General features: G+C 43.7%; 3 protein-coding genes and 1 long non-coding RNA gene across 10 annotated transcripts; all 4 read left to right on the top strand.

The window, feature by feature from the left end:
- Positions 1–4,830: 4,830 nt before the first annotated feature.
- Positions 4,831–25,089, top strand: LOC129057653 (uncharacterized). Its single transcript, XR_008522299.1, has 2 exons — positions 4,831–5,295; positions 23,227–25,089. It is a non-coding gene; the product is annotated as an uncharacterized LOC129057653 (long non-coding RNA).
- A 2,758-nt stretch (positions 25,090–27,847) lies between these two features.
- On the top strand, positions 27,848–82,774 carry TTL (tubulin tyrosine ligase). Of its 4 annotated transcripts, none has more exons than XM_054547935.1 (7): positions 27,848–28,194; positions 31,640–31,718; positions 39,871–40,103; positions 47,238–47,373; positions 48,946–49,215; positions 63,627–63,770; positions 81,771–82,774. In XM_054547935.1, exons 1-7 carry the CDS (start codon positions 28,038–28,040, stop codon positions 81,793–81,795), a joined length of 1,044 nt encoding a protein of 347 aa, XP_054403910.1. In that variant the 5' UTR covers positions 27,848–28,037; the 3' UTR covers positions 81,796–82,774. The 4 variants fall into 4 exon arrangements, with proteins under 4 accessions (XP_054403910.1, XP_024098376.1, XP_003780448.2 ...); XM_024242608.3 differs by lacking the exon at positions 81,771–82,774 and adding an exon at positions 72,286–76,007; XM_003780400.4 differs by lacking the exons at positions 63,627–63,770; positions 81,771–82,774 and adding an exon at positions 72,286–76,007 and having other exon boundaries at positions 27,941–28,194.
- Positions 82,775–86,079: 3,305 nt separating this feature from the next.
- POLR1B (RNA polymerase I subunit B) lies at positions 86,080–121,196 on the top strand. The gene is given in 15 exon segments (NM_001135328.1): positions 86,080–86,271; positions 90,582–90,749; positions 90,991–91,137; positions 92,843–92,975; positions 94,665–94,801; positions 95,576–95,799; positions 96,455–96,626; positions 101,766–101,937; positions 103,148–103,429; positions 108,207–108,340; positions 111,820–111,990; positions 112,598–112,754; positions 116,382–116,578; positions 117,378–117,631; positions 118,646–121,196. Coding segments are annotated over 15 exon segments (3,408 nt in total). The 5' UTR covers positions 86,080–86,094; the 3' UTR covers positions 119,529–121,196.
- Positions 121,197–123,894: 2,698 nt separating this feature from the next.
- CHCHD5 (coiled-coil-helix-coiled-coil-helix domain containing 5) lies at positions 123,895–132,869 on the top strand. Of its 4 annotated transcripts, none has more exons than XM_002811784.6 (4): positions 123,895–128,404; positions 129,725–129,865; positions 129,950–130,115; positions 132,695–132,869. In XM_002811784.6, coding segments are annotated over exons 1-4 (333 nt in total). In that variant the 5' UTR covers positions 123,895–128,402; the 3' UTR covers positions 132,719–132,869. The 4 variants fall into 4 exon arrangements, with proteins under 4 accessions (XP_002811830.2, XP_009235358.2, XP_054403912.1 ...); XM_054547937.2 differs by having other exon boundaries at positions 128,201–128,241; XM_024242375.3 differs by lacking the exon at positions 123,895–128,404 and adding an exon at positions 128,492–128,717.
- The last annotated feature ends 11,310 nt before the right edge of the window (positions 132,870–144,179 follow it).

Genomic DNA, 144,179 nt, shown 5'->3' on the forward strand with positions numbered 1-144,179 from the left:
AGGTCAGTAGATCGAGACCATCCTGACTAACACGGTGAAACCCCATCTCTACTAAAAACACAAAAAAATTAGCCAGGCATGGTGGCAGGTGCCTGTACTCCTAGCTACTTGGGAGGCTGAGGCAGGAGAATAGCATGAACCCGGGAGGTGGAGCTTGCAGTGAGCTTGCAGTGAGCTGAGATCGGGCCACTGCACTCCAGCCCGGGCAACACAGTGAGACTCCGTCTCAAAAAAAAAAAAAAAAAAAAATCCATCACTGGTGGTTCCTATTATGTTCCCAAGTAATTTACCAGATTGACTCCTGCACACCTGGATTTAAGGTGTATCACAGTGGCCAGCTGCAACATTAACCAAGTAATAACCTCAAATGGAGCTACTATAACAATGTAGTATCCCTACTACTAAAGCACGTTAACACAGCCGCTAGTATGTGGCTAGAGATCTGGCAAAGGAGGTTTTATCCTACTCAACAGGAAGAAGGATCAGAAATACTTCACATTCATAGCATTCATTCACGTTCTTGCCCAGGGGCTATGTTTGTTTGTTTGTTTGTTTGTTTGTCGCCCAGGCTGGAGTGCAGTGGTGCGATCTCGGCTCACTGCAAGCTCTGCCTCCCGGGTTCATGCCATTTTCCTGCCTCAGTCTCCTGAGTAGCTGGGACTACAGGCACCCGCCACCATGCCCGGCTAATTTTTTTGTGTTTTTAGTAGAGATGGGGTTTCATCGTGTTAGCCAGGATGGTCTCGATCTTCTGACCTCATGATCCGCCCGTCTCGGCCTCCCAAAGTGCTGAGATTACAGGCGTGAGCCACCGTGCCCGGCCACCCAGGGACTATGTTAATTCTCCTGATCTCTGTCTCACTATAACCAAAAGAGAACTGGACCATCTGGGACATTCCTCCAAATGTCACATTGGTCCACTTTATTGATGACAACACATTAATTAGACCTGATCAGCATGAACTGGCAAGTACTCGGGATGCCTTTGTGAAACATACACACTTCATGAGGATGGGAAGTAAGTCCCATAAAGATTCAGAGGTTTGCACAGTGATGACAATTTTAGGAGTCCAAAAGTGTGGGACACGTCAGGATGGGCCCTCCAAAGCAGGAACAAGTTTTTCACCTTGAACATCTTACTACTAAAGAAAGAGGCACAGTGCTTGGTAGACCCCTTTTGGTTTTGAAGGTAGACTATTTCACACTTGGGAATATCATTCCAACCCATTTATTGGATATGAATAACAAGCTGTTAATTTTGATAGAGGCTCTGAGCAGAAAAGGGCACTGCAGCATATTTGGGCTATAGTACATACAGAACTGCTGCCTGGGCCAAGTGAATGGACATACCTCATGGATTAGAATTAGAAAGCGATACCATGTGGATCCCCAATAGGAGAATCTCAGCATAGACATACAGGGTTCTGCAGCAAGTTATGTATCTGCAGCAGAGAACTAGACATCATTTAAAAAACAGCCCCTCACATGCTACCAGGGTGTGGTGAGATGGTGCCTCTGACTATGGGCCATCAAGTGATCATGTGGTCAGAACGGCCCATCATGAACTGCATGCTGTCAGACCCAGAGTCGTAAGGTTTAGCAGAGCCTGCAGCAATCCATTGAAAGGTGGAAATGGCACATCCAAGGTCATGTTCAGGCAGATCCAGAGCAAATAACTAAGCTGCATGAGCAAGGAGCCAGACACCCACATGATCCACTTTTTCTCAGCTCATCTCACATAGCAACATGGGTCAATTATCAACAGATTACAGAAGGACAAAGGGTCTGAGTGTGATTCAGGGATGGGTTGGCTCAGTATATTGGTACTAGCTGAAAAGGCACTGCTGTTGCATGGTTGACCCACTCAGAGATAAGAGTGGTGAGAAGAATTCCTCTAGGGGGCAGACATTCAGGCTATGCAATTGGTCATACACTTTGGGTGGAGAGAGAAGTAACCTATATTAGTTCATTCTCATGCTGCTACAAAGAACTGCCCAAGACTGGGTAATTTATAGAGGAAAGAGGTTTAATTGACTCATAGTTTCACATGGCTGGGAAGGTCTCAGGAAACTTACAGTCATGGAGGAAGGGGAAGCAAACACATCCTTCTTTACATGATGGCAGGAAGGAGAAGTGCCAAGCAAAAGCCCCTTATAAAACCATCAGATCTTGTGAGAACTCACTCACTATCATGAGAACAGCATGGAGGTAACTGCCACGGTGATTCAATTATCTCCAACTGGGTCCCTCCCATGACACGCAGGGATTACGGGAACTACAATTCAAGATGAGATTTGGGTGGGGACACAGCCAAACCATATCATAACCCAAAGTAAGAATATACATCCACTCACAGGCAGTGATGAATGACTTGACTGGTGGATTAGGGGATTGGAAGGAGCAGCATAGTAAGATCAAGAGACAAGGAGGCCTGGGGAAGAGGTATATTGTTGGACCTATTGGAGTGCACATCAAGTATGAGGGTCTTTGTAGCACATGTTAATGCTCATAAGGGACCATCCATTGTGAATGAGATATTAAGCCAATACATGGATTGAGTGACTCAACTAATTGATGCCCACCAGCCTCTGCCCTCAGCCATCCTAGTGCTTCCATCATGGCCTCAGGAAGGAAGTGGCCTTGAAGGCATAGATGGAGGATATGCAGAGGCCCAAGAACACAGGCTTATCTCACCAAGACTGGTGTAATTTTCCAGCCTGTCAGCAACAGAGACGGATGCTGAGCCACCTGTACTTTCCCTTGTGGCAACCAGCCAGTGACTTGGTGGCAAGTTTACTACAATGGATCCTTGCTACTCTGGAAAGGGCAGCAACTCATCCTGACTGGAACTGATACAAGTTCTGGGTAAGGGTTTGGCTTTCCTGCCTGCAGAGCCAGAACCAACACCACTATTTGAGAACTCACAGTGGGAATGATTTACCGATATGAGATTCCACAAAACCTAGCTTCAAACAAGGGACCCACTTGATGACAAAGGAGGTGCAGCCATGGGCCCATGACCACAGGATCCACTGTTCCTAACATGTACTGCATCCTCCAGAATCTTCCAGCCTGACAGCAGTGGAATGGCCTCTCAAAGATGCAGTTGAGGTGCTGACCTGGAGACAACGCCCTATGAGGATGGGATGCTGTTCTTCAAGATGCAACACACTCCTTAAACCAATAGCCATTAGATATATGGTGTTCCTGAAAGGTAGAATTCATTGAAATGGGGACTAAATGGTGGAGAGGGGAATGGCCTTTCTCACCATCCCACTTGGGGAATTTGTGTTTCTGTTCCTCACCAACTTTAGATTCTGTGGGACTAGAAGCCGTGGATTCTGAAAAAAAGAATGCTTTATCAGGGGGTATAGGAAAAGTCCCACTAAACTTAAAGTAGTAGATGCCATGGTGCCCACTCAGGTCCCTTCACCAGCCCATGAACCTAATGTTGCAATATAAGCTGCTAACAGCTCACATCTGCCCCCTCTCCAGGGACTTACCCTGAGATGATACAGCTACTTTTCCTGGGGAGTGATCTTTCCTCTAGGTGCAGACTACAGCCAATGACCAAATGAAATAGATTATAAAAGGTAAGCCCCTTGCCTCTAGGGGAGACCAACTATGATGTAGTTTGTCCTCAATGCTTATATCTTGTGGATCAGACCAGGCTAGACCTGACCTGATACCACATCCTTGCTTAGTTCCTTCCCCTGCCCTCTCCTGTTTCTCCCCTTCCCCTATAGGTTTTTCCTGAAGGGCACTTCTTCAATACGTCATGTGCCCCCAAACCGCTGTCTCAGGCTCTGCTTCCAGGGAAGCTGAGCTAAGACCTTTCCCCTGGCTACATGGATTGCTTCAGGGAAGACGGATAATCTCAGCTTGTCCAATTAGGATTGACCCAGAAATCTGTTGAGAGCCAGGTTATGTGCCTGGAGGTGCTGACAGCCACTTTACCCCCATGATGGGGGCCTGCTTGTAGATAGAACCAGCACTGAGGAGAGTGTAGTTAGAGACAGAGAGAGTGAGACCAAGTCCTGAGGACATTGCTTATGCTCCTAGATTCAGGCAAGGCTTTGTCCTTCAACACATACTTTTTTGTTCTACTTAAACTATTTTGAATATGTTTGGGAGGCCCAACTGGCACACCCGCACCATTCCCCCACAACCCACAATCTCTCTGGGACATTCCTTTCTGCACAGCTACAGGTGGTCGACATGAAGTGCTTATAGAGCTGGAAAGAGGACATATAGAATCCTGACACACCTAAATTATCCAAAAACAGAGGTGGTTGTATCTAGTACTGTTTTTGTTTACTTTAGTAGATCTTGTCTTTCGTTTTTAAATTGCTAACTTACACAATGTTTTTTAGCATGAACTCTGTTAATTGAAACATATTAAGACACCAAAATGTATTATAAAATAAACGATCCCAGTTAACAAAGAGCTTAACACATAGGGAAAAGAGGAATGTGATTATTCCTGTTTCTGAATACATCTAGAGATCAGCCAATACCATCACATTCAGAGCATAAATTGTAGAAATCCCATAATCCACCTTTGATTGACAATCATGAGAGAGTAGCCAACCATAGAGAATCAACAAGGAGAAAAACATGGACAGATTTACTTACCTCGTTGGGAAGACACTTTTCACCCTCCAAAGGAAAGAACAAATAATTGGATTCACCCTAAATGTAAGAAATCCAGATGGTTTACCAAGCCACAGAAATCTATGTCCATCTATAGTAGAGTTCCAGACTGTGGCATCTCCCAGCAACTGTTAGCTGACTCTGCTGCTGATGTCACAGAGAGTATTGCTAACAAGCAGACATCATAATTTATACATGGAGCTAAGAGAGGTTTGCTGTTTCTGCTGTACTGAAGGTCCTGCTTATTCATGGAAATAAGAACTGGACTAGAGTCTGTAAAAGAAGCTAAAAGTTTTAATCAATTCAGGCATAAAAATAAGGTTCAACTGTGAGTCTTCAAAAAGTCCTGTTGTGGGAAACTGAAAGGAAATTAGGCCCTGGAACTAATGAAACCAAATGATGAATTGCCGAACACTTTAATTTGACTTTTTCTTTCCAGTTATCTCCTGTGTGGATTTTCATAAGAATTTGATTCCTGAGTGAATATTCAGTCTGCTAGTTCAATAATTCAGGCTGCTGGAACAATAAAAGGAATGGGTACTTAAATTGGAGAGAAAATGGATTTAAAGACATATTTGATATGTATTGTCTCAAGTGTTTTCCACACATCATCTCATTTATTCCCCAGAATGATTTCATTAGGTAAGTATTTTTTTATTTCTTTTTTAAATTGACAGGTAAAAATTGTATATATTCATGGTGTGCAACATGGTGTTTTTGTGTTTTTGTTTTGTTTTTGTTTTTGTTTTTGTTTTTATTTTGAGACGGAGTTTCACTCTTGTGGCCCAGGTTGGAGTGCAATGGTGTGATCTCAGCTCACCGCAACCTCTGCCTCCCGAGTTCAAGTGATTCTCCTGCCTCAGCCTCCTGAGTAGCTGGGATTACAGGCATGGGCCACCACGCCTGGCTAATTTTGTATTTTTAGTAAAGACAGGGTTTCACCATGTTGGCTAGGCTGGTCTCGAATTCCCAACCTCCAGTGATCCGCCCGCCTTGGCCTCCCAACGTGCTGGGATTACAGGTGTGAGCCACCACACCTGGCCACATGGTGTTTTAATATATGTACACACTGTGGAATGACTAGGCCATTTAGCATGTGCATTATTAGATAAATATTATTAACTTCACTCTACAGATGAGGAAACCAAAGCTCATGGAGGCTCAAAATTGTGCTCACAATTTCAGAGCTGATAAGTAGATTAAGACTGGATTCAAATCTATACCAACGTGATACTAAACTCTGGTATTTTGTGTGTATGTGTGAGGGTGAGGAACATCAGGGCATATGAATAGTGCCAAACCTTTGAGGATTATTTCCTATTCAATTATCATCCATTCCTTGACTTGCAATACGTTTCTAAATATTACGGTGTTTGAGTTGTGTCTGGTCAGGAAATCAGAAACCACCACTCAAGGTATTTGAAACAGGAAATTTGATTCAAGGAATTAATTACAAAAGTATTAGGAGGGATAGTGATTCAGGCAGAATTTCTAGCTGTGGTTGAGTGAGGAGATCATCAAATCATCTTCCTTAAAAGCAACTATAAAGATGGACAAAATTGAAAAAAAAAAAAAAAGAGCCGTTTTAGCAAATTTGAAAGTGACCACAGGAAAACGACAATCCGAGAAGTGTTTATGCTTGAGCCCCTGCTAATCTTTGTGGAGATCTGAGGAATAAGTCCCAGTTATTCCAGTCATACTGCCCCCACCCCCAGCTTGATCAACATAGGGGTTCTGCCAGGGAGGGCAGCCCATGAGGACCAGCAGCTTCTCGACTGCCACTGAAGGAGACTCCCTCCATTAGGAGCACTGGATGACACCCACAGTCAGGATCAGTCAGTGAAACTGATTTCCCAGAGGCAGGAGAGTGGGGGGAGCCAAGGTCAAATTTCTACTAGCCTGCGGTTGAGGTTGCAATTGGGGCAAGCGTATTCCTGTATGATGCTGTGCACATGTATGGCAGAGACAGAGAATCCTCCAGCTATTCACACACTCCTAGCTGACGCTAAGGCTTTGTGTGAGCATAGAAGACTCAAAAGGTGGCATCAGAAAGCAAAACACTAGGAAGACCTGAGAAGAGCCTAATTTTTTTTTTTTTTTTAAGAGGAGTCTCCCTCTGTCCCCTAGGCTGAAGTGCAGTGGCAGGATCTCGGCTCACTGCAACCTCTGCCTCCTGGGTTCAAGTGATTCTCCTGCCTCAGCCTCCTGAGGAGCTCAGATTACAGGCGCGTGCCACCATGCCTGGCTAATTTTTGTATTTTTTGTGGAGACGGGGTTTCACCATGTTGGCCAGGCTGGTCCCGAACTCTTGACCTCAAGTAATCCACCTGCCTCAGCTTCCCAATGTGCTGAGATTACCGGCCTGGCCCCAACAGCCTAAATTTTTAATGTGGTCCCCTATCCATGTTCCAATGCATCAGCAGATGATGCAAACCTTACTGGTTTGAGGTATTTGAACACAATATTTATCTAATAATTGACTGAACGCTAAGCTATGCAAAGCAGTTGAAGACCAGCTGGGGCAAGATGTTGAGACTTCCATCTCTACAAAAAAGATGTAAAAATTAGCCAGGCGTCATGGCACATGCCTGTGGTCCCAGTTACTCGGGAGGCTGAGGCAGGGTGATCCCCTGAGCCCAAGAATTTGAGGTGGCAGTGAGTTGTGATAGTGCCACCGCACTCCAGCCTGGGTGACAAAGCAAGGTTCTCTCTTTAAAAAATATATGAAAAATGAAAATGTGCTGTTGAAGAGTACAATAATCAAAGTAAAGAATTCATTAGAGGAGTTCAACAAAAGATTTAAGATGGAAGAAGAATGAATCAGTGAACTTGAAGATAGATCAAGAGGACAACATCTTAGACAACAAAGAGAGAAAAGACTGCAGAAAAGTGAACACAGCCTTGAAGACCTGTTGTATATCAAGTGTACCTATATATACTTAATGGGCATTTCAGATGAGAGAGGAAGAAAGAGCAGAAAAACATGTTTGAATAAACAATGGCCAAATGCTCCTCAAATTACATGAAAAGCATTAATCTACAGATCCAAGAAATTCAGCAAATTTCAAATAGAAGAACCACACCTAGACACATTATAGTCAAACTGTTGAAAGCCAAAGACTCTTTTATCACTGAAAGTAGAATATACAGGGAACAGTAATACAATTAACAGCTACTTCTCCTCAAAAATAAGGCTAGAAGGTAGTTGTATAAAAATATTCAAAGTGCTGGGGGAAACGCCAACAATTATCCAAGAATTCTATATCCAGAATTTAAAAGTATCCTTCAAAAATGCAGGTGTAGAGCCGGGCGCAGTGATGCATGCCTGTAGTCCCAGCTGCTTGGGAGGGTGAGGTGAAAGGATTGATTTTCAACAAAATTGCCAAGAAAATTTAACAAGGAGAGGATAATATTTTAACAAATAGTCTGGGACAACTGCATATTGACTTTTTAAAAAAATGACCTTAGACCCTGTCCTTTACACAAAAATTCACTAAATGGATTATATACCTAAATGTACAAGCTAGAATTACAAAACTTCTAGAAAAAAAATAGGAGAAAAACTTCATAACCTTGGGTTGGGCAAGTAGTTCTTAAATATGACACCAAAAGAATGATCTATAAAAGAAAAAATAAGTAAATTAGAATTCATCAAAATCTAAAATTTTTGCACTATAAAAGATACCATAAAGAAGATAGTTTTCAAAAGCCACAGACTGGGATAAATGTTTCCAGACATATATCTGATAAAGGGCTTGTATCCAAAATATATAAAGAACTCATACAACTCAACAACAAGAAGTCAAGCCAATTAAAAATGAGCATAAGATTTAATAGACATTTCACCAAAGAAAGAATACAGATGGCTGAAAAGCAAATAGCCATGAAAAGATACTCAACAGCAACATAATCATCAGTGAAATGCAAATTAAAGCCACTAGATACCACTACACAGATACTCGTCAACTATAGTAAAAAAGACAGACAGTACCAAGTCTTGTCAAAGATGCAGAGAAACTGTACCCCTTGTGCATTGCTGGTGGGAATATAAAATGGTAGATCCACTGTGGAAAATAGTTTGGCAGGGTCTTTAAAAGTTAAACATAAATTTACCATACAACACAGCAATTCCATTCCTAGGAATTTACCCCAAAGAAATGAAAATGTATGTCCACATACAGACATATCTGTGAATTATTTCTTATAGCCAAAAACTGGAAACACAAAGGCCCATCAACCGATGAACAGGTAAACAAATTGTAGTATTTTCATACAATGGGATACTGTGCCACAATTAAAAGGCACACACTACTGATACGCACTAACACATGGATGAACTTCAAAAACATTATGCTAAGTGATAGAGACCAGACACAAAAGACGACACGTTGTAAATTCAATTTATATAAAATATTCAGAAAAGAGAAATGTATAGAGGCAGAAAACAGGACTGTGGTTCCAGAGGGCTGGAGTTGAGAGTGGAAATTAACCATAAACAGACACGAGGAAATTTTTGGGGGGTGATGAAATGTCCTAAAGCTAAGTTATAGTGATGGTCGCATGAATTTGCCAAAATTTTTGCAGTTACTTATAATGGATGAACTTTGTTGTATGTAAATTATATCTCAAAGTGTTTTTAAAAAATGTTGGGGCCGGGCGCAGTGGCTCACGCCTGTAATCCCAGCACTTTGGGAGGCCGAGGCAGGCAGCCTGAGGTCGGGAGTTCGAGACCAGGCTGACCAACATGGAGAAACCCTGTCTCTACTAAAAATACAAAAAAATTAGCCAGGCAGGATGGCACATGCCTGTAATCCCAGCTACTTCAGAGGGTGAGGCAGGAGAATCACTTGAACCCGGGAGGTGGAGGTTGGGATGAGCCGAGATCGCACCATTGCACTCCAGCCTGGGCAACAAGAGAGAAACTCCATTGCAAAAAAAAAAAAAAAAAAGTTGGAAGGGCTGAAGGATTGGAAAGGGGAAATGAGATTACCCAAAGATCAGTAATTGCAGGGTGTTACCATCTACCTAACCTGGAGAAAGAAAAGGAAAGGTGTTTTCCAGGACCCACAATCACCAGGCTACTGAGGCTACTGGGATACACTGCTGCCTCAAGAATAAAAGAAAAAGTCTGAGGCTTTGATCATCTTCCAATTTACTGCCAGTGACTCCTACTGGCAGAACCTAAAATCAACTGAAAAGAGAGTCTAGGAAATGTGGTTTGCAGGCTTCCAGCCGCCCTGTGATACAGAGACGCATGCAAGGGGTGCGAATGGAGTTAAGAGCCAGTAGACAACTGATTGGCACACTTGGGAAATAGTTATCACCCCCAACCAAAAAAAAAAATAATAACCTCTTAATTTTGAAATAGTTATACATTTGCAGAAAATTACAAAAAAAAAAAAAAAGGACCAGAAGGTCACATATACCCTTTTCTCAATTTTCCCCAATGGTAACATCTTGCATAGCTATTGTACAATAGCAAAACTAGGAATTGACCTTGGAGGCAGATGAGCATTAGGGAAAAACTAGGTAAAAGAAATGCTGATGCCTTTGACTTTTCCTTGGGTCAATACATGTTGGAACTAGCTCAGATGATATTTTCAGTTGCCTTCCATTCTAAATCTGAATCAAAACCAATTTCTTCTAAGAAATTTTTCCTGATTATTCCCCTTGTCCCACATTCCTATTTCCTTAGCACCTCTAGTCATTATCGCTTAAGGGAGTGGGGAGGGCAAATTATCTCAAATTTGTATTTTCATTTGTAATTTTTCTCTAATTGTTCCCTTTGTGCATGCTTCATCTCACTCACTAAATTGTAAATTGCTTGGGTTCTGAGATTTTTGTTCTTTGTTGCTACTATTGCCCTAGCACACTGAGAGTGGTTAAGAGCATGGACTTCGGAGTCAAAAGAGATTAGGACCAACTTCTGAGCAAGTTACTTCACTTCTTGAGGCTTCATTTTCTCCTTTGTAATATGTGTACAATAATAATGGTATTAACCTCATGGGTCAATAGTAAGGATTCATTGGAAAAGTATTTGTAAGGTGCCTAGCACAGTGCCTGGCACATATTAGCTACTGAATAATAACAAAATATTATTGTAATTATTACAGCATGGCATCTGATTTCTCCAGAGAGAGTTATGACAGAGGGGGAGGGAGATGGAAGGGGGGAGGGAAATAGGGCCCACAGTGTATTTTCTAACTTAATCTTGGAAGTGACCTATCTCAGTTCGCCATATCCTATCTGTCACAAACACTAATATGCTTATAATGTGGAAGGGAACACAGAGGTGTGAATACTAGGAGATGGAATCTCTGAGGCCAACTTAAAGGCTGGCTGCCCCAACCCCCATGAAACTGGGCTGCTCTTGGTTGGTGATTTGTGCTTGGTACAAGGTTGGCCTCTCTGGCCCTCTTTGTCTGGCACCATGCCCAGTTGTGGCAAATCAGCAACACTGTGGCATATATGTTACTCTTTCTCTTTAATGAGATGAATTTACCTTTTCCACAGGTTAAGAACAGTCTGAGGCCAGGCTTGGGAGCCCATGCCTGTAATCCTAGCATTTTGGGAGGCCAAGGTGGGTGGGTTGCTTGAGCCCAGGAGTTCGAGAATAGCCTGAGGAAACCCTGCCTTTTCAAAAAAACAAAAATTAGTCAGACATGGTGGTGTGTGCCTGTGGTCCCAGCTACTCAGAAGCCTGAGGTGGGAGGATCACCTGAGCCCAGGGGCAGAGGCTGCAGTGAGCTGAGATCTTGCTACTGCACTCCAGCCTGGGCAACAGAGACCCTGACTCAAACACACACACATACACACACACACACACACACACACACACACCAGTCTGGATCAACAAACCTTTTGCTAGACTGAGAAAAAAAGACAGAATAAATAAAATCGGAAACAAAAAAAGGGGATATACCAACTGAGACCACAGAAAAACAAAGAATCATTAAAGACTATTACAGGCAACTATACACCAACAAATGGGAAACCACAGAAGGAATGGATAAAGTCCTGGCCACATACAGTCTACCAAGATTGAACCATGAAGAAGTAGAAAATGTCAACAAACCAATGATGAATGTAAAAGAATCAAAGCTGCAATAAAAAGTCTCCCACCAAAGTAAAGTCCAAGACCTAATGGCTTCACTGCTGAATTCTACCAAACACTTAAAGAAGAACAAATACCAATTCTACTCAAACTCTTTTTAAAAACTGAAGAGGAGGGAGTACTTCCAAAATCATTCTACCAGGCCAGCGTCATCCTGATACCAAAACCAGACAAGGACACACAACAACAACAACAAAAAGCTACAGGCCAATATCACTAATGAACATAGATGCAACAATCCTCAATAAAATACCAGCTAACTGAATTAAACAACACATTAAAAAGATCATTTACCATGATCAAGTGGGATTCATGCCAAAGATGCAAGGATGGTTCAACATCAAAATTTGTGGTTTGTATCACAAATCAACAAATGTGGTACATCACATTGACAGAACAAAGGATAAAAACCACATGAACATATCAACAGATGCTAAAAAAATCATTCAATAGAATTTAATGACCCTTTATGATAAAAAAAAAACTTCAACAAATTGGGTATAGAAAGAACATACCTCAAAATAATAAAGGCCATATATGACAAACTCACAACCAACATCACACTGATTGGGGAAAAATTGAAAACCTTTCTCTAAGATCTGGAACACGACAAAGATGCCCACTTTTATCCAACGTAATACTGGAAATTCTGACCAGAGCAATTAGGCAAGAGAAAGAAATAAAGGGCATTCACAATTGGAAAGGAAGAAGTTAAATTAGCTTCATACATAGACAACATAGTCTTATACTCAGAAAAACCTAAAGACACCACCAAAAAAATTCTTAGAACTGATAAATGAATTCTGTAAAATGCAGGATACAAAATCAACAAATAAAAATTGGTAGCATTTATATACACCAACAGCAAACAATCTGAAAAAGAAATCAAGAAAGCAATCCCGTACAATAGCTACAAAGAATATAAAATACCTAGGAATCAGTTTAACAAAAGATGTAAAAGATCAATATAAGAAAAACTATAAAACACTGATGAAAGAAATTGAAGAGGACATCAAAAATTGGCAGAATATTCCAATCCATGGATTGGAAGAATTAATCATGTTAAAATGATAATTCTATTCAAGGCAATGTACAGATTTAGTGCAATCCCTATCAAGATACCAATTACATTCTCCATAGAAATAAAAACAAATCCTAAACTTTATATGGGACCACAAAAGACACCAAACAGCCAAAGCAATCCTGAGCAAAAAGAACAAAGCTAAAGGCATCACACTATCTGACTTCAAAATATACAACAAAGCTATAGTATCCAAATCAGCATGGTACTGGCATAAAAACAGACACATAGACCAACCAATGGAATAGAATAGAGAACCAAGAAACAAATTCACACATTTGCAGCCAACTCATTTTTGATAAAGTCACCAAGAACATATAATAGGGAAAGGACACTTTCCTCAATAAACGGTGCTGAGAAAACTGGATATTCACATGCAGAAGAATGAAACTAGACCACTATCTTTCACCATACAGAAAACTCAAGTCAAAATGGATTAAAGACTTAAATATAAGACTGGAAACTATGAAACTACTAGAAGAAGACATTGGACAAACACTCCAGGACATTGGTCTGGTCAAAGATTTTTTGTGTAAGACTCCAAAAGTACAGGCAAAATAAAGTAAAAATAGATCAATGGGATTACATCAAGCTACAAAGCTTCCGCACAGCAAAGGAAACCATCAAAAAGTGAACAGACAAGCCATAGAATGGGAGAAAATATTTGCAAACTATTCATCTGACAAGGGACTAATAACCAGAATACAAAAGGAGCTCAAACAATTCAATAACAAAAAAGAGAAATAATCCGACTTAAAAATGGGCAAAATATCTGAACAGACTTTTCATAAAATACGGCCAACAGGTAAATGAAAACGTATTCAACATCACTAATCATCAGATAAATACAAATCAAAACCACAATGAGATATTAACTTACCGCAAGGAGATATCAACTTACCCCAGTTAGAATGGCTTTTATAAAAAAGACAGGGAATAGCGGATCCTGGTGAGGCTGTGGAGAAAGGGGGACTCTCAAACAACGTTGGTGGAAATATAAACTAGTACAGCCACTATGGAAAATAGTATGGAGGCGCCTTAAAAAAAAACAAAAACAAAAACAAAAACTAAACTGAAAATAGAACTACCACATGATTCAGTAATTTCCACTACTGGGTATACATCCGAAAGAAAGGAGATCAATATATCAAAGAAATAGCTGCACAACCATGTTCATTTGCAGCACTATTCACAATAGCCAATACAGGGAACTAAACTAAGTGTTCATCAATGGATGAATGGATAAAGAAAATGTAGTATATATACATACTGAAATATTATTCGTCCATAAAAAAGAATGAAGTCTTGTCGTTTGCAGCAACAGGGATAGAACTGGAAGTCATATTGGTAAGTGAAATAAGCCAAGCACAGAAAGACAAATATTGCATATTCTCCCTCATATGTGGGAGCTAAGAAAAAGTAGATCTCATAAAGCTAGAGAGTAGATTGGTGGTTACCAGAGGCTGGGAAGAGTACTGGGGGAAGCAGGATGAAGAGAGGCTGATTAATGGGTACAAATATATACTTAGAATAAATATGACTTGGTGTCCTATAAGTCAGTAAGGTGACTATAGTTAACATTAATTGTTTGTACATTTCAAAATAGCTAGAAGATAATTTTAAAAAGTGTAAAGAAAAGATAAAGATATAAGGTGACGGATATCCCAATTAAACGAAGAGAGCAGTCTGGCATATTCTTCCCTAAAACTCTGTGTAGGCTGGGAGCGGTGGCTCACGCCTGAATCCCAGCACTTTGGGAGGCCGAGGCAGGCAGATCACGAGGTCAGGAGATTGAGACCACGGTGAAACCCCGTCTCTACTAAAAATACAAAAAATTAGCCAGGCGCGGTGGCGGGTGCCTGTAGTCTCAGCTACTCGGGAGGCTGAGGCAGGAGAATGGCGTCAACCAGGGAGGCGGAGCTTGCAGTGAGACTAGATCGCGCCACTGCATTCCAGCCTGGGCAACAGAGTGAGACTCCGTCTCAGAAACAACAACAACAACAACAACAACAACAACAACAACTCTGTGTATATGCCTTCTTACGGTTTAGGCTTTCTCCCCTTGAAACCTGGAAACCTAAGTCTTTCCTGGAATGCTGAGTGGCTACTTCCTGGAAGTGTTTGTTTGAAAAGATGCCACCAACTTCTAATTAAGTTGGGTTTTCACAGGCCTCTTACATTTTGTGTAGACCCTGAGCAGGCACCACATTGCAGCAAGCACGACCCCAGCAAAAGGAGAGTGTGGGGCTTTGCCAGAGGCCTCTGGACGGGAGGCATGGGTGTCACCTGACAGTCACTAGCGCCCTGTGACTCCAGGAGGTCTGGGCATTATCCTTTGAATGCAATCCACTGAGTTACTTTCCTATTTCCTTTACATTTGAACCATTGCATCCACTCTAGAAAGAACCGGAAATAAGAGGAAAAAATGACTCAGGTCACACATGGACATAAGCAACTTTCTCGTGCATAGTGAGATGTGAGGGTTTTCAGGAGGCATTCCTGTTTCCACAACCATCACCCCAAACCAGAATTCCAGCAACCAAGACTGTAGGAATATGTGCTCCCCCAGTTAAAAATTGCTCTATCTAGGCCGGGCACGGTGGCTCTTGCCTGTAATCTCAGCACTTTTGGGAGGCCGAGGTGGGCAGGTCACCTGAGGTCAGGAGTTCAAGACCAGCCTGGCTAACATGGTGAAACCCCGTCTCTACTAAAAATACAAAAATAACCCAGGGGTGGTGCCACGTGCCTGTAGTCCCAGCTACACAGGAGGCTGAGGCAGGAAAATCGCTTGAACCCAGGAGGCGGCGGTTGCAGTGAGCCGAGATCACGCCATTGTGCTCCAGCCTGAGTGACACAGCAAGACTCTGTCTCAAAAAAAAAAAAAAAAATTCCTCTATCTGGCATGCACTAAAATCATAAGCTATGTGAGGACAAGGACTTTGTCTTAATCCTCCATGCCTACAACACTGTCTGAAACAAGTACATGTTAAATGTTGAATGAATGATGCATGCCTTAAGAGTAAGTCATTCCAAAAGTCTCTGTTGACAATCCTTACTGCTAGGAAAAATAATGCACCCGTCACTGAACCTCAGCATTAATAAGTTCACTCAAATGGAAAATCTTTTTGTCCTAGTTTTGAGAAATACTTGGAGGGACATAAAGTCAAGGCACCTGCCTCAAGGGACCTTACAACTTAGCACATCTATGTGGTGTCTGTCAGCTTCCTGAGTGAGCTGGCTGAGAGCAGTGAAGAAGGGTGACAGATTGGCTCAGTAAATATTTATACATTATGTAACATATATATATTAAGCAGCAGAGACATCTTGGCCCCTGTCTCAACATAAAGTACAAAGAAACAACTCCAATCCCTGCATTACCAACCATTGACAAACTTTGTGGCTTCCTCCAACCCTTCTATTCCACAGACATGATTGAAACACACCACCCCAAGCCTTCCTGTTCCCATTTCCATTGCTCTGTATGATCCTTTCTGCAGTTGGAAGTAAGTATCTTCCTTGTCTGTGTTCATGGGTCACAACCTGCATACTTATCTCACTCTCAGAGTCAGGTGTAATCTGATGGGGAGAAGCTGTCTTGTGCAGAGCTTGCCCAGCTGTCTTAAAAGGACAGCACCTGGGACATGCAGCGGGGCCTTGGTGATGTGGGATAGGTGAGAGAAAGTGTTAAAAGATGTGTGAAGGCTGGGTGCAGTGGCTCACGCCTGTAATCCCAGCACTTTGGGAGACTGAGGCAGGTAAATTGCTTGAGCCCAAGAGTTTGAGACCAGTCTGGGCAACATGGTGAAATCCCATCTCTATAAAAAAATTAGCCAGGCGTGATGGTGCATGCCTGTCCCAGCTACTTAGGAAGCTGAGGTAGTATCACCTGAGCCCAGGGAGGTAGAGGCTGCAGTGAGAGTGAGCCACGATTTCACCACTGCATTCCACTGCATTCTGGGTCTCACTGGTGACCCAGAATGAGACCCTGTCTCAAAAAAAAAAAAAAAAAAAAAGTACGTGTGTGTGTGTGTGTGTATGTGTGTGTGTGTGTGTGTGTGTGTCTATGTAGTTGAATTTCACCAATTTAACTATGTGCCTGGGGGCAGTCCCTTTTGCATAGAAAATGAAAATGTTCCTGCTCACCAGCAGGGACATCTCCACTCCACAGGCTGCTTTCCTCCTAACAGAAAGGTATTTTTAGTCTATTATATAAGTGCAGCATCTAAACTTGGTAACTTCTTATTTACAGACAGTTTATTATATGCCACACGTGTACTAGGCATTTTAAATGTCATTTCATCCTCACAATTGTCACATCATTATTCCATTCTTGAAAGACAGAATTTGAGGCCCAGAGTGGTCAAGAAACCTGTTCCGAGTCACACAGAGAGTAACTGCAGATATGGGATGTTAGAGTAACTGCAGATATGGGATGTTAGGCCTGGTTGGCCCCAGAGCACCACTGTCTTCATCGCTCTGTCACATGGCCTGTGCAGAATTACAAGCCCAGACACAGTTACTTTCCAACTAAAGTGGCTACAAGCTCCATCGTCCCCTTGGAAACCTCAGTCCTCATGATTTCTGATTGACACCATCCCAAAACCCAGGTCCTGGTTCTGGAGTTTAAAGCCTCTTTCCATGTCTCGAGCTCTGGGTGGCCTGGAACATACTCTTGAGAAATTCCAGCCCCTCTTTGGGGAATTTTAAATGATAAGAGAGAAAAGAGGGGAACAGGTTGCTTGAGCTGAGAAAACTGTCTCCAGAGGGGTTGAAATCTTTGGTAGAGGTGCATGTGGGTGTTTGTGGAGGGGTGCGGGGCTCCCCCATTCTCCCTCTGGGATGTCCATATTCAGGTGTACTTCCATTCCACACACCGTTGATAACCTGGCTGTGTCTCTTCCCTGACACTTCACTGGAAGAAGTGTATTCCAGGAACCGCATACAGAACCACCCTTCCTTCCAGGGCCTTTCCCTGCTGGACAAGCTCAAGCTGTCATTAAAGGGCCCAAATCCACTCTTGTGGAAGAATGGGCATAGCTGGGATTTATAGGCTGAATAAGGAGAGCTCATGCAGAAACTTTGTATTAAAAAGACACTCATTATACATAAACACTTGTGCAGCAAGATATCCAAGGGAACCAGGTGCGGTAGCTCACGCCTGTAATCCCAGCACTTTGGGAGGCCAAGGCGGGCGGATCACCTGAAGTCAGGAGTTTGAGGCCAGCCTGGCCAACCTGGTGAAATCCCGTCTCTACTAAAAATACAAAAATTAGCCAGGCATGGTGGCATGCGCCTGTAATCCCAGCTACTCAGGAGGCTGAGGAAGGAAAATCGCTTGATCCCGGGAGGTGAGGCGGAGGTTGCCGTGAGCTGAGATCATGCCATTGCATTCCAGCCTCGGTGACAGAGTGAGACTCCATCTCAAAAAAAAAAAAAAAAAAAAAAAGATATGCAAGGGGAGTTTGCTGACATCAACCCACCAAAGAAAGGCAGAAAGAGCATTTTCATTTAAACTTTTCCTTTCATGAGAGTTTGTAATTATCTTGCTTAACTTCCTCGTTGTAAAAATTCATCTTACCAAATGTTTACAATTAGAAATTTGCTTTCTCTCCTTCAAAAGATCTTTAAGTACCTTCCATAGAACAGGCCCTTTGGGAGATGCTGAAGTGTAGAGCTGAACTAACGTGGTCCTTGACCTCATGAGTGAGTGAATGTAACAACATGAACTTAGCACTGTGAGGCTGGCACCGGTGGATTCTCCGAGGATAGAAGGGAGGCCGTGGGCATATTCCTTGGGGTGTGGATTGAAAGCCTCCAGTGAAGGGTGAGGCAGTTCTACCACCTCCAAAGTGCTTAAGAGGGCCAGGCGCGGTGGCTCACGCCTGTAATCCCAGCACTTTGGAAGGCCGAGGTGGGCAGATCACCTGAGGCCAGGAGTTTGAGACCAGACTGGCCAACATGGTGAAACACCATCTCACTAAAAGTACAAAATTTAGCTGGGCATGGTGGTGGGTGCATGTAATCCTAGCTACTTGGGAGGCTGAAGAGGAAGAATCGCTTGAACCTGGGAGGCGGAGGTTGCAGTGAGCCGAGATCACACCATTGCACTCTGGCCTGGGTGACAGAGCAAGACTCTGTGCCCCCGCCCCCCCCCCAAAAAAAGTGCTTAAGAGCAACCAAGCTCTCAGGCTGAAGAAATAATAAATGTTTTATTCAGTGTGACTGTGAGATAGAAAATGTTGGCTAATTAAAGGTTTGGATGAATAGAGATTTTTATGATCCATCTAGTAGGTGGATCATTTTGGAAGGGTTAATACACACTCAACATTAAAACTCCATCTGACAAACTGTTATTTGACCTTGATGATGATCAGGGCATTTCAATTTGGTTGAGGGAATGTGGTAGATGTGGCAGGAAAGATACAGTGGAAAGGCCTAATGAAAAGCCATGAATTCGGGCAGGCGCGGTGGCTCACGCCTGTACTCCCAGCTCTTTGGGAGGCCAAGGTGGGTGGATCATCTGAGGTCAGGAGTTCGAGACCACCCTGGCCAACAATGTAAAACCCCGTCTCTACTAAAAATATAAAAATTAGCCTGAGATGGTTGTACACACCTGTGATCCCAGCCACTTGGGAGGCTGAGGCAGGAGAATTGCTTGAACCCAGGAGGCAGAGGTTGCAGTGAGCCGAGATCACGCCACTGCGCTCCAGCCTGGGTGACAGAGAGAGACTCCATCTCAAAAAAAAAAAAAAAAAAAGCCGTGAATTTGAAATGGGGTTCTGGCTTCAATGAGCCCCTGCAGTATTTGATGTGTGGACAGACTGGATGAATGCCGTGCTTTAGAAAGATTAATTTGGTGGTAGTGTTCAGGGAAGGTGGGAGAGGTGTAGGGGCTAGAACAAGAAGAGTAGCTATGAAGTAGTTATAGTAAGCAAGGCATGGAGTGATTGTGGTGGTGGTAGGGGTGAGGGAAAACCCATTTTAAGTTGTTTTGGGGTCCAAGTGCAGGATACAAAGAAGAGAGATGGAGGGAGGAGTAGTTCGGGATTTTGAGGCTTGCTTCCTAGGAGCACCACTCTTAGGCCCATGTAAGAAAGCTCTAGAGGCTCTCACTCCAGCTCTGCTCTAGCCACATTCTTCCCTACGGATGAGACATTCTTGAGGTCAAGGCGCTATGGCCACCTGGAGACTGTTACCCTCACACTTTCTAGGCTATGCCAGATACCTGGGAACCAGAATTCACTGTCCAAAGATCAAAGCCTATTTCCTGGCCTTGTGCAGGCTTCCTCCCTGGGCCCATGTCCCAGGGGTCAGTGGCAATGCTGGTGTGTGCACCCCTAGGCCTGGGCAGTGGCCAAAGGGTGACTGCTTGTGGGGGATGATGTATGGGTGGAGCTTGGATTTTCTCACTGTGGTGAGGAAGAGGCCATGCATGTATGCACAGCCTCTGTGGTGCAGGCTGGAGTCAGGGATGGGAAGAAACGGGGCTGAGCTATGGTCAGGGGCCAAGGCCGTCTCTCCCAGTATTACCAGGCTCTGGCATGGAACTCTTATAAGTCTGAGAATTCTAAAACTCCTGCCCTTGCAGGTCATCCTTATAAAAGTATGATTGTAAAGTAGCAAGAGAGACATTTTATTTAGCAGCTTATTGGCTTGGTCTGTAACTTTTAAATACTCAGATATATGGTAGACACTGAGACATGTGGCTCCCATGTGTATACAACTATTAGATGTGGGCCTGCTTTTTAGTCAAACATATCCCTTATTGACTTTCTCAGTATGACTCTTCTCCAAATCTTCTCTTTGCTCAGGGCTTACCTCTTAGGTTGTCTCTTATGAATATTCAACTCAGTTCTTTTGTTCATTGGCTTGCCGTTTTTAATTTTTTTTTTTATTATACTTTAAGTTTTAGGGTACATATGCACAATGTGCAGGTTAGTTACATATGTATACATGTGCCATGCTGGTGTGCTGCACCCATTAACTCGCCATTTAGCATTAGGTATATCTCCTAATGCTATCCCTCCCCCCTCCCCCCACCCCACAACAGTCCCCAGAGTGTGATGTTCCCCTTCCTGTGTCCATGTGTTCTCATTGTTCAATTCCCACCTATGAGTGAGAACATGCGGTGTTTGGTTTTTTGTCCTTGCAATAGTTTACTGAGAATGATGATTTCCAATTTCATCCATGTCCCTACAAAGGACATGAACTCATCATTTTTTATGGCTGCATAGTATTCCATGGTGTATATATGCCACATTTTCTTAATTCAGTCTATCATTGATGGACATTTGGGTTGGTTCCAAGTCTTTGCTATTGTGAATAGTGCCGCAATAAACATACGTGTGCATGTGTCTTTATAGCAGCATGATTTATAGTCCTTTGGGTATATACCCAGTAATGGGATGGCTGGGTCAAATGGTATTTCTAGTTCTAGATCCCTGAGGAATCGCCACACTGACTTCCACAATGGTTGAACTAGTTTACAGTCCCACCAACAGTGTAAAAGTGTTCCTATTTCTCCACATCCTCTCCAGCACCTGTTGTTTCCTGACTTTTTAATGATTGCCATTCTAACTGGTGTAAGATGGTATCTCATTGTGGTTTTGATTTGCATTTCTCTGATGGCCAGTGATGATGAGCATTGTTTCATGTGTCTTTCAGCTACATAAATGTCTTCTTTTGAGAAGTGTCTGTTCATACCTTTTGCCCACTTTTTGATGGAGTTGTTTGTTTTTTCTTGTAAATTTATTTGAGTTCATTGTAGATTCTGGATATTAGCCCTTTGTCAGATGAGTAGGTTGCGAAAATTTTCTCCCATTTTGTAGGTTGCCTGTTCACTCTGATGGTAGTTTCTTTTGCCGTGCAGAAGCTCTTTAGTTTAATTAGATCCCATTTGTCAATTTTGGCTTTTGTTGCCATTGCTTTTGGTGTTTTAGACATGAAGTCCTTGCCCATGCCTATGTCCTGAATGGTAATGCCTAGGTCTTCTTCTAGGGTTCTTATGGTTTTAGGTCTAACGTTTAAGTCTTTAATCCATCTTGAATTAATTTTTGTATAAGGTGTCAGGAAGGGATCCAGTTTCAGCTTTCTACATATGGCTAGCCAGTTTTCCCAGCACCATTTATTAAATAGGGAATCCTTTCCCCATTGCTTGTTTTTCTCAGGTTTGTCAAAGATCAGATAGTTGTAGATATGTGGCGTTATTTCTGAGGGCTCTGTTCTGTTCCATTGATCTATATCTCTGTTTTGGTACCAGTACCATGCTGTTTTGGTTACTGTAGCCTTGTAGTATAGTTTGAAGTCAGGTAATGTGATGCCTTCAGCTTTGTTCTTTTGGCTTAGGATTGACTTGGCAATGCAGGCTCTTTTTTGGTTGCATATGAACTTGAAAGTAGTTTTTTCCAATTCTGTGAAGAAAGCCATTGGTAGCTTGATGGGAATGGCATTGAATCTATAAATTACCTTGGGCAGTATGGCCATTTTCATGATATTGATTCTTCCTACCCATGAGCATGGAATATTCTTCCATTTGTTTGTATCCTCTTTTATTTCATTGAGCAGTGGTTTGTAGTTCTCCTTGAAGCAGTCCTTCACATCCCTTGTAAGTTGGATTCCTAGGTATTTTATTCTCTTTGAAGCAATTGTGAATGGGAGTTCACTCATGATTTGGCTCTGTTTGTCTGCTACTGGTGTATAAGAATGCTTGTGATTTTTGCACATGGATTTTGTATCCTGAGACTTTGCTGAAGTTGCTTATCAGCTTAAGGAGATTTGGGGCTGAGACAATGGGGTTTTCTAGATATACAGTCACATCGTCTGCAAACAGGGACAAGTTGACTTCCTCTTTTCCTAATTGAATACCCTTTATTTCCTTCTCCTGCCTAATTGCCCTGGCCAGAACTTCCAACACTATGTTGAATAGGAGTGGTGAGAGAGGACATCCCTGTCTTGCGCCAGTTTTCAAAGGGAATGCTTCTAGTTTTTGCCTATTCAGTATGATATTGGCTGTGGGTTTGTCATAAATAGCTCTTATTATTTTGAGACATGTCCCATCAATACCTAATTTATTGAGAGTTTTTAGCATGAAGCGTTGTTGAATTTTGTCAAAGGCCTTTTCTGCATCTATTGAGATAATCATGTGGTTTTTGTCTTTGGTTCTGTTTATATGCTGGATTACATTTATTGATTTGCGTATATTGAACCAGCCTTGCATCCCAGGGATGAAGCCCACTTGATCATGGTGGATAAGCTTTTTGATGTGCTACTGGATTTGGTTTGCCAGTATTTTATTGAGGATTTTTGCATCAATGTTCATCAAGGATATTGGTCTAAAATTCTCTTTTTTGGTTGTGTCTCTGCCTGGCTTTGGTATCAGGATGATGCAGCTGAGGGTCCTGTCTGTTAGAAGGAAAACTAACAAACAGAAAGGACATCCACACCAAAAACCCATCTGTACATCACCATCATCAAAGACCAAAAGTAGATAAAACCACAAAGATGGGGAAAAAACAGAACAAAAAAACTGGAAATTCTAAAAAGCGAGCGCCTCTCCTCCTCCAAAGGAACGCAGTTCCTCACCAGCAATGGAACAAAGCTGGATGGAGAATGACTTTGACGAGGTGAGAGAAGGCTTCAGACGATCAAACTACTCCGAGCTACAGGAGGAAATTCAAACCAAAGGCAAAGAAGTTGAAAAGTTTGAAAAAAATTTAGACGAATGTATAACTAGAATAACCAATACAGAAAAGTGCTTAAAAGAGCTGATGGAGCTGAAAGCCAAGGCTCGAGAACTACGTGAAGAATGCAGAAGCCTCAGGAGCCAATGCAATCAACTGGAAGAAAGGGTATCAGTGATGGAAGATCAAATGAATGAAATGAAGTGAGAAGGGAAGTTTAGAGAAAAAAGAATAAAAAGAAACGAACAAAGCCTCCAAGAAATATGGGACTATGTGAAAACACCAAATCTGTGTCTGATTGGTGTACCTGAAAGTGACAGGGAGAATGGAACCAAGTTGGAAAACACTCTGCAGGATATTATCCAGGAGAACTTCCCCAATCTAGCAAGGCAGGCCAACATTCAGATTCAGGAAATACAGAGAACGCTACAAAGATACTCCTCGAGAAGAGCAACTCCAAGACACACAATTGTCAGATTCACCAAAGTTGAAATGAAGGAAAAAATGTTAAAGGCAGCCAGAGAGAAAGGTCTGGTTAACCACAAAGGGAAGCCCATCAGACTAACAGAGGATGTCTCGGCAGGAACTCTACAAGCCAGAACAGAGTGGGGGCCAATATTCAACATTCTCAAAGAAAAGAATTTTCAACCCAGAATTTCATATCCAGCCAAACTAAGCTTCATAAGTGAAGGAGAAATAAAATACTTTACAGACAAGCAAATGCTGAGAGATTTTGTCACCACCAGGCCTGCCCTGAAAGAGCTCCTGAAGGAAGCACTAAACATGGAAAGGAACAACGGGTACCAGCCGCTGCAAAATCATGCCAAAATGTAAAGACCATCGAGACTGGGAAGAAACTTATTGTTTTTAATACCTTCAGGATCTCTAGTGATGTTTCTTTTTTCATCAAAAAATTTGTTTAAAAATATTTTTTAATCTTCTTGCAACTGACCTTTTTCATTTTAACTTTGATTGTTCTTCCTTTCATTTGTTAGTCTTGAATGCTTAACAATTTTAAATTTTTTAAAATATACCCACTTTGCCTTTGTTGATTTCTTTATTGTACATTTATTTTCTACTTCCTTGATTTCTCCCCTTATGATTTATTTCCTTCTACTTACTTTGGGTTTTACTTATTCTTCTTTTTCTAGTTTCATGAGATGGAAGCTTAATTGATTTTCAGTCTTTTTTAAAAAACATATGTACTTGGCTCACGCCTGTAATCCCAGCACTTTGGGAGGCCGAAGCGTGCGGATCACGAGGTCAGGAGATCAAGACAATCCTGGCTAACACGGTGAAACCCCGTCTCTACTGAAAATACAAAAAATTAGCTGGGCGTAGTGGCGTGCGCCTGTAGTCCCAGCTACCCGGGAGGCTGAGGCAGGAGAATGGCGTGAACCCGGGAGGCGGAGCTTGCAGTGAGCCAAGATTGCGCCACTGTACTCCAGTCTGGGCGACAGGGCCAGACTCTGTCTCAAAAACAAAACAAAACAAAAACAAACAAAAAACATATGTACTTTAGACTGTAAATTTTTATTAAAAACAGCTTTAGCTGTATCCTACCAGTTTTGCTATGCCGTATCTTTATTGTCATTCAGTTAGAAAATACTTTCTCTATTGTTGTGATTTCTTCATTGATTCATGGGTTATTTAGCAGTGTGCAATATCACTTAATCTCCATGCAACTTAATTCCACTATTGTCAGAAAAGTGTTTAGAATCATTTCAATCTTTTGAAATTGCTGGAATTTACTTTATAATCCAGGATACAGCCAGTTTTGGCAAATTCCTTACATTCTTTGTTCCAATATTGCTGCTGACTGTACGTCCTATCTCCAGAAGAAGAGGGCACATCCAAATTCTAAGGTCTAAGCTAGGAAGTGATACATATCACCTGCTCTCATTCTACTGGCAAGAATATATTCACATATCCACATGGCTTAATGCTAGGAGCTTAATGCTTAATGCTAGGGGCTTAATGCTAGGATGGAGGCAAAGCTGAATTTTCAGAACAGATTCTCCCCCTATAAGACAGCAAGACAGTGGCAAGCTGTCCCACACAGATAGTGTTCCATCAGATTGGCCTGATTTAGACCACTTTCCTACGTTTTACCAGTCGCTGTGGCAAAAGGGATAGAGAGTAATCCTGTTGGACCAAGCCCGGATATTCATCTCCTTTATCAATAATAGACATTGTTAATTCCACAAGAGCCAGAAAAAACGGGTTCCAAGGGGGTCAGGCGCTGTACCTCATGCCTGTAATCCTAGCACTTTGGGAGACCAAGGCGGGCAGATCACTTGAGGTCAGGAGTTTGAGATTAGCCTGGCCAATATGGTGAAACCCTGTCTCTACCAAAAATATAAAAAGTAGCCAGGCATGGTGGCCTGTGCCTGTAGTCCCAGCTACTCAGGAAGGTGAGGCAGGAGAATCTCTTGAAACCCGGAGGTGGAAGTTGCAGTGAGCCGAGATCACACCATTGCACTCCAGCCCAGGCGACAGTGCAAGACTCCCTATCTCACACACACACACACACACACACGTTCCAAGGAGGAAAGATGAGTTACCTTACAAAGAAAAGGGAATAAGCTGGGTGTGGTGGCTCACGCCTGTAATCCCAATAGTTTGGGAGGCTGAGGTGGGAGGATGGCTTGAGTTTAGGAGTTCGAGACCAGCCTGGGCAATATGGTGAGACCCTGTCTCAAAAAAAAGTGGGGTGGGGAATAAGTAGTACCATACAGAAACTACAGCTAAAAGAAACAAAAATGGTGCTCACTACAAAAAGTGAGAAAAAGGAAAAAGGTAGCTTCTGGATTTGGAAATTCAAAGGTCACTGGTGTTCCTAATGAGATCCACGGTTGTGGAGTGGCAGAGAGAAGCCACCTGTGGCGCAGGAGTCGTCAGTAGGAGTCGCAGGAGGAATGGATGCAGCATGGTGGGAGTGGACGTCACTTTCAAGGTGATCAGCTGTTAAGAGCGGCAAATACAGCGTCTTGGCTCGAGTTCCCCCAAACGGTGCCCCCTGGAACAAGAATTTGAGCGCAAGTACAGTAGTTTTTTGGGAGGTGATCCCAAGAAACATCAGTAGTCAGGGAAAGGAAGGAAGCCAACAGAAGATGCCTTGATGAGCAAGTTACAGCTGTGGACAACTGCAGCCGTACCCTACAGAGGACCACTGCAGTACGCCTAGGACACATGCCTCCCCGCAGGGCACGTGCGGAGGGCGAGGGAGCCAGGGCATTCTCGACCAACTCTATCCCTCGTGGAGGGAGAGCAGCTGGGAGGGAATGCAAGCACCCAGCACCTCTAAGTCTGCCCCATTTCTGCTCTGACCAGGCTCTCCCACAGCCAGCGATTGCCTACAGGTGGAGCCGGTGCGCAAGACAGGCGAGTGAGTGCCTGGCGGCCCTGCGGAATTTGGGCAACGATGGGAAGGAGAAGGGCGCTTTTATAATGTGCTCGGGTAGTTACCGTGAGCATCGGGGAACAGGAAGGGGAGAGGCCCCAGGGTGTTCTTTATCTAAAGGAGAGTAAAAGATGCAAGGCGCAGGGCTGATGTGGGTAATTTATGAGGGAGTGTAGGAAGTTTGTGGGAACTCCGATGATCATTGTCTTCTCTTTGTCCCTCAAATGCAGCAGCATAGTCTTCAGAGTGGGCTATCAGAACCGAAGGGACTTTTAAGAGCCACTCTCCGCCGCTCATAAGGGGAAATCGAGGTCCGGAGAAGGGAAAGCAAGTGGCTGAATGCCGGTAAAAGGCAGGAAGAGAGCGGAGCCCAGGGCTCCAAGGGGTCGGTTCGGGACCTGCTTCCACCAGCAGAGTCTAAGGTCATCCCCTTGGCCGTGCGCCATCCTGGTCTCAGCCGAAGGAAGGAGCACTCGACCCAAACAAAACCGACGCTTCGAGTCTCCGTAGTCGTTAAGCAAAGAGGAAGAGGAAGCGCTTCTTCACTAGGCCACAGGACCGGGCCTTAGAACTTCTGGGTTTTATCCATAAAAGGTCCTTTGGCGATAGAAGGAAAACCCAGATCGAGCCCTGCAAACTGGGATCTTCCGCCGGCACCGCCCCCCGGCTGCGACCCTGGGCTCGGAAGGAACCACCCCAGGCCCGGGCTCCGGTTCCACTGCACAGTCCGCGCGCTGCAGTAAAGCCGCGCCCACCGCCGCGGGTCTCCAACCCTGCGCCGCCGCCGCCGCCCTGGGGAGGGTACGGAAAGGGCGCGCCGCGGCCCACGGGCCCCTCCAGAGCGCGGCGGGGCCGGACCGCGCGGAATCACGGGCCAGAGGCGGGGCCGCGCCGGGGTGGGCGGGCGTGCGAGCGGCGCTTTCCTCTCCGGCAGACGCGCGGGCGCCCGGGCGCGGCGCCGCCGGCACCCGAGAGGCGCGGTAGCCGGGGCGGGCAGCGGGGGCCGGGCCGCGGCGGGCGCCCGGGCGGGGTCCGCGCTGAGCCGCCTTCTCGGCCGGCTGGTCCCTGCGGCGGCTGCCCGGCGGCGCGGGCGCGCGGCCCTTCGCCATGTACACCTTCGTGGTACGCGATGAGAACAGCAGCGTCTACGCCGAGGTCTCCCGGCTGCTTCTCGCCACCGGTCACTGGAAGAGGCTGCGGCGAGACAACCCCAGATTCAACCTGATGTTGGGAGAGAGAAATCGGCTGCCCTTCGGGAGACTGGGTGAGCCCTTCCCCAATTCCCGTCTGCCCTCCTCGGAGCGGCCCTGCGTGCTTCCCGCGGCCCGTTAGAACCAGCGCTTTTGTTTTTAAAGGTCATAAATTTTCCCCTCTGTCGCTTCTCGGGCATATCAAAAACGGATCCAGAAAGATCGAAACCTGTCGCTTTTAATGCTTTCTTGTCTCCTAACTTGGATTTAGAGTCGGAGTAGCGGGGCGGCCACTCGGGGCCGCAGCCACCTCCTGACAATGACCGGTCCCTGCAGCCCGGGAGACGTTGGCCGCCGGGGCTGGGACCTGAGGCGCGAGTATAGCTGCTCCCCCGGGCCGAAGCCCCCAAATTTGGCAGGTCCGCCGCGCGGGGCGCTGCTCCGCAAAGCCGGCGGCTGGCGTCGGCTGGAGTCATCTTGCAGCTCTTCTGCACTAAGGATTTCTCCCTGCTTGGCGTGGGCGCGGGAGGGGGAGCTGTAGGTGTTGAAACCCCTGAGGCTTCTGCCACCCGAAGGCGCGGAGGAACGATCAGAGGATTTGGAAAAGACCCCTGGATTCCAAAAGCAGGAGCTGCAGAAGAGACCTTAGCCCAGGGAAGTGTGGAGGGATGTCTGATTATAAACCTTTCCTTAGTTTCCCCAAATAATGTGTTTTCGCAGTTCTGCATTGGATTAAGATCTTACACGAGGCTGCGTTCGCCCTCTCTGTCTTCCCTGCTCTCCCCGAGGGAATTACCTTCATCCACATGGTTGAAGCTGGCTGGGTACCACCATACCCACATGTCCACGGGTAGGAAAGCGCAGGAGATAGGAGGGGACTAGCGGCTCCTTTGTAAGTGATGTCATCCAGAAGTTGCCCAGATCGGTTCAACTCGCATCCTATTGACCTGAGCATAGTCTCATGGCCTCCCTCTCTGCACAGTCATCTGGGAATTGCAGCTTCTCTCCGGGGAGCCATGTTCCTTGCCAGAATTCACCAGAGGTGGGGGCCAATTGTATTCCAAAGACAAGGGGAGAATTGATACGGAGGAAGAGTCACCTCTGCCTTGGAGGGCAACCCAGAGAGAGCAATGTTCTATGTCCAGGAGAGAAAACAGTTTTTAGAAATAGGTGTGGTCAGAATTCAAATGGGTAAAAACTGAATACGGGCCGTTTGGAATTGACTGGTCATTTATGAGCTTCCATAGACAGAGCCTTTGGGAGGGGGCTGTGTAAAACTCAAATCGTTGGAGGAATGAAGAGCTGCAGTGTAAAGTTGCTGAATTTTTTTCTTTCGAATAGTACCTGGGACAACTTTTCATTGTTATACAAGTTTATGATGTAGAATGGTGACTCCATGGAAGGACCCATTTGAACACCCAGAAATCTTAGAATATGGTGACTGTGCCTGGAGACTCCCTTTTGTTAACCGGTGTCAGGAAGACCCTAGCAAAGAGAATTCATGATCTGAAAGGAGAGGAAGAATTGCTTATAGTTGAGAACAATTATTTCTTCCTTGCATTGTCCACTTCCCCTTCCAGACTTCCTGACTTGCCTCTATATTCTTGGCAGTGCCTAGCTGTGAAAGCTTAGGTGGAATCCTAACATTAAAAACAATAAACATGGCTCTGCCCAGGCAGAGGTAAGAGTGACTGGCATTACCCTGGTGCTTAAGCCTAGGAATGAGAAGCAGAAGCCTCCAGAATTTGAATCCTGAACAGATACCACAAATTCAGGAGATGATCAGTAAACATTTGAGCTTTTTGTTTGTGTGTGTGTGTGTTTTTTGTAGTTTTGTTTTTTGTTTGTTTGTTTTGCGACAGAGTCTCACTCCGTCGCCCAGGCTGGAATGCAGTGGCACAATTTCGGCTCACTGCAACCTCCCCCTCCTGGGTTCAGGCAATTCTCCTGCCTCAGCCTCCCAAGTAGCTGGGATTACAGGTGCGCATCACCATGGCCAGCTAATTTTTTGGATTTTTGGTAGAGACAAGGTTTCGCCGTGTTGGTCAGGCTGGTCTCGAACTCCTGACCTCAGGTGATCCGCCCACTTCATCCTCCCAAAGTGCTGGGATTACAGGTGTGAACCACCGTGCCCGGCCAACATTTGGTTTTTATGGGAAAGAAAACAGCATCCTACAACAAAATTGGTTATATGCCATCACTGTTAAGGGATATTTACCTTTTGCTTAAAGTGTACTACATGAAAGCCGAGGAGAAGATTTATAGAGCCAGGAAGATTTAAAGGTTCAGGAAGGCAGGTGCCCTGTGGATAAGAACGTAGGCAGTTCAGGTGGGAATCTGCTCAGGGAGACCAGTGAGAGCCAGCTAATGCCTGCCTGAAACTTTTGATTTGACTGTATGCCATTCTCAGAGAAATTATTCTTTCTTCTGGCATTTTCAACTGAAAATTCCTTTGTTTGGTCTCACTTTGATTTTGTTACTGGAAATACAGTGTGTTTTATTAAGATTTGAAACAAAACATTTTTTATTTTATTTTTGAGATGAAGTCTTGCTCTGTCGCCCAGGCTGGAGTGCAGTGGTGGGATCTCGGCTCACCGCAACCTCTGCCTCCCAGGTTCAAGTGATTCTCATGCCTCAGCCTCCCAAGTAGCTAGAATTACCGGTGTGTGCCACCACGCCCAGCTATTTTTTGTGTTTTAGTAGAGACAGGGTTTTGCCATGTTGGCCACGCTGGTCTTGAACTCCTGATCTCAGGTGACTTACCCGCCTCAGCCTCCCAGAGTGCTGGGATAACAGGCATGAGCCACTGTGTCCGGCTGGAAACACCTTTTATTTTTAATAAAAATTGTTTTTCTTTGTGTCCTTTCTGCTCTAATTCTATAAAAAAAAAAAAAAAAAGGCCACATGTAATAAGAGCTGTTGAAAATGAGTTTCCCCGTGGAATGCGGCATAGAAGAAAGCTCTCAGGGCTTCTGATTTTGTAGACATGGCCTCTCCACTACTTTCCTTCACCTCCTAGAAGCTTGCAGAGATAGACTTGCGTGAGACCAGCATCATTCTAGTTCTCCTTCCTTCCTTGGTGTAGACAGCCAAGTTACAGATGTGGAAAGCATGACTGTTAAAGTAGCTTTACTATACAGAGTGACAAGTCTGCATGTGTTAAGCCAGGAGCGGAATGCAGTGTGCAGTCAGGGAGAGGTGAAATGAAAAATACCCTCAATACCCTGTAGCCTAACAAGAAAAAACAAACAAAGGTAGCAGCAGTTTTGGCAAACCTACGATGTTGATATAATATCCACTGTGGGGAGAATGAAGGTTGCCAGCAGAATACCGAGCAAAAGAGGGTCCCTGGGGACAGAGAAACAAAATTGTTCCATTTTCCATTTTCTAACAGCCAATCCTGAGATGAGAGAGAGAAAAGCTGGGCATGACACAGCTGTCCTCTCCTGCTTGCTGGGGCTGACATTGTCATTCCCCACCTGTCCTGTGTCCCTTCTGAGCCTCCTCTTTCCTTCCTAGGTCACGAGCCCGGGCTGGTACAGTTGGTGAATTACTACAGGGGCGCTGACAAACTGTGTCGCAAAGCTTCTTTAGTGAAGTAAGTGTTAAGACCGCTGTTTTCCATTTTTTACCTAAATGAAGCACTTAGGCAAAAATGTGGGATTGTTTAAAGGACAAACATACTTTTATTTTAAAAGCCAACAAGTATCAGTTCAGAAGCTTCCTCTAAGCTGCTTTGGTTGCGGTCCAAAACATGGTGCTTGATAAAGCCTGTCTGCCTCTGAGGTGAGGCTCCTAGAAGCAGAGCCTGACTCAGGGTCTCCTGTGTAAGTGATTTCCTGGGGTAGGGTTCTTAAGAGACAGCCATCAGGAAGCAAGGACAGGGCAGGGCAGGGGGAGAACCATGTAAAGAGGTGGTTTCAGCCGAAGTCTTGCCTCTCCTGACTCCAAGCAGCACCAGAGTGAATGGCACCTCAGAGTTGTCACATTTTGAGCAAGGACCAGGCCTCTGTGCTCCAGTATCAGTCAGCCATTGGCTGTGGGAAGAGATGGAGGGCTTAGCTTCGCAGGCATTTCTGGGCAGGGGCTGGTCCCCAGAGGAGGGCATATATAGCCCGTAGCATCCATCTCTCATGGCTGCAAGGGGTCCCTCAGAAAGGATATCTGGGCAGGGTATAAGAGCATTCACTGCACTGCCGATCTCTGAGCAGTTGGATTATGGCTAGGTATCACCACGGTATCACAAAGTGGAAGGAGATGGTGTTAGACAATGATTAAGATCTGGGGTCAGAAGTGTAAGTTTTCACCCCAGCTCTTCCTCTCACTAGCTTGGGCAGATCTCCTCATCCCTCTAAGCCTCGGTGCCTCCCTCATAAGGCTATTATGAGAATTAAATAAGGTGATGCATGTAAAGTTTATATAGCACAGTGGCCTGGTACATCATGAGTATTTGACACTACCTTAATTTTCTTGGCTGTAAAATGGGGAAATAATAATAACTACATAAGGTTGTTATGAGGATTAATTGAGCTAATTTAGCTACGGGCTTTGAATAGTGCCTGTCTTGTTGTTCATACTGTATAAGTGAAAGCACTCCTTATTATTGTTGTTGGTATAGTTGTCATTGCTATTACTGTTATTTCAGTGGGGAAACACTGGGTTGGGCCACTAAAATCAGGGCTGTCATGGGCCTCCAGTATTCTTTCCATGATGACTGGTGAACATGTGTGTGTAGCCAGGTACTGGAAGATATGACTCAATGCAAAATGCTCTTTTCCCACTAACATTTCTTTCTGGGCTCTAGATATTTACTAGGTTGGGTGCTCACAGGAACATTTCTGCTTTTTGTTCACTCATTGGCCCTGGTAACTTATGTACGCACTCCTCTCTGTGATGGGTTTATCATGATTCATCCCACTCCTGAAAGAGAGTGAGGCTTCCTGAAGTCATTTTGTGACATGTTTATATATTTAGAATGCAAATGACTGTTACATAGAATCAGGAATAGAAGTGGGACATGCTTGTTTATTCAGATTATTCACTTAGAAATTCTTGTTAAATGTTTATTAAACCTTTTCTGCTATGATTTTTCCCCTAAAGATAAAGTAGGAAGCAGAGGACTCAGTAAAAAAATAATGGTTTCCATATTTGTATATTTTGCAGTTATAGTGAAGCAGAGTGAGTACAGGGCTGGAGTCGTGACCAAGTGTGATAAATATCTGTGACCTTGGAGAGCACCACTCAGAATCCCAGTGTCTCATCTGTAAAATGGGGATGGATGGTGGTGACAGTACCTGCTTGTTGCCCCTCGGAGGCATGCAGTGTGATCCATGATAGCACCTTGTAACGGTGACATGACCTATGCAGGCTGGAGGTTGCATCATTCTCATCAGCTTCCATCTTTGTCTCAGTTGTCCTGTGAGGGGCTTGTAGTAATTCCAGGATATGATGGTTCCCTTTATCCATTTGTCTCTCTCCCATGATTTTGTATGGCTTGAAAGGGCTCCAGAGAGTTAGAAATAAAGTCTCCTTGATTTTATAGGACAAAGTGGCAGTTCAGAGAGGACAGCCAGATTGCCCATGGCCATAGTAACTCCTGTTAAACCAGGACAGTTTTAATCTGCACAAATGTGACCCCTGGCCATTGTGACTGTGCACCCTCGGGAGGCTTCCCAGAGCCTAGGTGGGGTTCAGTGCAGGACCCTGTGCAGCCCAGTCCTTCCCCCTGTCACTTCAGGGAGTTTCAGAAATTTCACTGAGGCCTCAAGGCCATAGTCTTGGAACCCTGAGGGGCTTTTCTTCTCCTGGTACAGATCAGAGGCTGTCTTTTCCTCTTCTATTGCTGTTGTATAGATGTAAATAAATCTCCATTTCTGATTACTTCCCAAATGGGCGCATGAGGAAATGGTACAAAAGCAAAGGACTTCCTGTAGAGCCTGGTCTTGGTTCTGTGCAGGAAATGAGGGCTTCCAAACCAAGGTCATCTTACAGAGCAGCACTGTCCAACAGAAATAGGATGCTACCCACACATGTAATTATAAACCGCCTAGTAGCCACATTAAAATAAGTGCAGAGAAACAGCTGCAAGCCGGGCGTGGTGGCTCACGCCTATAATCTCAGCACTTTGGGAGTCTGAGGTGAGCAGATCACCTAGGGTCAGGAGTTCGAGACCAGCCTGGCCAACATGGTAAAACCCCATGTCTACTAAAAATACAAAAATTAGCTGTGTATGGTGGTGGGTACCTGTAATCCCAGCTGCTCGGGAGGCTGAGGCAGGAGAATCGCTTGAACCTGAGAGGTGGAGGTTGCAGTGAGCCGAGATCGTGCCACTGCACTCCAGCCTGGGAGACAGAGTGAGACTCATTCTCAAAAAAAAAAAAAAAAAAAGAAAAGAAACAGCTGCAATTAAATTAATAATTTATTGCAGGGCGTGGTGGCTCATGCCTGTAATCCCAGCACTTTGGGAGGCTGAGGCGGGCGGATCACGAGGTCAGGAGATCAAGACCATCTTGGCTAACACAGTGAAACCCCGTCTTTACTAAAAAATACAAAAAACTAGCCAGGCGTGGTGGCGGGTGCCTGTAGTCCCAGCTACTAGTGAGGCTGAGGCAGGAGAATGGCATGAACCCAGGAGGCAGAGCTTGCAGTGAGCCGAGATCGTGCCACTGCACTCCAGCCTGGGCCACAGGCAAGACTCTGTCTCAAAATAATAATAATAATTTATTATATTTAACTAAATAAATCAAAAATGTTATTTTGATGTGTAATTAATATAAAAAGCTATTATATTTTACGTTCTTTTTTATCATTCAGTCTTCAAAATCTAATGTGAATTTTACATATGTAGCACATCTTAATTCAAATGGTAAATTTTCATTGGAAAGCTTTGATCTGAATTTAGATTACATAAAAAGTGTATGGTTGAAGAAGTAGATTTATGTACTCAAGTTGTACATAAAAGTTTTTCAACAACTTTGAAAGCCAAAAGATCTATTTCCTTTAATATTGCACAACATTTTCAAAACTAGTTCATCTTTTCTAGAAGAATTGATTTGACTATGAAGCAGAAGCTTATTTTCAAAATAATGTCCAAGTTAAGTAAATTCACCAACTCTGTGTTAGTTCAGTATTGTAAATATCAAATTCAAAGATGTATTGAATATATTGAAAAGTAACTCTAAATTTATCAATGTCAACAAAGTGTTCTTCAGATTTCTTTTAGTTTTTGCAGCCAATTTTCACAGTGCTATTACAATTAACATTTTTTGCATACTGAGTCATGTAAAACTATGTGAAATCATTATTATCAACTTATATTATGAAGTTGGAACATAAATTCTCACACCTGTCTGGGTGGATCATAAATAAGATCTTCTTTTCCCTTCTTTGGAGCTTTAAATTTAGCTTGTTTATATGCAGTATGAAGATAGATAAGAAAATGCAAATGGCAGTCATTTTTTATTTTGATTATTGAAATAATGAATTACTGAGTGAAAATGATGATTTGAAAACATTCCTTTTATTTTCAAGAAAATCTGAATTGGAGTTGAAAAGTAAATCTTTATTTAAAAAAACCCTTCCCCTTCTCCATCAGTGAATACTGGCAGAGAACACAGTATCATTAAATTCATTGTCTTCTGTTTCCATGAACTGGAGAATCATTGAGTATATACAGAACCATTTTAACAACGGTATCCATGACACTTAGAGTCTGCTTCAGAAAACCTAACACAAGGCCGGACGTGGTGACTCACACCTGTAATCCCAACACTTTCAGAGGCCAAGGCAGGTGGATCATTTGAGGTCAGGAGTTCGAGACCAGCCTGGCCAACATGGTGAAACCCTGCCTCTTCCAAAAATACAAAAAAAAATTAGCTGGGCATGGTGGTGCGCACCTGTAGTCCCAGCTACTTGGGAGGCTGAGGGACAAGAATCACTTGAGCCAGGGAGGCAGAGTTTGCAGTAAGCCGAGATTGTGCCGCTGCACTCCAGCCTGGGCAACAGAACCAAACCCTATCTCAGATAAACAAACAAAAAGCAAACCTAACACAAAAGTTTTCAATATGTAACACATAATGCAATGAAGCAAATGTTTCCAATATGTATCATACAATAAAGTGAAGTAGTAAAGGAAACATTAGTCTTCTAAAATCTTAGTAAATCCTTTCTTTTTTTTTTTTTTTGAGATGGAGTTTTACTCTGTCGCCCAGGCTGGAGTGCAGTGGCACCATCTCAGCTCACTACAACCTCCGCCTCCCAGTTCAAGCGATTCTCCTGCCTCAGCCTCCCGAGTAGCTGGGATTACAGGCACCCACCACCATGCCCGGCTAGTTTTTTGTATTTTTAGTAGAGACGGGGTTTCACCATGTTGACCAGGCTGGTCTTGAACTCCTGACCTCAGGTGATCCACCCGCCTCGGCCTCCCAAACTGCTGGCATTACAGGAGTGAGCCACTGTGCCCAGCCGTAAATCCATATTTTAATACAACCTAACTAAAGTCCTATCTGTCATGATAGAAAGAAATTTTTTGCATGTAGGTAAAATTCTGTGACAGATGTAAAAGATTTTAAAATATCTATACTATGAGGTTGTGTGTGTGTGTGTGTGTGTGTGTGTTTTAGACGGAGTCTTGCTCTGTCACACAGGTTGGAGTACAGTGGCACGATCTCGGCTCACTGCAACCTCCGCCTCCCGGGTTCAAGCAATTCTCCTGCCTCAGCATCCCGAGTAGCTGGGACTACAGGCAACTGCCACCACACCCGGCTAATTTTTTGTATTTTTAGTAGAGACAGGGTTTCACCGCGTTAGCCAGGATGGTCTTGATCTCCTGACCTTGTGATCCGCCTGCCTCAGCCTCCCAAAGTGCTGAGATTATAGGCGTGAGCCACGACTCCTGGCCGAGTTTGATATTTTTTAAGCTGCAATTTGACAGCATTTTATCATATATTTGGAAATCCTTTGAGGCAAAACACCCAAAGTATTAATTGGACAGCATCTTTTATGTCACACAGTTCACCTAAAGCTAAAGAAAAATACTTAATATTTTTCAAATTTTGAGTCAATTTTTGATACTGTTAGAAAGGTTTTGTAGTCTGTGGGCAATTGTGACTCAGCTGAAGATTGTTCATTTTTTGTAAATTATATTTTTAAGGCTTTTCCTTAAAATAGTTTTTTAAAACCACATTTGCATCTAAAATGGTTTTCTTTTTGTGTAAGAATCCAAGCCATTTTATAGTTGCCCAAAATTATAAACCCAGACTCTGTAAAACATTTGCTTGAAAAATGTGTTGGATATTGTGATTTTAGCCACTAGTTTCATTAAGTTTTTTGAGCATTGAGAGGAAAATACTTATCAAATTTATTATGTATTTGCTAAAAATGTCTCCTTTACACAACCGTTTTTTCATTTTACTTTTACCATAGCATATTGCAGTCACCATTTCTTGTGAATCTGTGGCATACCTCCTTTCAGTTCTTTTTTTTTAATCTCTTACTGTCCTTGTCTTAGTTCTAGCTTCTGTGTCCCTACTCAATTCCACATCAGTAGTATGCCTTTATTTTAATTTTAAATTTTTGTCCAAATATTTTTTTAACTGGGAAGAAATTCTGTTTCACCTTAGTTACCAATTGTGGTATATGTAGCTAGCACTGTAACTCATGCTGTCTGCATAGTAAACATATCATAATGTTTCATCACTGCACAGAAATCACTTGAACTGAATCAATCTATTGTCCCTGAATAGAATAGCGATGTGTTTGTGTGTGATACTAGAAATGACACATGGCCCTGACGTGCATGCTGCGATACAACAGTAAAGTGAAGTATTATCTCACCATATCAATAAAGTTGTGCTTAATGGAAAAATATTTTATAATGCATCTGTTTTTAAATTAAAGGCAAATTAAATTTTAGGCCTGGCACAGTGGCTCATGCCTGTAATCCAGCACTTTGGGAGGCTGAGGTGGGTGGTTTACCTGAGGTCAGGAGTTTGAGACCAGCTTGGCCAACATGGTGAAACCCTGTCTCTATTAACAATACAAAAATTAGCTGGGTGTGGGCCGGGTGCGGTGGCTCAAGCCTGTAATCCCAGCACTTTGGGAGGCGGAGGCGGGTGGTTCACGAGGTCAGGAGATCGAGACCTTCCTGGCTAACACGGTGAAACCCCGTCTCTACTAAAAGTACAAAAAAACTAACCGGGCGTGGTGGCAGGCGCCTGTAGTCCCAGCTACTAGGGAGGCTGAGGCAGGAGAATGGCGTGAACCCGGGAGGCGGAGCTTGCAGTGAGCCGAGATGGCGCCACTGCACTCCAGCCTGGGTGACAGAGAGACTCCGTCTCCAAAAAAAAAATTTGCTGGGTGTGGTCACGGGCATCTGTAATCCCAGCTACTTGGGAGTCTGAGGTGGGAGAATGGTTTCAACCCGGGAGGTGGAGGTTGCAGTGAGCCAGGATCGCACCACTGCTCTCCAGCCTGGGAGACAGAGTGAGACCCCGTCTCAAATAAAAAAAATAAATAAATAAAATAAAAAATTAAACTTTAAATTCGGTTCCTGAGTCACACTGACTACACTTCAAATGCTCAGTAGCCACATGTGGTTGGCTGGTGGCCACTGGATGGGACAATGCAGATACGGAGTTGAACTTTCAGTGAGTTAAAACTTTATTTATTTTGTTCCTTCAAGTTCAAGTAGCTTTTCAGTTCTTTCCCTTATACTTTAAAATAAATTTATTTTTGATATCTATCTACAATGTCATTATTTCCACCATTTGTTCACAGACTGGGTTTTGTAGGTGAATCTTAACACGGACTTGGCATTAACAGTTCTGTTCTAAACAGAAGAGGGAGCACAGCTCAGGGAAAGCCAGTGCATGTCTGTGGGCAGGTTCCTCCCTGTCTCTGATTCCTGGGGAGTAAGAGCAAGTTTCCAGTTAAAACTTAGGGGTTTCGTAGTAGCTTGAGCTGTTTAAAAAAAAAAAAAAAGACTTGGGAGTTCGGGCTTGCATGTTGGCTGGTCCTCACTACCTTTATGATCTTAGGAAGTTTACTTCTCCATGACCCAGTTCCTAATTTGTGAAATGTGATGCCAGTGCTCTGGCTCCAGGGGTCTGATTGCAGAGTAGATGCAGTGGGAAGCCCCTGTGTGCTAAGTGCCTTGCCTGACTTTATCTTCTGTGGTGTTATGGTATTTGGGGAGCAGGAGGTATATTTCACTATGACCACTGGTGTCCTATGTTCCGTTAGAAAGATACCTTTTTTATTCTGTCACGAAAGCCAGCCTGAGCTAAAAGCAAGAGCTTTAAAAAGTCTTTAGATAATTCAGATTCCTACATAGCCTTTTCTCCCATAGAGAGTTGGGCCAGGATAGTCTTTTTGCTACTTAAATTTTCCTCTCTTCCCCATTTCATTTTTTTAGTATGGGTCTGGTTCAACAACATATTTGTTGAAAAGGTATTGGCTCAGGATTATGTCCAGTTAAGTTTCCTTAGAGATGCATTTTAAAAAGAGCGAAAGTGTTGGACATTAAACCTTTTGAATTAACTGGGGTATGCCTTTAAAGTTGCATCTAACAGCTGTGTGCTCCCCAATAATGCATTTGAGCTTTGTCCAGGGAGACTAAGAGCAAACAGAGGTGTCAGAAGACCGAGTCATGCTTTGCCTCCTGGAAAATCTCTGGGGGAAAGCAGTGGCCTTTCTGAAGGGAGTGACAAAGTGCACTGAAGGGAGGCTGACCCTCTTCTGTCATCTGCCAGGCTAATCAAGACAAGCCCTGAACTGGCTGAGTCCTGCACATGGTTCCCTGAATCCTATGTGATTTATCCAACCAATCTCAAGACTCCAGTTGCTCCAGCACAGAATGGAATTCAGCCACCAATCAGTAACTCAAGGACAGATGAAAGAGAATTCTTTCTCGCTTCTTATAACAGAAAGAAAGAGGATGGAGAGGGCAACGTTTGGATTGCAAAGTCATCAGCTGGTGCCAAAGGTGAGTTGGCACTGCTGTCCCCTTCTCTATTCCTGGTAAGTTGCTATTGTGATGTATTTAGATGAACGACCCTATTTTAATCTGAATCATCGAAGGTTGAGACCGTGTCTAGTTACATAGTTATAAATACCCATCTACGTACTGATGCCTTCTAAATGTGTGTCTCCAGTATAGGTCTTTTCCTTTAAGCTCTAGATCCATTGACACCCTCACCATCTCTAAAAGGCGTTTCAAACTGAACACATTTGATACAGAACTTTTCATTTCCTTCCCAACTTTGCCCACGCCAGCCTGCTCCTCCTTCACACTTTCCACTTAGTATATGATCCCACTATTCACTCAGTCTCTGAAGCTTAAAACCTAGGATTCATCCTTGACTACTATATTCTTTACAATCTACTCCTAATGCATTAGCAATTCTTGCTAGCTCTACCTTCAAAATATATTCTGAATAGACTATTTCTTGCCATTTCCCCTGCTTCCCCTCTAAATCAAAACCCCCATTCTTTTTAGTGTGTGTAACTGCAGAGCCTGCTCTCAACCAGTTCTCCTTCTAGACAATAATGTTTTCAAAACATAAATCTAATCATGTTACTGCCTACTTGAGACTTACCAGCTGGCTTCCTAATGCAATTAGAATGAACTCCGGATTCCTAATGGTAGCCTGCACCATTTGACATTTGCCCATATCTCTGATCTCATCTCCTTCTATCCTCAGCTTTGCTCTCTGCACTGTAGACACAAAGACTGCCTAGTATCTCTCAAATATTCCAAACTTGTTTCTGTACCTAGAATGTGCTTACATGGATTGTTTTGTTTCTCTCACCTCAGATGCTGGCTCATCAGGGAAGGCTTTTCTAATCTAAAATAGCCTCCGTGTCCATTGCTTTCTTTCCCTTTCCCCTGCCTCATTTACCTCCTGGCATTAACCTCTTCCTGGCACTATACTACTTCTCTGTCCATCTATCCCATTATTCTGTAGGCTTCACACAAACACAGACATTCTGTCTTATTCATCTTTGTACCTTCCTCATAGGCACTCAACAAATATGTGTTGAATGAATGCGTTAAGGGCTGAGGTTTATAATATTAACTCAGGCTGAAAATAGAGGCAGTTCCCAATGTAATGAACACATAAACAATCTCTGTCTATGTTAATGCCCTCATACGCTCTTCATAAAACCATTCTGGCTGGGCATGGTGGCTCACTGCCTGTAATCCCATCACTTTGGGAGGCCGAGGCGGGCAGATCACAAGGTCAGGAGATCGAGACCATCCTGGCTAACACGGTGAAACCCCGTCTCCACTAAAAATACAAAAAATTAGCCGGGTGTGGTGGCGGGTACCTGTAGTCCCAGCTACTCGGGAGGCTGAGGCAGGAGAATGGTGTGAACCCGGGAGGTGGAGCTTGCAGTGATCTGAGATCGCACCTCCAGCCTGGGCGACAGAACAAGACTCCTTCTCAAAAAAACAAAACAAAACAAAAAAAACCATTCCATTTTGAACTCACTTCTTACATTGCCTTGGAAGACATCTGGCCATTGGTACTCATTTCTATTCCGGGTCGAAGAGACCTCACCTTCTTTTCCACCAACCATGAGACAGGAAGGCCTCAACTGGTATCCCTGAAAGGGGGAGAGTTGGACTCTTGCCACAAGCCAGGTACCTCACCTACTTCTCTCTCCCCTCTTGTGACCTTTTCTCAAGTACTGCCCCTTAGTGTGGTTCCAAAGGTAAATGACAGAATTAGAAGAGGAAATAGACATCCTTTCTCCTGTGGGTTTGGGATTGGAGTCAGAATGGCCACTGTGAGGACACCTGGTGATCCCTGGACCCTCACCAAGACAAGACTCAGAGGGACACCAAGCAGCAGGGGGAAGTCAAGAGAGAATAAAATGCCAAAGACTTTTTGCTTTAGGAGTTGAGGAGATATATATTTGATATATATTTATTATGTTTGGAAACCATAAAATGAAACCAATAGGATGAATGAATGGCTTTTATTCTTGTTAAAGAAGTATTTATTTGGTACCTTCCACATGGTTTGTATAGTTGGCTCAACCTTCAAACTCTATCCATTATGAAGCCACTGTTTACCATGTCCACTGCCCATCTCTAATCTAGCCACCTTCACCTCTCACCTGGAGCGTGGGAACATACTACATCTATAACAGAAAATTATTGTTTAGAAACAACCCCATTGTTCCGCTATTACAGATAACAGTAGTAAATGTCTTTGCTGTAGATCACCCTTGTTTCTTTTTTAATTTTAATTTTTTATTTTATATATGTTTGTGTGTGTGTGTGTGTGTGTGTGTGTGTATGTGTATATATATATATATTTGTTTTGAGACAAGGTCTCACTTTGTTGCCCAGGCTGGAGTGAGATGGCATGATCTCAGTTCACTACAGCCTCAACTTCCTGGGCTCAAGCAATCCTCCCACCTCAACCTCTTTTTTTTTTTGAGACAGAGTCTCACTCTGTCACCCAGGCTGGAGTGCAGTGGTGCGATCTCAGCTCACTGCAAGCTCCGCCTCCCGGGTTCATGCCATTCTCCTGCCTCAGCATCCCGAGTAGCTGGGACTACAGGTATCCGCCACCACGCCCGGCTAATTTTCTGTATTTTTAGTTGAGACAGGGTTTCACCGCATTAGCCAGGATGGTCTCGATCTCCTGACCTCGTGATCCGCCTGCCTCAGCCTCCCAAAGTGCTGGGATTACAGTCGTGAGCCACTGTTCCCGGGCCTGCTCCCATCTCAACCTCTTGAGTAGCTGGGACTACAGCCGTGCACCACCACACCATGTTAATTTTTTTATTTTTAGTAGAGATGAGGTCTCACTATGATACCCAGGCTGTTCTTGAACTCCTAAGCTCAAGTGATCTTCCCACCTCAGCCTCCCAAAGTGCTGGGATTACAGGCATGAGCCATCACACCCAGCCTTGACTCTTGTTTCTTCTTAAAAATTTCATTAGAGTAAGTTTGAAACATGAGATTACTTGGCCAAATGATATGAAGCCTTTATGGCTCTTGCTCTGTGTTATCCTCTGGCTTTTTCAAAGGGCTGTGAGCTAACAGAGCAGTTCATGACGAACTTTCATTAAAAGTATCACCATTTTTGTTTTCTTATTTTGTAGGTATAAAACAATACATAAAATTCAAATTTATTTTATAATTTTTGATACTGTTGTATCAAAAAATCTGAGTCTGATTCCTAAGGGAGATGAAACAGCATGAGTCATGTGTGTAGGGAAAGAGAAGAAGGGAACTTTTCCAGGTTGATTTGCAGTTTCTTGTTCAAGAAGCTCACCAGATGGTAGAACAAGTGACAGGAACAAGGTAGTTGAAAAGGGCATTAACATTTGGGAAAGGTGGATCATTGAATTAATGAACTGAATTGAATTCATTTATACAGAAAGCATGAGATCCAGGTAGAAATCAGCTATAAATCTAAAGCATAGATCAGAAGATTCTAGCAAATTGAAACCACAACGAGCTGTCACTACACTTTTATTGAAATGGTTAAAATAAGAAATGGTGACAACTCACTAAAGAGTGAGTTCAGCCATGTTACAGGATATGAGAGCAACACACAAAACTTAATCACATTTTTATATGCCAACAATGAACATGTGGAAACCAAAGTTAAAAACACAAAACTACTTAGCTGGGTGCAGTGGCTCACACCTGTAATCCCAGCACTTTGAGAGTCCAAGGCGGGCGGATCACCTGAGGTCAGGAGTTCGAGACCAGTCTGGCCAACTTGCTGAAACCCTGTCTCTATAAAAATACACAAATTAGCCGGACTTGGTGGCGGTCACCTGTAATCCCTGTTACTCAAGAGGCTGAGGCAGGAGAATCACTTGAACCGAGGAGGCAGAGGTTGCAGTGAGCTGAGATCGCACCATTGCACTCCAGCCTGGGCAAGAGAGCAAAAATTCCGTCTAAAAAAAACACAAAAAACCACAGTACTACTTACAGTCACCCCAGAGAAAATGTGATGCTTGGGTATAAATTTAACAAGACATGTACAGGCTCTGTATGCTAAAAATAGTAAAATGATTATGAAGGAAGTCAAAGAGGACCTAAAGAAATGGACAGACATACTGTGTTCATGGATTGCAGGAAAGTATAGTTAAGATGTCAGTTCACCCCAAACTGGTCTATAGGTGTATGTAATTCTTATCAAAATCTTAGCAAGATTTTTGTACAGACATGGAGCTTCTTTTAAAATTTACATGGAGGGGCCGGGCATGGTGGCTCACGCCTATAATCCCAGCACTTTGGGAGGCCGAGGCGGGTGAATCACGAGGTCAGGAGATCAAGACCATCTTGGCTAACACGGTGAAAACTCATCTCTACTAAAAATACAAAAAATTAGCCAGGCGTGGTGGCGGGCACCTGTGGTCCCAGCTACTCGGGAGGCTGAGGCAGGAGAATGGCGTAAACCCGGGAGACGGAGGTTGCAGTGAGCCAAGATCGCGTCACTGCACTCCAGCCTGGGCAACAGAGCAAGACTCTATCTCAAAAAAAGAAAAGAAAAAAAAAAAAATTTACATGGAGCCCAGGTGCAGTGGCTCACGCCTATAATCCCAGCACTTTGGGAGGCCGAGGCGGGTGGATCATTGGAGGTCAGGAGTTCGAGACCAGGCTGGCCAACGTGGTGAAACCCTGTCTCTACTAAAAATACAAAAATTAGCCAGGCACGGTGGCGGGCGCCTGTAATTGCAGCTATTTAGGAGGCTGAGGCAGAAGAATCACTTGGGCCCAGCCTAGGCGACAAGAGCAAGACTCCATGTCAATAAATAAATAAATAATAAAAATTCATATGGAAAGGCACAAGCCCTAGAATAGCTTAAACATCTTGAAAAAGAAGAATAAAGTATAAATGAACATGCTACCTGATACTAAGACGTATTTTAGAGCTATAGTACTCAATACACTGTAGTATTCATGGAAAAATAGAAACATAAATCAGTGGGGCCAGGCACAGTGGCTCACGGCTGAAATCCCAGCAGAGGCCAAGGCGGATGAATCACCTGAGGTCAGGAGTTCGAGACAAGCCTGGCCAACATGGTGAAACCCCATCTCTGCTAAGAATACAAAAAAATTAGCCAGGTGTGGTGGCGCATGCCTGTACTCTCAGCTACTCGGGAGGCTGAGGCATGAGAATTGCTTGAACCAGGGGGCAGAGGTTGCAGTGAGCCGAGATCACACCACTATGTGACAGAGCAAGACTGTGTCTCAAAAACAGAAGAAACATAAATCAGTGGAAGAGAATAGAGAACTCAGAAATAGACCAAAACATATATGCCCATCTGATATTTGAAAAAGGTGCAAAAGCCATTCAATAGAGGAAGGATAAACTTTTCAACAAATTGTACTAGATGTGGATATCAACAGGCAGAAAAATGAACATCAACATAAGCCTCACACCTCATACAAAAACTAACTCAAAATGGATCGTGGACCTAATAATCTTTCAGAAAAAAGGAGATAGGGCTTGGCAAAGAGTTCTTGAGCTTGACTCCAAAAGTATAATCCATAAAAGTAAAAATTGATAAATTGAACCTCATCAAAATAAAACTTCTGCTCTATGAAACACCTCATTAGAGGATAAAAATGAGCTACAAACTGGGCGAAAGGATTTTTAAGTCATACATATGACAAGGGACTCAGATCTAGAATATGTGAACAACTTTCAAAACAACAGTAAACAACAACAGACACATAATCCAATTAGAAAAAGAGCAAACAGTAAGACCCCATCTCTACAAAAAAATACAAAAATCAGCTAATGTGGTGGTACACACCTGCATACCTAGTATTCCTGAGAATTGAGAATATATGTTCACAAAAACTTGTGTGCAAATCTTATAGCAGCATTATTCATAAGAGGCAGACGAGAATGGAACCAATGCAAACGTCCATCAATGGATGACTGAACAAAAATGACTCTTCAGCCATAGAAAGGAGTGAACGTGATACTAATACCCACTACAATGGGGATGAGCCTTCAAAACTTTGTGCTAAGTGGAATTAGACACAAAAGGCCACATACTGTGTGATTCCGTTTATATGAAATGTCCAGATGAGATATCCATAGATACAGAAAGTAGATTAGTGGTTGTCAGAAGCTGGGGTGAGGAGGGAGTAGTGAGTGACTGCTAATAGGTACAGAGTTTTTTGGGGGGAAGTGGTGAAACCGTTCTAAAGTTAAACTGTAGTAGGCCGGGCATGGTGGCTCACACCTGTAATCCCAGCACTTTGGGAGGCCAAGGTGGGCAGATCACGAGGTCAGAAGACCAAGACCATCCTGGCCAACATGGTGAAACCCCATATGTACTAAAAATACAAAAATTAGCCAGGCATGGTGGCGCACGCCTGTAATCCCAGCTACTCAGGAGGCTGAGGCAGGAGAATCGCTTGAACCTGGGAGGCGAAGGTTACAGTGAGCTGAGACTGCGCCACTGCATTCCAGCCTGGGCGACGGAGAGATTCCATCTCAAAAAAACAAACAACAACAACAACAAAAACTGTAATAATGGTTTAAAACTCTTGAATATACTAAAAGCCATTGAACTGTGCACTTTCAAAGGATACATTTTTTGGTATATGAATTATACTTCAAGCTATCAAAAAGGATATATCAATTATTTAATGTTAATGGACAATTCCAGTGTATCCAGTTTTTTCTGTTACAATGCTGCAAGGGACGTACTTGAACATTCATCTTTATGCCTTTATCTTCCTGGTAGTTCTAGAAGATATAGTGAAGGAAGGGGATTTGTTGTCATTATAGTCTTTATTGTGGTAGCCAGTGACCAGTAAAGAATGGTATTTATTTTGAGCGCTTAGGCACTTTGAATTTCTGTAAAACTGAGGTTTCATGGTGGTAGCCAGCCAAGATTGCGTTGACAACCCGTATGGAGAAAGAGTTGGTAGGATAATCCTGGGTGCTCTTGAGGGAAGAAGGGAGCGTGTGGGAGACTGGAGTAAGGAAGGGAGGGAAAAAGGTGAGTAGGACATTGAAAGCCTCTTGTGGGGTTTTTGCTGTTTGTATTTCCTTTCTGGCTTTATAGAGAGCTCTTGGTTTGAATTGGACTGGTTTCTCTTTTGCTTTTTCCCTGTTAGGTGAAGGCATTCTTATCTCCTCAGAGGCTTCAGAGCTTCTCGATTTCATAGACAACCAGGGCCAAGTGCACGTGATCCAGAAATATCTTGAGCACCCTCTGCTGCTTGAGCCAGGTCATCGCAAGTTTGACATTCGGTAATGCATTCATGTCCATAGCTTTTGTTTTTATTCATCTGAAAAAACTGCCATGTTATATGGTGGGGAGGGGGACATGGAATATGAGGAAGTGTTTGACCATGTTTAATGTGTTACCAAAATTGAGCGCAGCTGAATGGAACTGAGCTTCTGTACCTAATTTTCTATTTTTCTTCTTTTTTCCATCTAGAAAATGTTACTACGATTATGGATTTTCTTTTTTAAAAAATATTCTTTTCTGGCCGGGCACAGTGGCTCATGCTTGTAATCCCAGCACTTTGGGAGGCCAGGGTGGGCGGATCACCTGAGGTCAGGAGTTCGAGACCAGCCTAGCCAACATGGTGAAACCCCATCTCTAGTAAAAATACAAAATTAGCCAGGCATGGTGGCAGGCACCTGTAATCCCATCTACTCAGGAGGCTGAGGAAGGAGAATCACTTGAAGCCGGGAGGGGAGGTTGCAGTGAGCTGAGACCGCACCATTGCACTCCAGCCTGGGTAACAGAGTGAGACTCCTGTGTCAAAAAAAAAAAAAATCTTTTCTATGAAAATGACTTGTAGATGCAAAGAAATGAATATAAATGTATGGTCTTGCTCATGGAATAAACTGAGAGATGTGCATGGAACACGTAATTCAGACACAACAGGTTGTGCAACCTTGCCAAATAATTTCTCCTCACTTCATTATTTGTGTCCCACTCTGTGGATTTTATGACCACACCTCAGGGGATTTTAAGTTTCTGAGCAAAGGGCTTGGCATGGAGAAAGATGTTGTGTGGTGCTTTCTAAAGCTAAACATCCCTCCCTCTCCAACTTACTCTTGGCCTTGCTGTCAGCTCCTTGCCAAGGACTCTGTCTCCTTGATTGCTTCATAACGATTTGTCGCTTCTTGAACATCAACCCTGTGTCAGATCATCTTCAGGAGGAACACTCTTAAGATTACTCAAAGAGGAGACATAACAAATGGAGGTTTCATAGGTTAACCTTAAAATCCAACCCATCTAGGGCTTGGTGTGGTGGCTCATGCCTGTAATCCCAGCACTTTGAGAGGCCAAGGTGGGTGGATCACCTGATGTCAGTATTTTGAGACCAGCCTGGCTAACATGGTGAAACCCTGTCTCTACAAAAAATACAAAAATCACCCGGGCGTGGTGGCATGTGCCTGTAATCCCAGCTACTCAGGAGGCTGAGGCAGGAGAATTGCTTGAACCCAGAAGGCAGAGGTTGCAGTGAGCCGAGATCACACCATTGCACTCCAGCCTGGGCAACAAAAGCAAAACTCCATCTCAAAAAAAAAAAAAAATCATCTGAATCTCTTCAAAATGCTTTATCTTTTGATCAAAATTTCCTTGTTATTTATGGTAAAATGTTTTGTTTGCCTCATTGTAGTGATAACTCACTATCTTAGCTAAATCATAATATGCCTCTTACAGTTTTAGAAACTTCCTCCTTCTGTAGTTGCCTCCCACTCCTCACCTACCCCAGAAAATAAGTCAAGATGTGGAGATTGATGTATGTAATATGCAGAAACTTTGGATGACTTGAGTAAAGCAGTGTTTTTGTTGAATTGCAGAAGCTGGGTCTTGGTGGATCATCAGTATAATATCTACCTCTATAGAGAGGGTGTGCTTCGGACTGCTTCAGAACCATATCATGTTGATAATTTCCAAGACAAAACCTGCCATTTGACCAATCACTGCATTCAAAAAGAGTACTCAAAGAACTACGGGAAGTATGAAGAAGGAAATGAAATGTTCTTCAAGGAGTTCAATCAGTACCTAACAAGTGCTTTGAACATTACCCTAGAAAGTAGTATCTTACTACAAATCAAACATATAATAAGGTAACTTAATTGTATCTTTTTTGATTACGTGTTTCTTCTTGAAGGAACTTTGGCGTCTATGCCTTTCAAAGAATTGTTTCATATAAGTTGTCTAATTTATTGGCAAAAATTTTTTGTAATATTCCTTTATTTTCCTTTTAATGTCTGTAGGTTCTGTAATGATGTCTCCTCTTTCATTTCTGATAATGGTTATGTGTGTGTGTGTATATATATATATAATATATATATATATTTTTTTTGAGACAGGGTTTTGCTCTTGTTGCCCAGGCTGGAGTGCAATGGTGTGATCTCGGCTCACCGCAACCTTCACCTCCTGGGTTCAAGCAATTCTCCTGCCTCAGCCTCCCAAGTAGCTGGGATTACAGGCATGTGCCACCACGCTGGGCTAATTTTGTATTTTTAGTAGAGATGGGTTTTCTCCATGTTGGTCAGTCTGGTCTTGAACTCTTGACTTCAGGTCATCCACCCCCCCTCGGCCTCCCAAAGTGCTGGGATTACAGGCGTGAGCCACCATGCCTGGCTAATTTATATTTTCTCTCTATTTTGCTTGGACAGATTGACTAAACATTTATCAATTTTATCAGTCTTTTCAAAAAATTAGCTTTTGGTTTTATTGGTTTTCGCTATTGTTTTTCTTTTCAGCTTCTTCGATTTATGCACTTTATGATTCTCTTCCTTTTGCTTTTTGGAGGATATAATTTACTCTTTTTCTAGTTGTGCTTTTTGTTTGTTTTTTAAGAGATGGTGTCTCATTTTATTGCCCAGGCTGGAGTACAGTGGTGTGATCATAGCTCACTGCTGCTTCAAACTTTTAGGCTCAAGGGATCTTCCTGTCTCAGCCTCCCAAGTAGCTGGGATTACAGGTGTACACCACTGTGCCTGGCTAATTTTTTAATTTTTTGTAGAATTGGGTCTCACTGTCTTGCCCAGGCTGGTTTCAAGCTCCTGGGCTCAAGCAGCCCTCCCACCTTAGTCTCCCAGAGTGCTGGGATTATAGGTGTGAGCCACCATGCCCAGCCTATTCCAGTTTTTAAGGTGAAAGGTTAAATAATTCATTTGAGATATTTCTTTCTTTTTTTTTTTTTTTTCTGAGATGGAGTTTTGTTCTTATTGCCCAGGCTGGAGTGCAATGGCACGATCTCGACTCACCGCAACCTCCGTCTCCTGGGTTCAAGCGATTCTCCTGCCTCAGCCTCCTGTGTAGCTGGGATTACAGGCATGTGCCACCGCGGCTGGCTAATTTTGTATTTTTAGGAGAGACGGGGTTTCTCCATGTTGGTCAGGCTGGTTGAGATACTTCTTTTTTAAAAAAATAAAAGCATGTCTCAGTTTCCCTTTATCAGTTTCCCTCTAAATATTGCATTAGCAGAATCCCACAGATTTTGCTATGTTATGTTTTCATTTCCATTTTATTAAAATATTTTCTAATTTCCCTTATGATTTTATCTTTGATTCATGTGATTTAGAAATTTTTGTTTAATATCCAGATATTAGGTCAGGAAGAGACTTTGTCTGGTTTCATCTTTAAAAGTCGCTAAGGTTTCTTCCATAGCCCAGAAGGTCTTTTAATGTTCTATGTGCACTAACAGAATGTGTACTTGGCTATAATTGGGCAGAGTGTTGTTTTTTATTTTTATGTTTTTTGAGACAAGGTCTTACTTTGTTTCCCAGGCTGGAATGCAGTGGCACAAACATGGTTCACTGCAGCCTTAACCTCCTGGGCTCAAGCATAAGTAGCCTAGGTAGCTGGGACTACAGGTGCATGCCACCAGACCCGCCTGATTTTTGTATTTTTTTTTTGTAGAGACAGGGTTTTGCCCTGTTGCCCAAGCTGGTCTCGAACTCCTGGGCTCAAGCAATTCTCCCATCTTGGCCTCTCAAAGTGCTGGGATTACAGACATGAGCCACTGCACCTGGCCTTATTCTGCTTGTTCTATTTATTACTCTTGATCTTAGCCAAAAGGCCGAGAAGCGATGCTCGTTCTATTTATTATTGAAAAGAGAGGCACTGAAGTCTCCAAGTATAATTATGGATTTGTATATGTCTCCTTTCAATTTTATCTATTTTTGCTTCATGTCTTTTGATGATCTGTTATTAGATGCATATATATTTAGGATTGTTATCTCTTCTTTGGGAATTGACTCTTTTATCATTATGTAATTTTCTTTTTTTTTCTTTCTTTTTTTTTTTTTTTTTTTTGAGATGGTCTGACTCTGTTGCCCAGGCTGAAGTTCAGTGGCATGATCTCACAAACTGCAACCTCTGCCTCCCAGGCTCAAGCCATCCTCCCACTTCAGCCTCCTGAGCAGCTGGGACTACAGGCACATGCTATCATGCCCGGCTAATTTTTGTATTTTTTTTTTTTTGTAGAGACAGGGTTTCACCATGTTGCCCAGGCTGGTCTCGAACTCCTGGGCTCAAGCAGTCTACACACTTCAGCCTCCCAAAGTGCTAGGATTACAGGCGGGAGCCACCATGTCCAGCCAGTATTTCGTATTTATTTATCTAATTTTTATATAACCAATCTAGCTTTCTTTTGATTAATGTTTCCATGGTATGTCTCCATGTTTGGAGTACGTTTCCATCCTTTTATTTTATTTTATTTTTTTTTTATTTTATTTTATTTTTTTTATTTTTGTAGCTTTTATTTTTATTTTTATTTTTTTTTAATTTATGAAGTATTTATTGATGATTCTTGGGTGTTTCTCGGAGAGGGGGATATGGGAGGGTCATAGGATGATAGTGGAGAGAAGGTCAGGAGATAAACACATGAACAAAGGTCTCTGGTTTTCCTAGGCAGAGGACCCTGCGGCCTTCTGCAGTGTTTGTGCCCCTGGGTACTTGAGATTAGGGAGTGGTGATGACTCTTAAAGAGCATGCTGCCTTCAAGCACCTGTTTAACAAAGCACATCTTGCACCGCCCTTAATCCATTTAACCCTGAGTTGACACAGCACATGTTTCAGAGAGCATGGGGCTGGGGGAAAGGCCATAGATCAACAGCATCCCAAGGCAGAAGAACTTCTCCTAGTCAGAACAAAATGGAGTCTCCTATGCCCACCCCTTTCTACACAGACACAGCGACAATCTGATCTCTCCTTCCTTTCCCCATACTTCCTCCCCTTCTCTTCAACAAAACCGCCATCATCCTCATGGCCCGCTCCCGATGGTCGCTGTCTCTTCGGAGCTGTCGGGTACACCTCCCAGACAGGGCAGCCGGGCAGAGGCGCTCCTCTCCTCCCAGACGGGGCGGCCGGGCAGAGGCGCTCCTCACTTCCCCGACGGAGCCGCCCGGGCAGAGGCGCTCCTCGCTTCCCAGACGGGGCCGCCCGGGCAGAGGCGCTCCTCGTTTCCCAGACGGGGCCGCCCGGGCAGAGGCGCTCCTCACTTCCCAGACGGGGCGGCCGGGCAGAGACGCTCCTCACTTCCTCCCAGACGGGGTGGCGGCCAGGCAGAGGCGCTCCTCACCTCCCAGACAGGGCGGCCGGGCAGAGGCACTCCTCACTTCCCAGACTGGGCGGCCGGGCAGAGGCGCTCCTCACTTCCCAGACTGGGCGGCCGGGCAGAGGCGCTCCTCACTTCCCAGACAGGGCGGCCGGGCAGAGGCACTCCTCACTTCCCAGACTGGGCGGCCGGGCAGAGGCGCTCCTCACGTCCTAGACGGGGTGGCCAGGCAGAGGCGCTCCTCACTTCCCAGACGGTGTGGCGGCTGGGCAGAGGCGCTCCTCACTTCCCAGATGGGGCAGCCAGGCAGAGGCGCTCCTCACTCCTCCCAGACGGGGTGGCGGCCAGGCAGAGGCGCTCCTCACTTCCCAGACGGGGCGGCCGGGCAGAGGTGCTCCTCACTTCCACCCAGACGGGGTGGCGGCCGGGCAGAGGCGCTCCTCACCTCCCAGACGGGGCGGCCGGGCAGAGGCGCTCCTCCCTTCCCAGACGGAGTGGCCAGGCAGAGGCGCTCCTCACCTCCCAGAGTGGGCGGCCGGGCAGAGGCGCTCCTCACTTCCCAGATGGGGCAGCCAGGCAGAGGCGCTCCTCACTTCCTCCCAGACGGGGTGGCGGCCAGGCAGAGGTGCTCCTCACCTCCCAGACGGGGCGGCCGGGCAGAAGTGCTCCTCACTTCCTCCCAGATGGGGTGGCGGCCGGGCAGAGGCGCTCCTCACCTCCCAGACGGGGCGGCCGGGCAGAGGCGCTCCTCCCTTCCCAGACGGAGTGGCCAGGCAGAGGCCCTCCTCACCTCCCAGAGTGGGCGGCCGGGCAGAGGCGCTCCTCACTTCCCAGAGTGGGCGGCCGGGCAGAGGCGCCCCTCACTTCCCAGAGTGGGCGGCTGGGCAGAGGCGCTCCTCACTTCCCATAGTGGGTGGCAGCCGGGCAGAGGCGCTCCTCACTTCCCAGACGGAGTGGCCAGGCAGAGGCCCTCCTCACCTCCCAGAGTGGGCGGCCGGGCAGAGGCGCTCCTCACCTCCCAGAGTGGGCGGCCGGGCAGAGGCGCCCCTCACTTCCCAGAGTGGGCGGCTGGGCAGAGGCGCTCCTCACTTCCCATAGTGGGTGGCAGCCGGGCAGAGGCGCTCCTCACTTCCCAGATGGGGCAGCTGGGCAGAGGTGCTCCTCACTTCCTCCCAGACGGGGCGGCCAGGCAGAGGCGCTCCTCACTTCCCAGATGGGGCAGCCGGGCAGAGGCGCTCCTCACTTCCTCCCAGACGGGGTGGCGGCCAGGCAGAGGCGCTCCTCACTTCCCAGACGGGGCGGCCGGGCAGAGGCGCTCCTCACCTCCTCCCAGATGGGGTGGCGGCCGGGCAGAGGCGCTCCTCACCTCCCAGACGGGGTGGCCGGGCAGAGGCGCTCCTCCCTTCCCAGACGGGGCGGCCGGGCAGAGGCACTCCTCACCTCCCAGAGTGGGCGGCCGGGCAGAGGCGCTCCTCACTTCCCAGAGTGGGCGGCTGGGCAGAGGCGCTCCTCACTTCCCATAGTGGGTGGCAGCCGGGCAGAGGCGCTCCTCACTTCCCAGATGGGGCAGCTGGGCAGAGGTGCTCCTCACTTCCTCCCAGACGGGGTGGTGGCCAGGCAGAGGCGCTCCTCACTTCCCAGAGTGGGCGGCCGGGCAGAGGCGCCCCTCACTTCCCAGAGTGGGCGGCTGGGCAGAGGCGCTCCTCACTTCCCATATGGGGTGGGAGCCGGGCAGAGGCGCTCCTCACTTCTCAGACGGGGTGGCGGCCAGGCAGAGGCGCTCCTCACTTCCCAGATGGGGCAACCGGGCAGAGGCACTCCTCACTTCCTCCCAGACGGGGTGGCGGCCAGGCAGAGGCGCTCCTCACCTCCCAGACGGGGCGGCCGGGCAGAGGTGCTCCTCATCTCCCAGACGGGGCAGCCGGGCAGAGGCGCTCCTCACTTCCTCCCAGACGGGGTGGCAGCCGGACAGAGGCGCGCTCCTCACATCCCAGATGATGGGCGGCCGGGCAGAGGCGCTCCTCACTTCCCAGATAGGGCGGCCGGGCAGAGGGGCTCCTCACATCCCAGACGATGGGCGGCCAGGCAGAGATGCTCCTCACTTCCTAGACGGGGTGGCGGCGGGGCAGAGGCTGTAATCTTAGCACTTTAAGAGGCCAAGGCAGGAGGCTGGTAGGTGGAGGTTGCAGCGAGCCGAGATCACACCACTGCACTCCAGCCTGAGCACCATTGAGCATTGAGTTAGCGAGACTCCGTCTGCAATCCCAGCACCTCGGGAGGCCGAGGCAGGCAGATCACTCGAGGCCAGGAGCTGGAGACCAGCCCGGTCAACACGGCGAAACCCCGTCTCCACCAAAAATACAAAAACCATTCAGGCGTGGCGGCGCGCGCCTGCAATCCCAGGCACTCGGCAGGCCGAGGCAGGAGAGTCACAGGAGCCCGAGGCAGGGAGGTTGCAGCAAGCCGAGATCATGGCAGTACAGTCCAGCTTCGATAATAGTGGGAGACCGAAAAAAGAAGGAGAGGGAGACCGAAGAAAGGAGAGGGAGAGGGAGAGGGAGAGGGAGAGCTTTATTTTCATTCTATTCTATTCTACTCCGCCCCGCTCCGCCCCGCCCAGCCCCGCCCCGCCCCGCCCCTCCCCTCCCCTCCACTCCACATTCTATTCTATATTCTATTCTATTCTATTGTATACTGTCCCTAGGTATTATATTCTATATTTAAAGTAGTTTTCTGGTAGACAGCATATAGTTGGGTTTTGTATTTGTATTTTATTATTATTATTATTATTATTATTATTATTATTATTATTTGAGATGGAGTTTCACTCTTGTTGCCCAGACTAGAGTGCAGTGGCGTGATCACGGCTGACTGCAACCTCTGCCTCCCGGGTTCAAGCGATTCTCCTGCCTCAGCCTCCTGAGTAGCTGGGATTACAGGCATGTGCCACCACGCTCAGCTAATTTTGTTTTTTTTTTTTTTTGAGACGGCGTCTCACTGTGTCACTCAGGCTGGAGTGCAGTGGTGCGATCTCCTCTCACTGCAAGCTCCGCCTCGAAGGTTCATGCCATTCTCCTGCCTCAGCCTCCCAAATAGCTGGGACTACAGGCGCCCGCCACCATGCCTGGCTAATTTTTTGCATTTTTAGTAGAGAAAGGGTTTCACCGTGTTAGCCAGGATGGTCTCGATCTCCTGACCTCGTGATTCGTCCACCTCGGCCTCCCAAAGTGCTGAGATTTTGGGCATGAGCCACCGCGCCTGGCGTAATTTTGTATTTTTAGTAGAAGTGAGGTTTCTCCATGTTGGTCAGGCTGATCTGGAATTCCCAACCTCAGATGATCCGCCCGCCTCAGCCTCCCAAAGTGCTGGGATTACAGGCGTGAGCCATCACGCCTGGCCCTGTATTTTAATTTTAATCCAATGTGATAATCATTGTCATTTAACTGGTGTGTTTATGCCACTTAAATGTAATGTAATTATTGTATTGGACTCGCATCTGCCATCTTATTATTTGTTGTCTGTCCCCTCCTTTATTGTAGTTTTCGTTTTTGTTTTTTTTTGTCTCTTTTTCCCATCTTCTTTTTAATTATATGAAATATTTTTAGAGTTTTAATTTTCCTGTTGAGTATTTGGTGCTATGTCTTCTTTTTTTTTTTTTTAATGCTTGCTCTAGGAATTACAGTATACATATCAATTATTTCACAGCCTTCTTAGAGTTAATAATTTACCACTTCAAATAAAATGCAAAAACCTTATAACTAGTTCACTAACTCTTGCCCTCTGTTATAGTTATCATATGTATATATCTACACATTGAAATCTCTACCACATAATGTTATTATTTTTGCTATCAACAGTTTTATATATATATTTGCACAGGTATGATAATCAGGTTGGATTATTTTTAAACTATAAAACCAAACTCTATACTGTCTATAAGAAATCCACTTTATAAAAGGAGAAAAATATTCTTTTGTATTTACCCAGATACTATTGTTTTTCCTTCAGTTGCAAAGTTCTGAGATTCTCTCTGGTATCATTTCCCTTCAGACTTAAGCATTTCTTTTAAGGTTTTATATTTACCCATATACTTCCTTAAGTTTTAAAGTTCTGAGTCTCTCTCTTATGCATTTCTTTTAGAACAGTTTTGCTGCTGATAAATCCTCTTAGTTTTCTGTCATCTGAGAATGTGTTTATTTCACCATCTTCCTGAAGGGTATTTTCACTGGATTTATACAAATATAAATATAAATATTTATACAAGTATAAATATTTATACAAATATAAATATTTATACAAGTATAAATATTTATACAAATATAAATATAAATATACAAGTATAAGTATACAAATATAAATATAAATATAAATATTTATACAAATATAAATATAAATATACAAATATAAATATAAATATACAAATAATATTAAGCAAAAAATGCAAAAATACAAGCTATATAGAAGATGCATACAAATTTATTTCACTTACATAAGTTAAAAAACAAGTAAAATTGAATAATGTTTTATTTAGCTGAATACACATGTATGGTAAAAATGTAAAGCAAAACGAAGAAGTGATAAACATAAAATTCAAAATAGTGGTTATTCCTATCCCTAGAAGGAAGGCAAAAGGGACACAGGGAAGAGGCTTAAAGATAGTGGATGGTGGGTACATGGGGAATAATTAATATTACATATATTTTAAACTCACAAGACAGCATTCCTATGATTACAGATAGTTAATATTCATTTAGAGTTCCCCACATTTTGACCATTTATGTTGTTTCTCTTCCTTTCCTGCATGTCCTTGCTTTTATCTAGGATTATTTTCCTTATTGTTAAGAAACTCATTTTTAGGCTAGGCGCGGTACCTCACACCTGTAATCCTAATACTTTGGGAGGCCGAGGTGGGCCGATCACTTGAGGTCAGGAGTTCGAGACCAGCCTGATACATGCTGAAACCCCATCTCTACCAAAAAATGCAAAATTAGCTGGGCATGGTGGTGCACACCTGTGGTCGCAGCTACGCAGGAGGCTGAGGTGGGAGAATCACTTGAACCTGGGGGGTGGAGGTTGCAGTGAGCCAAGATTGTGCTGCTGCACTCCAGCCTGGGTGACAGAGCGAGACTCTGTTTAAAAAAAAAACTAATTTTTAGTAGTTTTTAAGTAAAGTCTGCTGTGATAAATTAGTTATTATTTGTCTGAAATATATTTTGTCTTTTTTTTTTTTAAGGACATTTGCTCTGGAAATAGATTTCTAGATAAGCAGTTAATTTCTTTTCCCACTCTGAAGGTTGCATACCATTGTATTCTGGCTTCCATCTTTTCTGCGGAGAAGTCAGGTGAAATCTTAGTATTGCTCTTAATGTATCTTTTCTCTATTTTTGAGATTTCTTTACATTGGTTTTTATAAATTTTACTATGAGATGTGTGTAGTTTTCTTTGTACATATTCCTGCATTTGGGTTCATAGTGCTTCTTGCACTGTGGCTTGATATCTTTTACCAGTTTTGGAATATTCATGGACATTATACTTTCAATTGTGTCTTTTGCTCCATTCTCCTCTTCTTCTAGGTCTCTAATTACATGATTGTTAATGCTTTTCACTGTTTCTCACATTTTTATGGCATTTGTGTATCATTTTATCTCTCCATAGTTGTACTCATTCTTTTCGTCTGACATCTTTGTTTGCTAATCCTTTCTTTATCTATTAAAACCTATTAACAATTTTTACAAGGTAAAAGCTTTTAAAAGCTGCTGTTAAACTCACCTGTTGAGTTCTTGATTTTAGTTAGTGTGCTTTTTAGTTCTGAAATTTCCATTTGTTTCTTTTTTTCATATTATAGTTGTCTTACGAAATTCTCCCACTTGCCTCATATTTTCTTGAAGATAATGGCAATTCTTTAACATCCTTATCTGATAACTCCAAAATCTAGATTACCCATGGCAGAGTAATCCAGAGTATGCCCTGTGTATGGGCTGCATATGGCCTATAGCTTGTTTTTGTAAGGTCTGTGGGCAAAGAATGTTTTTTATATATTAAAGATTGTAAAAATGAGAATATGCAACAGAGGCGGTACATAGCCTGTAAAACCTAAAATATTTACTGTCTGGCCCTTTATAGAAAAAGTTTGCCAACTCCTGACTTTTAGGTCTGTTTCTATTGTCTTTTTTTCTCTTGGTCTCATTTCTAAATATGCCTGGAAGTAGTATTTTAGCATCAATGTTCATTTACTACAGTTTACTAAGTCTAGTAAAGATTTTTTAAATGAGGTGTAACATCCACAAAGTGTACAGTCTGGTGAGTTTTCAGTTATGCATGTACTCACCTAGCTGTGATATACATAAAAATATAAAACATTTACAGCATCCCGGAAGACTCCTTTGAACTCCCTCAAGACATGTATTCTCTGCCAGGACAGGTGCGGTGGCTCACGCCTGTAATCCCAGCACTTTGGGAGGCCCAGGCAGGCAGCTCACGAGGTCAGGAGATTGAGACCATCCTGGCTAACATGGTGAAACCTTGTCTCTACTAAGAAATACAAAAATTAGCCGGGCATGGTGGTGGGCGCCTGTAGTCCCAGTTACTCAGGAGGCTGAGGCAGGAGAATCGCTTGAACCCGGGAGGTGGAGCTTGCAGTGACCCAAGATTGTGCCACTGCACTCCAGCCTGGGCGACACAGCGAGACTCCATCTCAAAATAAATAAATAAATAAATACCCTGCCAAAGACAGCCACTTTTCTGACTTTTATCACCTTAGATTCATTTTGCTTGTTCTTAAACTTTATGTAAATGGAATTATACCATATTTCTTGTTTTATGTTCAGCTTTTTCCAGTGTTATATCTGTGGCATTCATCCATATTATTGCACATAACAGTAGTTTATCCTTTTTATTACTGTGTAATATTCCATTGTGTAAATATTTCAGTTTATTCCTTCTGTAGTTGGTAGACATCTGGGTTTTATCTCTATTTTAGAACTATAATCTATCTGAAGTTGTTATATATCAAGTTTCATGTCTTTCCACAAGGATATCCTATTGACCCAGGGCCACTTGTCCTTTCCCCACTGCATTGTGGTGTGTCTTTGTTACAAATCAGGTGGCTGGCTGGGCACAGTGGCTCACACCTGTAATCCCAGCACTTTGGGAGACCAAGGTGGGTGGATCACAAGGTCAGGAGTTCAAGACCAGCCTGGCCAATATGGTGAAACCCTGTCTCTACTAAAAATACAAAAATTAGCCAGGCATGGTGGCATATGCCTGTAATCCCAGCTACTTGGGAGGCTGAGGCAGGAGAATTGCTTGAACCCTGGAGGTGGAGGTTGCAGTGAGCCAAGATCGCATCACTGCACTCCAGCCTGAGCAACAGAGCAAGATTCCATCTCAGAAATCAATCAATCAATCAGGTGGCCATTTATGTGAGGGTCTGTTCTAGGATCTCCATTCTGTCCCATTGTTCTACCATCCACCATGTCAATGCTACTCTGTCACAATGACTGAGACTTTTTCCTTACTGTATTCTCACGTAGAGCCCAGTAGAATAATTACAGGGCTTGGAGTCCCATTTCTTCAGGGACTATAGGTGGTTGGAATTCTGACACCAGATAAATCAAGTATGCTGGAAAAAGAATTCCTATTTTAGGCAAAAGCTTTATTGGAAGTTTGCGGCATCCTCTCCGCATTGTTCATTGCTGTTCAGAGTGTTGCTGCTGTGGTGCTATAAATGCTCCCAGCAGCTCTCAGGTTTTCTTTCCTTCCAGCTAGCCTCCCCCTAACTTCCCACTCCAGCCAAAAAAAGATGCACTGTATAAGTCTCTGATGATGGATAAAAATCCTTTAAAGTGAATTATTAATCTTGAGCTTTCAGAAAAAAAAAAAAAAAAATTAGTTTTGATTTGCTTCTGATTCTCAGGTTTGTCTTTATGTTGGAATGTAATACTTCTTTCAATTTTATTTTATCTTATTTTTTTGAGACAGAGTCTTGGTCTATCACCCAGGCTGAAGTGCAGTGGCGCAATCTCATCTCATTTCAACCTCTGCCTCCCGGGTTTGAGCGATTCTCCTGCCTTAGCCTCCTGACTAGCTGGTGTTACAGGCATGTGCCACCACTCAGTGCTAATTTTTTGTATTTTTAGTAGAGACGAGGTTTCACCATGTTGGCCAGGCTGGTTTTGAACTCTTGACCTCAAGTGATCTGCCTGCCTCAGCCTCCCAAAGTGCTGGGATTACAGGCATGAGCCACTGTGCCCGGCCCTCATTTTATATTTTAGTATTTTTTTCTCTCTCTTTTTTACCATGAGCATCTGTTAAACTTTTACATCTTCCTTAATTATAATATTTTTAAGAATATTCTAATTAAAACAGGCTAAGTACAGTGGCTCATGCCTGTAATCCCAGCACTTTGGGAGGCTGAGGCAGGCAGATCACTTGAGCCCAGGAGTTCAAGACCAGCCCTGGCAACATGGCGAAACTCTGTCTCTAAAAGTTACAAAAAAAATTAGCAGGTGTGGTGGTGCGTGCTTGTAGTCCCAGCTACTTTGGAAGCCTGAATTGGGAGGATCGCTTGAGCTCGGGGAGGTGAAGGCTGACTGCAGTGAGCCATGATTGGGCCCCTGCACTGCAGCCTGGGCGACAGAGTGAGGCCCTGTCTCCTGCTTTTTTTTTGGAGATAGGGTCTCGCTCTGTTTCCCAGGCTGGAGTGCAATGGCATGATCTCGGCTCACTGCAGCCTCGGCTCACTGCAACCTCCGCCTCCCATGTTCAAGCGATTCTCCTGCCTCAGCCTCCTGAGTTGCTGGGTTGCTGGGATTACAGGCATGTGCCACCACAGCCAACTAATTTTTTTTTCTTTAAGTAGAGAGCCAGGGTTTCACCATGTTGGTCAGGCTGGTCTCAAACTCCTGACCTCAAGTGATCCATCTGCCTTGGCCTCCAAATATGCTGGGATTACAGGTGTGAGTCACCTCGCCCAGCCAAGAGTATTTTAATTAAAGTAAAAGTTAAGGATATTCTTGTGTAGAACAGGGATTTTTTTTTTAATGTGATGTGTGCTTGTCAATGCAGGCTGAATATGAATGGGAGAAGAAATTTTTATTATAATTGGTTTTTAAATGACTCATCTTAAAAGAACCATTTAAACCAAAATAGTTTTTAAAGGTTTAAATGTATCAATTAAAATATTTTTCTTTTTAGGAAAAAAGAAAAGGAGATTGAAGTTTGTGGGGGGCCGAGGGAGGAGGATTGACCCTGGCTCCAAGTTCACAAAGGCCTCAGTTCTTTATTAAAGTCATGAGTCAAAACCTGCATCTAGAGCTACATCTTAGAGTTAGTCACATGGACGACAGTTCCCTGTATCTTTTTCTTTTTCTTTTTCTTTTTTTTTTTTTTTTGAGACAGAGTTTTGCTCTTTCACCCAGGCTGGAGTGAAGTGGCACAGTCTTAGCTCACTGCAACCTCTGCCCCCTGTGTTCAAGCGATTCTCCTGCCTCAGCGTCTGGAGTAGCTGGGATTATAGACACCTGCCACCATGCCTGGCTAATTTTTGTAATTTTAGTAGAGATGGGGTTTTGCCATGTTGGTCAGGCTGCTCTCGAACTCCTGACCTCAGGTTACCCACCCGCCTCGGCCTCCCAAAGTGGTAGGATTATAGGCATGAGCCACCGCGCCTGGCTGGCCCCTGTATCTTTTTCCTTCCAAATACACAGCTGTGTAGAAGGACAGTTATCTCTGGTACCCCAGAGTCATTGTAGCACATTTTATTTACTGAGAGAAATATTTTGACCCAGCATTCAGTTGGGTGAAAAATCAGGGAAGATCTTTATAAAACAGAAATGGCATAGGTGTTCTGGGATGGTTGTAGATAAGAGGTATTTATTATTCCTAAATAATAGATATATGGTTATCATAATGAAATATGATGAAAAATTGTTCATAACAGTAACATTTATTAAATGCTTCCTAGGTGCCAGGAGTTATGACAAGTTCCTTATGTAATTATCTCATTGAACAATCACTTGTCCAAGATTTTGGTCTGACCTGAGACCTCATGTACTTGTTCATTGTATTTCCGAGATTCACTTTCAACTTTTTTTCTGTGTCACTAAAATCCTGCCATTTTTCCATTCATTGTTGCTAATAATACTTCTACATTTCAACATTTAGTTTCAACATGTCTAGCTCTTAAATCTTTTAATTAGCAATAATTTGCCATTAGAACTAGAACTAGGGAAATCATGAGGTCAACATGTTTGTTTTTTTTTTTTGCAAATCCTGCCCTTCACCAAAGGGCAGTCCATTCTTTACATGGCAAAAATACATGGAAATGTTTTATGTGTTATAAACAAACATGGCAGCAGCCCAGCTGTTGGAGGAATCTTCATTTACAAAGGCCACAATGACTTGGCACTCTACTGCTTCTTGAGACATGGGAAAGTGGCTTTTGCCTGGAAGAACATGAGTGGTTGCAGAGTTTTCTAACAAATGCTTGATAAGTAACATTCTCTTGAATAACCTAATGGTAATAAGTTGAAAAGAGAGAATTAGGCCGGGCACGGTGGCTCGCACCTGTAATCCCAGCACTTTGGGAGGCCGAGGCGGGCAGGTCACCTGAGGTTGGGAGTTCGAGACCAGCCTGACCAACATGGAGAAACCCTGTTTCTACTGAAAATACAAAATTAGCTGGGTTTGGTGGCGCATGCCTGTAATCCCAGCTGCTCAGGAGGCTGAAGCAGGAGAATCGCTTGAACCCAGGAGGCGGAGGTTGCCATGAGCCGAGATCATGCCATTGCACTCCAGCCTGGTCAATAAGAGCAAAACGCCGTCTCAAAAAAAAAAAAAAAAAAAGGAAAGAGACAATTAAAGCTGATATTTGTATTCATCTCATATAAAATCTTTCAAGCACACCTTATGTCTTCCTTCTCCTTTGACCACCCCGTTCTAATGAGCATTTCCCCTCCCGCCTCATAGGAACTGCCTCCTGAGCGTGGAGCCTGCCATTAGCACCAAGCACCTCCCTTACCAGAGCTTCCAGCTCTTCGGCTTTGACTTCATGGTCGATGAGGAGCTGAAGGTGTGGCTCATTGAGGTCAACGGTGCCCCTGCGTGTGCTCAGTAAGCCTGCACGTCATTGTGTTTTTACAAGTGGGAAGTTGGTTCTGCAGTTGGGATAGTCTGTGGGTACAAGTGTAGACACTTTGACTGCTGTGAGGGAGGATGCCACAGTGATAGGAGACCCTTGGGAGGACTCTATCTGGCAGGGGGCTTTGCTGAGTCACTCCTTTCCTATTTCCCCTTGTATTGTAACCAGATAGGCCCAGTGTGGTAGCTCATGCCTGTAATCCCAGCATTTTGGGAGGCCAAGGCAGGTAGACTGTCTGAGCCCAGGAGTTCAAGACCAGCCTGGGCAGCATGGCAAAACCCCATCTCTACAAAAAATACAGAAATTAGTCAGGCTTGGTGCTGTGTGCCTATAGTCCCAGCTGCTCGGGAGGCTGAGGTGGGAGGATCACTTGAGCCTGGGAGGTTGAGGCTGTAGTGAGCCATGACTGCGCCACTGCATTGCAGCCTGGGCGACAGAGAGACCCTGTCTCAAAAGTAAAAGATGTAAGCAGATAGCCTGTTCTCAGGTGGGTGGGAGATGCCATGAGAGTGTTAAAGCTCATTACTGCCGGAGAGACCCGTGTGACAAGCTGAGTGAGCAGGATCCTATGATGTGGCGACCCAGAAGTTCAGAGGCTCCTGAGGCATGAAGGAGTCAGAGAAGGCATCTTAGACATGGGGGGTCTGGAGCTGGGGTGCAAGAAAAGAGGGTTCTGCTGCACCAAAGGTTGGTGGGGAGAGTCTTCCGAAAGAGGTGCAGCGTCCTGTGGGCTCTCACCCTGTCCCGGGCTCTGCAGGTCTGGGAGATGCCCAGAGGAACAGAAGCTCCTGAGAACCTGCTCTCCGGAACTTCTGCTCCTCTCGGGAGAAGCCTGGCTGTAGCATGAGTGTCATGGAGTCATTAAGGAGGAAGGAAGGTAAGAGAGGACCTTCTGTGGAAGGCCTTACGTGTCAGGGAAAGTCACTCGGACTCAATTCTCTTGTGCTGAGGGTTCTTCTGAAGATCCGTTTTCATCATGTCAAGACCCTTTCGTGGTTCCCATCTACATCTTGAAGAAATTGAGTGATTTTTCAGAATGTTTAAGAGAAAGTCCTGTACCTGCAAGGGACGATGTCAACACACCAAAGTTGTTCTTTACTTGGAACCTAGGTCTTTGCCATTGCCTAATGGTTACGACAGGCATGATTACATGATTCCATCTTGTTCATCAGTCTCTGCAGCCGATAAGTGCTTATTAGGTGCTGCCTACCTGGCCAGGCTCTGTATGAGGCCATGGGTTCACAGTGGGGAGCAAAGAGAGACACAGGCCCTACCCTTCGTGGGGAGAAACTGTGAGCAGACAGATACCAAGTAGATGTCAATTACAAACGAGGACAAGTGCTTCAATGGAGAACAAACGATGTTGAAAGGTAACGTAACTGAGCCAAGGGCCCACGACGGGAAGTGGTGTTGGAACTGAGATCTGAAGGCCGAACGCAAGTTAGATGGGCTAAGGGCGGAATAAGGCAGGGCTCCTCACCTTCCCTCACCAAATCGACAGTGGTGTGCCCAGTCTCACCCGCTGTCCTTTCTATCAGGGGTTTGTCCCTCCATGGTGCTCTAGACCTTACCCTCCTCCCGCTCCTGTCCTTTCATATGGCAATTAACATTGTCACCTTTTTCCTGCTCTGATGCATAATTGTCAGCATATGCAGTCCCAGCAGATTTTCACAACTATTCAGAAAGATGTCCTCCCCTGATGCCACATCCTGTTCCAATGATCACGCCTTCTCCAGTTCCCTTCACAGCCAAGCTTCTGGAGAGCAGCTTCTGCACAAGCTGTCTTCTATTCCTCTGTTCCCATCCATGTTCCAGTCCATTCCAGGCTGGCTCCCATCCTGATTGCCTCACAGAAGCTGTTCTTTGCAGGTCCCCAGCCAAGTCCTTATTGCCACCTCCAGCAGCCTCTTTCTGTCCCCACCCCCTTGGACCTGTCAGCAGCATTCGAGCCAACCGACAGCACTTGCTGAGCTGCTCTCCTGTCGTGGCTGGACACGTGGTGCTGGGCAGGCGTGCCTGGGGAGGTGTGGGCAAGCTGGACTCTGTCTTCTTCATCCAGTGCCTCTAGTCTTAGGCCTGGGTGTTTGTCTCCTCTCTGTGTATGTGATCTCATCCAACTTCATGATTTTGAAATTACCAAATTACATCACAGCCCAGAGATGCAGACTAGTATCTGCACCTGCCTTCCCTGCCAGAATGCCCCCGTCTGCCTCCCAGACTTACCCATCTTGGTCGGTCACCACCCCCTGCTCCCCCCAGAGACTAAGCTCGAACCTGACAGTGATCCTGCCTCTGCCTTCCCTTCCCCTCAAGTCCTGCCCATCAGGGCCCTGTGGGTTGTACCTCTAGCCTCCGGAGTCCTTTGCCCTCCATTTGCACTGTCACCCCTGCACAGGTTGTCTTCCACCATAGTGAAGGTTTTGGCATGGAGCCTTCTAACTGGGGTGCACTTCCGCTCTTGCCCCAGTGAAATCCATCCTCCCAGAGCAGCCAGTGTGTAAAGTTGACACCAGACCATGCCATTCTCCAGACTTCCCATTGCACCTGGGACACAAACCAGACTCCTCCCTCCACCTGCAAGGCCACTGCCTTACCCACCTCTCCAGCTTCATCCCAAGTCACCGTTTCCCTTGATTGCTTTTATCTGCAGTGGGCCTTTGTGCTTTCTGTTACCTGTGTGTGGAATCCCCACCACCATTACCACCACCACCACCAGCCTTACCATGGCTGGCTTCTTCTTTACCAAAACATCTTGAGGAAGCTTTCTCCGAACAGTCCTAGCTCTGATTTTCTCTAGCCAGAGCCTTTGCAGTTTCCTTCATCGCACTAACTGCCATCAGACTAACTCATCAGAAGAAACTGTGTGTGGATGTGTGTGTGTCTGTGTGTGTGTGTGTGTGTGTGTATCCGCCCCTTATTCTTTATTTCTACCTTGTCATCCATTCTCTGTCTGCCTTCTGTTCATCCCTGGGTCTTGGCTTAGCTGCCACTGGAGAGTCTTCCCCTGTAACTGGGGAGTCTTCCTCTGTCACTGGGGAGTCTTCCCCTGTCACTGGGGAGTCTTCTCCAGTGTCCCTTCAATTATGCTGAGTTGGTCCTTTTCCTGGGTAGAGGCTGCCCCTCTCTGTAATGCAAGATGGCTCTTACATGCTCTTGAAATTGCCTGCCTTCCCTGCCAGTTGTGTGCCTTGTTCACCTGCAAGGCCTTCCGTAAGTATTTGCTGAGGGAATGCTTTATCTTCATGCAAAGCCTTCTGAAGCATTTGTGTATACAGTGGCAACCAGTTATATTTTATTTATTTTATTTTTTTGACATTTTATTATTATTATACTTTAAGTTCTAGGGTACATGTGCACAATGTGCAGGTTTGTTACATACGTATACATGTGCCATGTTGGTGTGCTGTACCCATTAACTCGTCATTTACATTAGGTATAACTCCTAATGCTATCCCTCCCCCCTCCCCCAACCCCATGACAGGCCCTGGTGTGTGATGTTCCCCATCCTGCGACCAAGTGTTCTCATTGTTCAGTTCCCACCTATGAGTAAGAATATGCAGTGTTTTGTTTTCTGTCCTTGTGATAGTTTGCTCAGAATGATGGTTTCCAGCTTCATCCATGTCCCTACAAAGGACATGAACTCATCCTTTTTTATGGCTGTATAGTATTCCATGGTATATATGTGCCACATTTTCTTAATCCAGTCTATCATTGTTGGACATTTGGGTTGGTTCCAAGTCTTTGCTATTGTGAATAGTACTGCAATAAACATACATGTGCATGTGTCTTTACAGCAGCATGATTTATAATCCTTTGGGTATATACCCAGTAATGGGATGGCTGGGTCAAATGGTATTTCTAGTTCTAGATCCTTGAGGAATTGCCACACTGTCTTCTGCAATGGTTGAACTAGTTTACAGTCCCACCAGCAGTGTAAAAGTGTTCCTATTTCTCCACATCGTATCCAGCACCTGCTGTTTCCTGACTTTCTAATGATCACCATTCTAACTGGTGTGAGATGGTATCTCATTGTGGTTTTGATTTGCATTTCTCTCATGGCCAGTGATGAGCATTTTTTTTCATGTGTCTGTTGGCTGCATAAATGTCGTCTTTTGAGAAGTGTCTGTTCATATCCTTCACCCACTTTTTGATGGGGTTGTTTGATTTTTTCTTGTAAATTTTTTTAAGTTCTTTGTAGATTCTGGATATCAGCCCTTTGTCAGATGGGTAGATTGTAAAAATTTTCTCCCATTCTGTAGGTTGCCTGTTCGCTGATGGTAGTTTCTTTTGCTGTGCAGAAGCTCTTTAGTTTAATTAGATCCCATTTGTCAATTTTGGCTTTTGTTGCCATTGCTTTTGGTGTTTTAGACATGAAGTCCTTGCCCATGCCTATGTCCTGAATGATATTGCCTAGGTTTTCTTCTAGGGTTTTTATGGTTTTAGATCTAACATTTAAGTCATTAATCCATCTTGAATTAATTTTTGTATAAGGTGTAAGGAAGGGATCCAGTTTCAGCTTTCTACATATGGCTAGCCAGTTTTCCCAGCACCATTTATTAAATAGGGAATCCTTTCCCCATTTCTTGTTTTTATCAGGTTTGTGAAAGATCAGATGGTTGTAGATGTGTGGCACTATTTCTGAGGGCTCTGTTCTGTTCCATTGGTCTACATCTCTGTTTTGGTACCAGTACCATGCTGTTTTGGTTACTGTAGCCTTGTAGTATAGTTTGAAGTCAGGTAACGTGATGCCTCCAGCTTTGTTCTTTTGGCTTAGGATTGTCTTGGCAATGTGGGCTCTTTTTTGGTTCCATATGAACTTGAAAGTAGTTTTTTCCAATTCTGTGAAGAAAGTCATTGGTAGCTTGATGGGGAAGGCATTGAATCTATAAATTACCTTGGGCAGTATGGCCATTTTCACAACATTGATTCTTCCTATCCATGAGCATGGAATGGTCTTCCGTTTGTTTGTGTCCTTTTATTTCGTTGAGCAGTGGTTTGTAGTTCTCCTTGAAGAGGTCCTTTACGTCCCTTGAAAGTTGGATTCCTAGGTATTTTATTCTCTTTGAAGCAATTATGAATGGGAGTTCACTCATGATTTGGCTCTGTGTTTGTCTGTTGTTGGTGTATAGGAATGCTTGTGATTTTTGCACATCGATTTTGTATCCTGAGACTTTGCTGAAGTTGCTTATCAGCTTAAGGAGATTTTTGGCTGAGACGATGGGGTTTTCTAAATATACAATCATGTCATCTGCAAACAGGGACAATTTGACTTCCTCTTTTCCTAATTGAATACCCTTTATTTCTTTCTCCTGCCTGATTGCCCTGGCCAGAACTTCCAACACTATGTTGAATAGGAGTGGTGAGAGAGGGCATCCCTGTCTTGTGCCAGTTTTCAAAGGGAATGCTTCCAGTTTTTGCCCATTCAGTATGATATTGGCTGTGGGTTTGTCATAAATAGCACTTATTATTTTGAGACATGTCCCATCAATACCTAATTTATTGAGAGTTTTTAGCATGAAGCGTTGTTGAATTTTGTCAAAGGCCTTTTCTGCATCTATTGAGATAATCATGTGTTTTTTGTCTTTGGTTCTGTTTGTATGAAGGATTACGTTTATTGATTTGCATATGTTGAACCAGCCTTGCATCCCAGGGATGAAGCCCACTTGATCATGGTGGATAAGCTTTTTGATGTGCTGCTGGATTTAGTTTGCCAGTATTTTATTGAGGATTTTTGCATCGATGTTCATCAGGAATATTGGTCTAAAATTCTCTTTTTTTGTTGTGCCTCTGCCAGGCTTTGGTGTCAGGATGATGCTAGCCTCATAAAATGAGTTAGGGAGGAGTCCCTCTTTTTCTATTGATTGGAATAGTTTCAGAAGGAATGGTACCAGCTGCTCTTTGTACCTCTGGTAGAATTCGGCTGTGAATCCATCTGGTCCTGGACTTTTTTTGGTTGGTAGGCTATTAATTATTGCCTCAATTTCAGAGCCAGTTATTGGTCTATTCAGGGATTCAACTTCTTCCTTGTTTAGTCTTGGGAGGGTGTATGTGTCCAGGAATTTATCCATTTCTTCTAGATTTTCTAGTTTATTTGTGTAGAGGTGTTTATAGTATTCTCTGATGGTAGTTTCTATTTCTGTGGGATCAGTGGTGATAACCCCTTTATCATTTTTTATTGCGTCTATTTGATTCTTCTCTATTTTCTTCTTTATTAGTCTTGCTAGTGGTCTATCAATTTTGTTGATCTTTTCAAAATACCAGCTCCTGGATTCATTGATTTTTTGAAGGGTTTTTTGTGTCTCTATTTCCTTCAGTTCTGCTCTGATCTTAGTTATTTCTTGCCTTCTGCTAGCTTTTAAATGTGTTTGCTCTTGCTTCTCTAGTTCTTTTAATTGTGGTGTTAGGGTGTCAATTTTAGATCTTTCCTGCTTTCTCTTGTGGGCATTTAGTGCTATAAATTTCTGTCTACACACTGCTTTAAATGTGTCCCAGAGGTTCTGGTATGTTGTGTCTTTGTTCTCGTTGGTTTCAAAGAACATCTTTATTTCTGCCTTCATTTCGTTATGTACCCAGTAGTCATTCAGGAGCAGGTTGTTCAGTTTCCATGTAGTTGAGCGGTTTTGAGTGAGTTTCTTAATCCCGATTTCTAGTTTGATTATACTGTGGTCTGGGAGACAGTTTGTTATAATTTCTTTTCTTTTACATTTGCTGAGGAGTGCTTTACTTCCAACTATGTGGTCAATTTTGGAATAAGTGCGATATGTGGTGCTGAGAAGAATGTATATTCTGTTGATTTGGGGTGGAGAGTTCTGTAGATGTCTATTAGGTCTGCTTGGTGCAGAGCTGGGTTCAATTCCTGGATATCTTTGTTAATTTTTTGTCTCATTGATCTGTCTAATGTTGACAGTGGGGTGTTAAAGTCTCCCATTATTATTGTGTAGGAGTCTAAGTCTCTTTGTAAGTCTCTAAGGACTTGCTTTATGAATCTGGGTGCTCCTGTATTGGGTGCATATATATTTAGGATAGTTAGCTCTTCTTGTTGAATTGATCCCTTTATCATTATGTAATGGCCTTCTTTGTCTCTTTTGATTCTTGTTGATTTAAAGTCTGTTTATCAGAGACTAGGATTGCAACCCCTGCTTTTTTTGTTTTCCATTTGCTTGGTAGATCTTCCTCCATCCCTTTATTTTGAGCCTATGTGTGTCTCTGCACGTGAGATGGGTCTCCTGAATAGAGCACACTGATGGGTCTTGACTGTTTATCCAATTTGCCAGTCTGTGTCTTTTAATTGGGGCATTTAGCCCATTTACACTTAAGGTTAATATTGTTATATGTGAATTTGATCCTGTCATTATGATGTTAGCTGGTTATTTTGCCCGTTAGTTGATGCAGTTTCTTCCTAGCATCGATGGTCTTTACAGTTTGGCATGTTTTTGCAGTGGCTGGTACCGGTTGTTTCTTTCCATGTTTAGTGCTTCCTTCAGGAGCTCTTGTAAGGCAGGCCTGGTGGTGACAAAATTTCTTAGCATTTGCTTGTCTGTAAAGGATTTTATTTCTCCTTCACTTTTGAAGCTTAGTTCAGCTGGATATGAAATTCTAGGTTGAAAAATCTTTTCTTTTTTTTTTTATTATTATACTTTAAGTTTTAGGGTACATGTGCACAACGTGCAGGTTAGTTACATATGTATACATGTGCCATGCTTGTGTGCTGCACCCATTAACTCGTCATTTACATTAGGTATATCTCCTAATGCTATCCCTCCCCCCTCCCCCCACCCCACAACAGTTCCCAGAGTGTGATGTTCCCCTTCCCGTGTCCATGTGTGGGACATGGATGAATTTGGAAATCATCATTCTCAGTAAACTGTCACAAGGACAAAAAACCAAACACCGCATGTTCTCACTCATAGATGGGAATGGAACAATGCAAATTCTTTTCTTTAAGAATGTTGACCCCTACTCTCTTCTGGCTTGTAGGGTTTCTGCCGAGAGATCCGCTGTCCGTCTGATGGGCTTCCCTTTGTGGGTGACCCGACCGTTCTCTCTGGCGACCAGTTTTAGAAATGTGGTCATGAAATAGAATTTCTAGGGCAGATCTTGGTAAAAAACAAAAACAAGAAAAACTGCCAGGCACGGTGGCTCACGCCTGTAATCTCAGCACTTTGGGAGGCCGAGGTGAGAGGGTTGCTTGAGCTCAGGACTTCAAGAGCAGCATGGGCAACATAGCAAGACCCTGTCTCTACAAAAAATTTAAAAATTAGCTGGGCATGGTGGGGCACACCTGTAGTGCCAGCCACTTGGGAGGCTAAGGTGGGAGGATCCCTTGAGCCCAGGAATTTGAGGCTGCAGTGTACGTACCATGATCGCACCACTGCACGCCAACTTGGGAGACAGAGCAAAACCCTGTCTCAAAAACAAAAAACATCTATTTTTTTTGCTTGTACTTTGATGAACATCCTCAATGATATTTTTTAAAACACATTTCAGGAAGCTCTATGCAGAACTGTGCCAGGGCATCGTGGACATAGCCATTTCCAGTGTCTTCCCACCCCCAGATGTGGAGCAACCTCAGACCCAGCCAGCTGCCTTCATCAAGCTGTGATGGAGGGGCGCTCCCTGCTGCCTTGGAAAAAGCACGGGGTCCTGCTCCAGGGAACGGTGAAATGACTGGATTGCTCTTTATCCACCCCACAGCAGGGGAAAGAAAGGCAACTCGCAAAGATGAGATGGAAGAAGGCACGTGAGCAGAGGAGGCAGCTCCCAAAGAGAGGGCTGCTCAGGGAGCTTCCCAGGTGGAGCTCTCAGCAATGCTGTTGAGACTTTTGAAAATAACTTTGGTAAACAAAGGCAGCTTTGTGAGCAGAGCTCCTTCCCCTCTCCCCGGGAACGGCAGGGCACTGGGACCTCTGGTCGGTGCCTCCCACCCACTGCAGCCCTAGTGCCTTAGCTCCATGCCCGGCTGCAGCCCCACTGCTCTGGACTATGGATTGGACGTCAGAGCATATTGGAGGTTGCCTGTGTGTTCCCCGCCCATCCCTTCAGTAACACTCTGCCACACTAAGCTCTGTACAGGCATGCACCAACAGTCCTTAGTTTTGTGCTGTGCACTGGCCTTTTGGCGAAGGTGGTTTCCCTCACCACCTTCCTGATGGTGTTTGGTCAGTCACCTGTCAGGGTTTGTGCGGGTTGGGCCCCAAAACAGCATATGCTGCTCTAAGTCTGCTCTCTGCATGTTTTAGAAACAAAATGGCAAGTCTGCCCTGAACCTGTAAGCATCAAATAAGCATGAGAGAGAAAAAACATGATATATTGCTTTACTTAATAGGTTGAATATGGTAGGTCTTTGAAAATATGATGATTCAATTTTCTCAATTTTCTTTGCTTTAACCAAAATTCTAAATGCAGTTTTGCTTAGTTCCCTTATTTTTTTGACTTTTTTTATAAACGTTTGTAAAAACCTCTTTGAGGATCAGGAGTCAGTAAAATTCCACTCCCCAAGTGGCCCTGCCCAAGACAAAGGTTGCTTTCCCCCTTTTTGTTCTTTTTATGCCCCCAAGCACTTTCTGCAGTAGCTAGAGGGACAGGTTTCCTTCCAGGAAGGATTCGAGTTCCTGTGCCTGTAGGTATTAGGAGAGTATATATCCTGCCTGAATGGGAAAGTCTTCTAAAATGGGAAAGAAGTGGTTTCAGCTCCACACAGTGTCTTGTAAATCTCAGCAAATGTGTACTGTTAGAAGTGGCTTCCACTTACTGGATTAACTAATACTTTATAGGCTTTTCAGGGGACCACATCACTAGCAGTAGGGAGAACAAGATGTCATTTGTGTTCAGTGTAAGCTGAGTAAACAGGCCCTTCCTAGAGTGTCCTGGAAATCACAGCAACCCATTGAAAACTGCCCTCCCCATCAGAAAGTGCTATGTTCTTTCTTCATGCCTATGTGTGCTCCATTCCTCGTTTCTACTTGTCTCAAGAAAACATTTCTGCAGTCAGGTGAGACTTTTACAAAAGAGGAGAAAATCAATGCCTCCTTGAACATGATGAGATGTGAGAACTTACAATGAAAAAGGCAATAATGGTAGAAATTATTTCTTAGGTACAGCAATAGTTGATAGGATATGAGGGTGTTACCTTGGGGTGAAGTGGAGAAGGTCCCAGGTGAATTGGCTCTCATGGAAATTTGGAATTACAAAATAAACGTCCTGGGGGTTACCCAGAGTACAGATTTAAAAGTTTGCCTGTAGAGCAAAATAAAACAGTCAGTTGTAGTTGTTAATCCTTGAGGCCCAACGCAGCCGATGGGTTGGTGTTTGGAAAATTCTGAGAAGGGAATGAGATCTGATCGGATCCTGGGAAGATGTATACCCAGTTAGAACGTGTAGGGTTCTGGGTCCCTGGCAAGTCTAGGTGGGCAGGTGACAGGGAAAGCATGGGCATTTTTGTATTGCTGTCACATGCTAACACAGGTTTGTAATTATCTTTTGGACCCAAATTATAGAGACATTCACGAGTTTTCTAGCCCTCACAGTAACAGAGCTAAGAATTCAGATGTCAGGAAGTCTGTGAATCTTGATGGATTTTCTGAGAAACCTGACTCAATGGCATATATAAGAGGGAAGTAAGACTTTTAAGAAAAGAAAAAGTTATGCCTCATTCCTCATGTGGCTTCCAGTAAGTATCTTAGGCACTTATTTCCTTTTTTTAAATATTTTTTAAATTTTTAAAATTTGATTTTAAATTTTAAATAAATTTAAATAAATTTAAAATAAATTTAAAATAAAATTTTACAGAGACGTGGTCTCACTATGTTGCCCAGGCTGGATTGCAGTGGCTATTTGCAGTTGTAATCATAGCACACTGCAGCCTCGAATTTCTGGCTTGAGCGATCCTCCCATCTCAGCCTCCTGAGTAGCTGAGACTACAGGTGCACACCACCAAGCCTGGCTTTATGTATTTATTTCTGTTCATGTGGAATGATTGGTTCAGAACTGTTCCTTTCCCTACCATGATGTCTTTGACACAGAAGGTCATGCCTGGCTCCCAGTCAGGCTTCATACTTTTGGTCCAGGTAAGTGCTGCCCGTTGCTGGGGGAGGAGTCATGGTTTATTTGAAAATGTCAGTTGCAATCATGGTTCTGTCATTTGACTGCACAGTATCAGAGGAGCCTGTTAACCTCTCTGTGCCTTAGTTTCTTAGCCTATGAAAGAGATCATTGCCTGACCCAGGGACTACCTCAAGGGCTTTTGGTGAGGACAAGTGACAGTAGGAAGACACAAGAGCCTTTAGTACCAAGGTTCTCAACACTGACTACATGCTGGAATGACTGTGAAGCTTTTAAAAAATGTTAGTGCCCATTCTTCCCCTCTCCCGCTGGCCAGTTAAATCAGAACCTCAGACAGCAATATGCCTTGAGATGCCTTGAACCACGCTTGAGAAGGAAGGACAAACACATTATTACCTTGGAAGAATTGCATAAGGCTTATGACTTAAAAAAAAAATTCTTTTTGGAAACACAAGCATTTCTTTAAGAATGACCAGATGTTGCCATATGTATTTATGGCACAAGCAGGTGTTCTCTAAGCAGTTTCTCTGTTTGCTTGTCATAGCGGCATTTGGAAACTCAAACATGCTTTCATTTACGTAAATAGTTTATGAAGCTTTGACAACAAATGTAAACAGACATGAAATTATAAATCTGCTAAATATGTATTAAGGGTATTAATTATTGAGAGAAAGTCCCTTTCCCCAAAACTCAACTCCTATGGCAATTATGAACTCCATTTTACCAAGAACATTTAAGTGCCTCGGCATCTGTATGATATAGTGGAGCAGGTGCTGACATAGGTACCAGCTGACATGATGTGTCACTAGCTCTGTGGGATGATTGCCACATACATGGAACACCTGGGAGTGCTGGAAATGTACTGGAATCAAAGCTACAAAGTGTGTTTTCATTCACAGTGGAGGCTACATCAAGCAAGGGGAGGTCCAGCCCTCTTGCAAGTGTGGTGAGAGGCTCTACTAGCAAAGACATGGGCGCCGGAGTAGGTCCCGTGTAGCTTGTGGGTGCTGTAGAGAAAATTCAGTGACGTACCTGGCTCTGGTTCTGGACACAAAATCTGTACTGGAGAGGAAATGACTGCTGAAATAAGGCAATTGTATGAATATTTAAAATGCCTGGAACACTAAAGTAAAGTAATGATATTTCAAGTGTTTTTGTGCTCTTTGGTTCTTGTTGTAGGTATTGACTTTCCTAGGATATCACTGGTCATTTAAATTCACCATATAATTAGCCGGGCGTGGTGGCACATGGTGGTGGCTGAGGTGGGAGGATCGCTTGAGGCTGAGGTGTGAGGCTGCAGGTGTGAACCATGTTCACACCACTGTACTCTAGCCTGAGCAACAGAGCGAGACCCTGCCTCAAAAGAAAATAAATAATAAAGTAAATATAAATCGATGATGCCGTTACTCAGGGGTAGACAGACTTTCTGTAAAAGGCCGGATAATAAATCTGCTAGGCTTTGCAAACCATGTAGGGCCTTTGTTGCATACTTTTCGTTTTTTTCTCCAACTCTTAAAAAATACAAAAACTATTCTTAGCTCATAGGCCATATAAAAGCAGGCCAGATGTGGCAGTAATTTGCTGACCCCAGGATGTTACCTGATACATAAACCAACAGATTGTCCTTCAAAACTGATGAGCTGCTCAGTGAAGCACTGAGACTTTCAGCTGACAAAGTCCCAGCACATTGTTTCTTATGTGTCTTGTGTATCGAGTGCTTGCAAAGCATTTCACCAAGGCCAGGTTTTTAAATACCTATAAACCTGACACACCTCAGGTGCTTAGTCTTGGGGATAGAAAGAGTTTCATTAATGCAAATTGTTAATAACTTGTAACTTCTTGTGCAATAAGGCTGAATGCTTTTGACATCTTTCCTTTGCATGGCTGGCCTGCCTTCTGTGGCTGCTTCCACTTCATAAATATATCTCTGGCACAGAGCAGGTTTCCACGCCAGAAGCCCTGGTGTAGGCACCCCACTCCAAACAGGTTTCACATACAGCATGACACATTCCGAGTGGACTCAGCAGAGACTGCATGGGCACGGTGCAGGGCGCAAGCATATGTGGACCCAGGCAGGCAGCTACTTAGGAGCATGAGAGTGGACAGGTCCAAAGCCTTTGGAGGACCTCTCTTAAAGACTGGTCCTGCTTGCTGTCAGTAACTACACCTCCTCCTTAACCTTAAGTTCTCCCATAGCCCATATTTGAAAAGAGTTTTCCCCAAAGCATCCCTCCATATCTTAGTCTATTTTGTATTGCCATAACAGAATGTTACAGAGGAGTATATTCGGCTCACAGTTCTGAAGGATGAGAAGTCCAATATCAAGGGCTATATCTGGTGAGGGCCTTCTTGCTGCCTCATAGCATGGCAGAAGGCATCACATGGCAAGAAAGGAAGGGAGTCTAACTCACCCTTTAACTAGCAACCCATTCCTGTGATAACTAACCCGCTCCTGGGATAACATCATTAATTTATTCATGAGGGTAGAGCTCTCATGACCTAACCTCTTACAGATCCCACCTCTCAACACTATTGCAGTAGAGATTAAGTTTCCAACACATTTACTTTGGGGAACACATTCAAGCCATAGCAGTCCCTAAAGGCAAAGGAAAATGAATCCCTGTCCAATGCAATATAGTAGCAGAAGTTGAAGATTGTTGCAAGCATAATTCCTTTCAAAAATTATGAGAGTACATCAGTGGGCATAATAGAGTAAGAACCTCTGAAAACCCTCTCTTCCATAAAAGCAATGGGAACACTAGCAAAACTGTCTAGACATTAACCAGAGGCTTGCAGCAATCCATTTATTCAAGAAAAGGCCTGTAATCCCAGCACTTTGGGAGGTCAAGGCGGGCGGATCACAAGGTCAGGAGATCGAGACGATACTGGCTAACACAGTGAAACCCCATCTCTACTAAAAATACAAAAAATTAGCTGGGCGTGGTGGCGGACACCTGTAGTCCTAGCTACTCAGGAGGCTGAGGCAGGAGAATGGCATGAACCCGGGAGGCAGAGCTTGCAGTGAGCTGAGATCACGCCACTGCACTCCAGCCTGGGTGACAGAACGAGACTCCGTCTAAAAAAAAAAAAAAAAAGTTGCATCTGGGTAAGAAGAGCAAGCTTACTGACATTTTAGTGTACCCTATTCCCACTCCCCCTTTCCCCAGCTCCACAACAGCCTCGGCCGCACAATCATGCTGACATCCAGCAGCCAAGCAGCCACTGTAGGGCTCAGAAGGGGGATTGGAGCTCCTCCAAAGCTTCATTACCAGAGAATTGCCATTTGGCCTTTTTGGTAGTTCCATGTAAGTCCCCACTCCTAGGTCTTGTCTTTGTTTGATGTGACTAAGAGGTTACCCAGTGTGAACAACCTTTTCCCTGGGTGCATTTGTCAAAAAAAAATCAACAGCAATTGTTGAACATCTCAACTTCCTAAGGTGGTTGTAACAGTTGGAACAAACAAACTGACCAAAAGACTTAGAAGGAAAAGCTGGGAATGTGATGTCTATAGGACATTTTGAAAAGCTTCGACCTATTCCTAAGAATGCAGAAGGCCACACATGTGTAGGGCTGTGTGCATGCCCAGAAGAGACCTGAGAATTCCCCAGCTCTTTCTTTTGTCTGACCTTAAGTGTCTGCACAAGCAGAGAAGACAGAGGCAGAAGGAGGGAGAGAGGGAGGGAGGGAAGGTAGGAAGGGGAGAAAGAGAGAGAGAGAGGAAGAAAGAGAAAGGAAAGAAAGGCAGGTAGAAAGAAGGAGGGAGGGAGGGAGGGAAACAAGGGAGGGAGGGAGGGAGGGAAACAAGGGAGGGAGGGAAAGAAAAAAGAGAAAGATTGAGAGAGAAGAAAGAAAAAGAAATAAAAAAGGAAAGAAAGTTTATAAAATAGAACCAAGTAGAAATTTTAGAGTTGCAAAGTACAAAAATGCAAATGAAAGATTTACTTGAGAAGTTTAAAAAATGTTTGAACTGGTAAAAGAAGGAATCGGTGAATTAGAAGTCATTTGAGATTATCCAGTCTGAGGAACAGAATAAAAAAAAAAACAGCAAAGAAAAATGATCAGTGCTTCAGACACCCGTCAGACGCCATCAAACATACCAACATACACATAATAGGAGTCCTAGAATAGATAAGTGAGAGAGAGGGAAGGGGATAAAAAATATATTGGAAGAAATAGTGGCCAAAACCTTTCCCACTTTGAGGAAAAACATTAAAGGGAATCCAAGAAGCTCAACAAACTCTAAGTAGGAAAGACTCAAAGAGTCCACCTCAAAATACACCAGCCACTAAGAAAATAATTTTAAATATATAGTAAAAAATGACAAGGAAACGGAAATGTTACACTAGAAAATATATAAGAAAAGAGAAGGAAGTAATGAAAAATAGAGGAGAAAAAAAAAAGGCAAGAGGCATAGGAAACCAACAGTAAAATGGTAGATAAATCCTGCCTTATCAGTAATTTCATTAAATGCAAATGAATTAAATACTCCAATCAGAAGGTAGAGATTGGCAAATTGATTTTTTTTAAAATCGTGATCCAACTATATGCTATCTGCAAAAAACACACTTCATTTTATTTTTATTTTTATTATTTAGAGACAGAGTCTTGCTCTGTTGCCTAGGTTGGAGTCTAGTGGTGTAATGATAGCTCACTGCAGCCTCAAACTTCTGGTTTCAAGCAATCTTCCCACCTTAGCCACCTAAGTAGCTGGAACTATAGGCACCTGCCACCATACTTGGCTAATTTAAAACAATTTTTTTAGAGATAGGGCCTGGCTTACTTCAAAACTTGCCTGGCTAATTTCACTTCACATAACGATCTCCAGTTCCATCCATGTTGTTGGAAGTGACAGGATCTCACCCTTTATGGCTGAACAGTACTCCATTGTGTATAAGCAATATATTTTCTTGATCCATTCATCTGCTGATGGACACTTAGGTCGCTTCCAAATTTTGGCTATTGCAAACAAGGCTGCGGTAAACATGGGGGTGCAGATATCTCTCCAAAAAAAAAAAATTTTTTTTTTTTTTTTTTTAAGATAGGGTCGTACCGTGTTTCCCAAGCTGGTCTTGAACTCCTGGCCTCAGGCAATCCTCCTGCCTCAGTCTCCCCTAAGTAGCTGGGATTACAGGCATCAGCCAATGCACCTGGCAAAACACACTTTAGATTCAAAAACAAATAGGTTGAAAGTAAAATGATGGAAAAAGATATACCATGCAAACAGTAACTCGAGAACTGGAGTGGCTATACTAATATCAGACAACATAGGCTTTAAGAAAAAAATTGTTTCTACAGACAAAGAAGGACTTTTTTTTTAATAGTTCCAACTTTTATTTTAGATTCTGGAGGTACACGTACAAGTTTGTTACATGGGTCCTGAGGTTGGGGTACAGATCCCATTACCCAAGTAGTAAGCATAGTACCCAATAGTTAGCTTTCCAGTCCTTGCTCCCCTCCTTCCCTTCTCCCTCTTGTAGTCTTTAGTGTCTCTTGTTGCTATTTTTGTGTCCATGTGTATCTAATGTTTGGCTCCCACTTATGAGACTGTGCAATATTTGGTTTTCTGTTCCTGTGTTATTTCACTTAGGATAATGGCCTCCAGCAGCATCCATGTTACTGCAAAGGACATGATTTCATTCTTTTTTATAGCTGCATAGTATTCTGTGGCATATATGTACTATATTTTCTTTATCCAATCCACTGTTGATGGGCACCTAGGTTGATTCCATGTCTTTGCTATTGTGAATAGCACTGTGATAAATATACAGGTGCATGTGTCTTTCTGGTAGAACGAATTGTTTTCTTGGGATATATACCCAGTAATGGGAGGCTGCGTTGAATGGTAGCTCTGTTTGTTGTTTGTTTGTTTTGGTGGAGTCTCTCCCTGTCACCCAGGCTGGAGTGCAGTGGCGTGATCTGTGCTCACTGCAACCTCCGCCTCCTGGGTTTAAGCAATTCTCCTGCCTCAGCCTCCCAAGTAGCTGGGACTACAGGCGTGTGTCACCACGCCCAGCTAATTTTTGTATTTTTAGCAGAGACAGGGTTTCACCATGTTGGCTAGGCTGGTCTTGAACTTCTGACCTCAGGTGATCCACCTGCCTCAGCCTCCCAAAGTGCTGGGATTACAGGCATGAGCCACCGTGCCCAGCTGCTCTGTTTTAAATTCTTTGAGAAATCTCCAAACTTCTTTCCACAGTGGCTCAACCAATTTACATTCCTGCCAGCAGTGTATAAGCATTCTGTTTTTTTCTTTAGCCTCTTCAACATCTGTTATTTTTTGACTTTTTAATAATAGCTATTCTGACTGTGAGATGATATCTTGTTGTGGTTTTGATTTGCATTTCTCTGATGATTAGTGATGATGAACATTTTTTTCATGTGTTTCTTGGCCGCTTGTATGTCAAGGACATTTTATATTGATAAAAGGGTTAGTCCATTAGGAAAATATGACAATTATAAACATATGTACCTAGCAATACAGCCTAAAGATACATGACATAAAAACTTAGAGAATTGAAGGAAGAAACAGACAATTTAACTACAATAGTCGGAACCCTCAAAACTCCATTTCAATAATAGCTAGAGCAACTAGGCAGAAGATCAACAAGAAAATAGAAAACACTATAAACCAACTAGACTTGACAAATATCTACAAGGCACTCCATCCAACGGCAGCAAAATACACATCCTTCTCAAGTGCATATGGAACATTCTCTGGGGTAAATCACATGGTAGGCCATAAAACAAGTCTCAGTAAATTTAAGAGAATTGAAATTATAATACATATGTTCTCTGACCATGTTGGAATAAAATCAGAAATCAGTAACAAATTTTGTTAATTTCTGTATTAATGAAGAAATATACAAGTAGAGAGGTTGGACTAATAATAATTCTTCTAAAACTTCCCACAGGGAAAAGCCCAGGACCAGACTGTAAGCCAGATGGTAAGGAATTAACACCAATATTTCATAGAGTCTCCTGAAAAATAGAAGAGAAGAAAATACTCCTCAATTGAGAAGAGTGTCCTCAATTTTATGAGGTCACTCTTAATACCCTGATACCAAAACCAGACAAAGATGTCACAAGAAAAGCAAATAGCAGACCAATAACCTCTTGGGAATACAAATGGAACAAATCTTCAACAAAATACTAGTAAACCAAATCCAGCAACATAGAAAAAGGATTATACATTATGACTAAGTGGGACTTATCCTAAGATTACAAAGTTTGGAATAACGCATATTCTCTTATAAGTGGAAGCTAGGCTGAGCACGGTGGCTCACTCCTATAATCTCAGCACTTTTAGGAGGCCAAGGTGGGCAGATCAAATGAGGCCAGGAGTTTGAGTCCAGCCTGGGCAACATGGTTAAATCTCATCTCTATTAAAAATACAAGAATTAGCCAGGCATGGTGGTGCATGCCTGTAATCCCAGCTATTCTGAAGGCTGAGGCACAAGAATCGCTTGAACCTGAGAAGAGGAGGTTGCAGTGAGCAGAGATCGCACAACTGCTTTCTATCCTAGGTGACAGAGCAAGATCCTGTCTCAAAAAAAATTAAAAAGTGGGAGCTAAACATTGGGTACACTTGGACATAAAGATGGGAAGAGGCCAGGCGCGGTGGCTCACGCCTGTAGTCCCAGCACTTTGCCAGGCCGAGGTGGGCAGATCATGAGGTCAGGAGATCAAGACCATCCTGGCTAATATGGTGAAACCCCATCTCTACTAAAAATACAAAAAATTAGCCAGGCCTGGTGGCAGGCGCCTGTAATCCCAGCTACTCAGGAGGCTGAAGCAGGGGAATCACTTGAACCCGGAAGGCAGAGGTTGCAGTGAGCCGAGATTGCACCACTGCACTCCAGCCTGGGTGACAGAGACTCTGTCTTAAAAAAAAAAAAAAGGATGGGAACAGCAGACACTGGGGAGTACTAGAGCCGGGAGAGAAGGAGGGGAGCAAAGATTGAAAACTACCTATTGGATACTGTGCTCGCTACCTGGGTGACAGTTTCAACCATACCCCAGACCTCTGCATCACCCAATATACCATTGTAACAAATTTGCCCATGTACCCCCGATTCTAAAATAAACGTTGAGAAGGGGAAAAGAAAGAATGCAAGGTTTGTTTAACATAAAAAATTTACTTAATATAACACACCACTTTAATAGAAAAAAAAGGACAAAAAGCACATGATCATTTCAATATACACCGAAAAAGCGTTTGGCAATACACAACACTCTTGGAAAAAGCCTCCCCACAAACTAGAAATAAATTACTTCCTCAACATGATAAAGAGCATCTTTGGAAAAACCCACAGCCTACATCACATTAATGGTGATGTGAAAGCTCCAGTTGGGCGCTTTCTTCCCAGTATCAGGCACAAAACAAGTATATTTATTCTTGTCACTGCAACATTGTATTAAATGTTCTAGACAGAGCAATTAGACAAAAGGAAGGAAAGAAGAATGATCATTCAGATTGGAAAGGGAGAAGTATGATGATCTCTCTTTGCAGATGACAAGATACCATATAGAAAAAGTCCTAAGAAATCCACTAACGCTGTTAGAACTACTAAAGAGTTTAGCAAGATTGCCAGACACAAGATCAATATACAAAACTCAATGGTATTTCTACATATTACAAACAATTTGAAGTGAAGAAAACAATTCCATTTATATCACCAAAAAGAATGAAATACTTAGGAATAAATTTAACAAAAGTTCATTTCTACACCAAATACTACAAAACATCTCTGAAAGAAATTAAAGAACAACTAAATAAATGGAAAGACATCCCATGTTTATGGATTGGGAGATAATTATTGTTAGGATGAAAATAGGCCCCAGATTGATCTACAGATTGAACACAATCCTGATCAAGAATCTCAGCCTTCTTTGCAGAAATTGACAAAGTGGGCCGCCGGGTGTGGTGGCTCACACTTGTAATCCCAGCACTTTGGGTGGCCAAGGCAGGTGGATTACTTGAGGTCAGGAATTCAAGACCAGCTTGGCCAACATGGTAAAACCCTGTCTCTACTAAAAATACAAAATTAGCCAGGCATGGTGGTGCATGCCTGTAATCTCAGCTATTTGGGAGGCTGAGGCAGGAGGTGGAGGTTGCAGTGAGCCAAGATCATGCCACTGCACTCCAACCTCAGCAACAAGAGCAAAACTCTGTCTTAAAAAAAGAACAAACAAACAAAAACAAAAACAAAAAAAAAGAGAGAAAGAAATTGACAAGCTAAGCTGACGCTAAAATCCATATTGAAATACAAAGGATCAAAGAAATCTGGAGAAAGAAGAACAAAGTTGGAAGATGTGCACTTCCTGATTTCAAAATTTATTACAAAGCTATATTAATCAAATCTGTGTAGTTTGTAGACAGACATACAGATAAATGTAGATAGACATACAGATCAAGAGAATAGAACTGAGAGTCAAAAATAAACCCTTGCATCTATGGTGAATTGATTTTCGACAAGGAGGCCAAGACAATTTGTTGAGGGAAAGAATAGTCTTTTTAACAAATGGTGTTAGGACAACTGGATATCCACATGCAAAGGAATAAAGTGATATGCCTTTCTCACACCATATACAAAAATTAGCTCAGAATGAGTCAAAGACTTAAATGTAAGAGTTGAAACTACAAAACTCTTAGTAGAAAATATAGGTGAAAATCCCTATGATTGAAAAATATCTAGTATTTGATAGCACAACAGGGTGACTGCAGTCAGCAATAATTTGTTGTACCTTTAAAAATAACTGAGGAAGTACAATTGGAATGTTCATAACAAATGATGAATGCTTGAGGTGATGAAAACCCCATCTACCCTCCTGTGATTATTACATTGTATGCCTGTATGAAAACATCTCATATACCTCATAAATATGCTAATTATGTACCCATAATTTTTTTTTAAATCCTCATGACCTTGGATTACACAATGATGTCTTAGATATGATATAAAAACACAGGCAACAAAAGAAAAAAACTACACTTCAAAATTAAAACGTTTTGCTTCAAAGGACACCAGCAAGAAAGTAAAAACCCACAGAATGGGAGAAAAATATTTGCAAATCATATATCTGACAAGGACTAGTATAGGCTGTATAAAGAACTACAACTACTCAGTTGGCCGGGCACGCGCAGTGGCTCATGCCTGTAATCCCAGCATTTAGGGAGGCAAGGCGAGGGGATCACTAGAGGCCGGAAGTTCAAGACCAGCCTGTGCAACACAGACTCCCTGCTCGAATTTTTTATAAAAAGTGATATAGGAATGAAAAGTACCAGCTGAACTAGGAAAGGGGAAGTTGACAGTAAGGAGGGACTATCAGGGGCAGGAGGATACTGGGTAGTGGTGGTTTAATTCACTGTTCTAATTGTGGTGATGGCTGCATGGTTGTATACATAGGTCAAAACTTAACGCGTACACTTTAAATGTGTTTTATTGTATGCCAGTTATAAGGCAATATAGCTGTTAAACACACACACAATAAAGCTGAAAAACCAGCAGGCATTCCCTGATTAATCAGTATTCTGGGGAGGTAAGGGGCTCACAGGAACGCAACGGAAGCTGAGGCTGTAAATCCAGTTGGACGCCGCGCTGCCCCATCCCCTCCATCCGGTACCGCCCGACCCCTCTCCCACCTCCCTCCCGAGGCCTCCCCCAGGACTCCAGTCCGGAAGATGCGAGGAGGTTAGCGGGGCCCGACCACTCCTTGGCTTCCCAGGGGTGAGCCTCGCGAGTTAGGAGTTGGGTAGAGAGTCAGCCCGGGGCCCGGCATCCGCTTTTTCGTTGAAGCAACGACTTTGGCCGGATGACTCCCCAAGGTCGGCATCAGCATGGGACTGGGAACAGGTTAAGGAAAACAGAAGAGAACCTGAGAAGACCGCTCTCCTCCAATCCTAATTGACTGAGCCAATGAGAGCCAAAGAGGTCACATGCTCAACTGGGCGGGGAGCGGGTTTCCACCTGCGGCATCTTTCGCAGAGGAGGGAGATGAGTGGGGCGGAATATGGGAGAAAGGGAGGGCCCGCCACGCTCTGGCTGGACATGGCCTTAATCGGCCCGTTCACTCGACGTTTTTGGTTCTACATCGACCCCAAGAAACCGAAACCGCAGGGCCTAGGGCGGGTGGAACGAGAGGGAACTACATTTCCCAGCAGGCTGCGGAAACGGGACTCCGGCCACTACTTCCGGCGTGTACAGAGAGACTGGCGTTCGGTGTGCAGGTGGCCACATGGATCCCGGCAGCCGGTGGCGGAACCTGCCCAGCGGGCCTAGCCTAAAGCACTTGACTGACCCCTCTTATGGAATCCCGCGGGAACAGCAAAAGGCAGCGTTGCAGGAGCTGACGCGGGCGCATGTGGAGTCCTTCAACTACGCTGTGCACGAGGGTCTCGGCCTCGCGGTGCAGGTGAGCGCGGCGTCCGCTGGCGCCCTTGCCGCGGCGAGGCCAATCCCAGGGAGTTGGCTGGGAGGTCACAGTATGACCCCAAATGCATGTGCTCCTTGATCCTGACAGGCTCGGTGGGTAAGCGGGAGAGCACAACATGTTAAACAGGACGCGGAACTGGCCTTCGTGAGACTTGTAGTCGAGGCGTCTTAAGAGATGTATTCGTGATTCTGGAGTGAAAAGTGATTGTGAACCGTAGTTTGGACAGTTTCGGGGTGCTGTGAGAGTGAGGAAGTGGCTTATCTGGGGTGTGCTTCACAATGCACACGGCTTTATGTCACTTGAAGACTTACCTCAAAAGATTCCGAACGTATTTGTAGGTACAGTGTAATGTTCAGGGTTATCCTTCAGTTTCCTTCTCTTAGAGCTTTAAAGAGAGAAATTACTCGTCATTTGTTATGAATTAAGCAGGTGCTGAGGAAGGTATAAATGAGTCATAAAAGCAAGATTGAATCGAAAAGTGTAATTGCATTATTAGCGTAGAGTAATGGTAGCAGAATTCAAGTGAGTATGGTGGGGGAAAGTTTCGTTTAGTAAGCATCCCCAGTGTCTCCAGGCACTAGGCTCAGAGGATGTGGAGGAGGCAGTCCCGTGTACGAGACAGTTCATGCATTTAAGTGCTCCCTGTCGTGTTTGGGGTTGAAGGGGTGAAGATATGAAAGCAGTCCATGCCAATATTCTTGAGAACTGTTCTGCCAAGGAATTGTGTGGGCTACTGTGGGAGCATATGGGCGGCGCAACTAATCCAGGAGTTTGAGAAAGGGCGGGATTAGATGAGTTCAAGAAGTGAGAAACGTGCATTTCGTCCAGGGGAAGAGTAGAGCAGAGTCACATGCTTAGGGGACCCTACCTGTGGTTTTGTTGGGTAAGATTTGTGTTGTGAGAGATAGGGATAGGCATAATGTAGAGAGCTTTGATTGCCAGTCTGATTCTTGAACTCTATTCGGCAAATAATATGGGAGCCATTAAGATTTATTGTTTAGAAAGACTAGAGTGGTGGGGGTTATTTGTATTGTGCCTGGATTCTTACAGTATCATGTCTGTGAGAAAAAATACCTAATTAAAAGTTAATCAGGCTGGGTGCAGTGGCTCACACCTGTAATCCCAGGACTTTGGGAGGCCAAGGCAGAAGGATGACTTGAGCCCAGGATTTCAAGACCAGCTTGGATAACATAGTGAAACCCCATCTCTACAAAAATTTAAAAATTAGTGAGGCATGGTGGTGCGCACCCAAGTAGCTGGTCCCAGCTACTTGGGAGGCTGAGGTGGGAGGATAAGTTGAACCCAGGAATTTCAGGCTGCAATGAGCTGTGATTGTGCCACTGCACTCCATCCTCGGTAACAGAGTGAGAATTGTCTTTAAAAAAAAAAAAATCCAATTGAGAAATTTTAGAAAAGCACTAATTTAAAAATAAGCCAGTCGGCTGGGTGTGGTGGCTCTTGACTATAATCCCAGCACTTTGGGAGGTCAAGGCGGGTGGATCACTTGAGGTCAGGAGTTCCAGACCAGCCTGGCCAACTTGGTGAAACCCCATCTCTACTAAAAAATACAAAATTAGCCGGGCGTGGTGGCACATGTCTGTAATCCCAGCTACTCAGGAGGCTGAGGCACAAGAATCGCTTGAACCCGGGAGGTGGAGGTTGCAGTGAGCCAAGATTGCACCACTGCATTCCAGCCTGGGTGACAGAGTGAGACTCTCCCAAAAAAAAAAAAAAAATAAATAAACCAATTATATGTTAATATTTTTAAGAAAAGTATTTTCCAAAGCAAAAAAGTTAGATGAATTGCATTATTAAAAATCTTTTTAATGTCTGGCTTAATGAAAAGACAACTGGATTCTCATGTCTGCTTGTGCATTCAGTCCCTTGTGATAATTGTTTTGGTTGAAGTAGATGAAGAAAATTTGGCCCTGCATAGAAAATGATGCCACAACTTAGCTAGGACTATAATAATATAGTATTTGAAAATGTTCTGTAAAACACAGTAACATAAATGACTAATATTTATAAAGCCAAGGGAAAAAATAGTTATCATATTTTTTACTTACAAAACATAATTTTGCCTAGTTTCTTTGGACTGAGTTCCTCCTTTCTGTGAGTCAGAATTTATATGTCTGTCTTTTCAAAATCTTTTCAAAATACAATTGATTTTTATTACTTGGGGATTCTATATTTGCAAATTCACCTACTCACTAAAATTTACTTCTACTCCAAAAGCACCATGCCCAGAAGCAGCGAAAAAGTTGAGTTGCTTAGTGTCCATTTTCCCAGCTGAGATCTAACAAGGTGATGCTCGGCCTTCTTGTTTTAAGTTCTTAAACTATAAACAGAGTTTGTCTTCACTATTTAGTGCTATGTTTTGTGCTTTTTGTTGATGATTTTGCTCTTTAAAATGTCCCCCAAGCAAAGTATTAAAGTATTAAAGTTCTGTATAAAGTTCCTAAGCACAAGAAGGCTGTGCTGTGCCTTTTGGGGAAAATATTAATACATGCATTTAACATAAGCTTTGTTCAGGCATGAGTTAGGGACTCAATCATATATATTAAATAAGCTGTCCTTAAACAGAAACCCACATAATGCAAGGTTGTGTATTGATCAGTGGATGAAATCATAGGCTTTGTTCAGGCATGAGTTACATACTCAATAATGTGTATTAAATAAGCTGTCCTTAAACAGAAACACACATAATGCAAGATTGTGTATTGATCAATTGATGAAATGTGACCAGAGGCTCGCAGGAAGCTAACCATGTATTTACCCTAGGAGCAGTGGTTCAGTATTGGCTAATTCAGTGTTTATGGCAACTGTATAGAACATAACTATTATGAATAACAACAGTTCACTGTATTTCTTTCTAAATAGTGCAACTGCGTCTTAAGAAAGCAAATCTTCTAATCTCTCTTTTTTTAACTCCATTCTTTTTTTTTTTTGAGACAGGATCTCACTTTGTCACCTAGGCTGGAATGCAGTGGCATGGTTATAGCTCACTGCAGACTCGAACTTCCAGGCGCAAGTGATCCTCCCATCTCAACCTCTTGAGTAGCTGGGACCACAGGCGTGCACCACTATGCCCAGCTAATTTTTTTATTTTTATTTTTTGTAGAGATGGGGTCTCCTCTCCCGATGTGGCCCAGGCTGGTCTCAAACTCCTGGGCTCAAGTAGTCCTCCTCACTTGGTCTCCCAGATATTGAGATTACAGGTGTAAGCCACTGCATCTGGCTTTTATTTTTAAATAAAATACGAATTTCTAAAATAATACCAGCTTTAGATAAAATTTTAAAATTTAAAAAAGGTCAGTTAACTCACATGAGGGTGGAGAACCTCCTTGATATTCTTTCTTGGTTCCATTTTTTCATTTTCATTATTCTAAGACTAAGGCTAGGAGGTTGCTTGTAATTAATATATAGGAGAGCTTGGTGATGCCCCTTCCTCAGAACAGCAAAGCTTCCCCCACAGAATGGTACAAAGAAGTAACTTCTGTGGAAAGGGAAACCCAGCCTGGCCATCATCTTTTCCTTTGCATGGCTCTGGTTTCAGTATGACGTTGCCATCGTACATTAAGCATCTAGTCTTAAATCCTAAAGGATGTTTCCGTATCCTTGCTCTATTAGCAGTAGTCCCATTTGTCTTGCTATGCACATAGACAAGTTAAGAATACACAAGGCTCTTGGTTCAGAGAACAGGAATTTTGTTAGGTTCACAGCTGTATCCCTAGAGCCTGCTACAGTCTCTGACACATGTAGTCACTGAAAACAATCTTGTACTAATAATGCATTGTGGTTTTAAGTATTTAGTGAAGTTGTGAGTAAACTGGAGGTAGCTTTTTTTTTTTTTTTTGAGACGGAGTCTCACTCTGTCGCCCAGGCTAGAGTGCAGTGGCGTGATCTCGGGTCACTGCAAGCTCTGCCTCTCGGGTTCATGCCATTCTCCTGCCTCAGCCTCCCTAGTAGCTGGGACTACAGGCGCCCACCACCACGCCCGGCTAATTTTTTTTTGTATTTTTAGTAGAGACAGGGTTTCACCGTGTTAGCCAGGATGGTCTCGATCTCCTGACCTCATGATCCTCCCACCTTGGCCTCCCAAAGTGTTGGGATTACAGGCATAAGCCACCACGCCCGGCCAACTGGAGGTAGCCTTAACTGTCCTTTTTAGGTGTGTCATAGTGGCATCACAGACATCAATGTTTGTAGAACACATAAGATTTGGAAGAGTCTTAGAGAAAAAATGCCTTGGAAATGCAAGCAATTTAATAGTGTGAATTGCATTTCAGGCTATACCTCCCTTTGAATTTGCTTTCAAAGATGAGCGTATCTCTTTTACTATTCTGGATGCTGTTATCAGTCCACCTACAGTTCCAAAAGGGACCATCTGCAAAGAGGTCAGCGTTTATCCAGCAGAATGCCGGGGCCGAAGGTGTACCTACCGTGGGAAGTTGACAGTGAGTACTAGTGATGCTGTGTGACTCTCAACACTGCACATATTTGGGAGTAGGGCGGGTGCCTAATAAAGTTTATGCCAGAAATTGCTTTCTTGGTGCTGTTGTCTAAGAGATCCCACCTTCTAAATCTAAGGCATAAAATAATTTAATTGATATTCTTCCTCAGTCTTTGAAAATACTCATTTGTTCTCACAAATGCAGATATTTCTGTTAAGTAACTTTTTCTCTTGTTTTCATTTAGGCCGATATCAGCTGGGCAGTGAATGGAATCTCAAAAGGAATCATTAAGCAGTTTCTTGGCTATGTTCCCATCATGGTGAAATCCAAGCTTTGCAACTTATATAACCTTCCCCCACAAGCCCTCATTGAGCACCATGAGGAGGCAGAGGTAATCACGGGCATCCAGGCGTGAGACAGTAGAGAAGGCCTGGGTTGGGAGTAAGAAGACAAGAAGTGTGTCAGTGTTTTCTTTGTCTGCTCCAATTTCTGGATAGGTGAAAGAGGTATCAGTATCTTGCCTGCATACAGTGTATGGCTCTGAATAACTATCAAATTAGACAGTATGAAAAAGTGGCTATAAAATTAGAGAATATTATTGTTCAGGGGGGAAGAACTGGTAGGTTTTTCCCTAATTTTCTGAATGATAGAGACATACTTCCATGAAATTTGTTTTTTTTTTTTTTTTTCAAGCTGTCTTAACCCACAAAGCTATGGTCAAAAATGTCTATTTAGCTGGGCATGGTGGTGGCATGGATCTGTAGTCCCAGCTAATTGGGAGGCTGAGGCAGGAGCATCACTTGAGCCCAGGAGGCCTGACTACAGTGAGCCATGATTGTGCCACTGCACTCCAGCCTGGGAGACAGTGAGACCCCGTCACTAAAAAAATAAAATAAAAATGTCTGCTTTGCTAACAGTAAGATTCTGTGCGCATATTAAATGACTTATACGCATTCCCTTCATCATTTCTTTCAGCTATATTAGGTGGCTTTGCAGTGTTGAGTTGGGGTAATCAAGATGAACAGACTGTGCCTACTAAATAGGTAGATGGTGTTATGTGGTGGGAAGAGGGTTTTGGTGTCAGATCTGGGTTTGACACACAACTCTTCCGCTTATCAGTCTTGTGGTTTGGGGAAATTAATCTCCCTCAGCCTCAGTTTCCTCTGCTGCAAATGGGCATAATAGCTACCCCACTCATTGTTATGAGAATTAAATGTTATGATAACATAGAGCACCTAGTATAATATGCCTGTTTCATAGTAGGCAATTCGTAAATAGTAGCTGTTTATTACAGAAATGTGATATTGAGCAGAGCTATTAAAGATATTTTTCTATTTAGCTAATCCAAATTTCTGGTTTCCAGAGCTTTCATACAATCAAGCTTTTGAACTTATTTGGGAAACCATAGTCGAGTATGGAAGCAAAATGGTTACAGTTTTTATCTTTCTTTTTTTTTTTTTTTGAGACAGAGTCTTGCTCTGTCGCCCAGGCTGGAGTGCAGTGGCGCGATCGTGGCTCACTGCAAGCTCCACCTCCCGGGTTCACGCCATTCCCTGCCTCAGCCTCCCGAGTAGCTGGGACTACAGGCGTGTGCCACCACTCCCGGCTAATTTTTTGTATTTTTAGTAGAGACGGGGTTTCACCGTGTTAGCCAGGATGGTCTCGATCTCCTGACCTCCTGATGTGCCCGTCTCGGCCTCCCAAAGTGCTGGGATTACAGGTGTGAGCCACCGTGCCCGGCCCAGTTTTTATCTTTCAACCCCTCTTTGGAGTAAGTTTTTTTTAGTGTTATTTGAAGACTGAAGTCATTTTAGGGGACAGAAAGGTAAGTTAGGTTGAGCCTGTCTGATAAAGAGAAGTACCCTGTTTTTCTTCCATACTTTTTTCTCATGTCCCTAGGACCTTTGTGGTATACTTGAGAAAACTGTTAATTCACACAAAGACAGTGTCCGTGTACTGTTTTCAGGGGATCAGTAGTACGTTTCACCTCTGTGTTCCTGTTCTGTGTGTTGTACTACCTTTGGCTAGGAATGAAGTTCATGTTTACAGTTAGTCATGTATCTTTGTTTAACAAGTTGCAATTGTCTTTTTGGCAGGAAATGGGGGGCTATTTTATAATCAATGGCATTGAAAAAGTCATCCGAATGTTAATTATGCCTCGGAGAAATTTTCCCATTGCAATGGTAAGACCAAAATGGAAAACCAGAGGGCCTGGTTATACTCATTATGGTAAGTTCTGGAGATTATTAGAATGTTTTTTAAGGAAAATTTAAAATCTTTTTTTTTTTTTAAAGTAGATCCATCTAAATAGTCTTTGATATTTTTGTTTCTTTTTTTTTTTTCTGAGACAGGGTCTCACTTTGTCACCCAGGCTGGAGTGCAGAGTGGTGTGATCACAGCTCGCAATAGCCTCGACCTTCCCAGGCTCAGATGATCCTCCCACCCCAGCCTTCCAAGTAGCTGGGACTACAGGCACTTCCCACCATGCGTGGCTAATTTTTTTTTTTTTTTTTTTTTTTGGGAGGATGGGGTTTCACCATGTTGCCCAGGCTGATCTCGAACTCTTGGGCTCAAGCAGTCCTTCCGCCTCGGCCTCCCAGAGTGCTGAGATTACATGCATGAGCCACTGTGTCTGACCTTTCTTTTGTTTTTTGTTGTTTTTCTATTGAGCATTCCTGTGTTAAGTTTTCATAATTGGGATGGAAGAAGAAATGGAGAGATGTTAGTCAGAGGATACAGACTTGCAGTTACAAGATGAATAAGTTCTGGGGATCTGATGTATAGCCTGGTGACGATAGTAATACTGTACTGCTTACTTAAAATTTGATGAGTACATTTTAAGTGTCTCAACCACACATGCGTGCACACATACATACAAATGATAACTATGGGTGGTGATTGATGTTTTCATCAGTTTTGATTGTAGAAATCATTATAATATATGTATATTATATTCAAGGTATTGTCCACCTTGAATATATATGATTTTTATCAATTATAAGCATTTTAAAATTTACAAAAATTTCATAGTGGAAAACCAACTTTCTATTATGTTTCACTTTTGCTAACTGAAAGAGCATGTGTATTTTTGTTACTACTTATGAAGATGAAAGCTAGTCTGGCTTGGCCATAAGTGGGTGTGGGTCTCGGCTGTCTTCTGGTTCAGGCTACTGCACTTTTGCAAACTGAAAGAGCATGTGTATTTTTGTTACTGCTTATGAAGATGAAAGCTAGTCTGGCTTGGCCATAGGTGAATGTGGGCCTTGGATGTCTTCTGGTTCAGGCCACTGTGGCACACCCCTCAGGGTCTCTGTCTGACAGCCACCTGGCCTCTGTTTGAGCATTCTCTTTGACAATGCCTAAGGCAGCATGTTGTATTCTTGAGCAACCGTGACAGTTAAACAATTTGTCCTGATAGTTGAGCTAAAAATCAGACCTTAATTATAGCCATACATACTATACCTAGAAAAACAGCGTGCCCGAATGTCTAGTCATTTTCCTTTGCATCAGTTGATGGTAGTATGTCTTAGCAGTCTTTGCCTGAAACTGAAATAAAATCTAAAATTCTACTTTTCTCCATTGGAACTATTAGATCAAGCACCATGTCTTGACCAGACTCTACAGTTTAAGGCGGATATAAAGTGCTAAAAGACGTGGACTCTGTCCTGGAGGGAAACTTTGAAGTTTGCTTAAGTTCATAGTTTCAGTTATTTTACATTAGTGTTTCTCAATCTGGGTAGATTTTGCACGCAAGAGGACATTTGCTGAGGTTTAGAAACATTTTTGATTGTCAGTCTTGGCTAAACTTAGTGATTTGGCTTTAATTCTGTCTAAGAGGGTAAGATTGTTCAGAAAAAAATGGTTGAAGCAATTATAGTATCAGTGAGTTTCTGATTTTTTTGTTGTTTGGTTCAATAGGAGTTTCAATGCACTGTGTGAGGGAAGAACATTCCGCTGTCAATATGAACCTCCACTACTTGGAAAATGGCACTGTTATGTTGAACTTTATTTACCGGAAGGAACTGTTTTTTCTTCCTTTGGGATTTGCACTTAAGGTATGACTTAATGAATGCATTCTTTTGTTATGAAGAAATTCATTGGGGGTAGTATCCTGTGCAGATTGGATGGATTCTCTTTGTTAAAATAATACTGTACTAGTTATCTACTGCTCCAAAACAAATTACCTCAAAATTCAATAGCTTAAAACTCAATAAACATTTCTGTCTCACAGTTTCTGTGGGTCTGGAGTTTGGGAGTGCTTTGGCTGGGCAATTGTGGCCCAGGGTCTCAGGAGGTTGCATGGAGATGTCAGATAGGACTGCAGTCATTTTGAGGACTTCCAAGGTGGCCCACTCACATGGCTGGCAAATCAGTGCTGGTTTTTGGCAGGAGGTCTCCTCATGGGGTTGCTCTCTACATGGTCCTTTCTGTAGGCTGCTTGAGGCAACTGTCTTCCTCCACATAGTTAGCTGAGAGAACAGAGAGCAGAAGATGCAGAAGGCAAAAGCTGCAGTGCCCTTTGTGACCTAGCCCTGGGAGTCTCCCATTATCTTTTTCACCACATTCTTTTGGTCAAGCAGGCCAGCCTTGATTTGGCATGGGAGGAAACTACACGTTTGTGAACACCAAGAGATGAGGACCCTGGAGGCCATTTTGCTGTCTGGCTATCATACAAAGAATGCTTTATTTTAGAGAGTTTACTTTGATTCAGCAATAGCAGAGTACTAATTTTCCTTGGGTATTAAAAAATGAGAGAAGATAATTATTAGTGAATAGATAAAATATTTTAGTTATTAGTGAGCAATTAAACTTTTTATTTTCTATTGTAGGCACTTGTCAGCTTTTCTGATTATCAGATCTTTCAGGAGCTCATCAAAGGAAAAGAGGATGATTCTTTCCTTAGGAACTCTGTTTCTCAGATGTTAAGGATTGTAATGGAAGAGGGTTGTTCGACACAAAAACAGGTCCTTAACTACCTAGGTGAATGCTTCAGAGTAAAACTCAATGTTCCTGACTGGTATCCAAATGAGCAAGCTGCGGAGTTCCTGTTCAAGTATGTGTGCTTCGTCTAAACTATTTTTGGAGGGGTGGAGGGCTGTCAGTGGTTCTTTGTATTGGTTGCAGTTTGGGCAGGCGAGTCATTTGGGAATGAGAATGAATCTTGGGGTAGAATTCTGGTCCTTGCTAGCCGGGGGCTACCTTTGTTTTTGTGGCCCTCCTTACTTGTATTTTTTTAGTAGTCGTGTTTTATTTTATAGTACTTTTTAACTTTTATTTTGAAATCATTTCAGACTTCCAGAATAATGTCCAAATAGTACATTGGATTCTTATATTCACTAATTGTGAACATTTCATTCATTTACATTTACTTTTTTACTTTCTGTGTACACAGATGTACATTTTTCTTCTGTATGGTTTGAAAGTTGCAGGGATTGTGTCTCTTTATTTCTCCAAAGCAAGGACGTTGTCTTATATAACCACTGTATAATTACTAAAGAAGCCAGCTCCATACTGGTGCTGTCCAGTGCATAGCCACCAGCCATATGATAAACACTTCAAATGTGGCCAGTGCAGCTCAAAAACTGAATGCTTAATTTTATTTAATTAAAGTTAAGTAAGCATGAGTTGGGGATCTTGGTTAATAGAAAATTAAGTAGTATTACCAACTGAATTGTTTGAAGCTTTTTTTTTTTTTTCTGTTTTCACAGCCAGTGCATCTGTATCCACTTGAAATCCAATACTGAAAAGTTTTATATGCTTTGTCTCATGACGCGAAAGCTCTTTGCTTTAGCCAAAGGAGAGTGCATGGAGGACAATCCTGATAGTTTAGTGAACCAAGAAGTCCTCACACCGGGTCAGCTCTTCCTTATGTTCCTGAAGGTAAATGCGTGCTATGTCCACCCTTGGCCAGTGGTACCACTTGTGGAATGGTGTGACTTTGTCCAGCAGTACTGTTTTCTGCATGTTTATAGTTTCTAGTTTTGGCATTTTATGTGGTCTCTTTTTTGTTTGTTCATTTAGCAGTAAGGGAGTCAGAAATCCTAGCTTAACACCAGGTTTGGAAATTTGCTTGATATTTTTATATAAAGATCACATCAAATCTTGGTCACAGTGTTAATGATAAAAAGCAAATGGCCTATATTCATACATATGGTTGATCCTTATTATTTGTAGATTCTGTATTTGTGAATTCGCTCACTGGCTAAAATTTATTTGTAACCTTAATGTCACTACTCGGTGCTTTCATGATTATTCATACACATGAGCAGAGCAGTGAAGAATTTGGGTCTCCTGAGACAAATGTTACAGCTGAGGCGGGGCAGGGTGATGCTCTGCTTTCCTGTTTCAGCTCATACTATAAAGAGGGCCCTTTTTGAGGTGTATTCAGTGCTATGTTTTTCACATTGTCGTGTTTCTTCTTAGTGACTTTTTTTTTTTTTTTTTTGAGACAGGGTCTCAGCCTCAACCTCAACCTCCCAGGCTCAAGCAATCCTCCCACCTCAGCCTCCTGAGCAGCTGGGACTATAGACATTCACTACCACACCCGGCTAATTTTTAATTTTTTTTGTAGAAACAGGGTCCCACTGTGTTGTACAGGCTGATCTCAAACTCCTAGGCTCATGTGATCCTCCCATTTCAGCCTCCCAAAGTGATAGGATTGGAGACATGAGCCACTGTGCCTGGCCAGTTTTTGCTGTTTATAACGGTCCCCAAGCATAGCACCGAAGTACTGTCTAGTGTTCAGTGTTAATGAATTAACAAGGTATGTTAAATAAGGTGCCTTTCAAGAAAAGCTTGCATTAAACAAGATTGTATGGTTGATCCGTTGACCAGAATGTTATGACCAGAGACTTGCAGGAACCCAGCCCTGTATTTTTGCCCAGGAGCAGTGGTTTCGTATGTGTTAATTCAGTGTTCACTAGAACATAACTACTGTGAGTAGTGAAATTTGACTGTAGATGTATATAGAGAGAAAATTGGCATGGCACAAAAGATGATTTCATAAGAATGTTGATGCAGTGGCATTTTATATTTTGCATCGTATCCCCAAAAAGATGTAATCTAAGAGGTAATGTATTGTGTTTTTAGTAGAGATGGGGTTTCACCATGTCAGCCAGGCTGGTCTTGAACTCCTGGCCTCAGGTGATCCACCTGCCTCAGCCTCCCAAAGTGCTGGGATTACAGGTGTGAGCCACTGTGCCTGGCTTCTAATTTATTTTATTTTGTTTTGAGAAAGAGTCTTGCTCTGTCTCCCAGGCTGGAGTGCAGTGCCATGATCTCGGCTCACTGCAACTTCTGCCTCCTGGGTTCAAGCGATTCTCCTGCCTCAGCCTCCCGGGTATCTAGGATTACAGGCACGTGCCACCATGCCTGGCTACTTTTTTTATTTTTAGTAGAGACGGGATTTCACCATGTTGGCCAGGCTGGTCTCGAACTCCTGACCTCAAGTGAGCCACCCGCCTTGGCCTCCCAAAATGCTGGGATTACAGGCGTGAGCTACCACGCCCGGCCTTCTAATTTCTTATCTAGGTGGTAATTCTTATTTATATTCTCCCCAAAAGGTAATAATCTTCGTTTCTGTTTGCTCTGTGTCCATAAAATTAGATTGAAAAATTTCAGCAGCCTAGAATTTTCCTGACAAAAATTGAAAGCAGGTAGCATAAGTTTTCTCTTATTAATTTAATCTGTTATTAAATTAAAGATTTCAAGTAAAGGTTAATTTACATTTCCCATCTACTTAAAGTGAAGCATGGTGGGCTCATTGTATTCCACACTTAGAAATGTGTCTTCATTCCACATCAATTCCTAATTAGGAAAAAAAAGAAAAGAAAAAGAAATGAGACTGGGGGTACAGTAGCTCATGCCTATAATCCCAGCTCTTTGGGAGGCTGAGGCAGAAGGGTAACTTGAGCCCAAGGAGTTTGAGACCAGCCTGGACAACATAGAGAGATTGCTACAGAAATAATAAAAACTATTAGCAGTGGCCGGGTGCAGTGGCTCACACCTATAATCCCAGCACTTTGAGATGCCAAGGTGGGTGGATCTCCTGAGCTCAGGAGGTCAAGACTAGCCTGGGCAACATGGCAAAACCCTGTCTTTACAAAAAATATAAAAATTAGCTGGGCACGCTGGCATGCTCCTACAATCCCAGCTACTCAGGAGGCTGAGGCAGGAGAATTGCATGAGCCTGGGAGACGGAGGTTACAGTGAGCTGAGATCACGCCACTGCACTCCAGCCTGGGTGACAGAGCAAGACCCTGTCTCCAAAAAAAAACTGTTAGCTGGGCATGGTGGTACATGACTGTGGTCCCAGCCACTTGCGAGGCTGAGGTGGGAGGATCCCTGAGCCCAAGAGGTCAAGGCTGCAATAAGGGGTGATCATGCCACTGCACTCTAGCTTGGGCAAAAGAGCAAGACCTTATCTCAAAAAGAAAAAAATGCCTAGTGCAGTGGTTCACACCTGTAATCCCAGCACTTTGGGAGGCCAAGGTGGGAGGATCACTTGAGCCCAGGAGTTTGAGACCAATCTGGGCAAACAGCCCAGAGACAAAATCTCGTCTCTACAAATAATTTTTTAAAAATTTAGCCAGGCCTGGTGGGCCATGCCTGTGGTCCCAGCTACTCAGCAGGCTGAGGTAAGAGGATTGCTTGAGCCCAGGCGGCGGAGGGTGCAGTGTGCTGTGATCACGCCATTGCACTCCAGCCTAAGTGACAGAGCAAGACCCTGTCTCAACAGAAAAAAGAAAAGAAATGAGTCTTCTGTAGCAAGGCATTACTAAGGTGATCTGTTTCAGCAATGAGAGAAACAAAGGGAAAATTGGGGCTTTTTCAGAGAATTCATTGCCGAGTATCTGATTTCCTTACCAGCTAGAGTTACTACATTACTTGAGTAATGTAGTACTACCTTTGAGTTTGGAGCATAAAAACAATCTTCAGAAGATACATGACCATGACATAGGATGAATTATAGACTGTTAAAAATTCACATTGTATTTACATTGAAATAAGCAATATAAAATTGAAAAATAGCAACCGTATTTTGTGTATTATTTGTAGATTAACCATAAAACACTTGAGTTAGCTTTTCTGGCTTTGATTTTAAACCCAAATAATGAAGTAGACATAGTTATGGAAAAAAGGCAGAAGAACACAAATAAATCAGTTGTCAGGATCCAGGGCTTCTTATTCCATCTCGACTGTGAAGATAAAGTGTTCAGTGTACACCTGATAAAAATATTTATGACACAGGAAGATGTAGGCTCAAGAAAGGAATCTAAACAGCAACCAGCAGAGGTGGAGCAGTGATGCCAGGCTCTTCCATTCAAACTTGATCCTCTAGGTTCACTTGATAGAGACCAAACCTACGTTAACACCCTTGTTGGGTGAGCTAACAGCTTCCTTCACTCTCTGGTAATTTCCTTATCTGTACATTACAGATTTTTAGCAGTGTACTTACAAATCCTACTAGTGTGTTGTCAGTTGTGATATTCATTGTAACATTTTATAAAATATATTCCTTCTTCCCACACCTCTCCAAAATTTATTCCTTCCAAGTACTGAAAATTTAATATTACTGCACCACACAGTGACATTAAATGCAGTGTCAGTGCCAGAGAATATACAGAAATGAAATGTGTCACTTCAAGTGCTGTCTTCTGGAAGAATAGTTAGGTCTTTCAAGTGTGAGTGTTCAAACACTGGTAGTTTGAAGAGGTGGATTATCAATAGTCAATGGCTAATGTGTTGACTCAGGGGCCTGCTGGAAAACGCATACAGTGATTAAGTGACCTATGTACATCTTCCAGGTTTTCTTCCAAATATCAAATATAGGAGAGAACCTATTTCAAACATTCTCTTAGGTATTTTCAATGGTTTCTGAACCACCCATAGGAAGTGCTGATGGTGTATAGTCTTTTTTTCTTTTATTTTTAGTTGACATGTAATAACTACATATTTATGGGGTATGCAGTGATATTTCCATATATGTAAATAATGTATAATGATCAAATCAGAGTAACACATTCATCACCTCAAACATGTATCATTTTTTTGTGTTGTGAACGTTCAAAATGCCCTCTTCTAGCTTTTTGAAAATATACAACAAGGCTGGGCCTGGTGGCTCACGCCTGTAATCCCAGCACTTTGGAAGCTGAGGCAAGAGGATTGCTTGAGCCCAGGAGTTTGAGACCAGCCTAGGCAACAAAGTGAGACCCCATCTCCACAAAAAAAATTTAAAAATTAGCCAGGCATGGTGGCACATACCTATGGTCCCACCTACTCAGGAGTTTGAGGCAGGGGGATCCCTTGAACCCAGGAGGTTGAGGCTGCGGTGAGAAAATATACAACAAATACACTTAACTGTATTCAACCTAAGTGCTGCAGAATACCAGAACTCATTCCTCCAATCTAGCTGTAATTTTGGAATTGGAGGCTGCTTTAGCCATTTCACTGAGTGTTGGCAGCATAGATTAAGATGGACTGTGTAGTTCGTGTGATTGTTTTTAGGTGTATAACAAGTATAATGGGTGAAGGAGGGTGTGACATTGAAGAGCTATCCTTTCTGCACCTGAAAAGCCCTCTTTCAGGTTTTTGGTTTTGATGTATGTTAGTAGACCTTTGTTAAAGATTGTACAGATTACATGGGAATAAATATGAAGTTTGTGATAATTGAAACACATACTATTTTATTTTATTGAGAATAGGGTCTTGCCCTGTTTCCCAGGCTGGAGTGCAGTGGCACAATCATGGCTCACTGAAGCCTTAGGCTCCTGGACTCAAGTGATCCTTCTGCCTCAGCCTCCCAAGTAGCTGGAACTACAGGCATGCCCCACCCCTCACCCCACGCCCTTCTGGCTAATTTTTAAATTTTTTGTAGAGACAGGGTTTTGTTTCACCATTTTGCCCAGTCTCATGTTGAACTCTTGGTCTCAAGCGATCCACCCAATCCTGGGATTATAGATGTGAGCCACCACACCTGGCTCACATACTATTTTATATTAATTTTTTTTCTTATTTCAGGAAAAACTGGAAGGTTGGTTAGTGTCTATTAAAATAGCTTTTGATAAGAAGGCTCAGAAGACCAATGTTTCCATGAACACTGACAATTTGATGAGGATTTTTACAATGGGAATAGACCTTACAAAACCATTTGAATACCTTTTTGCTACTGGGAATCTGCGTTCTAAAACAGGTAAAATTAAGTAGATCGTTTTAGTTATGTTTTTCACATTATTTGCTTAATGTAGATTTGCCTGTCCCTGAGAGTTCTTTTTAAAAGCAAACCCCCTCAAAAAAGTAAATTTCTCATAACTATGACTTTGGCAACTATCGGTCTGAAGGGCTTTAGACAAGGTGTCTGTATGCTAAAATTTAATTCAAATAACCGAATACATTTTCTCTGCTTCCTTCTAGAAAATGAAAGACCACTTAGACCTCTGAGGAAGGCTTACGTAACAGGAATTCTGGATGGGTTGCTGTACATGCCCATCTCTAAACCAGTTGCCTTGCCTCAGAGTGACCTGAGAGGCCAGGTGTGGTGGCTCATGCCTATAATCCCAACAGTTTGGGAGACCAAGGTAGGAGGGTCGCTTGAGCCTAGGAGGTCAAGGCTGCAGTGAGCTGTGATTGCACCACTGTACTCCAGCCTGGTGACAGAGTGAGACCCTGTCTCAATGAAAAAGAGAATGACCCTAGAAACTTAAAAAGTGGTAATTGGGAATCCAGAATTTTTTTTTTTTTCTTTTTTGAGTCAGGGTCTCACTCTGTCACCCAGTCTAGAGTGCAGTGGCAGGATCATGGCTCACTGCAGCCTTGACTTCCCAGGCTCAGGTGATCCTCCCACATCAGCCCCACGAGTAGTTGTGACTACAAGCATAAGCCACCACACCTGGCTAATTTTGTATTTTTTGTAGAGATGGGGTTTCGCTATGCTGCTGAGGCTGGTCTGGAACTCTTGAGCTCTGGTGAACCACCCACCTTGGCCTCCCAAAGTGCTGGGATTATAGCATGAACCACTGTGCCTGGCCCTTTTTTTTTTTTTTAAAACCCATGTTACTGATGCCGATTCTTTCATTAGCCTGCTTACTTGGTTGTCTATTATCTGACCCGCTCAGATGAATTTAACTACTTGCTGTTTTATTAACTCATTTAATGTTCACCCACAAAGGAGGTCATAGAGGAGACAGGGAACTAGTTGGGGCTAATACAGTTTGTGAAATCTGGGGATTATTTTACATATTTTTTGTGAACTCTTTTACACTCATCAGAGCTAGGAGAATAAATGTTGTAATAATTCATTCTATGATCTGTAGAGTGCTCTGAGGTTTTGTTGTCATAAAGCCTCAAAAATTTCCGTTTTTTAAAAGATTGGCCCATTTTTGAATGACTTTTGTTTTATTAAGGTCTTGGCCTCCTACAAGATTCTGGACTTTGTGTTGTGGCTGACAAGCTGAACTTCATACGCTACCTCTCCCATTTCCGCTGCGTGCACAGAGGGGCTGATTTTGCCAAGATGAGGACCACCACAGTACGCAGGCTGCTGCCAGAGTCCTGGGGCTTCCTTTGTCCCGTGCATACCCCAGACGGGGAGCCCTGTGGCCTGATGAACCACCTAACTGCCGTATGTGAGGTTGTCACACAGTTTGTGTATACGGCATCTATTCCAGCTTTACTGTGCAACTTGGGTATGTAGTGTACAGTGATAAACATCTTGTTTGGTTATGTGTGTTTTGTTTTTTGTTTTTTGTTTTTTTTTTGTTTGTTTGTTTTGAGATGGAGTCTTGCTCTGTCGCCCAGGCTGGAGTGCAGTGGCACCATCTCGGCTCACTGCAAGCTCCGCCTCGTGGGTTCACGCCATTCTCCTGCCTCAGCCTCCCGAGTAGCTGGAACTACAGGCGTCTGCCACTACGCCCGGCTAATTTTTTGTATTTTTAGTAGAGACAGAGTTTCACCATGTTAGCCAGGGTGGTCTCGATCTCCTGACCTCATGATGTGCCTGCCTCGGCCTCCCAAAGTGTTGGGATTACAGTTGTGAGCCACCGCACCTGGCCAAGGTTACATGGTTTTTAACCTGTTAAGTTGTGCTGCTTTTGGAGAGTCAGCAGAGATTTTCTATAAGAATTCTTTTTTACTCTTCTGTGCAGGAGTTGGGCTGCTTTCTTGGCTCCTCTATAGAAGGCTGAATGCATTCTTTGAAAGTGAAAACAGGAGAAACTAAGTGTTATAGGTGTTTTGTTTTCTTTGGGGGAAAAAAAAAGATAATGGAAGTGAGGATCGCTTGAGACCAGGGGTTTGAGGCTGCAGTGAGCTGTGATTGTGCCGCTGCTGCACTTTAGACTGGGTGGGAAAGTAAGATCCTATTTCCAGAATGAAAAATAAATGAATAAGAATGATGCCAAAGCATTTGAAATAGACTAGTCGTTAATATTGGAAGTATAGAAGCTATTGAGTAGTTTTTTGGGTCATTTCTTCTTGCATCTCTTGGTGGACCTTTGCATTTCTAAATAGAAAACAGTGTTGGTTTGCAGGAGGACAGTTTAAAAGGAGGTTTTCCAGTCTACCTGATGTTACCAGATACATAACCTTTTTTCCTGATAACCTTAAAGCTGCTGTCTGTCTCTGTTTGGCTTGATACTTGGTTTGAATTTACCTTCATACCTAAAGATGTCAGCCTTCTCTGCAGTCTTCTAGTCCCAGGGTTCTCTATTTATGATTTGGAGACTAGAAATGTTCTGTCTTTGGTGGTCTGTGGACAGGGTCCTCAGTGGGATTAATATTTATACAGTAAAACTTCTAGTTCATGGGGATCAGATGATAGGTGTTCTCAAGCAACTAGAAGGGCATTGACTCAAGAAAGTTCTGCTTAAAAGTACTTCTCCCAATTAGAGTGGCCTGGCCGGGCGTGGTGGCCCATGCCCGTAATCCCAGCACTTTGGGAAGCCAAGGTGTACAGATCACTTGAAGTCAGGAGTTTAAGACCAGCCTGGCCAACATGGCGAAACCCCATCTCTACTAAAAATACACACACACAAAAATTAGCTGGGTGTGGTGGCATGTGCCTGTGGTCCCAGCTACTCAGGAAGCTGAGGCAATAGAATCGCTTGAATCCAGGAGGTGGAGGTTGCAGGGAACCAGGATTGCACCACTGCACTCCAGCCTGGGTGACAGAGTGAGACTCCATCTAAAAAAAAAAAGAGAGAGAGAGTGGCCTGTAAGAAGAGGGCCCCACAGAAAGTAATCAAGAAATACTCAAGATTCAGAAGATGTAATCAGTGTAATTTGAAGGTTTATCCTCTACGAGGAAAAGAATTTTGTTACTGGTGATTCAAAATGTCAAAGTCCAGGAGAGGGTAGAAAGGAGAAAAGAAAAAGTAGAGAGGTAGAAAATATATCCAACTGCAGAAAAAGAGATGAGGAAGGGTTTTTTGCTCTGGCACTGGAGAAGAAGACAGAATCGCTACCTAACTTTCAATAGAGATGTTCATATTGTGGTGACAGATGAAACACGAGGTGGGTAACTTGTGACACTCTAACAAACACTTGATGTCTTCAGAATGTATTTATGGTTTATGGAAGAGTGTTCTTTTTTTACTTAATTTCAGTTGATTCTCATTATTTGCAGTACTCATCTTTAAAGTCACCAGTGAATATTGAACCATTGTGCCTAGGGGAAATACTGGGTAAGGTTCCTTTGAGCCTTGGGTTACAACATTTTTGTTAGTTGATCAATATATAGCCTTGTTTTTGGTGTGTTTCTGTTGAAAGACACCCTTTAAAAATATATATTGTTCATGTGGTAACATTGAATTCTCAGCCAACAGCACTGTAATTATAGGCTTATCTAACACACATTGTTTTCTGTTAGGCACATCACAACCTTTTTGCATTTATGAACACTAGGCAGCACTTCAGTGCTGCACTCGGAGGCAATTTTTTTTTTTTTTTTTTTTTTTGTAGAGATGGGGTCTTGCTACGTTATCCAGGCTGGTCTTGAACTCCTGGCCTCAAGCATTCCTTCTGCCTTGGCCTCCCAAAGTGCTGGGATTACAGGTGTGAGCCACCATGCCAGGCTTGGAAGCTGTTATTTAAACAGTGAAATCACACCAACAAAAAGCACAAAAATGCTGAAAACGTGCCAGTGAACAGACTGGCAAGGGACACTTGTTTACAGTATGAGCTGACAAGAGGGCATGGCATCGTCTTGTTTGACTTCAGCTGCGGGGAGCGTCTGCATCAGGGGACTCAAAGTTTTTTGCTGCATGTTCTGAAATGACTTTGAAAGCATCCCCAGTATTAATTTTGTGGTTACAGAGATAATGTAGCAAGTAGGCAAATGTGCACATAATGAGGATCAACTGTAATTACATTTTGGGGGTTAATGCATTTAATGCATTTAGGTGGCTTAGAAATAAAAATATTGACATACAGTGAAATACTCCCTCCCATAGGCCCCTGTCCCCTTGCTACTTCTTTCCTGTCTGTTCTTGCTGAAGCGATTTAAACTTCCACAAGCAATACCAAAGCCTTCAGGCTTACCCCGGAGATATTGCAGGTTTGGTTCCAGAGCGCTGCAATAAAGTGAGCCACATGAATTTCTCAGTTTCCCACAGTGCATATGAAAGTTATGTTTACACTATGCTGTAAATATTTCAATTTTAAGAATACTTTATTGCTAAAAAATATTAAATCATCTGATCCTTCAGTAAGTTGTAATCTTTTTGCTGGTGGAAGGTCTTGCCTCAATGTTGCTGGCTGCTGACTGATCCAGGCGGTGGTTGCTGAAGGTTAGGATGGCTTGTGACAATTTCTTTTCTTTTTTTTTTTTGTTTTTTTTGAGACAAAGTTTCGCTCTTGCCCAGGCTGGAGTGCAATGGCGCGATCTTGGCTCACCGCAACCTCCACCTCCCGGGTTCAAGTGATTCTCCCGCCTCAGCCTCCTGAGTAGCCGGGACCACAGGCATGCACCATCATGCCTGGATAATTTTTTTTTGTATTTTTAGTAGCGACTGGGGTTTCTCCATGTTGGTCAGGTTGGTCTCGAACTCGCGACCTCAGGTGATCTGCCCGCCTTGGCCTCCCAAAGTGCTGGGATTACAGGTGTGAGCGACTGCACCTGGCCGGCTTGTGACAATTTCTTTTTTTTCTTTTTTTTTTTTCTTTTTTTTCTGAAACGGAGTCTTGCTCTGTCACCCAGGCTGGAGTGCAGTGTCGTGATCTCGGCTCACTGCAAGCTCTGTCTCCCAGGTTCACGCCATTCTCCTGCCTCAGCCTCCCGAGTAGCTGGGACTACCGGCGCCCGCCACCATGCCTGGCTAATTTTTTTGTATTTTTGTAGAGACGGGGTTTCACCGTGTTAGCCAGGATGGTCTCGATCTCCTGACCTCGTGATCCACCCGCCTCTGCCTCCCAAAGTGCTGGGATTGCAGGCGTGAGCCACTGCGCCCGGCCTGTGACAATTTCTTAAAATAAAACAAAGAAGTTTGCCACACCAATTGAATGTTCCTTTCACGAAAGATTTCTCTGTAGCATGTGATGCTGTTTGATAGCATTTTACCCACAGAGGAGATTATTTCCAAGTTGCAGTCAGTCCCCTCAAACCCTGCCGCTGTTTTATCAACTAAGTTTATGAAATAATCTAAATCCTTTATTGTCATTTCAACAATGTTTACAGCATCTTCTCATTTCTTGAGATCCCATCTCAAGAAACCACTATGCTGGGCACAGTGGCTCAGGCCTGTAATTCCAGCACTTTGGGAGGCCAAGGCGAGAGGACTGCTTGATCCCAGGAGTTCGAGACCAGCCTAGGCAACATAGGGAGACCCTGTCTCTACAAAAAAAAAATTTTAAAATTAGCCAAGCATGATGGCACACACCTGTCAGCTACTCGGGAGGCTGAGGTGGGAGGACTGCTTAAATCCGGGAGATTGAGGTTGCAGTGAGCCATGATCATGCCACTGCACTGCAGCCTGAGCGACAGAGCAAGACCCTGTCTCAAAAACAAAACAAACACATTTTTTTTGCTCCTCCTCCAAGAAGCAATTCCTCATCCATTCAGTTTGATTATGGGATTGCAGCAATTCACTCACAGCTTCAGGCTCTACTTCTAATTCTAATTGTCTTGCTATTTCTACCACATCTACAAGTCCAGTAGTAACATCAGAGATCACTAATCACAGATCACCATAACAGATATAATAATAATAATATTTGAAATATTGCAAGAATTACCAAAATGCCGGCACAGAGACACAAAGGGAACACTTGTTGTTGGAAAAATGGCATTGATAAGCCTGCTTGAAATATCTGAAGTGCAGTTAAAAGAAATAATGCCTGTACCTGTTATAGAGACAAGGATAATTTGATATCTGAACTGATACAGCAGCTGTTGACCCCATCTGGAGGGAATCTGGAATGTTGGATGAAGCATTCTGATGTGATTGTGCTGTTTGTTCCCTTTACCAGGGGTCACTCCCATTGATGGAGCTCCCCACCGATCATACAGTGAGTGCTACCCTGTCCTGCTGGACGGCGTCATGGTTGGCTGGGTGGATAAGGAGCTTGCTCCAGGCATCGCAGATTCTCTTCGTCATTTTAAGGTGGGCTTGAGGCTTTGTGAATTGTCCTATCCCTTGACCTTAGGTTTTTCAGTTCCTTTCTAGTTTTGGGGTTAACCCCTGGGCGGTCTAGAGTGATCAAGTGGTCAGGGGGTCACAGCGTCCAGAATGCCTGTGCATTCCCTCTGGTGACAGAGGCTTGCCTTATACTGGCCTCATTGGTTGGGGTCAGTGACAGATATTTGACCCATATACATTCTTTGGCAGTTTCATTGAGGCACCTCAGTCTGCTTATCTAACTAATTTTAACTTTTTTTCCCCTTCTTAATACTAGTGGCATATAAGGGATCTCAAAATACAGATATTTCAGTAATATTCAAAATATGCAAGGTAGAAGTTATACCCCATTGCCTCCTAGGTTTTGAAAATATATTTTTAAAAAGTAGAATGACATTCTTTGAATAACTTACCTTTGGGATTTCCTCCTAGCGAAGAGTATTTGTTGCTTTGATAATGGCCATTGAAAGAATTATCCTTTGGCAACAGGCTGAGTTTGTGGTTTATATTCTGTTCTGTGTTTTTATTTTTAAAAAATGTTTAAACTAAATTTTAGTTTTCATTTAAGTGCTCTGTTGGACACTTGAGTTGTTACTACCTTTCGGTCATTGCAAATAATGCTGCTATGAACATGAGTATACCAATATCCATTTAAGTCCTTGTGCTTTTAATTCTTTAATTCTTATATTCCTATAAGTGGAATTGTGGCTCATTTGATATAATTTTACACTTAGAGCAAAGATGTTTAATCAGCACATGGGACCCCCCTGTATACACATTACCCAGATCCACCAGTTGCTATGCTTTGCCCCACATGCTTTATCTTCTGTATATTCTTTATAATTTTTTTCTTTTGAATCATTTGAGAGCAGTATTGAGACATTGTCTCATTTTCCATAAAGATTTTAGCGTACTTTTTCTAAGAACAAGGACTTTCTCTTCAATAACCGCAGTACACTTACGAAAATCAGAGAAGGCCATGTGGGTGGGATCCGTAGTTGATACTCAGATTCCACCAGTTGTCTCAGTAATGCTCTCTTTTTTTTTTCTTTTCTTTTCTTTTTTTTTTTTAAGAGACAGGTCTCACTCTGTTGCCCAGGCTGGAGTGCAGTGGCACAATCACAGCTCACTGCAGTCTTAATGTCCCAGGCTTAAATGATCCTCCCACCTCAGCTTGCCAAGCAGCCTGACCACAGGACTGTACCACTGTGCCCGGCTATCCTGACCCCCAGTCCTTTGGGTTGTTATGGAGGCTTTATTACATAGGATGACTGATGGAATCATTTGCCATTGGTGATTAGCTTAACCTCCAGCCCCTATCCCCTCCCTGGAGGTTGAGGGTGGGGCTGAAAGTCCCAATCCTCTAATCCTGGCTTGGTCTTTCTGGTGACCAGCCCCATCCTGAAGCCACCTAGATGCTGCCAACCACCAGTCTTTTATTTTTATTTTTTTGAGTCAGAGTCTTGTGCCTCAGCCTCCGGAGTAGGCTGAGACTACAGGTGTATACCACCACGCCTGGCTAATTTTTTTTATTTTTAGTAGAGGTGGGGTTTCACCATTTGGGTCAGGCTGGTCTCCTGACCTTAAGTGATCCGCCTGCCTTGGCCTCCCGAAGTGCTGGGAATCACAGCTCTCCTGTAATTTAGGTTTATGTTTTGCTTCCTCATGATGAGATTCAAGATATTTCAGGAAGCATCTGATGTTGGTTTGTCCTGTTACGACTCATGTTAACTGATCCCTTCAAAGTTGTGTTCTTCAGGTTAATTCACTGTACAGTTTCTGTTTTTCTCTGTAATAAGTAACTTATGGAGACATAGTTGAAAGCTATGTGGAGCCCCCTTCCTTCATATTTTCACCCACTAGTTGATGAATTATTTGCTGAATTACTATTCCGTTGGTGGTTCTTTGCTGAGTTAATATTACTGTGATGGTTACCACATGGTGTTTTCCCCCACCAGCATTTTTTCTATGTTTATTAGTTGCTATTCTGTAAGGGAGGGCTTTCTTTTCTATTAGTTGTTCATTTATTTATGTTAGCATAGATTTATAGATGCTTGTTTAATTTTGTGAATATTCTGTTACTACTTATTTCGATGCTCAGAGAGTGTATGAGATTTGATCTAGTGTACAGTTCAGGGTTTTAAGTACATTCATATTGTGCAGTCATCACCATCTTCAGAACTTTCTCATCATCACAAATTGAAACTCTGTAACCATTAAACAGTCATTCCTTTTTTTTTTTTTTTTGAGGCAGAGTCTCGCTCTGTCACCCAGGCTGCAGTGCAAGTGGTGTGATCTTGGCTCACTGCAGCCTCCGCCTCCCAGGTTCAAGCAATTCTCCTGCCTCAGTCTCCCAAGTAGCTGGGATTACAGGTGCACACCACCACGCCTGGGTAATTTTTGTATTTTTAGTAGAGATGGGGTTTCTCCATGTTGCCCCAGCTGGTCTCGAACTCCTGACCTCAAATGAGCTGCCTGCCTTGTTAGTCTCAGATTTTATCTTTTTTATAGAGAATTTATTTTCATTCTCTTTTTTTTGGTTAGCATTGTGGAGGGTCGGGGGATGAGGACACTTAAGATATGCTCTTTAGTAAATTCCAAGCATGCAATATAGTATTCTTCACTATAGTCACATGCTGTACATGAGATCTCCAGAAACTTAATTCTGTTCCGTAACTGAAGCTTTATACTCTTTGACCAACATCCCCCCATGTCCCCCTCCACCAAACATCCTCTCATTTTTAATGATAATGCATTTAGCTGTGAATCCCCATGAGTTCTGACACATGGGTTTTTTGTTGTTGTTGTTGTTGTTGTTGTTTTCAGGTTTCTGTAATTTAGGTTTTTATTTCTCCTTTCACCCAGGAGTTTGTTGGAGTTTTTTTGTTTTGTTTTTGAGACAGGGTCACTCTGTCACCCAGGCTGGAATGCAGTGGCATGATCATGGCTCACTGCAGCCTCAACCTCCTGGGCTCAAGGTGATCCTCCCACCTCAGCCTCCCAATTAGCTGGGACTACAGGCACGTACCACCACACTCAGGTAATTTTTAAATTTTTGTAGAGACAGAGTTTCATCATGTTGCCCAGGCTGGTCTTGAACTTCTGGGCTCAAGTGATCCACCCACTTTAGCCTCCTAAAGTGCTGGGATTACACGTATAAGCCACCCCCGGCCCACCCATGAGTTTTTGGTTTATTAAATTTACAAATAAAACCAGTAATCTAGTGTATTTTAGATCACAGAGGACAGAATTTCCTTTAGTGTATCGACACGTGCATTCATGGTGTGCTTTATCCTTAGCCTCAGTAGTTAGTGATTTGTCTGCTAGCTGGGATGAGCACCCAAGGAAGTAGGCCTTTTACCATGGCTGAGTGTGGATGAGTGGTATTCCATGGGGCATAAGACTAGCAGCGACAGCCATGGCTGTGGGACAGGTTTGTTAAACTCTGTTTTTGTTAAAAACAGGTGTTGAGAGAGAAAAGAATTCCTCCCTGGACGGAAGTGGTCCTTATACCCATGACAGGAAAACCAAGTCTGTACCCAGGATTGTTCCTTTTTACCACTCCTTGTAGACTGGTACGGCCTGTGCAGAACTTAGAATTGGGCAAAGAAGAGCTAATTGGAACTATGGAACAGGTAAATACATATGTGTGATGGATGAGTGTATGTGCTTGTTTGTATAGTATGCAACTTTCAGATACTTAACTCTTCCTTTATAAAAGGGTTGTTTGTGTTACAACAACAGTTGGACATTTGAAAGAAAGTCAGACTTTCCACCTCCTCTGTGATCAGCACAGAGCAATTTCCATGTCTGATCTCACTCCACAGAACCTGAGAGAGAGCTGGTGGTCACATTACCTGCCTCCCATCTTGTCTAGCTCCCAGAACTCCTTTGTATCTGGCCCTGCCTCAGCCGTGAAGTGAAAACATTCCATTAGATTCACACTCAGTCTTTGCCTACATATTTGCAGTTGCAAAATTATAGGCTTTGTGCTACTTAAAAATTTTTCTTCCTATTCCCCTTCACAATTGGTCTGGGGTAGATTTAGAGTGAGATATGTAAAGCAAGTGGTATTTCTAACTGGTCGCTTCCCTGTGCTTCCCAGTTGATCCCTTCAGCACTCAGGATGCTGGGTGGGGATGGTTTTCTCTTGAGTCTTTGAGTATTGAACTCTGAGAAATGGTAAGAGTAAATGTGTAAGCAGTTGCAGTTATTTTGTGCCTTGGACATCTGCTCTTCCAGATCTTCATGAATGTCGCTATCTTTGAGGATGAGGTTTTTGCTGGAGTTACCACACACCAGGAACTCTTTCCACACAGCCTGCTGAGTGTGATTGCCAACTTCATCCCTTTCTCTGATCACAACCAGAGTCCACGGAACATGTACCAGTGCCAGATGGGTAAGGAAGAGGGATGATGTTATAGTCACAATCAGGAAAGTAAACTTGATACTAGCATACTCTTTTATTGTCCTTATTTACATATGCTGACCATTTGTTCCAAAAATACAGTTTATGGCAAGTTTTTTTTTTTTTCCTGTGCCACAAGCAACCAACCCAGGATCACTCATTGTATTTAGTTGGCATGTCTATTTAGTTTCCTGTAATTTATAAAAGATCTTTAACCATTCTTTGTCTTTGACATTGACATTTTTGAAGAAAAAGGTATAGAATGTCCATAGATTTGGGTGTGCCTGAGGTCTTATTATTTGATTTTTTGAAGAATACAAGCAATTATAGTCACCCGCATATTTGTCACTTCCAATCCTCTTCATTCCTGCTGCAAGATTCAAGTTTTTATTGCATACAATTTTCCTTCAGCCTGATAATCTTCCTTTAGCATTTTTTTATAGTGCAGGTTGCTGGCCACAAATTCTCTTGGTTTTCATTTATCTGAAAATGGCTTTATTTTGCTTCACTTGAAGGAATCTTTCACTGGATATACAATTCTGAGTTGACAGTTATTTTTCTTCCAACACTTAAAAGTTGTTGTTACACTGTCTCTTCTTAGTCTCTGTCATTTCTAGTTAGAAGGCAGCAGTCTTCTGAATATAGTGTGTTTCTTTTTTTTTTTTTTGAGACAGAGTCTTGCTCTATCGCCTAGGCTGGAATGCAGTGGTGTGATCTCGGCTTATTGCAACCTCTGTCTCCTGGGTTCAAGTGATTCTCCTGCCTCAGCCTTCCAAGTAGCTGGGTCTACAGGGACTCACCACCACACCCAGCTAATTTTTGTATTTTCAGTAGAGACGGAGTTTCACCATGTTGGCCAGGCTGGTCTCGAACTCCTGACCTCAGGTCACCTGCCCACTTTGGCCTCCCAAAGTGCTGTATTACGGGCGTGAGCCACTGCGCCCGGCCTCAAATTTGTTTTTTGTTTTTTTAATTTAATTAAATTGCTAAACTCTTCTGTCATTATTTTTAAAAACATTGCTCCTATCCTTTTCTCTCTTTTTTCCCCTTCTATCAGTTATTCATATATTTAAACCTTTTGATATTGTTCCATAAGACATTGAGTTTCTGTTCTCTTTTTTCTTTATTTTCTTCAGATTGGATCTTTTTTTTTTTTTTCCGAGATGGAGCCTTGCTTTGTTGCCCAGACTGGAGTGCAGTGGTACAATCGGCTCACTGCAACCTCTGCCTCCCGTGTTCAATAAATTCTCCTGCCTCAGCCTCCCGAGGAGCTGGCATTACAGGCACACACCTTAGTAGAGACAGGGTTTCACCATGTTGGCCTGGCTGGTCTCAAACTCCTGACCTCAAGTGATCTGCCTGCCTCAGCCTCCCAAAATGCTGGGGTTACAGGTGTGAGCCACTGCACCTGGCCCAGATTGGATTATTTTTATTGACCTATTATCACAGTCACTTTTTATTCTGTCTTCTACTGAATTTTTGCTTACAGTCATGTGCCCTTAACGACAGGGATATCTTCAAAATGAGTCGTATGTGATTTTGTCGTAGTGTGAACATCATAGAGTGAACTTACACAAACCTAGATGGCAGAGACTACTACACACCTAGTATATGGTACAGCCTGTTGCTCCTAGGCTACAAACCTGGGTGGCATGTAACTGTACTGTGTACTGTCTACAGTTGTAAGACAATGGCAAGGATTTGTGTAGCTAAACATAGAAAAGGTACAGTAAAAATATGGGATCACCATAGTATATATGCCATCCTGCATTGACTAAAACATTGTTATGCAGTGCATGACTGTATTTTTCAAGTCCAGCACTTCTACTTGTTTTTTTTTTTTTTTTTTTTCTTTTTTTTTTGAGACACGGTATCGCTCTGTCACCCAGGCTGGAGTGCAGTGGCACGATCTTGGCTCACTGCAACCTCTGCCTCCCCAGTTCAAACGATTCTCCTGCCTCTACCTCCTGAGTAGCTGACATTACAGGCATGTGCCACCATGCCCAGCTAATTTTTTGTATTTTTAGTAGAGACAGGGTTTTATCATGTTGGCCAGGCTGGTCTCAAACTCCTGACCTCAAGTGATCTGCCTGCCTCAGCCTCCCAAAGTGCTGGGATTGCAGGCATGAGCCATTGCGCCTGGCCTGACTTGTTTCTTTTTTTATAGTTTCTTTCTTCTCTAAGATTTCTTATCTTCATTCATTGTGGGCATGTTTTCCTTTATATTTTGAGCATAGTTTTATATGATGGGTGTTGTAAAATCATTATCTGCAGATTCCAATGTCTGGGTCATCTCAGTATCAGTCTTTTTGAGTATAAGTCAAGTTTCACCATTTCTTTGTATGCCCAGTAATATTGGATTGTATTATGAACATTGCGAGGAATATGTTTTAAACCCTGGATCCTGTTAGGGTCCTCTGAAGAGGATTGGTTTTGTTTGTTTTTAGTGTGGTGTTTGGCCTTCAATTACATTTTAATTTTTTTCATTTTATGTCTTTCCTTCTTAATATACAGTCCATCACCTGGCTCAGTGCATGTCACCAAAAATTCTCCAGGGGAAGAGGATTGGTTTTTAGTTTTCACTGGTACTTAACTTGGTGAACATGGCAGTTGAAGTACATTCTTCAGCCTTAGGTGGGCTGCTGTGATCTGTCCCATGCTTGCATAGTTCAGGAGTCCACCAAAGATTTGGACCCAATTTATATGCTGAATTTAAGGGTCTCCCTTTGTGGTTCTCTCATTTCTGAAATGTTCCCCCTTCCCAATTGTTGTCATGCTCAGAACTCTATTTCCTGGTTCTTCAAGCCAGTAAGACTGTGGATTTCTATCTAAGTTGTAGCTGCCACACTGGGCCGTAAGGCAAAAATAAATACATAAATACTTAAAAACCTGGAAATTCACCCAGTGTGTTCCTTTTGTCCAAGTAAAAACTCTTCTCAGCTTCTGACAGCTTTTGGTTACTCTCCAGTGCTATATGTGTAGTTGGGGGTCTGCGTCTTATACTTACGTGCTGAGGGTGGTCTTGTAAGAGTAGCCCTTTATTACTGGAAGCTCTAAGTCTATAATTTTTTTAAAAATTTCACTTGTATTTATATTTTAAAATCATTTTGTTGTGAAATGATTATACTGTGAGGTAGTACACAGAGGAATCTCACCCCATATTCCACTACTTAGAATTAAATACATATTCCGCTGTAAGAAAGTAATCTAATTACATAATAATTACTATCCCCTTTTCTCCCACCAGTAGTGATATCCTGTAATTTGTGTACTTCCTTTCTGTCCCCTTCTAAAGCTTTTATTACATCATACATATATCCATAAACTAAGTATAGAATTGTTTGGGGGTGTTGCAAATGCACATAAATCGTATCATATTAAATGTCAGTCTGCACTTTCTCCCACTCAGCATGGTTTTCCTGGTCTGGTCACGTTGATACATTTAGGTTTACTTCATTTTCACAGCTTATGTATTAGTCTAAAGTAAGCATAACTACCATGATTATTTATTTATTCATTTTCCTCTGATGAATATTTAGTTGTTTCCAGTGTTGTGTATCACACCTATAATCAAGATGAAAGAAGCAGAAAATGCTAAGATGTTTTTTCTCCATGTAGGTAAGCAAACTATGGGCTTTCCACTTCTCACTTATCAAGACCGATCGGATAACAAACTATATCGTCTTCAGACTCCTCAGAGTCCCTTGGTGAGACCCTCCATGTATGATTATTATGACATGGATAACTATCCAATTGGGACCAATGCCATCGTTGCTGTGATTTCTTACACTGGCTATGATATGGAAGATGCCATGGTAAGTTTTACCGGGAAATATTGTTCCAATCTTTTTATTTTTTAACTTGTTTGTTTACTGTGAAATCACTGAAGGAATATTTTTGTGTACCCAAGTACCTAGTATTTGGCACATGATGTTCTATTAAATGATTAGTTCTTAGTCTAAGTTGAAAGTGGGCGAGCCTTGAGGAATATCCACTAAATATTCAGATACACATATGTCTTGCATATTTGAGTGCATATTATGAGTAAATTTTGAAGTTTGGTTTTGGATCTATCTACCTTTTATATTTAAGTATGATTAGATTTTAAGCTATTTCTGTGTGCCTGGGTTTTGTTTTTCTTGTTTTTTGTTTGTTTGTTTGTTTTTTATTTTTGAGACGGAGTCTTGCTTTGTTGCCCAGGCTGGAGTGCAGTGGCACGATCTTGGCTCACTGCAACCTCCACCTCCTGGGTTCAAGCAATTCTCCTGCCTCAGCCTCTCGAGTAGCTGAGACTACAGGCACCCGCCACCATGCCTGGCTAATTTTCGTATTTTTAGTAGAGATGGGGTTTCACCATGTTGGCCAGGCTGGTCTCGAACTCCTGACCTCAAGTGATCCACCTGCCTTGGCCTCCTAAAGTGCTGGAATTACAGGCGTGAGCCACCATGCCCAGCCATGTCTGGGTTTTTGTAGTTAGTATCAGTGATTTGGAAAATGTGAGGAAAGTTAAAATGTGATGCCAGTTATCCTAAACCAAGTATTATAGTCCTACCTAGTTTTATTTTGAAAATCCTCACTTGGCCTCAGTCTTTTAACGATTCTTTTACTTCACAGATTGTGAATAAGGCCTCTTGGGAACGAGGCTTTGCCCATGGAAGTGTCTACAAGTCTGAGTTCATAGACCTCTCTGAAAAAATTAAACAAGGAGATAGTAGCCTGGTGTTTGGAATGAAACCTGGTGACCCACGCATTTTGCAGAAGTTAGATGACGATGGATTGCCGTTTATAGGAGCAAAACTGCAGTATGGAGATCCATATTACAGCTACCTAAACCTCAACACTGGAGAAAGTTTTGTGATGTACTATAAGTAAGTTTGGGCATCCAAGCTGGTTTTTTTTGTTTTGAGACGGGGTCTCAGTGTGTCAGCCAGGCTGGAGTGCAGTGGAGTGATCTCAGCTCACTACAACCTCCACTTCCCGGGCTCAAGCAATCCTCTCGCCTCAGCCTTCAAGTAGCTGGGACTACAGGCACGGACCACCATGCCCAGCTAATTTTTTGTATTTTTAGTAGAGACGGTTTCGCCCTGTTGCCCAGGCGGGTCTCGAACTCCTGGGCTCAAGTGATCCACCTGCTTCAGCCTCCCAAAGTGCTAGGATTACAGGCGTTAGCCACCATGCCTGGCCTATTTGTGCTTTTTTTAAAAACTGTATTATCCAAACTTTGTCATGTTTCTCATATACAATGTTAGCAATGTTTCCTAGCCAAAATGTTGAGCTCTTACCTCTTATTAGAAATGTCTTATTTTAGCTTATTTTACAATATAATTTATTTCAATAGGCCTTCATAATAATTTTTCAGTTGCCTTTGTTGCTAGTTTTCTTTCAGATGAACATAATTCTGTAGTGAATATCACCAATAGCTCTATTCATACCATCTCTGTTTGTATTGGAGAATAAAGGTAAGAATGAGTTTTGCAGGCCAGGCACAGTAGTTCACACCTGCAATCCCAACACTTTGGGAGACCAAAACAGGAGGATCCCTTAAGCACAGGAGTTCATGATCAGTCTGGGCAATGTAGTGGGACCCTATCTCTACAAAAAATTTAAAGATTGGCCAGGCCTGGTGGCATATACCTGTAGTCCCAGCTACTCAGGAGGCTGAGGTGGGAGGATTGCTTGAACCCGGAAAGTGAAGGCTGCAGTGAGCTGTAATCGCACCACCACACTCCAGCCTGGGCAACAGAGTGAGACCCTGTCTCATAAAAAAAAAAAAAAAAAAAAGTTTTACAAATATCCTTTATGAAGCACTAATTATATCAATGAAACTTATCTCTATAAGTTTAAACAAATAGGCTGACCTTATACGGTTTACTTTTTCCTAGGAGTAAAGAAAATTGTGTTGTGGATAACATCAAAGTGTGCAGTAATGACACTGGGAGTGGAAAATTCAAGTGTGTTTGCATCAGTATGAGAGTGCCTCGGAACCCAACTATCGGAGATAAATTTGCCAGTCGTCATGGGCAGAAGGGCATTTTAAGCAGATTGTGGCCGGCTGAGGACATGCCTTTTACTGAGAGTGGGATGGTCCCAGACATTCTGTTCAATCCCCATGGTTTTCCATCCCGCATGACCATTGGGATGTTAATTGAGAGTATGGCCGGGAAGTCTGCAGCTTTGCATGGTCTCTGCCATGATGCTACACCCTTCATCTTCTCGGAGGAGAACTCGGCCTTAGAATACTTTGGTGAGATGTTAAAGGCTGCTGGCTACAATTTCTATGGCACCGAGAGGTTATATAGTGGCATCAGTGGGCTAGAACTGGAAGCAGACATCTTCATAGGAGTGGTTTATTATCAGCGCTTACGCCATATGGTCTCAGACAAATTTCAAGTAAGGACAACTGGAGCCCGAGACAGAGTCACCAACCAGCCTATTGGGGGAAGAAATGTCCAGGGTGGAATCCGTTTTGGGGAGATGGAACGGGATGCGCTTTTAGCTCACGGTACATCTTTTCTCCTTCATGACCGCCTCTTCAACTGCTCGGATCGGTCGGTAGCCCATGTGTGTGTGAAGTGTGGCAGTTTACTCTCTCCACTGTTGGAGAAGCCACCCCCTTCTTGGTCTGCCATGCGCAACAGAAAATACAACTGTACTCTGTGTAATCGCAGTGACACTATCGATACTGTTTCTGTGCCTTATGTTTTTCGGTATTTTGTAGCTGAATTAGCAGCTATGAACATCAAAGTGAAACTGGATGTTGTTTAACTTGATGTTGACCTTTTGGATTAAGAGGACTATCAGATTAAAGCAAAATGTAATTTTAGTTCAATGAAGATAATATTACCAGGTTACTCTTGAGATTTTTCAAAGGTGTTAGAACTCTCAACCAAGACCTGAAAACCAAGAATGCAAGGTTTCTGAATCTCTCTGGTAGATAAACTATTGACAAGGATTTTCTGTATCTTCGTTCAAAAATTTCATGTCTTCTCAAAATATGAAATATTGATAAATGGAAGAGCATACAGTGACAAGTCTCCTTTCCAACCCCAGGTTCCCTACACCCTGCTCTCAGCAGGCAGTGACTGTCACACACCTGTTAATCCATCTTGAGCAGGACAGTCCTATACAAATAGAATGCAAGCTGTAATATAATGTAATTTTATATTTTCTTATAGCCACATTGAAGTAAAAACAAACAGGTACAGTGTTTTTTACCAGCTTTATAGAAGTACAGTTGTTACATATTTAAAGAATACAATTTGATGGGTCTGACTATATGCACACACCTTTGATACCATCACCACAATCAGCGTAATAAACATATCTGTCATCTCCACAAGTTTCCTCCTGCCCCTTTGTTTTTTGCTTTTTGGTTGCTGTTAAGTTTTTGTTTTGTCTTCTGTGGTAAGAACACTTAACTCACGACCTATCCTCTTAACAAATCTTTAGGTGTACAATATAGTATTGTTAATTACAGGCACCATGTTGTACAACAGATCTTTAGACCTTACTTGTCTTGCATAACTGAAGCTTTATACCTGTTGAACAACTCTCCATTTCCCTGGCCTCCAGCAACCACCCTTCTACTCTGTTTCTACGGGTTTGACTATTATAGATCTCTCATATAGTGGGATCATGCAATATTTGTCCTGTGACTGGCTTATTTCACTTAGCATAGTGAAATAAGATTTATCCATTTTGGAAGCTAGGCATGGTGCTGTGCATCTGTAGTCCCTGCTATTTGAGAGGCTAAGGTGGGAGGATCATTTGAGTGCAGGAGTTCAAGGCCAGCCTGGGTAATATAGGAAGACCCTGTCTTAAAGACCCTGACCTCAAGTGACCCACCCACCTCGGCTTCCCAAAGTGCTAGGATTACAGGTGTAAGCCACTGTGCCTGGCCTCCAGTGAGTATTTTATATTTAGTCTACACTTCTATACTTGGCTTTTTTCTGCTTTTATATTGATCTGCTTTCATAGCAGTGTGTAGAGTGCCGCTTATGTTTTCTTTCTTGTGTACAGTATTTTATTGTGTGGATTTACCATCCCCTGTGTATTTAAGTTGTTCCATTCTTTGGCCATTATAACTTTTTTCTGGAAATATTCTGGCGACTTATCTTTGGCCATTATAAACCGTTGATAATAGATCATCTTGTATATACTTGTGCAATTATAAGATGCTTTTTGATGATGAAAGCTTTCCTAAGGTAATTCTTTCCTGAGTTTGGTTTAGATGGTCTGTCACTAATTATAAGGCAGATAGGAAAAGACAGAAAAATCTATCATTACAAGATAGGCTTAGCAGGACGGGCACAGTGGCTCACGCCAGTTAATCCCAACATTTTAGAAGGCCTAGGCAGGAGCAGTCACTTGTGCCTAGGAGTTCTAGACCAGCCTGGGCTGAGACTTCATCTCTACAAAAAAAGCAACAATGACAAAAAAAATATAGCCAAACATGGTGGCACACCCCTGTAGTCCCAGCTACTCGGGAGGCTGAGGTGGGAGGATTGCTTGAACCCAAGAGGTCGAGGCTGCAGTGAGCCAAGATTGTGCCACCGCACTCCAGCCTGGGTGACAGAGCAGATCCCTGTCTCTATTTTGTAAATTAAAAAAGGCTGGGTTTGGTGGCTCACACCCGTAATCCCAACACTTTGGCTCAGCAGATTGCTTGAGCCCACGAATTCGAGTCCAGCCTGGACAACATGGGGAAACCCCGTCTCTACAAAAAAAATTAGCCTGGTGTGGTGGCACATGCCTGTAGTTCCAGCTACTCAGGAGGATGAGGTGGGAGACTCTCCTGAGCCTGGAAGGTCCAGGCAGTGAGCCAAGACTGTGCCACCACACTCCAGCCTGGGTGACAGAATGAGACCCTGTCTCAAAAAAAAAAAAGAAAAGGCAAAAGAAAACAATTCAATAGAAGAGATAGGCTTTGCTTCAGGAAACTGGTTGAGAAGAATAAGGAAAAACTCAATTGTACTGACTGACGTTTACCCCTGCTGTTAATAGAATCCCAACCATACACTTTCACACACTATTCCAGGTTCTGTCTACTGAATGATCCCACAGCTGAGGTCTATTGTCATCTCTCCACTTCCATTTTTAGCAGCACTAAAAACATTTCCAAAAAAAACGTTTTTTAGCTTTTTAATTGTAGATTCACCACTAAGAAATTGACATTGGGACAGTCCACAGAGCTTATTCAAATTTCACCCATTTTACATGCACTCATTTGTGTTGCATGTGGTATATAGTTCTATTTCATTTTATCACCTGTGCAGATTGATGAAAACAGCAACATAAGCAAGATACAGAGCTGTTCCGTCATCACAGAGCCATCTGCCATACTATCCTTTTATAGCCATCTCCACCTCTGTCCCCCATTTCTAACCCCTGGAAACCACTAATCTGTTCTTTATAGTTTTCTTATTTCAAGAATCTTACATAAATGGGATCATGAAGTATAACCTTTGAGAATGGCCTTTTCACTCCATTCCCTTGAGATACATCCAGGTAGTTGCATGTATCAATAGTTAATTCCTTTTTATTGCTACACAGTACTCCATAGTATGAATATACTATGTATATAGTATATATGTTCATAGTTTAACCATTCACCTTGAACATTTTGGTGTTTCCAGTGTTGGGCATTAACAATAAAGCTGATCTGAACAATCAGGTATAATAGTCCCGCTTTATCCTTGAGGATTATATCCCAAGACTCCCAGTGAGTGTCTGAAACCATGGATAGTATATACACTATCCATATGTGCTATATGTACTATATGTCCTCTATATATTTTTTCCTATACATACATACCTTTGATGTTTAATTAAGCACTGTAAGAAATTGACAGCAATAAATAGAACAATTATACTGTAATTAAATGAATGTGGCCTCAAAATGTACTGTTCTCACATATTTTCAGACTGTGGGTAACTGAAACTGCATAAAGCAAAACTGGCTGGGTGTGGCGGTGCACACCTGTAATCCCAGGACTTTGGCAGGCTGAGGTATGCAGATACTTGAGGTCAGGAGTTTGAGACCAGCCTGGCCATCATGGGGAAACCCCGTCTCTACTAAAAATACAAAAATTAGCTGGGTGTGGTGGCACACGCTTGTAATCCCAGCTACTCAGGAGGCTGAGAGAGGAGAATCACTTGAACCCAGGAGGCAGAGATTGCATTGAGCCAAGATCACACCACTGCACAGCAACCTGGGCAACAGAGCAAGACTAGAGTCTCAAAAAAAAAAAAAAAAAAAAAAAAGGAAAGCAAAATTGCAGATAAGGACGACTACTATACAGGTTATTGTGTAAACGTGTTTCATTTCCCTGGGACAAATGTTCAAGATTGGGATTGCTAGGTCATATGGTAGTTGCATATTTCATTTAATAAACTGCCAAACTTTTCAGCGTGGCTGCGCCATTTTACATTTCTACCAGCAATGTATGAGTGATTCATTTCTTGGCATTCTGACCAACCAGCATTTGGTGATGTCACTTTTTTTTTTAAGGCTAGTCAAGTGAAGCAGTGGGAATGGAAAAAGAACAAATAAATCTGTAAGTGGTTGTGATCAATTTGTTGCAAACACCATTGCACTTGGACCAGCCCACTATTTCTTATTTTAGCCATTCTGATAGATGTGTAGTGATATCTCATTGTGGCTTTAATTTGCATTTCTCTAATGGCTGAAAATGGTGAACATCTCTTCATGTGTTTATTTGCCATCTGTATATCTTCAGTGAAATGTCTGCTGTTCATTTTTTAATTGGATTGTTTGTCTTCTTACTGTTGAATTTCAAGACTTCAATATATATTCCAGATATAAAGCCTTTGTCACCCAAGTGCTTTGCAAATATTTTCTCCCAGTTCATAGTTTGTCTTTTCATCCTCTTCACAGGTATTTTGCAGAGAAACAAATTTAAATTTTGATGAAGCCCAACAGACTGGTTTTTGGTGTTGTGTCTAAGAACTCTTCACCTAGCCCAAAGATTTTCTCATATGTTATTTTCTAAAGGTTTTATAGTTTTATGCTTTATATTTAAATCTATGATCCATTTTCCACTTAGAGTTCATTTTTGTACAAAGTGTAAGGCTTAGATCAAGTTTTTTTTTTTTTTTTTTTTTTCCCAGTAGATATCCAATTGCTCCAGGACTGTTACTTGAAAACGATCCTTTCTCTACTGAATTACTTTTGCACTTCTGTCAAAAATCAGATGGCCATAGGCCGGGTGCAGTGGCTCACGCCTGTAATCCCTGCACTTTGAGAGGCTTAAGTGGGATGATTGCTTGAGCCCAGGAGTTTGAGACCAGCCTTGGCAACACAGCCAGACCCCGTCTCTACTAAAAAAATTAGCCAGGCATGGTGGTGTGCACCTGTAGTCCCAGCTCCCCAGGAGGCTGAGGTGGGAGTATCGTCTAAGCCTGGGAGTCGAGGCTGCAGTGAGCCGTGATCACGCCACTGCACTCCAGCTGGAGTGACAGGGTTTAAATCAGATGGCCATACATGTGCGGGGCTAATTTATTTTTTATTATTTCATTTTTATCTCCTTTGTTGGCTTATTAACCCTACCTCCATTTTCATTTTTTGTTGTTTCTCTTGAAATTTCTAGTGTACATCTTTAGACTTGTCACACTTTGATGTAATATTCTACCACGTCACAGGCAGTAGAACAACTTAGCAGCAGCACACACTTTCCTGGCCTTTGGCCTTTGTGCTATTTTTGTCATAAAAGTTATACTTACCATATCTGGCGATCTTGATTTCATATACCAGATTTCCATTTTCCTTCGAACTGAGGGCTTGCTTCAGTGTTTCTGAGCTTACTTAGGTGAGACCAGAGCAGCCATTAGGGCTAATTTTGCCTCACTAGAGAGGCAGTATCTTTGAGTAGTTTAGCCAGTGCACAGTGATGGTCTCTCCACTATGGCTCCAGGGATTGCTCTGCCTGCACCTTCCTAGTGGTTCCCTTGGTCTCCAGGAGTGTGTTCACAGGCATGCTGTGCGCTACACGTGCAGGAAACCCTTTGCAGGCCTGTGCCGCACTACTCTCTGGTACCCTGCCTTACAAACTCTAGCTGCCTTGGCCTCTCCAAATTCTCAACTTTGTCCCAACTCAGGGACAACCCTGGGCTACGTAGCCTAGAAAACTAACTCTCCAGACAAGCCGGGCCACCAGTGTCACTTCATTTGTCTCCTTTCTCTTGGGGACCACTGTGCTACAATGCTTGTTTCCAATGTCTGAACTCTGTTGTCTCCTATTTTGTCCAGATTTTTTAGTTGTTGATGTTTGAAGGATAAATCTACTACCTATGACATCACCACACCTGGGTAACTTTTGTACTTTTTGTAGAGACAGAATTTCGCCATGTTGCCCAGGCTGATCTCAAACTCCTGGGCTCAAGCAGTCTGCCCACCTCAGTTTCCCAAAGTGCTGAGATTTATAGGCATGAGCCACCGTACTTGGCCTATGTTTCTAATGCAGAAGCCACCACTGTATGCCACACCTGTGACTCCCATATTTGTTGTAGTAAAAGGGACTGCAGGCCAGGCGCCGTGGCTCATACCTGTAATCTCAGCACTTTGGGAGGCTGACGTGGGCAGATCACGAGGTCAGTACTTCGAGACCAGCCTGGCCAATATGGTGGAACCCCGTCTCTACTAAAAATACAAAAATTAGCCTGGCGTGGTGGTGCACACCTGTAGTCCCAGCTATTTGGGAGGCTGAGGCAGAAGAATCGCTTGAACCCGGGAGGTGGAGGTTGCAGTAAGCCGAGATCGTGCCACTGCACTCCAGCCTGGGTGACAAAGCAAGATGCCGTCTCAAAAAATAAATAAATAAAATAAAAATAAATAAAAGAGGCTGTAGAACATGACACACTGGTGGCACCAACTCCTGCCTGGTGGATGACATCTATCTTTAGACATCCCCACTCCAGGGTTGCCGGGGGTCCATCACCATTGTTGACACTTCTTCAGGTTATGATGTTATCATCCGTCCCAGTCCTATCAGTCAACTCTACAATCCTAGGTAGTCCTTGAATCTACAGTTGACCCTTAAACAATGCAGTAGAAAATCCACATATAACTTTTGACTCCCCCAGAACTTAACTATTAATAGCCTACTGTCGATCTGAAGTCTACATAAACAGTAGATTAACACATATTTTGTATGTTATATGCATTATATACTGTATTCTTGCAATAGTAAAGTAGAGAGAAGAAACTTATTAAGGAAATCATAAGGATGATAAAATATACTATTCATTAAGTGGAAGTGGATCATCATAAAGGCCTTCATCCTTGTCCTCTTCACATGGAGTAGGCTGAGGAGAGGAGGGGTGTTTGGTCTTGCTGTCTCAGAGTGACAGAGGCAGAAGAAAATCTGAGTATAAGTGGACCAGTACAGTTTAAATCCATGTTGTTCAAGGGTCAACTGTAAACTGTTTTATTTAATGGGCAACCCATGCACCCAAGTGGTTATAAGTGGTACTACAAAATGTATTATAAAAATACCGTAGATTTTTTTTTTTTTGAGACAGAGTCATGCTCTGTCACCCAGGCTGGAGGGCAATTGTGTGGTCTCGGCTCACTACAACCTCCGCAGCAATTCTCATGCCTCAGCCTCCTGAGTTGCTCCAGGACTACAGGTGCCTGCCACCATGCCTGGCTAATTTTTTGTATTTTTTGTAGAGACAGGGTTTCACCATGTTAGCCAGACTGCTCTCGAACTCCTGACCTCAAGTGATCCGCCCACCTCGACCTCCCGAAGTGCCGGGATTACAGGTGTGAGCCACTGAAACCAGTTGAACACAATCTTTACCTTCCATGTAGTGATTTATGTCTTTGCTGTAACTCCTGTCCACCTAAAATGTACAAAACCAAACTGTAATTCTACTGTCTCAGGCACACTTTCTCAGGACCTGTTGAGCCTGTGTTCCCCAGGCCATGGTCACTCATATTGGCTCAAAATAAACCTCTTTAAAACATTTCAGTTTGGTTTTTCTGTTAACAGGTGGTTAATTTTTCCTAGTTCTTTAATGGGATCTCTAGAAACCAGGTTTAAGACAATTGATTTTTTTTTGCTTTCTCGGTCAAATAAGAAAATTTCAGAAACTCCCTCCCTGTGCACCTGTGGGCATCCCCACCCCCACACACCAACAAGACAAGGTTAGACAGATCTGAGGCAGCTTCTAAGGCCTTTCAGCATGTCAAAATGCATCTTTGGGGTATCCGTTTCTGAGTACCAACAAGGGAACGGAATGGGTTAAGATTTCATTCTCCCAGCAGAGGAAAATCTAGGGATTCAGTCTACATTTGAAGCCAAAAACAGTAATCTGACTCCTTCCAGACCTTTAAATGTTGATCCCTTCCCCTCTTCTCCCATCAGACATACACTTGGAAGTTTAAGAAGAATGGAGGGATTTCAAGGTGTAAAGCTTTCTTTCTGTGCAATGACCAGTGCTGGTCCTCAGATGTCAACTGCCAACCAGGGTAGCTCATGGTTACAACCTTCCGTACAGCTCTCACTTATCCAGAACTCCTGAGGCTCCAAGCTCAGTATCAAACTGTTCACTTGCACTATGTCCTCTATGATGTCACTGTCATCATCATTTTACAGACACACTGCGACTCCAAGTGGTCGTTACTAGTTCACAGTCAAGTAGCTCTCGTTCATCTTCAACTCTATGATTAACTGCAAAATGTTCTGCTCATTTTGACTAGAGTCTTGAAAGATCTGCAAACTAAATGGCAGGACTGATGCTCAGTTCTCTGACCAGGGGATATCCAGTCTCTTATGTGGGGAAACTCACGCCCAGGTCTAACCTCACACTTTTAAGACAGATGAGAAGGGAGGGGGAAATGTTGCTACACTAGGAGGAATTAATTACAAAGAGAGAAAGTAACTAGCTTGATAGTTTCATGGAGTCAGGATTAAACGCCATGTCTGTCCTGGCCTATGCTAAGGGTTGGAGAAACGTCTGGGTCCCAGGCTGGGTAAATGGGAGGCCCAAGCCGAATTAGTTCGGCTCTTGGTTTGACTCCCTCTTCCCTCCTGTTCCAAGCGCTCGCATGAACCAGGGTGGCAGGAGGATTATCAGCGTCTGCGCAAGGCCGATGGTGGCAGCGCGGCGTTAGGAATCAGGCCCCCTATCCCTGAGCCCAATAGCCTACCGCCACAGCACCCAACCAAAATGGGAACAACATGTTGAGACGCTGCAGCAACAGCAGACGCTTCCCACCAGCTCCAGTCGGAGATTTGGAGCGCTTGTGTCTGCGGCTCAATCCCGTGAGGTGCCGCGCAACTCGGCGGCGCATTCTCTTTGGAGCCGAGGAACCACCATACTTTCCATTGCTTACTTCCGTTGAACCCCAGGCGCTGCCATGGCAAGCCGGAAATAGGGATAAAGCAATTTAGCCAGAAGAGGGCGGAAGTGGCTACTCAGGGCGCCGCCATGACGAGCCGGGCCGGAAGAAGAGGTAGGGCGCCGCCATGACAGATTAGTCCTAAAGGGAACGGGGTTGTTAGTTCAATTGGCTACCGGAAAAAACCAGGCTGGGCTGGGCGCCGCCATGACAACCGATACCGGAAAAGGCGGGTCGTTCCCCCCGGACAGCCCTACGCCGGCAAAGGTCTCGAGATGTGAGTAGTGAGAGCGCCTACCCCATACGTGCTGCCGCTCCCCTTCTCTTACCCAGTGATCTAGACCTAGTCTAGGACCTCTGGAATTAGGACCAGCCTCCCTCCTTCTGGGAGATCTGACCCTCAGGATTCAACGCCTTCCCTCACGAGCTCCAACCCTCTGCATGCCCAAGCCCCGCCCTCTAAGCGTTTAGGCCTCGCCCCCTCTCGCGCGGCTTGGGACCTAGGTCCAGCCACTCTTCACCCAAGCTCCGTCGCCAGTACCCCAGGTCCGGCCTTCACACCGAAATCCTAAGACTACAGACTTATTTAGGTACCTCAACCCTACACCCGTCCTCAGAGCTCCAGGTTCCTCCCCCTTGATCACCAAACTTTACCTTTTGAACTTTCCAGGTCTGCCTAGGACCCCAGTCCTCACCTATAGGGTCCATAGACTTATTCCTAGACCACTCTGACCTTGCCCGGGATTCCCACAGCACCAACCTCATCCAGGGCTTCCAGACCTCACGCCCCTGGGACCTTGAGTTCCGCACCAGGGCCTTAGGTTTTATCTTGAAGACTCTTTGGCTAAGACACTCTTCCCCAGGACCTGAGACCCCACCTCTTGGAGCTCTAAACCTCACTTTTAGAACCCCCAAACCCATTAAGGGCTCTCAAGCTCTCCCTGGAATTCTAGATCTTACTTCTAAGGCCCCAAGTCTTCTGGGCATGATCCCCAGGCCTACTAGGGGATGCCTGGATCTCAAGGCCTGTCTTCTAGGACCCCAAAGGCCTACCTTAGATTAATCAGACCTTGTTTTAGAACCTCCACTCTCTCCCCTGAAGCTCCCCTCCTGCTTTACAAGCCCCAGGGCTCGGCCTCACCTCTACACTTCTTTGGCCCCATCTCAGGATCCTTCAGATTCCCACATCTGCCCTGAACGCCTAGTCCTGCTTCAGACCTAGACCAGAACTCCCTTTCTTTGCCGAGCACCATAGCTTATGCCTGTAATCCCAGCACTTTGGGAGGTCTAAGCAGGAGGATCGCTTGAGCCCAGGGGTTCAATACCAGCTTGGGCAACATAGCACGACCCTGTCTCTACAAAACATAAAAAATTAGCTGGGCATGGTGGCTCAGGCCTGTGGTCCCAGCTACTTAGGAGGTTGAGGCAGGAAGATCACTTGAATCCAGGAGCTGGTGGCTACAGTGAGCTATGATCGTGCCACTGCACTCCAGCCTGGGCCACAGTGAGACCCTGTCTCTAAAAAATAAAAAAAAAAAAAAGAATTCCCTTGCTTGCCTGCTGCCTGGAATGATCCTCAGCCCATCCTGTCCCACAGGCAGGCGGCCCTAGAGGTCACCGCTCGCTACTGTGGCCGGGAGCTGGAGCAGTATGGCCAGTGTGTGGCGGCCAAGCCGGAATCCTGGCAGCGGGACTGTCACTACCTTAAGATGAGCATTGCCCAATGCACATCCTCCCAGTGAGTGTGGGCAAGTATGAGACAGTGTGGGGGTGGGCAGTGGGGTGGGAATCTCCTAGGGGCTGAACTGCCGTACCCCCACAGCCCAATCATCCGCCAGATCCGCCAGGCCTGTGCTCAGCCTTTTGAGGCCTTCGAGGAGTGTCTTCGACAGAACGAGGCAGCTGTGGGCAACTGTGCGGAGCATATGCGCCGCTTCCTGCAGTGCGCTGAGCAAGTGCAGCCGCCACGCTCACCTGCACCTGTGGAGGTAAGAGGGGCTCACCTCAGTTCATCTCTTTTCTCCATAACATCCCCTTCATCCTTCTGGTTGTTCAGGGTAAAGACTTTGGAGTTATCCTCAGCCCCACCCCACCACCACACGGGCCTTTGCCATGCATCCAGAATCCAGAACATCATCACTTCTTGCCCCATGTAGCCCCTGCTTTAATCCACCACCACCCTCACCGTCCACCTCCAGGATACCTGCCTCAGCCTTCTCCCTGGTTTCCCTTCCTCCCTCTTTTGTTGCCTCCATAAAGCGGCCTGGGTGAGCATGTAAGGACTGAAATCTGGTCTCATCCCACCTATGCTTAAAGCTCTCCAGTCGCTTTGTGTCACATTGAGAACAAAATTCCATGTCCTTGCTGGGTTCTCTGTGTTCTTCCCTAGGCTGACTTCATCTGCCTTCTCCCTCACCCTCTCTCTTCTTTCTCATTACTCCTCATCTGCAACTGGAGAGGGGCTAGGCTGGGGTGGCCAAAAAAAGGTCACTCTTTTAAATGTATCTAGTATGTAAACCAGATATACAATATATCTGTGATGTGTAAGTTTCATGGTTGGGCAATTAGAACAAAAGTCTAAAATGACTCCTTGAGGAGAGGCAGTAACTGAAAAAGGTTGAAAAATGCTCTTTTAGGTGTTTACTGCCCTCCTTGCTGGACTGTGAGCTCCAAAAGTGAAAGTCACATCTTTCCCCAGCCCCTGTGAGTAACCTCTCCTGGGGCCCTCTCTCTGCCCCTGCAGTCCTGTCTTCTCTCTTGGACCACCTGGCCATCCTTCTCCTGGGCCCCATGCTCCATCTTGACTTTCCAGTCATTCTTGGTGATCATCCTAGACTGATCTCAGAGGAAATCTGACCATGTTCTGCTTCTACTTTCAAACCTTTCCATGGTTCTCACTTCCACCAGCCCAAGTCTTAACGCCAGCACAGCCCACAGGGCCCTGTGGGATGCAGTCCCTGCGACCCGTGGTCCCACCTCTCCTCACTTTCCCTCTTAAGCTCTTTGTTCCAGTCCCAGTGAACATGCAGTTACTCAAGTGCATGTCTCCGCTGCTTCTGTCCAGCTGTTTCCCTCTGCCCGGACTGCCCTTCCTAATCCATCTCCTGGCTAATTCCTATTCCAGCTTAGACGGCACGTCTCTCAGAAACCCTCCCTGATGTCCCACCCACTTCCCGCCCCTGTCTTCAAGTTCCCAAGGTCCCTGAGCCCCTCCATCAAGGCTCACATCCTATGCCCGTGTCAGGGGAGCTCTTGGCTGAAGATTGGGGTGATGCCCTTCTTACCAGGCCCTATAGGCATTAATTGTTTCTGTAAGGCAAGGATAAGTGAATAGTTCAGACCCCTAGGGCAGAAACTACGACCACTGAGAGCCGGAAGGAACTTAATTCTCCTCAGGAAACGTTACCTAACGATCACATACTGTTCTCAGTCAGCTGCTGGGGACATTTCTCTCTTTCAAGTTTTTTGGGCATCTGAACAGTAAAGACCCCATCCTCCTATCTTAGAGCCATTTGCTGCTTCCCTCCCTGGACCAGCAACCAGCCTCTCTCAAGTCTCCCTGTGGCCACCCCTGCCCTGACAGTCTTCTCTTCCCTGGCAGCCAAAGGAGCTTTTAAAAATGGGAATTAGGGCCGGGTGCAGTGGCACATGCCTGTAATCCCAGCACTTGGGGAGGCCGAGGTGGGTGGATCACCTGAGGTCAGGAGTTTGAGACCAGCCTGGCCAACATGGTGAAACCCCATCTCTACTAAAAATACAAATATTAGCCAGGTGTGGTGGCAGGTACCTGTAATCCCAGCTACTTGGGAGGCTGAGGCAGGAGAATTGCTTGAACCCAGGAGGCAGCGGTTGCAGTGAGCCAAGATTGCACCATTGCACTCTAGCCTGGGCGATAGAGCGAGACTCTGTCTTCCAAAAAAAAAAAAAAAAAAAAGGGAATTAGGTCACATCTCTCCCCTTTAAAACCTTCTTGTGGCGGCTTTCCAGTGCACTCAGAGTAACTACAATCAGCTCCTCCTCATCATCCCCTCCTTCCTGGGGATGGCATCCCAGTTACAATTTTTCCTTCCTAGCTAGGGGCAGTGAGATTTGGGTGTCCCACGTTGTCTGGTCTACACAATAGCGAACACAAACATTCTCATCTCCTACAGCATGGCATACAGACTTTACAGAATGTCCTGTGTTTTTGTGGCTGACAATCGAAGTGGTACATGTCCCTCCCATTCCGCACACACCTCTGCTCTTTACCCTGATTAAATTTTCTTCATCGAATTTCTTGAATGTTGACATATTTATTGTCCGTCTCTCCCTGCTTGAGTCAGAGAGTTTTGCCTGCTGGGTACACGGCAGGTGCTCAGTAAATACAGCAGAATGGCGCCTTCCCTGCCCCCCATGACACTTCACCACAGCTGACTTTTTCACATAGCTCAGGGTCAAGGTCATTGCCCGACACCCTTCTCCCTCCAGACTGTGGGCTCTGCAGGGTCTCCCTCTGTGGTGTCTACATAGGCTCCCCAGGCTGGGCACAGAGGAGGTGCTACTAGATGTTGATGTGCTTTCTCCACAGGCACAGCCACTTCCTGCCTCCTGAGGACTCCTCTGACTGCAGGAAAACTGGACATGAATGACTGCCCCCCCGCCCCTCCCCTGCAGAGTGGCCAGATGGAGTCCTGAGCCCTGGCCATGGGCCTGGCTTTCCTGGATATCAGGACTTCCAATAAATAAAGACTCTGTATACTGGGCTTTGATTCCTGCCATCCGTACCTGAGAGGGCCCTAGGAGAGCTGGCTGGGCAGAGTCATCTGTTCCCCAGCTTCACCGGGTGTGCCAAGGAAGTGCCTGGGAAGAGCAGGACTCTGCAGCTGTGCCCCAGGGTTGAGACTACCCTGCCTCCCTTGTGAATTCTGCCACACAGCCGTTTCCTGACTTCTGCTGCATGTGCGTGGGGGAAAGACCCTTGCTCCCTTCCACTCTAGCATTCCCCAAATTGTTATTTTTTTTTAATATAGATATGTTTTATTTTATTTTTTATTTTTTGTTTTTGAGACGGAGTCTCGCTGTCGCCCAGGTTGGAGTGCAGTGGCGCGATCTCGGCTCACTGCAGGCTCCGCCCCCCGGGGTTCACGCCATTCTCCTGCCTCAGCCTCCCGAGTAGCTGGGACTACAGGCGCCTCGCCCGGCTAATTTTTTTTTTTTTTGTATTTTTAGTAGAGACAGGGTTTCACCGTGTTAGCCAGGATGGTCTCGATCTCCTGACCTTGTGATCTGCCCGCCTCGGCCTCCCAAAGTGCTGGCATTACAGGCGTGAGCCACCACGCCCGGCCTATATATATATTTTAAAGACAAGGTCTTGCTCTGTTGCCCAGGCTGGAGTACAGTGGTGCAATGATAGCTTACTGCAGCCTCAAACTCCTGGGCTCCAGTGATCCTCTGCCTCAGCCTCCAGAGTAGCTAGTACTACAGTAAGCCGCTTGACACAGTGCCTGGCTGCATTCTCCAAATCTGTATTCAGTTTTCTGGAGGCTTGGGTGGGTGATAAATAATATGCCTCTTTCCTTGCTGAATTCAGAATCAGCTGGGCAACAGTTAGAGGCATTAGGCAGTGGAGATGAAAATACTGGCTTTATTATTGAAAACAACTGCATGGAAGGATGTATGGCTTAGAAGGCTATGTAGTGGATTTCTTTTCTTTCTTTCTTTCTTTTTTTTTTTTTTTTCCTCGAGACGGAGTTTCACTCTTGGTGCCCAGGCTGGAGTGCAATGGCGTGATCTTGGCTCACCGCAACCTCTGCCTCCTGAGTTCAAGCAATTCTCCTGCCTCAGCCTCCTGAGTAGCTGGGATTACAGGTATCTGCCACCATGCCTGGCTAATTTTTGTATTTCTAGTAGAGATGGGGTTTCACCATGTTGGTCAGGCTGGTCTCAAACTCCTGACCTCAGGTGATCCGCCCACCTCAGCCTCCCAAAGTGCTGGGATTACAGGCACCCACCGCCATGCCCGGCTAATTTTTGTATTTCTAGTAGAGACGGAGTTTCACTATGTTGGTCAGGCTGGTCTCTAACTCCTGACCTCAGGTGATCTGCCCACCTCAGCCTCCCAAAGTGCTGGGATTATAGGCGTGAGCCACCGCTTCTGGCCTATGCACTGGATTTCTGTTCTTAGTTTCCAGTTTTCCAGAAGCCAACTCAGAATTTGAGTGCAGATGGTAATTTGAATTTGATTCCAGAAACACTGATAGAGGAATGGAGAAGGGAGACATAGAGAGGAAGGCAGTCAATAAAAGGTGCATTATCAAGCGAGTTACCACTCTGGGCAACTGGGACTCAGTCCCACTGGGGACCTGTGGGGGACTTTATAGAACATAACCCAGTTACCCTATCAAGGAGCAAGGGAATTGTGTTTATCTACCAACTTCCCATATGTCATTAAGGGGTATTTTCATGGGCATTGACTGGTACTTCTGGCCTGCCCTTTATAGGCCCAGTTTACTTCTGCCATCAGAAGAGGGCCGTAAGCAGAGTGTAATGGGATCAAGTGAGCAGCCTTAAACATGCGGAAGAGATGCTGAGTGGATCTGGGCAGGTACCAACAGTGGCTGCTGTGGCTTCTTCATGCTTCTCAGGAATACAGGCTCCTGCTGTTTGATACAGGCTCCCCAGTAGGGACTGGTCCTAAAGAATAGAAAGCAGACAGGCATGTATGCAATAGAGGAGGAGACCCCAGAGTGCTGAGCTGAGCATGCCCATGGCCTGCACCCACATTCACCATTCAGATGAGGCCCTCCTCCCTGGAGGTGATCCCAAACCTCTGGAAATTGGAGTAACTGGCCATTTGATACCCAAGGGTTATGCTCAGCTTGGAAGAATGAGCCTGGCCTATGGGAGTCTCTTCTAAGGATTAATCTCCAAGACAAAGGAAGTTGTTTATTGGTTTAGGAGCCGGGTAGAAATCCTGTAAGTTCAGGGTTGCAAGATTTTATACCATTTGTCTGAGCTAGGAGGAAACCCAGGTAGTGGAGAGAGAATTGTGATCAGTTCCTGTAACCTGCCACAATCCCTGGTGGACTGAAGAAAGGGGGGCGAACGTGGGAATAAAAGACAAGAGGCAAAAGAGTATATTTGGAAGAGGGGGTCAGGGGGCACCTTGCCTCTAGTGGACAAAGGCCCTGAGCTTTACACAGCTTTCTGTATTTATTAGGCAAAAGAGATAGCGAGAAGGGGGGTAGAAGAAGAGGTCAGCTGCTCGGTCCAGAGTAGGCTTGCAAGACTGCATTCTCTAGATGTCCCAGTAGATAACCTCAAGGAGCTCGGCACCAGGAAGCGATTGCCCTTATCAAACCTTCTGGGGCAGGCACAGAAGTGAGTTTGCCCACATTCCATACTAATGGTAAACAGTTTGCTGTTTGATCATATAGCCTCAGTGGAATGCTGAGTTGGTCACATCCCACAGGCCTTTGGCTCCCTGCAAGTTCCTGTCCCTGAAAGGGTCTGGATCCTGGTGGCTTTTTGTTTCCAGCTGTAGCTTCCATGGGCTGTGGTGGATGTTTTCAGCCCACTCCACTTGCTTGAGTAAGCTTGAGTGGGGTTCTATGTCATGCAACTAAAAGAAGTGTGATTAAAACAGACAAAATGGAGATCCAGACTACACTTTAGAACATCTCTATGTGCCCTCTCTTACAATAGGCTAGAATAGCTTCTTTATATGATGGTCTCAGGGGTCCAAGAGAGTGAAAATGGAAACTTCAGACATCACTTTTACCACATTCTATTGGTCAAAGCAGTCATGAGCCCAGCTGAGATTAAAGAGATGGGGAGACTTTACTTCTTGATAGCATTTGGCTGCAAAAAAAATTGTGCCTATATTTAAATTACTGCAACAACTTCATAGTGTCTCTTCTTGTGTCAGTTTTGATATTTGAAGGTGGGGGTCTTTGGGAGGTAATTAAGATTAGACAAGGTCATCAGGGTGGGGCCACCATGATGGGACTGGTGGTTTTATAAGAAAAGGAAAAAAGACCTGAACTGGTCTGCTCTTACCCTTTCACCATGTGATGTTCTCTGCCATGTTATGATGTGGCACGAAGGCCCTCACCAGATGCAGGCATCGTGCTCTTGGACTTCCCACTCTCCTGAACTATAAGAAATAATTTTCTTTTTAGTAAATTACCCTGTCTATTGTATTCTGTTATAGCAACAGAAAATAGACTAAAACAAACATCTACATTTTCAAATTTCCATCAACCTGTTAGTAATATCCTCATAGTATATTTTTAAGGTTTGTAGAATCTGTAGTGATAACCCCCTTTTCATTTCTGACACTGGTTATTGGTATGCTTTTTTTTTTTATCGATTTTGAGAGAGGGTTATCAATTTTGTTAATCTTCACAGAAATTACTTTTGGCTTTGTTGACACTTTATTTTGTACATTTGTTTTTAACTAGTTCTCTTCTCACTCTGTCGCCCAGGCTAGAGTGCTGTAGCGCGATCTTGGCTCACTGCAACCTCCGCCTTCCAGGTTCAAGTGATTCTCCTGCCTCAGCCTCCTGAGTAGCTGGGATTACAGGTGCCCACCACTACACTCGGCTAATTTTTGTATTTTTAGTAGAGACAGGGTTTCACCATGTTGGCCAGGCTGGTCTCGAACTCCTGACCTCGTGATCCACCCACCTTGGCCTCCCAAAGTGGTGGAATTACGGGCGTGAGCCACCACGTCCAGCTAGTTCTCTTATTTTCTTCTTTCTTTAGATTTAATTGTCTGTTTCTACCTTTTTGAAATGAATGTTTAGCTCACTGGTTTTCAGCCTTTTTTCTTTTTTCGTTTTTTGTTTTTTTGGTTTTTTTGAGGCAGAATCGTGCTCTGTTGCCCAGGCTGGAGTGCAGTGGCGCGATCTTGGCTCACTGCAAGCTCTGCCTCCTGGGTTCATGCCATTCTCCTACCTCAGCCTCCCGAGTAGCTGGGACTACAGGCGCCCGCCACCACGCCCGGCTAATTTTTTGTATTTTTAGTAGAGACGGGGTTTCACCGTGTTAGCCAGGATGGTCTCCATCTCCTGACCTCATGATCCACCCGCCTCGGCCTCTCAAAATGCTGGGATTACAGGCGTGAGCCACCGCGTCCGGCTTTCTTTTCTAATACACTTAAATTTGCCACAAAGCATGACTTTGTTTGTTTTTTTTCAAGATATATAATTTTACTTATCCCATAACTGTGAAGAAATAACAAATCATTCTTCAAAATAGAAGATAAAATAACTATAATAACAACAAAAACCCATGAATACATTGTTCTAACTTAGCCAATAGTCACATTTCCTTCTTGCCATCTCTGCCTATAGTAGTCCTGCTCCTTGAATGTCTTTTTCTTTCAATCTCCTTTTGCTCCTTATTTTCCCTTCTCTACTCTCTTTTGATTTCTCTATTGACCTCAGATTGTTTAGAAGTTTAGAGTCGTATTTCTTAATTTCTAAACATAAGGAGGGTTTTTTTTTAGTTATCTTGCTTAATTGCAATTGGGTTGGGAACATTTTATATGATTTTAATCTTTTGAAATGTGTCGAGCCTTTATGGCTTGGCATATGCTCAGCTTTTGTTAATGTGCCATATGTATGTGCTTGAATCATAATCCTTGGTTCATGATGCACTGTCTTAGCTCAGGTTCCCCCAGAAACAGACCCTGGGACAGAGAATTAGAGGTTGATCCCGGTAAGCATTACTAGGGCAGTGGGAAGTAAGACAGGGACAGTCGTCTTGAGTACAGTTTTCCATACTGTTTCAACAAGTGTCAGAATAATTTTTTAATGGCCCTCCACATTTCCACTCTTCTTTCTTCTTTACATGGACTCTGCAGGTTTCTTCCTAGCTCTCTGGCTATGCCACCACCTTCTCCCACCCAGCCGTGACATAATGATTTTCTTCAAGGCTTACACCAGGCCTCTTCTTATTCTCTACTCTCTGCAGTGATCTCCTTCCTAGAGAATATCAGATAAGTCATTGGTTCACAGATGGTTATCTCCAGCCCTGGCTTCTGCCTTGGGCTTCCACCTGCTGCCATGGACCTTCATATAGATTTCTCAAAGGGAGCACTAAGTCCCAATGTGTCCGGAATTGCAGCAGGCATTATTTTCCCCAGCTTGTCATTCTCACCACCATTTCTTTGCACCCTGCCCCTGCAGAAGGTTTGGTATTGTTATTGTTGTTGCTGTTCTTTTTCTTAGAAGGCCTCACTCCATCTTAAGCCTGGATATACAATTCCCCTTTTGTTCATTTTTTTTTTATTTATTTTTTTTATAGTCTGGGTATACAGTTCCCCTTTTGTTCATTTTATTTATTTGTTTGTTTATTTATTTATGAGACGGGGTCTCACTCTGTTGACCAGGCTGGAGTGCAGTGATGTGATCTCGGCTCACTGCCACCTCCACCTCCTGGGCTCAGATGATCCTCCCACCTCAGCCTCCTGAGTAGATGAGACTACAGGCACGCATGCCCAGCTAATTTTTGTCTTTTTAGTAGAGATGGGGTTTCACCATGTTGTCCAGGTTGTTCTCTAACTCCTGAGCTCAAGAAATCTGCCTGCCTTGGCCTCCCAAAAGTGCTGGGATTACAGGAGTGAACCACCATGCCCAGCCCCTTTTGTTTATTTTAAAGCTGAAATGAGGACTCAATTAATTTTGTTGTAGTCTTGTCTGGTGAGGGGCGATTCTTCACCCTTGCTGCCGTCCTTCACACTCTTCCTATTTTCTAAATATGCAGTCATTTAGATCACATCACCTGTATGAATAAAAGCCTTTCATGTCGGCTGCATTCTTAAGGCTTCTAACTTTTTGCAATTCACCAGTTACGTCTAGTTGTATCTGTGGATTCCTGCACCATTGCAGATGTGAAGCAGGAGAAAAGAACAGTTTTCTTTTCATCTTTTTTTTTTTTTCTGAGACAGAATCACTCTATGGCCCAGGCTGGAGTGCAATGGCGTGGTCTCGGCTCACTGCAAGGACTGTCTCCTGGGTTCAAGTATTACTCCTGCCTCAACCTCCTGAGTAGCTGGAATTATAGACATGTACCACCACACCCAGCTAATTTTTTTGTATTTTTAGTAGAGATGGGGTTTCACTATGTTGGCCAGGCTGGTCTCAAACTCCTAACCTCAAGTGATCTGCCCTCCTCGGCCTCCCAAAGTGCTGGGATTCCAGGCGTGAGCCACCACACCCGGCCTTCATTTTTGTTTTGAAGGAATTGCCTCCTACCCCTTAAGTCCTGCAGTCCCTGAACTTGACCTTATCTGCAGCAAAGATGAGAAAGGGGGAAGGTATGATAAAAGGAGAAAATACTTGCCAATGTTTTCTAAATTAACTCATGACATTAAAATTTAACATTTTCTGCATTTCCTGATCACAGACCTGTCTTTTACTCAGTTGTGGGCATGCAATTTTTTTTTTTTTTTTTTTTGAGGTGGAGTCTCGCTCTGTCGCCAGGCTGGAGTGCAGTGGTGCAATCTCAGCTCACTGCAACCTCCACCTCCCGAGTTCAAGTGATTCTCCTGCCTCAGCCTCCTGAGTAGCTGGGACCACAGGCATACGCCACCACGCCCAGCTAATTTTTGTAGTTTTAGTAGAGATGGGGTTTCACCATGTTGGCCAGGATGGTCTCAATCTCCTGACCTCATGATCCACTTGCCTCGGCCTCCCAAAGTGCTGGGATTACAGGCGTGAGCCACCACGCCCAGCCTGGGCAGGCATATTTTATGGATCTTAACTCAACTTTTAAATTTTCTTTGAGCATTTGGGAATTTTGTGAAAGTACTTTGTTAGTTTCTATTAGTGTCCTCTATATCCAAAATTGTCATTAAAGAATGCTGTTTCCCATCTCTGAGGAGTTTGTGAATTCAGGCTGGGCGTGGTGGCTCACGCCTGCAATCCCAGCACTTTGGGAGGCCATGGCAGGCTGATTGTTTAAGGTCAGGAGTTCAAGACCAGCTTGGCCAACATGGTGAAACCCCGTCTGTACTAAAAAAACAAAAATTAGCTGGGCATGGTGGCAGGTGCCTGTAATCTCAGCTATGCGGGAGGCTGAGGTAGCAGGATGGCTTAAGCCTGGGAGGCAGAGGTTGCAGTGAGCCGGGATCACGATGCCACTGCACTCCAGCGTGGGTGACAGAGTGAGACTCTGTCTCAAAAAAAAAAAAAATGTATGAATTCACATTGTGCACAGGAAGAAAATTATGTGAATGTCCTTTCTCACAGGGAGAGGCCTTCCCTGGCCTTGCTCCCCTTGGGCTGCCATCTGCATGGGGCTTTCTTAGGTATCAAGGCCACCTCAGTTTGGAGAGATGCCAGAAGTGGAAGTGTCACCCAGACCATGTTTTCATTCTGCTTGTCTATATTAGATCAAAGTCAGAGAGAGAATCTCAGTTCATAGAGGGAACACTTTATAACCTGTGTTTATGGAGGAGAATCACATACCAAATGGAATCACCTTGAAGCAAGGCTTGTGTGCCAAGGGCGGTGGCTCATGCCTGTAATCCCAGCACTTTGGGAGGCTGAGGCAAATGGATCACTTGAGGTCAGGAGTTCGAGACCAGCCTGGCCAACGTGGTGAAACCCTATCTCTACTAAAAAATACAAAAATTAGCTGGGTGTGTTGGTACATGCGTATAATCCCAGCTACTCGGGAGGCTGAGGCAGGAGAATCACTTGAACCCAGGAGGTGGAGGTTGCATTGAGCCAAGATCATGCCACTGTACTCCAGCCTGGGCTACAGAACGAGACTCCATCTCATAAATAAATAAATAAATAAATAAATGGGATTTCGAGACCAGGCTGACCAACATGATGACCATGTCTGTATTAACTTAGCCAGGCGTGGTGGTGCATGCCTGTGATCCCAGCTACTTGGGAGGCCGAGGCAGGAGAATCACTTGAACCTGGGAGGCAGAGGTTGCAGTGAGCCAAGATCATGCCATTGTACTCTAGCCTGGATGACAAGAGCGAAACTCTGTCTCAAAAATAAAAAAAAAAAAAAAGAAAAGTGGAACTGTTTAGTAGATAATAATCACATAAAGAGTTATCAACTCTTTCCCTGTGTCAGTGTTAAACGTTCCCACCTCCACCTTCATCACATACCCTGTTGGAGGAGGGTACTTCCCTGACCCATAGCCAGGGCTGGCTGGTGAGACTTGGTTAGCCAATGAGAGGTGAAAAGATGTGACATATGCCACATCTGGGTGGAAGTTTTAAATGGCATCCGTCTTGTAGCTTTGCATTTTGTGTTTCATCTCTACGTTGTACGAATGGCCTTAGAGGATGATGCTCATTCAGCCCGGGACCAGGAATGAGAATAGAAACTGAGCAGAGCTACAGGTCAACCTCAGTCCTCATTTAAATGATCAAGAACTACATGCTTGTTGTTGTAAGCCACTGAGATACTGTGGTTATTTGTTACAGCAGCAAAACCTCAGTGATACAATAGGAACAGGCAACTCACAAAAGAGGAAAGGAAAAATATCCAATCTCTCTAACCATTAGAGAAGTGTAGATTCCAGTGAGATTTTTGGTCCTTCAGATTGGCAAAAACTAAAAAGTCTGATAATATCTAAGGTTGGCAAGAAAATGTAGAACTGGGCTGGGTGCAGTGGCTCACGCCTATAATCCCATCATGTTGGGAGGCTGAGGTGGGTGGATCACTTGAAGCCAGGAGTTTGAGACCAGCCTGACCAACATGGAGAAATCCTGTCTCTAATAACAGTACAAAAATTAGTCGGACGTGGTGGTGCATGCCTGTAATCCCAGCTACTCGGGAGGCTGAGGCACAAGAATTGCTGGAGCTCAGGAGGTGGAGCTGAGATCATACCACTGCACTCCAGCCTGGGTGACACAGCAAGACTCTCTCTCAAGAAAAGAAAAAGAAAATGTAGGCCAGGTGCAGTGGCTCACACCTATAATCTCAGCACTTTGGGAGGCCGAAGCTGGTGGATTACCTGAGGTCAGGAGTTCGAGACCAGCCTGACCAACATGGAGAAACCCCGTCTCTACTAAAAATACAAAAGTTAGCCGGGCATGGTGGCACATGCCTGTAGTCCCAGCTACTCGGGAGGCTGAAGCAGGAGAATTGCTTGAACCCAGGAGGCAGAGGTGAGCCAAGATCACGCCATTGCACTCCAGTCTGGGCAACAAGAGCGGAATTCTGTCTCAAAAGAAAAAAAAAGAAAAGAAAAATTGAAAAGAAAATGTAGAAATAGGGCCAAGCGTGGTGGCTCACACCACACCCGGCTAATTTTTGTATTTTTAGTAGAGATGGAGTTTTGCCATGTTGGCCAGGCTGGTCTCAAACTCCTGATCTCAGGTGATCTGCCTGCCTCGGCCTCCCAATGTGCTGGGATTGCAAGCATGTGCCACCACGCCTGGCCAAGTTTTTATTTTTTATTTTTGCTGTATTATTTATTCCTAATTATTTTGAATCATGCTAGTTCATGTGGTCTGTACAAGTTTTACTCTTTTTGATTAATTGTTATGTGTTAGTCTTGGGTTGATTGACATTTTAATGTTAATTCTTTTGTTGCCATCATTTAGATATTTGTACCTTTCTTTTGAAGTTATACCTATCCTTCACTTAATGACTAATTCATTCCTAAAAACCTTGCTGTTAAGTGACAAACCTGCATATGAAAAAATTATTTCTATTAATTTTAATGAGAAAATACATCATTTATCTCAATCCAAGACACGTGAATAATTTTAATAGAAAAAAAATCAACCAAATAAAGAAAACATATTTATGTCAGTAGTAAACAACATTTTTTTTTTTTTTTGAGACGGAGTCTCCCTCTGTCTCCCAGACTGGAGTGCAGTAGCATGATCTTGGCCCACTGCAACCTCTGCCTCCTGGGTTCAAGCAACTCTCCTGCCTCAGCCTCCTGAGTAGCTGGGGCTATAGGCACGCGCCACCACACCCGGCTAATTTTTGTATTTTTAGTAGAGACAGGGTTTCACCATGTTGGCCAGGCTGGTCTCAATCTCCTGACCTCGTGATCCACCTGCCTCAGCCTCCCAAAATGCTGGGATTACAGGCGTGAGCCACCGCGCCCAGCCCAACAAGTTTAATGTAAATAAATATTATGTGCGTGGAACTTCGTGTAATGTAGATATGTTGCCTTCCCCAAAAGAGGAACTCAGGACTTGACCATGGGGGAAGGGGCATTTTTCATCTTGCACCATTGTCCTGACCAATTTTTCAATCTTTTGGGAGCTCATGATTACACTGCCCTCAAACTTTACAGAAAATAAACTTATAGCACCCCAAATACGTTTGAAACAAAATTAAGGCTAAGCAAGGGCGTTTCCTAGCATGGATGCATGCATGGAATTAAGATGCTGGCTCTGCCGCCGACCAGGAGGTGGCGCTGTCCCACACAGACCAGAGGCAGCTGCTTCCACGTGAGGCCTCCGGCTGGGAACTGCGCGTGGAGATTTTGGGGTGTGTCTTTGCTGGAAACCCTAAGGTCAAGTATTACTTCTTACAGTGTACTTATTTAGTGTGTTTTTGGGCAGTCATTATACTGTAAAAAGGGAGTCATTACAAAAAGTGGCATAACTTTAGTTATTAACTGAATGGTACTATGTGCAGATAAGTCCATAGCCCTGTATTTTAAAGATACATAGTTTATTCTTTCTACTTCTTAGGTTGGACATTGATTACACAAGTGTTTATTATAATATTTTTAAAAACACAAAATAAATGAAAGCAGGGTATGTATAGAATGGTGATGAGAGTGTATTATGAAACAGATTTTGATCCGTCTAAGTCTGAGCTCTCTTGAGGTACAAAAATTAGAAAGAAGGAATTAGTAAAATTAAAACCTGATGTGAATAAAACAGGAAATAAAAACAAGGCAAAAAATGATTGAAAGGATTAATCCCAAATTGCTTCTTTCAGGATAAACTATGTGCATCCTTCAGGAGACTGAATAAAGATAAAGGAAGTAAAAGGTTAAAAACAGATGCATTTAGAAATCAGAAAGGAATGTAATCAGAAGTTGTCTGGAGGCTACTGCATGCCACTCT

Source organism: Pongo abelii, chromosome 12 (genome assembly GCF_028885655.2).
Source record: "Pongo abelii isolate AG06213 chromosome 12, NHGRI_mPonAbe1-v2.0_pri, whole genome shotgun sequence".
In the NCBI taxonomy this organism is placed as follows: domain Eukaryota; kingdom Metazoa; phylum Chordata; class Mammalia; order Primates; family Hominidae; genus Pongo; species Pongo abelii.

What these genes read in the sequence shown, in the direction of transcription:
- TTL (XM_024242608.3), top strand. Translation starts at nt 28,038, where the DNA reads ATGTACACCTTCGTGGTACGCGATGAGAACAGCAGCGTCTACGCCGAG. An exon ending in CGCAAAGCTTCTTTAGTGAA is followed by an intron (nt 31,719 to 39,870) that starts GTAAGTGTTAAG and finishes GTCATCTGCCAG; the next exon opens with GCTAATCAAGACAAGCCCTG. An exon ending in CAAATCAAACATATAATAAG is followed by an intron (nt 49,216 to 63,626) that starts GTAACTTAATTG and finishes CCCGCCTCATAG; the next exon opens with GAACTGCCTCCTGAGCGTGG.
- CHCHD5 (XM_009237083.3), top strand. An exon ending in GCCCAATGCACATCCTCCCA is followed by an intron (nt 129,866 to 129,949) that starts GTGAGTGTGGGC and finishes GTACCCCCACAG; the next exon opens with CCCAATCATCCGCCAGATCC.